This window comes from Coenobita brevimanus, chromosome 55 (genome assembly GCF_032717465.1).
Source record: "Coenobita brevimanus isolate Jiangsu-jjx chromosome 55, ASM3271746v2, whole genome shotgun sequence".
In the NCBI taxonomy this organism is placed as follows: domain Eukaryota; kingdom Metazoa; phylum Arthropoda; class Malacostraca; order Decapoda; family Coenobitidae; genus Coenobita; species Coenobita brevimanus.
The window spans coordinates 58,436,336-58,557,520 of NC_137008.1; the positions used below are offsets into that span (position 1 = coordinate 58,436,336).

General features: G+C 40.5%; 2 protein-coding genes and 2 non-coding genes across 11 annotated transcripts in view; 2 read left to right on the top strand and 2 right to left on the bottom strand.

Moving 5' to 3' along the window:
• Positions 1–4,812, bottom strand: part of sals (sarcomere length short) — a 105,256-nt gene extending 100,444 nt beyond the window's left edge. For 7 of the 8 annotated variants that reach the window (XM_080273562.1, XM_080273560.1, XM_080273567.1 and 4 more), the window contains exon 1: positions 4,688–4,812. The gene's annotated coding sequence lies outside the window, so the exon portion shown is untranslated. Of the gene's footprint in view, positions 27–4,687 lie in introns of those variants that run through there. The other variant, XM_080273558.1, reaches the window with a different exon arrangement.
• A 34,788-nt stretch (positions 4,813–39,600) lies between these two features.
• LOC145401404 (uncharacterized) lies at positions 39,601–87,328 on the bottom strand. The gene is made up of 5 exons (XM_080273742.1): positions 87,164–87,328; positions 80,284–80,418; positions 76,711–76,715; positions 71,481–71,696; positions 39,601–39,837 (listed from the first exon to the last, which is right to left on the bottom strand). Exons 1-5 carry the CDS (start codon positions 87,326–87,328, stop codon positions 39,624–39,626), a joined length of 735 nt encoding a protein of 244 aa, XP_080129868.1. The 3' UTR covers positions 39,601–39,623.
• Positions 72,677–72,795, top strand: LOC145401545 (5S ribosomal RNA). Its single transcript, XR_013897634.1, has one exon. It is a non-coding gene; the product is annotated as a 5S ribosomal RNA (ribosomal RNA).
• On the top strand, positions 78,333–78,451 carry LOC145401532 (5S ribosomal RNA). The gene has a single exon (XR_013897622.1). It is a non-coding gene; the product is annotated as a 5S ribosomal RNA (ribosomal RNA).
• Positions 87,329–121,185: the final 33,857 nt, after the last annotated feature.

Consider the following 121,185-nt stretch of genomic DNA (forward strand, 5'->3'; position numbering starts at 1 on the left):
CTAGGAATTCTATCAGCAGATACGAACGTCTGGTGTTACCCGAAACAAGGGGAAAGAGACAATGAAGATAGAAGAGGCAACACAGAGAGAAACCTGGCGTCACTTGATGTCCGGGTTCCCGCCAAATAATTTTACCTCTTCACTCCGATGACTTATCTTTTAGTTTACATTCAGCTCGGGTGAAACTTTTCGAAATGAAGGGGTTAGTTACAACCACCATTCATTATTAACTACTTCACATGCAGACCGCTCTCCTTAGCTAAATAAAATCGTATGATAACATCAAGAACGAAATATAAATGAGGAATTGAGGGTGACGGGGTTCAGTTCCCAACCTAAGTATGGCTATTCCTTTGTTAATTAACCATGTATTAAATTACTGGAATAGTTTAATTACAACAATGTTTAAATCACTGTGCCCATGATGTACTCTGTATTATATTCTTGTACATGTTGTGGCCCCAAGCTCATCTCGAGATTAACTCAATGGAGATGGAGTGCAGGCTGAAGGTGTCGTTCACCTGCAGTTTATATCCTCCTTTTGGGAGACAGGAAGCTGGGGCAGAAGTGTTTGTATATACTGGAACCACAACACGAGGCTCTCGCCAGCGCCGGATTAAATTCTTAGACATAATGTGTATATTCAACTTTATTAATGTTTCCTCGTAGTGAATGGGTTACTGATGGGAATATCTAACCCTTCAGTTCGTAAAATGTCCAAAAAATTCTCGAGCTAACAAAATATAAAAGCCGTCATCGTACTGAAGGAGTTAAAAGGTTAAAGTACTTTGAAACTGAACGCAGCTTTCATGAAGTCAGTAATTCAATGGGGATTTAACTCAGAAATAACTGGCTTTCTGAAGTTAATGGATAATATCAAAACAACTCACTCCCTTTGCGCAGGAAGGAATATCTTGTTTGGTTCCTTGATTTCTGATGGAACATGAACCAGAGATAATACGAAAATCCCAGACAAATCTCACTCCCAACCACATACCACATTCTCGTGCCGTGGGAAATACGAATATACAACACAAATGCTAGGCGGCGGGGTTGTCATACGTCACGAATACCTTCAGTCAGATGATGTAATTTCTCTTCTACTCTTCCCCTCTCTATACGATTTTCCTCACCCTACAACAGTCTTTCCGAACTTCAGTTATTAGATAATTATAACCTCCAGTAACTCTTCTCTGCCAGGGTGTTCTCCTAAGCTGAACAAAATCGTCTGGTGACAGTCATAATAAATTACACAGACATCCTCTGATTGAAGGGACTAAAGAGACGCGGTAGTTACCAGACTTTTACTATACGCAGGGAATACATGGGTAATATTCTATCCCTCCAGGGAATGAGATGTAAAGGGAAAAACAATGACTGCTGAGACCGACCCAACACGGGATAAAGCTGACCTTAATATTGATCAAAGGAAGAATTTTAACACCACAAATTTATGAGGGCTTGAAGAGGCCAGAAAAGTTTGCAGTGAATCCTTTCAATACGATGAATATTGGAGCTTATCCTGGAACTGATACTGCATTCTTTCATTGTCCAAACAATTTTATTAATTACTAGGGCTCTCTTTAGAGTTGTATAAAATCGTTTGATAACAGCAATAAAGTATTGTACGGAGCATACCCTGACTGCAAGACATAAAAAAAAAAAAAAAGCTATACGAACCAGCACACACACACACACACACACACACACACACACGGACCGCAAGTTCCTTTATTGTACTTTACCCTACAGACTCTGCCATCTCTGGGCGATTCTGTGTAGTTAAGGGGAGACACCTTGAACCGTTGGAGTTGGTTAGATACAGACTTCAATTATACTTCCAGTGCGAGGTCTTTCTAAATTTGAATAAAACTGAATAGAGGTAACAAGAATAAACTAATATAATATTACTATGTCATCGATGAGAGCGATTAATTCTTTAGTTAAGATTGGACGACGAATTTGCGTCCGACGTGAGCTATATAAACTCATACACAATGGTAATATATATATATATATATATATATATATATATATATATATATATATATATATATATATATATATATATATATATATATATATATACCTAGGCTGCTTCCCCCAAGGAAAGGGAGGTAGCCGAGACAGGACGACTCACTCTCCATTTACTCATCCATTCAAACACATTCATTCGCATCTTAGCCCCAAAGAGGAGAACGGACAGATCCTCACCGCATCACACCGCACAAGGGTCAACTGCGCAATGCAAGCAGTGACATCCACAGCAGGGCCCGACAGCAGAACTGGTTTACCCCTGCCACATCATAACAGACCCATCCCCTTACCCGCACCTGACCTGACTAGCTGATCAGACCAAATGCGGGAGAATATCCCCTCAGGGCTGCGTCATCACTTATTCATTCACAATTTCTCTCCATTTATTTCTGTCACGCACAGCCACTCTTCCTTGCTCAACAGACATCCCTCTCGCATCCAGCGCTCTCTTCACACTGTCCATCCATCCTATTCGTGGTCTTCCTCTCAGTCTTACACCTCTCACATCAGATCTAGTTATCTTTTTCACCAATCGCTCATTATCCATTCTCTCCATATGCCCAAACCATTGCAACACCCTCTGCTCAACTCTACCAGCCATCTCCCGAACAACTCCAGTTCTCCTTCGCACTTCATCATTTCGCACTCGATCCATACGCGTCACTCCACACATACTCCTCAGACACCTCATCTCCATTACATATATATATATATATATATATAGATAGATAGATAGATAGATAGATAGATAGATTCAGTGTGCTCAGTGTATATGATGTGGCTACCAGAAAGCTGCATTGTCATATTATTTTTATTAACGAGAGAAAGAGAGAGAGAGAGAGAGAGAGAGAGAGAGAGAGAGAGAGAGGGGCTACACCAATGAACGGGAAGCCTACGTAGAAATAAATGAGTAGGCATACAAGTAAGTAGACGAGTAGAGAGATTTGTAAGTGTGGAGGTATGCAGGAAGGGCAAGGGCATGCGTAGGTAGTTGTGGAGGTAGAAGGGTAGGTAGGTGTAGGTGTATGCTGGCGCCAATCCAACTCCCTCGCAAGCTGACAACGCCTAACCTTGATTTCAAAATATTAGCGGTTCATTTTGCTGTCCTAAACCCAACATAAACCATTTGCACAGACGCTGGGGCCTCATATCGATAAAATGACACAGATTCCATTCATTATTACTCTTATTTGTTTCGATTCTAAGGTACTTAAACTAGGAGGAAGTTGCACAAATTTAAGAGGTTCGGTAGTGTTCAGTTTTTCCTTCCTGCCCCTTTATCGGGTTCAGGAATGCATCAGCTTGGCAAGAGTTCCAATAATGGATAATAAACAGCAACCTTTTCTTTCCTTCCCTTAGCCTGTTCGATTTCAGGGGGTGGTGGATTAAGTGGGAATCGACTGCGTAAATGGAGGATTGTGTGATTTTTGTGCAGATTTTACGCATTGCTTCCCTTATCACGCTTGGAACTTCGGATATCATGATTATATCGCATAAACACACACTGTACCACAAGTTCACGGCACAAAAATAGTCAGCAATTCCCTCGGCATCACTTATCGGCGCACTGATCCCAAAACCGTCAAAATTCTTGGAAGTAATGCCAGTAACTCAGCCGATATTTTCAGACGGCCTCTCCAATGTCTCCTGGCTCAGAACTTATTATCCTTTACCTTAATCCTTGGCAAGATTTTTCATATGCATGTATTTTTCCCACTGCTTGGTTATACACAATTTTCTCTGCACTTATCTTTAATCAAGAGACCTTCAAACCACCATGAAAATTAGTCTCTGTTATGGCCCAGACTCCCCACATTTTCTTCTGTCTGTAAATGCTACGCCGTACTGACTTTCGGCATTTCCTTGTGTATCGTAAATATATATACCTTCTTTTTGTGTAATATTCAGCATTCATTTAGTCTCCAGTTTCATCAGTCACAAAATACGTCATGGGTATTTCAGTATGGAATTTCTTGTAGTGCTTTCAGTTTTGCCTGTGTGTTTTTTTTTTCTTATGTTACAGAGTGCTCTTTATAGTACTTGAAAAATAATGTAGTACGGACGGTTTTATCTGTTTAGCCTTCTTATATTTACGCAGCTTTAGTCTTAGCCTTGTAATTACATATAAACATCAACACCGCAAGGCTGGGTACGCTCTTGTTGTGTTTACTGTTGGGAGATACGAGACTATTTTTTGCACTGGCTTACGCGCCCAAAGATGTTTTTGTTTTTCTCTCTCTATTTTACGACGAGACAAAAGGCTGGATGCTTCAATTTTCACACCAATTCAGCATGTAACTTTAGGCTCGGTGGGATACGCTTTTCCCATTAGAATATGTGTTCACAGTTTTCTCCTCAGTTCCTTGTTTTAAAAAGAAACTAAAGACTGGACGTTGCATTTTCCACACAAAAACTATAAAGAAACTCTTAAGCTCAGTGAGACGTGACCAAATCAAAGGTTATATGGGGGCTTAAAAAACACTACTTCCTTCACACACACACACACACACACACACACACACACACACACACAAAACAAACTCGCCGATGCCTGAACTTTTGGCTTCAGCTTCGAATAATCCATCACTCAAGGGCGAACAAGGCGGGTCAATGTAAAATAACAAGCAAGCATAAATTAGAGCTAACTCACAATGTGGAGGTTGTGGCGGCGGCTTCAGTGGCTCTCTTTCTTTAATATCTCTCTCTCTTACTCTTGCACTCGTCCCTCTCTCTCTCTCTCTATCTCTCCCTCCCTCACCCTGGCTCACTCACTAGCGACCCACTGAGGTGTTCTTGGCTCTGAGGGATGGGTGGTGGGTGGCCGGGGAGGTAGGTGGGGGGAATGGGGGGAGGGAAAGGGAGGATTGGGTGAGAGAGAGAGAGGGGGAGGGGAGGGGCAATACTTTATTTACGATTTTCCAAGAAACTGATGAACAATTCCTTCAGTTTGATGACGTCTAATTTTTACAGAGTTCTCGTGACCGCCAGACGATTTTACTCAGCTTTTGGAAGGAGTAGCATTAACCTCATAACCAAGATAACTATTTATTATATTCTCACTACCCCTGACGATTTTATTCAGCTTTAAGGAGGTTTGTAGTCGTGAAGGGAATACAAACAAACTCAGAGGGGAATACAAACTTCAGTAATTGCAGTGCGATGACATTTTTTGACTTCATTCCTGCCACCACCACACGACTCTAATCAGCATGGTTAAGAGACCCTTGGAAATGAAGGAGGTAAGAAACTATTCATTAGCCCCTTCAGCCAGACCATGTATTTTCAAGTTTACTCTCACCAGCCCTAGAACTTGAAGAGATGCATAGTCTTCATGAACTTTCTTTTTCTTTTTTCATTATTTTTTTTTTTACTTATTTCGTTTTTTTTTTATTTACTGCCAGGGCTCTCTCATGTTGAAGTTAATCGTATGAAGACGGCAAGAAGAACTACAAAACTACGTCCTCATGTTGGGATGGCTGACCCTTTTCAACGCAATGACGTCTTTCATGCTTCATTCCCGCTACCGCCAGACGATTTTTCAGCTTAAGAAAAATCTCTCGTAGTGAAGCGGTTCTTAGGTCTGGTCCGCACTCCCGTAGACTGACTTCCAAATCCGTGTTTTCATGCGCTTACGCAGCTCCCCAGGACGATTTACTTGAACAATACACCATGATCCCTGCACCAAGACATCCCTCATCCGGGCTGAATAAAACCGTCTGATGGTAGCATGAAAAAAAAAAAAATCATTAATGAAAGGGCTACTGAAGACTGGACCCCTTCATTACGAGGTATCCCCTAAACTGAATAAAATCGCCTAGCGTTAGTAGTAGAAAAGAACATCGTACTGAAGGGGATAAGCTGCTGGGGGTTGCATCTAATTCCTTGATTACGACATGGTCTCATCTATGAAAAATCAAAATCATCTCGCGGTAGCAAATAATAATAATAATAATAATAATAATAATAATAATTTGCACAATACCTGGCCCTTAAAGAACTGGAAGCCACTCCATATCTAAATAATTATACGGGATTAGAGAGATATACCTTTTTAATGTGATTTATTCTAGCCTAAAAATGCGAATTGGAGTTTTTTTTTTTTTTTTTTACCCTCAGAGGACAGGAAGCAACTGTTAAACATGAGTAAAAATCATCATCACGCCTTTGTATATCTTGTCTGCCGTTTTTATCATTATAGTACCCATAGCATTCACTAAGGGAGAATATCAACGGGCCATACATGAAAATAAACCGCTAGGGAAGTGGTGCTAAGCGAGTGGTGATCTGGGGACTAAGATGGCATATTCGATCGCGGAGGTTGTATGGAACAGTTTGTGGATTCGAATTCGATATTGTTCACTACATTTTCACTATCCCCACTGGCAAGGCATAAAATCACTCGCCACTACTGCCATAACATCAGAATTTAATGTGATATCCCCAGCGTATCACAGTGAAGATGGTGGGTGTTACGTGTCCAAATGCCTGATGACGTTTGAGGGCTGCAGGGACAGATCATATGTTGGTGTGTCATAGGTGGATTCTCATTCTCTCTCTCTCTCTCTCTCTCTCTCTCTCTCAAAATACAGCGAGATCAACAAAACCAGAATGCAACTCAGGGGAAAAAAGAGAAGAAAAGGATGAAGAACAATAAACACAAGATTATACGAAAGGACGACAAGAGGCACGTCAGGAACAAAAAGTGGAAAGCGAAACATCCTCCACTAATCATAATCACTATAATGAATACCAAGTCATCATCACAGTTACCATCACTATCATGCTCATATTCATTAGGACTGTGGTGGGTCGGTGGTTAGTGTACTCATGATGCGTGTGCCGAGTCAGAGAAGTGGTGGTAGGTGCTGGTGGTTTGTCGTGCTTATGTTTGCGTCATATGTTCACACCCTCTCGGTTCTATCGATGGTACATACAAACTGGCACATACAGATAGCCAGTAACACACTTCCACATGCATCACTTCCTACAGACACCTCTTCCCGACTCGTGCTTCGCCAGTATGCGCTCCCTACGAGGAAAAGGTACGGTCCTGCAGGGGGCCCACTATCGACTGATACGTAATCAATATCATTATTATTATTACTGTAATCGCCACAATCATCTTATCCATCAGCTGCAACGTGAATCATCACTACCAGTATCATCATGATCATCCCCGCCATCAAAATTATCACCGTCATCATCAGCAACATAACTATCATCACCATACCTGCCGTACAACCAACCCAATAACAAACAAGCCTAGAGAGGACCAATAGGTATGTTGCTGTTTAGTTTCCTCTATACCACCATCCAATTTCCCATGTTCAAAAGGAATGGGAAAATATTGGGACGGACTCTTAGATTTCCCTGAGACAAAAAACAGAGGGAAAAGAAGGCCTAAGACACGCTTCCTCCTCCTTTTTTCATGAGTATTTGGAGTTACGAGGACACCTGCAGCAAATGTTTTGGGTCGACACCTACGATAAGTGAATGAATCGTAGGGGGTAAAGGAGGGAAGGGATGGAAAGGGAATAATGGGATAAGGCTTGAGAGAGAGAGAGAGAGGGGTACGTAGAGAAGAAATTGGAAACATGTAAATGGGGGAGGGGGAGGGGGAAAGTGGGAGGGGGCTGGAAGGACGGGGAGGGAGAGAAACAGGTGCGATAAGGGAGATGGTTGAGGAGAGGAAGGAGGGGGAGGGGAGGGGAGGGAGAGAGATAGGGGGATGGAGGAGGAGAGAGACCGAAAGACAGGGGGAGAGGGACCCGAAAACGGGGGAAAGAGAGGAGAAGGTAGGACGGGGGAAGGGGAGGGGCAAATGGGAAAAGTTAAAGGAAAATGAAGGGAGGAAAGGAGACGAGAGGAGGATAGAATACAAGGAATGGTGAAAAAAGGGATGAAGCGTAGAATACGGGTTTAGGAGATGGGTGGGAAAGGAAGGGAGGGGAGGGTTAAGAGAGGGGAGGGTGGCGAGAAGTGGTGGGGAGGGAAGAGCTGGGGGAGTTGGAAGAGACGAGGAGTGGTAGGGAGGGAAGGAAAAGTGTGTGAGAGGGAGGGGTGTGAGGAAGGGGAGGGTGTGAGAGGGAGGGTGAGAGGAATGGGAGCCAAGGCAAGGAAGGGGAGGCTATTTTCATCCCCACTGCGTCACAGGCCAGGCACGACCCCCCTCCCCGTTACCTCTCCCTTTTCCTCCTCCTCCTTCCCCTCTACCCCACACCTTTCCCTCTCACCTCCTCCTCCTCCTCCTTCACTCACTACTTTACAAATATTATTCAGCTCCCTCCTATACACATCCCTCTACCCAGCCTTTTCCCTACCCTCTTTCTCTGTCTCCTCCTTTCCCTTCCCTCCTATTACCCCTCTCTCCCTTTTAAAATAATCAAGCCTCCTCCTCTTCCTTCCCCTCTCCTTCTTACTCTCTCCTTTCTTCTCTCCTCCCCTCCCTTTCTTCCCTCCCTTATCCCACTCACTTTACTAGTACTTCCCAGTTCCCTCTCACTGATATCTTGGTCTCATCACTCCTCTCCCCGCTTTACAAATATCATTCAACTCCCTCCTCCCTTTTCGCCGCCCCTTTCCTCTCATCTCTCCCCTTCTCCCTTTCCCTTCGCACTTCCCCTCCCCCTACTTCCCTTCCTCTCCCCCCTCCACCCCCATTTCTCTCCCCATTCCTGCATTTCAAATCCTCAATATACTCACACTGTCTAACCCTCGACATCCCCTCTCCCTTCCATATCCAGTTTTCCTTTCTCTCCCCTTCCATCCCCCCTCCCATACCCCTCTCTGATTTCACCCTCATCTACCTCCCTCCTCTCCCCCTTCCACAATCCTTCAATTTACTAATATTATTCATCCTCTTCCACCTGTCCCTTCTCCTACCCTCCTCTTTCCCTTCTAATCATATCCCTCTTCCTTTTAAACCCCCATCCGCTCTTCTCTCCCTTCCCCCTCAATTTCACTCCCTCTTCCTTCCTGTCCCTTTTAAATTTTCCTCTCCTTCTCCCTCCCTTTCTAGTTCTCCTCTGCTTCTCTCTTCCTCTCTAATTCTCCTCTCCTCCCTTCCTTTCAAGTTCTCCTCTCCTCCCTTTCTAATTCTCCTCTCCCTCTCCCTTCTCCCCTTTCTAATTCTCCTCTCCTCCCTTCTCCCCCTTCAATTATTCCTCTCATTCTCCCTTCTCCCCTTTCAAATATTCCTCTCATTCTCCCTTCTCCCCTTCCATCACCTTTCCAATTTTCCTTCTCCATTTTCCTCTCTTTCCATCCCTTTCCCAATTCTCCTCTCCTTTTCCCTCTCCTTTCTAATCCTCCTCTCCCTTCTCTTCCCCTTCCCCTTTCTCCTACTCATCTCTTCTGTCCTTCTCCCTTTCCTTCACCAATCCTTCCCCTTCCCTTTCTCTTCCCCTTCCCCACCTTCCCCCTACATGACTAATATTATCAAAATCCCTCCTTCCACTTCCCTTCTCCCCTCTCCCCCTCCGCTCCCCTCCCTCCCCAGTATCATTCAGTCCCCCTTCCCCACCCTCCTCCCCTCAGTACCGTACATTCCTTGGTATTACTTGGTGATGATGGTGGGGTTAATTTTAGAGGGGAGGAGGTTGGGGAGGAGCGTGGAGGGGAAACGGGGAAGGGAACTTGCGGTGAACTGGAAGGAAGAGTTGGGGTGAAAGGGAGGGGGGAGGATCGAGTGTTGGGGATGGGAGGGGAAGGTTGGGGTGGTGGAGATTGGAAGGGGAGGTTGGGGTAGCGGGGATGGGACGGGGAGGTTGGGCTGGTGAGGATGGGACGAGGAGGTTGGGGTGGTGCTGAAGGGAGGGATAGGCTGGGGTGGTGTGGATCGGAGAGGGAAGCTGGGGTGGTGAGGATGAGAGACGGAGGGATGGTAGGCATGGGAGGGGGAGGTTGGAGTGGCGGGGATGGGAGGGGAGGGCTGGGGTGTGATGGGAGGGGGACGCTGGGGAGGTGGGGAGGGAGAGGAGAGGTTGGGGAGGTGGAAAGGGAAAGAGGAGGATGGAATGATGGGAGGAGAGGAATTAAGAGAGGATGGGGAAGGAAGGCTGGGGAGCGGGAGAGGAAGAGATTTGCTTAATTTCGATGTCTGAGCCAAAGTTACATATTAAGAACTCAACATCCCCTCCCCCCTCCCTTAACATCCCCTCCCCGCCCAACCCCCATCTTTCCTTTAACTCCCCTCACTTTCCCCCTTCCCCATTCCCTTAACCCCTCCCCTCTCTGCAAACACGGAGGTCTGCGAGGTGACTGGACTCGAATTTACCCCTTTACTACCACGACTTCCTTGTGTGTTTATTCTTGCTATTTCCACACGATCATATTCAGCTTAGGGCACATCTCTCCTACATGACTGGCCACAAACATTCTCCACCGACCCCTTAAATCCGACGACGTATATTCTATTCTTGCTACCTCCTCAATTGACTTTTCGAACAGCACAGGTTTGATACATCTTTCAATGACCCCTTCATTAAAAGAGGTCTCCCCAACGCTAATAAAAAATGGTCAGGAAACAGTAAGAATAAAATAAAAACGTCATGGAGTAAAAGGAGGTAATAATTTCAGTATGATGGCTTGCCTTTTTTTCACTTTACCCTTGCTATCTCCAGATAGTTTTATTCAGCTTTAAACAGAGCTTTCAGATGAGGGGTTAGAAATAACTGACATTAACGTTTGTTCCTTGCTGACTTTCGAGAATTTTGTTCGGATCTGGGGAGAACTCCTAACTAAGGAATTAGAGACCGTCCGATAATCCTCCAAACATAACTACCTTGCGTTCATTCCTGCTAGATACAGGCTATTTTATTAACTTAGGAGACTAATAATACTGAAGGGTTGTAATATTTTCAGCTTAGAGACTGAGTCGTCATACTTAGATTATCCCTTCGGCTCAACAATGTCATTTTTTTTTTAGCTACCCCCATTATCTTCTTCACTGGGTGATATCATGCATAAAGTTGAATAAATAATGTGTCGGCAGCAAGATGAAAAAAGACGTGAGAACTTGAATTGCTAAAGGCCCATGATACAAAAAAAAAAAAAAAAAAAAGAAAAAAAAAAGAAAAAATCAAGCAGCCAGCAGAAAAGAACATGGAACACTTCTTACTATGTGCGATGGACTACACGTAATAAGAAGGGAATCCGAAGAACATCAGCAACCACACACTGAAGACAATTGCGACATCATAGGGAGAAACTTGCTTACTAAGGAAAAACTACCAAAATAGAAAGAACTAATAGGCCTACAGTATACTGACTGGATACTGAGAGAAAGAAAAGTCAAAGAGCTCATCGCAAATGACAGATAATGAATAATAATGATGCTCACTGAAGTATCAAAAGCACAAGCACAAAAAATTAACTAAAATTTAAAGTTTAGGAAGCGCCGTTGTAAAAGCCATTCCTTCGAACAACATCGCATCGCACTGCATATAACGGAATTATATATGTTCAGTTTCATTTCAATTTTGTGTGGGTTTATAGTGTGTACTTTGATACTTCATAGATGATATAAAAAATTATCCAAAAATAACAAATATCAATAAAAAAAACTAACTTTAGTTACCTATCGGTCTGGCGGCCGCATCACATTGAGATATCAACTTTATTCAATATATATGAAAAATATTTGGTAGGCTCACAAAGGGCTGACAAGAGCTAAAGTTTGGATCAGCGAGGTTTGATAGTGAGGGGTTTACTATAATGTATTTACAGGAGCAAAGACACCACAAAACATTGAGTCCGGTCTACCTACTGTTGTCTGAATATTCTTTAACTCCAGATGCTACGACCACTCCAACTTCATAAAGGTAAGTCACCTTTCGTATCTGTTAGTTAATAAGAGCTGGGTGTTTCTTGGAAGATTACTGATGAGTGATCAAAGAGGTAAGGATATTTCATTTGATTACTGGGTTAACAAGCCAGACAGAGCTCCTAAATTACAGTATCACATCCCTACATCAGACCTTAACAATAAAATAACCTTCCCTGACTTCACTGGCAACAGCTTTTATCACTGCTTACATGATACTGTACTGCATTCATAGTTTTAATTTGTGATCGTAGTTATCCATATCCATCCATCCATCATCCAGTACTCTTTTCTTTCGTGTTTTTTTTTTTTTTTTACCCCATCAGGTTCATAGGGTCCCAGGGCTGGGCTACTCAGTCCAAACATTAAAAGCATGGGTGGCCAGCCTCACTGGCCCTGAGTGGCATTACGTAAGCAATAAATCCCAACCATCCCTCAGATGGAAATCCTTACAAGATCTTTCCAGGTGGAGAACTATGGTTGTCGCCCTGCGTAGTAAATGGTTCCCTGAATTACTGGAAACCATTTGTCACTCAGAGTAGTCACAGGCAGCACTAAAGGGTATCCACTTAACTCTGTCATTTGGAACGAATGAATGGACGCCCATGACTGTCCAACACAACAGAGTAAAAGTGGGATGGTAGGGTTGGTGGAAGAGTGGTGGGATAGCAGTGTCCATACACCACGGGTCAAACGCTCACCTCACCCGTATTACCGACTGAGCGACTGAGGGACAGGGTCGTTACCATTCCGTATCCACTGTTCACGGTGCTTCTCATGCCTTGTTGTATGGCAGTGACTGTCATAGGTACACTGCAATTTATGTGATATAAGAACGTAATAAAAAGCAAATACCTATAATGTGCGTCCCGAATAAACTGAGTGAAGCACCAGAGAACACCGAAGTCTAACTGATCGAAACACCTCTGTCCGCTGCCACGCCAACCGTCATTCACGTCTGCATAACTTTGTCAAGATGTGTTTTTTCCCCAGTACCAACATACCTTTTATGTTTTTCTTTTAACTCATTGTCTTCGGCCATTATTCTGGATTACCCGAACATTTTCATTTTGAATGTGTATCCGTATTAACCAAATACGGACTGATATTGTTAGGAGCTGTACATTTCCCCGTCTCATCTAGTATTGCATCAGCCAATTAGCAGCAACCTTTAAACTGTTTCTGGGCTCCTCATGACTGGCTTACGTGAATGGGGTATACATCGAGTGACTGGATGATGGGCACCCCCACCTACCACATCCCTATTTACATACATAAAAGTCACAAGAACATTCTCAACCGAAACACACACTGGGTACTGGTATTTATGACTAAGCAACATAATCTGTGATGTGTACATGGTTTAGTGATTGCACAATCCTCAAAGTAAAATTTAGTTTTTACGGTCAACCCTACTCAGAATCATAATAAACTAACCTTCCATGACAATCTAACTAAACCTTATTGCATTTGTATTCGACACTGAATTCAGGGTCAAATTCCAATGAATCACACATTGATCAGAAGATTGTTGACTTTGCCAAGCCATGAACATTATTACTACAAGGTAAAAATTTATTGGATACGGGGAATCTCCCTCCTCCCCCTCCATGATTTACTTCAACTGAACATCTGTAGTTGTCTGATAGGTGAAGTAGGTCTAGGGAAAAATAGGGCATGCACCTGTATATATTTTCCCAAAATATGGCTACTTTCTTCTGACGTGTGTGGTCACAAACGAAAAGCAATTCACCGATAAAAAACTTTTCCTAACCTATCTTACAGGGATACTTGTCTCTTATCTTTGGGCACAGCATATGTTAAACAGGTGGTTTCATATGATTAATAGTTGCATAATTTCAAGTCTTTTCAGGCATTAACCTACCCAACTGCCAGTTAACCTGACCTAGATTCGTATCATTCAGGCCCAACCGAGACCAATAGGCCTATCCAATCTTCAGTCGTCGGCAAAGTCCATCTTGATTCTGTCTTCAAATCAGAAATCATGAGACACCCACTTATGCCCCTGTGACTGGTTGAAGCGGAACCATAATGCATCAATGAAAACAAAAGCAATTAATTCTTTACCAAACGGGTTCGGCCTTTCCATACTTCCTATTGAAATGAGTCTCTCACAAGTTATTTATTATTATTCCTCGATTAACTCAGCTACTGGGTAATTTTATAAACTTACCTCGGCATGCTATAAATGAGGATTTGCAAAGCGTAAATATTCCATCAACGTCTGGGGAGTAGGGTGGCTCAGTGGTAGAGCGCCTGATTCTAGACCAAAGGGACGAGAGTTCGCGACCCGCCCGGGGAGCTGCCCTGATGGGAGAGGTACTGCTCTGCCGTCATTATATAGTAGCGCTATAATGTATCTATCAAGGTCTAGCTCGGGGAATTCATTTCCCCATATTGAAAAGAAAAAAAAAAAAAAAAAAATCCGCCGACGGCTGTCAGTAGCCGACCATATAATATATAACGTTCCAAACGAGCATTATTAAATTCGAAAGCTGGCTGTCAAATGCAAGTGAGGTTTGGTTGGATTAGGTTTGGTTTGGCTTGGTTAAGTTTGGTTAAACCATTACGTTTCCCATTGCTTTGACAAAGGATACACTGACACGTCCAGTCGAAGCGATGATTGGTAGACAACGTGCCAACGTGGCCAGCGGTGAGATCGTTGGTAAACATTGCCGCGGGCGACTGGCCGCTTCCTTAAATACCCCCCAAAAGGTATATTTTGTCTTTTTCCCCATTACTTCTTGCAGTCACAGGTCAGCAGTTAACTATCTGTGTTGCATATGTACCAAAATCACCTACCGTGAGATCGTGGGTTTGTTATAGGTGGAATCGCCGCTGCAGTTTGGTAAGGAACAAGCCAAAAGCATAAAACCTATGACCATAATGCACGAACGAGAAACAAAAACGCATAGCATTTAATGGCCTAAACGTAAACAAACAGACGGGACAAGCGCACATTAGGGACCCCACAAAATCTCGCTAATTTTTAATTTGCATAAGAAACATCACCGAGGAAATTTGTCAAAACTGTGCAACATATTAATTCCCATTAGTATTTCTTAGAAATCTGGTGATAAGGTTTTGTAAATATTACCCGGGAAGAGATGGTGTTAACACTGACATTATGAATTAACAGGTTCTAATAATTTCACGCCTTTTTTCTCTTATATGCTACAAAACACACCTGGACACTGTACCTGATGAGGGAGATATTGATTTGAGGTAGCCATGGCGTTCCTGTATCTGGAAAACCATTTATTGCTAGCTGGTGGCTGCTGTCGTCTGCCTTACAAAGGCACTTACAAAAGAACGCTGGCATCATCAATATGGCGGCTAAATTATCGACATATACGCAAATGGCAGTTTATATGAAAACATGTACATTCTGCGTTTTTCTAAAAATATGGCTGAACATATTTATTGTGGTTCCCCAGAACAGGAAAATTATTCATTGTTCTAAGCGGGTGAGGGTACCTGAGCCGACAACCGACTGGAAAATTCTCCATCACCCGTAATGAGGTGGAGCTACATATCAAACTCATTGTCACTGGTGGCTGTCTCATATAACCTCACTGTGTCGATATCACTGATCCTTACAGACTTCACTGTTTCGTACCAATATCACTGTGCCGCCTTCAATCGTGTTACTTCGATGCCTTCGTTGCTTTGTACAGACTTTACAGTTCTGTCCCGACGCAGCTTCGTTGCAGCTTCATTGTTTTGTGTCATCCCGTCTCCTCTGCATCATACGATTAAACTGAATGCATGCTTCTGGATCTTGAAAGAACGCACTGACGTCTGTTTCATACCGACCAACTACTTCGTATCACCTTCACTGTACTATACACTGTTAAATACTGGCGTTGGAAAATTGTACGTTCTTTCCTTGTCCGTCTTGCAAAAACCAATCTGTGTGCAATGCAGCGAATTTCCCACTTCTTACAAACTTCCCATTACTACTTCAAGAGGAATATTTACTGTACATTAGATATCCACGCGACGAACACAAGATGAAAGCGTACACTCCTAACCAATTTTAAGCACCAGTCGCTCAAAATAGTTCCCGAATCATAGAGTATGCACACCGCTTTCATCACAAAAGCTAGATGAAATAGGAGAGCACGGGGGTAAAAGAAAGTGAAGTTTTAACAATGCATTTACAAACTAATAACAACTGCGGAAAATAAACAATTTTTGAACTAAGAAATAGTGGAAGAGTAGGCTAACATTCCCCACAGATTAAAAAAGGGGTTTGATTGCTGTATAACGACTGCACGATTATCAAGACAGTCATTCAGTTTTTGCTGCCCTAGACTTCCACCTGCAATAATCTGTGTTACACTCAGGTCCATAATTATGCTGCTGTGTGAACAGGGACAAGGAAGAAAAAAAACAAAAACAATCTGACCAGTCGAGGTGTTGAATTCCAGCAGTTTTTCGTCGTCAACCATTCCTTTAAACAGATACAGGGGGGGGTGGGGGGAACGGAGGCAGAAATATAAAAGCATACATTCCCTACCAATCTTCAGCAACAAAACTTAATCATAGCTTCTCATTACAGTATGCACACCTGTCCCCTAGAAAATGAAACAATGTGTCAGAAGAGCAGTTGGGGAAAAATAAACAGCAAACGTTGCGGAAACAGTGTAAGGGTAAAATAAAAACGGGGGTATAATAATAATATCGAGGAACCTTGGCACCGTCTCGGGATGCTGTTGCGGTGACGTCACGATACCCATGACGTATATGGCCGCCCAAAATAGAGAACGAGAGCTTCATATCACAACAGACAGGTTCGCGAAGGTTCAGACGCTACAAAGGTTCATTCTCAAATGGGTTGAGTAGACTATCTGGATAATCAGTATCATATTATTATCATCATCGTAGTCATTACCATCATAATCCATTCTAATTAATGATTCTCTTCACTAGTGAGACCTCTTGTAGTTAAGGGGATAACGAAGACTAGTATATATATAACCCCTCAGGCTCAAAAAACCTCCCTTATCCCATATAGAATGATTTGAAGAAAAAAAAAGGCGTCCTCAGGCTGAAGGGGTTTAATCTAAACGGACATCAGAGAAAGGAAGCCTAAGGTAAAAAGTTCGCCTTTACGATGACGTGGTGATAAATTGACTGCAACGCGCCTCCTCGACATTGGGATCGCTACATTTGTACTCCATTATAAGTAGTTTTCCAGCTTCGACTCCGGCCCCAGTAATCTGTTTTTTACGTGACCTGCTGGGCCACTCGCACAACTTTAATATCAAGTGGCTGCATAAAATCCGATGAGTTTAGTTATGAGGTACGGATGAATTTCGGTTTAGGATCTTTAACCCCTCGCAGCTCAGTTGATGGTCTAGCCCAGTCAAATTAGAAGGCTGATTTGACTAGTAACCCAGTTTAAAAGATTCATTCCTGCCTCATAACTAAGGCTTATTGAATCTCGTGCAGTTACGACTTGATGTTCATGTTATGGGAGCGGCCCAGTTCTGTCGGGTGAACACAACCAGTTAATGTCAAATCGACAGTTCATTCTGATTATACTTAGCCATTAACTGAGCTGGAAGGGATTAGACATCTTCGTCAGGTTAAAACAATGTAAATACACTATATTTGCATTTTCCGACGCGCAGGGAATACGTGGGCAGTATTCTTTCTAATCCAAACGGAATTAAAGTTTTGGAGAATGCTTAGTATGGAGCAGGATCATAATCTCATGATTTCAGCATTAAGTTCAGACTTGAGTTTATGTACCTTCGGTATCTCATACTGTACAATGTTCAGCTCAGTTTCATAGCCCAAGTATTACAGGCCCAGCGTCATATGTAGGTTCAGTATTACATAACCTAAGTAGCCTATTCTAGGTTCAGTATCATAACCAAAGTTTTGCAGGTTCTGTACTGTAGGCTCAGTAACAAGTATTGCAGGTTCACTGTCCATTTCATAACTACTGCAGGTTCAGTATCACATGATCAAGTATAGATGAATCAGGAAGCATTATTATAATTATCAGAGCCTTCCCCCTACTCCCCCCACGCGCCAGAACCACTAGTCACCGGGGTATTTCTGATCCCCTGCACCACTTCCCACTTTCCCGCCAACATCAACTAGGAAAACGCTGAACTCTCTCTCTCTCTCTCTCTCTCTAACATGACCTAAAATTGCCATCTGTCCTGAGTGTGAGTTGCAGCATTAGACTAATACTAGAATATGATATTAGCCACGAGGTGCTACAGGGAGGATGTAGAGCCATAGCATTATCGTTTTACCACCGATCATCTTGATTGAAGTATGCTGCAAAAGGACGAAAATCGGTCATGTTACGCCGAAAGAACTATAATTGTGTGTGTCAGCCGGACAATTGATAAAAAGTTATTTTCGTTGTTAGCAAATTGTTTTCGTTGTGTAAGTTAACAGTTGCAGTACCATCGCCAGTACGATCATCTTTACCAACCCCTTCAATCCGATGACGTGATTAATTTTATTCTAGCTAGTCTGATACTTTTATTGAACTCTAGGGGTAACTTTCGATCTGAAGGAGTTCGATAGTCTTTAGTGTGAGACAATTATGATAATGATTTTGATAATGGTGGTACTACTGATGATAATATTAACTCGTTCACTACAACGACGTCTAATTTTAGTATACTGTAGATTCTTGTACATTCTTGTAGTCTCCAAAGACCTCTCATACTGAAATGGTTAATGAAAACTACATCGATAAATGCATCCCTATTTCCTGTACCCTGTGTGACTAATGTATTGTTGATATATTTTTACTGGTCATCATTGGCCACTGACTCACCCGGTATGTGCGTCACTCGCTCACGACAAATATTCGCTGGTCCTTGCTCCATATGACAGTCTCATCATATCACGAGTGTTAGTAATGCGGAGCCAGTCACGCTTTTATAGTTCCGTCATGGCATTTATGGATTCGGCGTTAGCAAAACTGGCAGATGGGCGAACACACACACACACACACACACACACACACACACACACACACACACCCACGCACACGCACACACACACACACACACGCACACACACACACACACACACAACATTCATCAGTTCGGCGTAAACAAAACTGGCAGATGGAAACAGCCTAAAACTGCCAATTCTCCATTTTGAATGGTGCAACGTAACATGAAATTTTCACAAAACTAAAGAACATACAGGTACTAGTCACGCAGTGCTATGAAAGAGATGTAGAGACGTACCGCTTGTTCTGCCAAGTACCTATGGGAAATGAAATGCAAATAATATATCTCCCAAGTTAGTACATACTATTAATGTGCCTGCGTATGTCCTCTCTGGAAACTGACGTACCGGTGTAACGGAATATCATATTTGCCTTATGGTCGCATTGTACCCTTGTTTAACTGTTCTGGGGTCGAATATGGTACTTTGTCACCATCGATACATATAAGCTATACCACGTGACACCACTTTCGATGCGTTTGCGCGGCCGCCATCTTGGAACGGTCAAGGCAGACGGTGTTTTGTTCTCTGACAGTGGGCAAAGTTGACCAGTATACTGTATACTTAAAAATGCCGCAACATTGTGCTACTTTTGGGTGTAGAAAGCGTCGGAATATATCTACGGTGGCACCTATAGCACAAGCGGCTCAGCTGTCTGGTTATATGCAAGCGTCCCTCAACAATTTCCCTATCCCCCGAAAGGAGGATGGATTGCAGACAGGAAAATTAAGCCTGCAGCCCACCGAGTTCACGTTTCAGATGAACCAGGAACCACAACCACCACCACCACCACCACCACCACCGAGGAGGCCTGAGCACGGGCCAATAGGAAGTAAGAGCATTTTAATAGGAAAGTAATCAGTATACACAGGATCAGAAAGAACAGACCTATGAAAATCTAGAGCAAGAGAGGGGGAACAGAAGGAGAGATCTAGATACGAAAATGTCTGAGTTCTGGCATCAAAATGCCTCGAAGCTCCTGCATTCAATGAAGACAAATCAATAGTAAAAACAAGTGACTCAAGGTGGCGGCCATGAGAATTAGCAACAGTATCGCCCCATAAGGCATGAAAACAATTAAATGCACCTAACAACAAAATTGGGGTGGGTAACTGGGACAATAAAAAGAGATAAGGCATGAAAATCAACAGACTGGGAAGGAGAGAAATGGAAATAACCGTAGCCCAACGCACGAGAAAAGCACAAAGGAAATGACATGGAACGGTGGTGTTAAGGGACAGATGTTCAAGAGGAACTGTGTGGTGGACTAAGATAGCTGAAACAGGAAGAGATGCAGGAGAGAACAAGAAACAATAACCAGGTATAGGTACCAGAAGGGAAAACAAACGGGGTTCTTGTAAACAGATTAGGGACAGAATGTGAAATGAAGGAAGATAGCGGAGGTCATTGCGATGAGCCGTAAAACTTCGAGCGTTCAACTGTAAAATAGACATACTGAATCTTAAAACACCAAATAAAAGTAAAACCTAACATAAAAGCAAGAATCTAGGGAAGATAAAGAAAATAAAATATTAAAGATAGAATATAAAACACAGGAAGTAAAATATAATACATAATAGTAACATATTAATGAGTCGTTACGACAGTAGGAATAGGGGCAGGAGGTGGAACAGACGGGCGAGCAGGATGGTCGCCATAGCCCGGAGGCATAGGGAGAGATACGGGGGAGGGAGCACTGGAAGTGGAAAAGGAGAGGGGGCAAAAAGGAGGGAACAGAAGGCGAAGGAGGGAGGGGAGTGGGAGAGAGGTCAGGAGGCAAAGGATGAACTTAAGGCTCTATTCCACTGAAGTGCCTTAACCCAGCTGACCATCAGGCATCTGCTTGGTTATATGCATACCACCAAACACAGTAATTATATGCTAACCATCCAACACAGTACATACAGTAAATGGTGTCCTGGGCTACAAGAAACAATATGACTCACATTGCTCGTCACTCACTGTAGTCACCTGAAGGTAGCATAACAAGTGAGTGGATGAAGAATATTCCTACCTCAAAACATGTTACATTTAGTGCAATACAGTCCTATCAAAGTAAAATACCTACCCAAGTATGGTTACATGCTAAAATGTGTTAGTAACTGCCATGAATCAGCTATTCACATTTTATTATTAAATTACATATGTTACAATCCATTATTTAATTTCCAATGTATAGAATACACAATAGTACATATTTACACCATAGGTAATATATTATGCATCTTTTACTGTACACATGGACATATCTCCCATACGCATTAATGAAAATATACAAAACAAATATATATTCTTCCATCAGTTCATCTGGTCAGTAGAAAAGAAAGCTAATGTCACTACAAATGTGTATAAATACTAGATTTATACCAAAAGCACATGGTTTAAAATAAGGCATACAAATTGTGCTAGAACGTAAAAGCTCAACAAAAACCTGGAGACAAAATACACAGTAGTTTACCAATTCTTAACAACTCATATCAGACATACAAGGGACACTGAAGATGAGTGTTGCATAACAGTTAAATGAAATATAAATACAGTACCATAATTTTCCAACATTCATGGTCTCTGCATGCATTCACGAGAGCCCCAAACAGTATAAAAATTTCCTCTATGCATCACATTCAATACTTGTAACTTAATTCTTTTGGTGGTTGTGGTGCACTTGGAAATTTTATGCTGGCAAACTCAAAATGACATTAATCAGCTGTGCAAGTAATTAATGATGTAAATGCACGCAAAAATGGCCCACCAGTTTACACAGCTGAGTGTCAGGAATAGTGTGCGATGAGAGATGAAAAAAGACTGTTTTTACTCAAAGGGTCCAATTATAAAACATTATATTTGCATTAGTCTCTGCCAGTGCAACGTCTACCAGCATAATCTATGATAACCTAATATTCTGATCAAATCTGATCAATCCTAAACTATCTTAATTACTGGAACCTACCTTAAATAATGTAAACATTCTATACTCACCAATTTGAAGCTATTATAAAATGGTATCCAAAACCAACCTAGTCAGTTCAAAACTACCCTAAAGAATTCTAATCAATTACCTGTAAAACTTGCTGCAAATCAATCTAACCAAGCCAGTTTTATTGTAAGTACTGCACTCCCTATATTGCACTGTAAACAGCTTCATCCAGGTGAAGCGGACCTCTTGTATACTTACTAAACCATCTTCAAGCCTCGCTTTAATATGCAACCCTGAGGAGTATAATCTTTATCAGTTTTACATATATACAGTAAGACATTTCATTTTTCATCTCAGCTGTCCCAATATCATAATCATTACCACAACCCAAATTCACTTACCATATTTCAAAAGTGGGCAAAATCCAGATACAAGAAATAGGCAATATATTCATTCACTCTGTACATGCTTTCACAGTTCTTGGTTTCATATAAAAGATCCAGTCATTTACATGTAGCATTTTGTCACTTTTGTGACACTTTGGTGTAATGCCATGCCCATTTTTAAAAATGGGTGCAACTGTTTACCTTCTTGCATACTTCAAAACCTTTCATTCTTTTCATGCTTACACATATTCTATAACATGCAAGTAGCACAAACACATTACTGCCTACAATGCATTGCAAACTCTCACTCTACTTGCACACTGTCACATTAATATCAGGAACTATAGTAAACAATCTTGCACAGGAACTGGAAAATGAAATGAAATAATGTTACAGGGAAATGAAAATAAATAATAACCATTAGAAAACAATGTACATTATCACAAATGATTCTCTATCCCAAACATAATATACACTTAATCTCCAACATAAAATAAAGCTTTTTGTCCAATGTACAGTACTCTCGTAACTGTCTTAATAATTACTGTGCTTTGTGGCTAGTTCAGTTCACCCAAAACTGTCCTCTCCACACAAACAGCTGCTCTCACCAGAAAAGATACAACACACTGTTCCATCAATAACAAGTATATGCCACCAACTAAGGCACCTAAATATGGGAGTGAAGGAAGATAGGAAGGAAAGAATGAAGGAAGATGGGAGGGAGGGAGGGAGGGATGGAGAGAAAGCTAACTATAATGTAATTACAAAAAAGGATATCCAGTGTACAATATGAATATTGTAAAAGAATAATAACAAATGTAAGAGTGGAAAGTGGAAGGTAACCCAGTAACCTTTTCAGAATGATAACATAGTTTATTCTATCTTCGTATGGTTTTACTCAGCTTAAGGGAGACGTCACTTTGAAAAGTGATTAAATGCACAATCCATTAACCACTCCTCAATGCTGTTCAGTGTCCTTTTTTTAGTAGGAGTACTATCAGATGAATCTATTCTGTTTAATGGACAGCTCTCACAGCTTAATGAATTACAGGTAAGAAAAAGGAGGTAAAATTAGTAAGGAGAATGGAGGGCAGGAAGTAATGCAAGGTGAATAGCAAAAAAAATATTTGTTTGGAAATTATAAACTGAGTGTCAATGGTAGGATTTCAGAAGTTAAACCTTGTTCCAAGTAAAGAAGATGGAAATACAAAATGGTTGAGGGAAAAACAGATAGCAGAGTATGCTATATGGCTAAACAAGAAATATGGAAAAAAGAGGAGGAGGGTCAGGAGTATGCACTATAAGCAATGCACAGGTAAAATCAGATTAAATAAGTACTGTACTAGTATATTTAAAAACAATTAAATGAGAGACAAGAAAGAATGGAACAAAGAGATGTGGGTAATGAAGCAGGAAGCTGAAGAGAATTATGTATTTTTCAACGTCAGCCAAAAGTAAAAGGGAGTGAATATAATAATGTTAAACAAGAGCATGGGCAAAAAACAGGAATGGGAAGACAAGGAGTAATGAAGGAGATACTAAAGGAAGGTCGCCCACAGCATGGAAGAAGAGAACACAATAATTTATAAGGAGGGTTGGAATGGTCAGTGAAAAAGAGATATGTTATGGAAGAAGAGAATCAAACAGTTTAAAGGCAAGAGGGTTGGAATGGTCAAAAGCAAGAGATCTGTGTCATGAAGAAAAGAAATGAACAATATATACAGTAGTTCAGAATATATGAAGTAAAAAAAAAAAAAAAAATGCAGGAAGAAAATAATAGCCTGAAGACTCTTATGGCCACCCCTTGTGGATAAATTTTCAAGAGAGGCAAAGCATCAGCAAGAAAGAATGACTAATGAATTGGTAGGTAGTCTGACAAAGCAAAAAGGGATTATCTGCTTTTGAATAGCTTCAGCAATGCCTCAAATATGCTGCCAAATTAAACCAGAGCCATCATCTCATCTTTGACATGAATACAGGGTATTTTTCACACCACAGATCCTCTTTCTTCACTTCTAATTTTATGTAAATGAGCTACCTGCTGTATCAAACTTCATGTATCACTGAAGCAACAAACTAAATCTCTGCTTTTCAGTCATGAAGGACACTACAATGGTATGAGTGAAACATTACCACTACAACTCTACAAGCATTAATAAAGCACATTCATACACATACAAAAATAGTTCTACACAACATAACACTCATAGCATATACAGCAGAATGGGCTTAATCCACCTGGCCTGGGGATATCAGAGTGGGTACTTCATAAACTCATGGCTAGCAGCTGGTATCAGAACCTTGGAGAAAAGATAATCATGATTTACACTACTTATATATGTTACACAGTTTCCTTCAAGCAGTCATAATTGTATCAATTCACATATGTCCTTAATCCAGTACAGTATGTTCAAATAGCAGATCAAGACAATTTTCAAGATGATGGGTGTTTTTTCACAAGATGAATGACTGGAACACATGATTACAAAATTATGCACTTCTGGATGAAGACATTTCACTGTGCACTACATATTCACCCATACACACATATCCCATAAATGTGTCAACAAAGTGGTGCAGTCATAGACACGAACTGCATATGGTGCAGTCTAAAATCCATGTTCTGTCAACAACCCATTTCAAACACTCAACCACCGGTACTTCCCAAACTATCCAAGCCTCATTTATAAAGCCCTAATTACAATTTCAAACTTACTGCATACATAAGCTTTGAATAATGAAGAAATCACACTTTCATTAGTTACACAATAAACTCTCTAAAAATAATATTGCAGACTTCATATAATCTGCCCCTTCAGAGGCACTGCTCTCATGAAAGCTATATAAATATATATGTACTGTATACAGGATATAAATATATACACTCATACATAAGTTTCACACACAAAAATGTATAAAATAAATAAATATATAGCTGTAACTGAACTTAAACAGCACAATAAATATAAATATTGGAGATATGTGATACTTCAGCATATGGAAAGAAAATCAGTCAACTAAATTGTGTCCACTGATACTTCACAAAGTAACATGACTGGTCAGACAAATTAGCTAAAAAGAAAAATACAGCACAGTTTTTGATACTGGGGGTTCACTGGTGACGTCAAGAGAATATATATACTGTACCAAGATGGGTTTGTTCACCTAGGAAGAACGTCTCATAGCGAAAGAGTTAGAAATATCCAATGACCTGTTCAGTACAATGACATTTTCTTCTATGTCCTTTTATCACCAGCAAGTTATATTAATTTCAAGAAGGATCTATTGTGGTGAAGGCGTTCAAGTATTTTGTATTAAGGTTAACAGCCAAGTTAGTTCCCCACTGTACTTCACATGATCATCTCTTGTCACTTCAATAATGCAGTTGCAGTCAATGCAATAGTTCTTGTACATGACCATGAAACCATGTCAATATCTTACAAGCCGTACTTACTAATCAACAATAATCTTATAGGTTGAACTCTCACATCATTAGGACTGTAGCAAGCTAGTGGAGAAAGATGTGCATCCTAACAGCCTTTACATATTGTGAGCAAAAATGGAAAAACCTTGCACAGCACTTCTGTTTTGCACTGATTTGGATGAAAGGGGATGTCCAGGTAATGGCTCCGTCCAGATAACGTACTTCTCCCCGGGCCCCTATTCGTATGTAACCTAACTTTGAAAGCCAGTGTAAAAGGCCACTACAGCATGCAGTATAACACTTGTTCCTGTTGTTTAACACTACTCCAGCTGGTCAAGCAGACCTATAAACCACAACCAAGCAATTACCATGGTCAAGCAAACCCATCAACCACAGACAAGCAATCACACACACACACACACACACACACATATACAGTATACTATGTGTGTGTGTGTGTGTGTGTATCTATCTATATATCACACAACAGGTTCACAAACAGCAGGCCCTCATGATAAATGACTAATGTGTTAACCTAGGTTTCCCTGTATGCATCATCTGTCTATCAGTGCTCTCTGAACCCTACACAATAAAGCTATGGTATTAACCAATTCTCCGACTTGGCCCTAACTTTCCTAGTAAAAACCCTCTACCTATAACACCAACCAGACTACAGATATCCTTCCCAACAGTATAGCCTATTGTAGACAGTTAGAGCAGACATAAGACAGTGACATTAAAAGAAGTCATAAATAAGTGACAAAAAATTTATCCTGACAGTCTGTAAACCATAAGATTCTTTTTTGCCTTGATTAACACAAAGTTGACCATCACTCTCCAGCACTCACTAAGGCTGTGTCCACATCAAATGCTAACTTGTCCAATGGGAGTTTTTCATCACTGTAATAAGCACAAGTGGTCTCATAAGATATGGGCACATGTATACAAGAACTTCCATGGGTTACATTTAAACAGAAATCCCATCTGCACCACCAAACATTTGGTGTGGATGTGATGTGATATCACTCTGTTTTATGCTAAGCTTGTTAGATATGTTCACGGTTTTTCCTCACTGTACAGTATACACTGTGAGTCAAGGTCATCTATTCTGGTACAGAACCCCTTGCTGTATACTTTTTTCACATTCTATGGGTTTTTGTTGGCATTTACGGTCACCATGCATCAGAAATTTGTGTATCACGAAGATCTGCTGCGGAAAATGGTACAATTACTTTATACTCTATATTATTTAACCAAATATGAACCAATCTTCCTTACTAAATCATAATCTTATGTTTATGCCAATTTGTCTGATCAGGCACATCATGTTCTTAATTTTATTACCATCATTGCTGTTTGCCCAGTTACTTAGTACTTAATAAGGTGAGGGAATTATGACTTTATTTGTAAAGTACAGAAAATCTTTGTTATAAGATCATCATCATCATCCAATCCTGTATTGCCCCATGAGGATACCTCTTCAAGTCTTTTTGGTATAAGACCAAAAGAAAATTACAGATCTGTCAGTTCCCTTAACTAGTTTCAGCTGTACAGAGAGTGCTGTAATATTTTGGAATACAACCCTGACTTATAACAAGGACTGCCTGTACTAAGATCTCTTGGCACTAATAATACCCTGAAAGGAAATATAGTACCCCTAGTAGGAAGACAGGGAACAAAGTACAGAGTAGAAAGGGAGGGAAAACAGATAGAGGAAAGGTAGATGGGAAAGGCAGTGATGGATTGAAAGGTATGCAGATTATACTTTTTCATTATTATATATCGGGCAACAAGTGATACATAACAACAAAGAATGCACATTTTAAAATACTGACCCAAATCTGAGTAAAATAGAATAGCTGAGGCTTTTCTGTACTGTATAATAATGCTCAGCCAACCATGTGTCATTATTTTTCATACAGCCAAAATGTTATAAACTTAGTAAACAAATACATTCTCAGCTGATCCACACTGCTTGCATAGTATGCATTATCAAAAAATACAAACCCAATCAGATGAAGAATGAATGAACAAACCCAATACATTAGATAGTTGCCCAAAATCTCACATACAGAAAAAAGTGTACAAGTAAATAACACTTTACAGTAACTTCTGTATATGTAAACATGACAGTGTCTTCCTAAATACAGTTCAGTCACATCACACATGAAATTTTATAACATTAATCACATCCAACATAAGTACTGAACTTGGCTTTATATATATATATATATATATATATATATATATATATAAAAAGAGGGAGGGGTGGTGTTTAAGCCTCCATGAGCTCTCGAAGTCCAACACAGTGTGTTATGACATTGCTGTGAATACTAACCCAAGCTTATGATAAAGTCGCATACTGTGGTGTTTACTCTGTAGCAAACTTTGGCTGCTGCCAAAGTGACTTTCCAGCAAAGGATGTATTAGAAAGTGATGTGACCAGTTGTGACTGAAGGTACACAGATAGCTGGGGCTGTGCTGGATGTCATCAAACTGATGGCTTTCTTAATAAACAAGAAAACAAATCCACACACATTCCACGAGAGCAAGAGCCACTCCCTCTAGTCTCATAATCCCATTTCCCTTCCCACCATGTCCTTCCTTTCCCAATCAAAGAAATGACATTAGTCTTTACACATCTTTTGGTGCCAGGAAGGGATGCCTTCAGGTGGTGGCACCAATATAAGCAGGTGGCTCTGCTGCCTGGTTATACACACATCTCTCACCTCCTTCCCCATTCTCCATAAGGAAGATGGCAACTTCAGCCAATATTCCACCAAGTTTCCTTTTCAAATGAATCTTGGGCTACAAATACCACTTGTAATACTACACCTCACTAATTTTATTGTGGTGGTGAGACAGAATGCCTGGTTACTGTGGGAAATTGTTGGTGTGCTTATGGTGGGAACAATGCAGAGGAATATTATTATTATTATTTATTTATTAAAAAAAAAAAAAAAAAAAAAAAAAAAAAAAAAAAGCAGGGAGGGGGGGGGGGCCTTGGGTGGGGATATGACCAAACTATCCTTTCTACATGTGTTTTAATGTCATGCCCAATGCAATGTTTTTTCCTTGATCTAACTTTGACATTGGCATATGTCTCCCCCTGCACACTCATACACATACACCCCTCTCTCCCCACCTGCGCACGCACGCGCGTGCACACACACACACCTTAATCTATCTGTCTATCTCCAGTATATACTGTTCTATACTACTGTCGTGGTCATAAATACAGTAATCACCTATCCTTGGGTACCCCGTGCCTCATGCTGGCTCCTTTATGTGTGGCAAGTCTACTGGAGTAAGAGGGGCCAAAGAGAGAAGAGAAGGTGGGTGGGGGGTTGAGTAACGGTGCTGGGATGGAATGAGGGAGGGGAGGGAGGGGAAAGAGAATGATATGCAAAGTGGTTGTCACATTATTTGTCTATTTTCTTTCATTCAGGGCATGATATACAAGAGTTAATATTTGGTAGATTATGCTGCATTACACCTTTTATAGCAGTGCCAGACAGGTAACAATCTTTAGATAGGTGATGTCAAGGGTTGGCTCGTGTGTGAAATATACTGACATGACAGATCAAACATTAGTGCAGAGCCATTGAGACTCTGTGGGTCCAGATTGTCAACGTGTGGGAGCCAGAGAATGAGAGGATATGGGCCCACCTCCTCCAGCACACCAAGGATGAGTGGTAGCTGTTCAGATGAAACAGGCAAACCATAAACAAAAATCTTTCCTCAGTGCTGCAAAGACTTGGAGGCCACTGGACTACAGTACTTACTAAGGCTTTCCTGGTTGCTTTGGCTTGAACAATGTCAGTAAACACTGACATGGATTAAAATTGGATATTTGGGTAGGATTTTGTTTCATTTTCCTTCTAACAGATTATAAGAGATATTGTTATTATATCCACCCATGTGCATTGCCATCAAATTTATTTACCTTTTATGCACAATTATATTAAATAACCTTTTCATACAGGGTTGCCATAAAATAGTTGAGATAATGGTGACTATATAGAGAGAGTATTAAGAGGAAGGATGATCAAATTTACTGTGGACACAGCTGCTGTCAAAGGATATATTATTATTAGTTCCAAAATTAGGACGTTTCTTATATAGATATTACAGAAGTCAAAGCCATCTAGAGTCCATTCTGCGTCTGATGTCAAAATACACGGATAAACACAAATATCTGGCCTCATATTAATGTCTGATTTGTCACATCAGTATATTTCTCTCATGAGCCAGTCCTTGATATCACCATCTATCTAAAGCTTGTATCTGATGCCACTATACAAGGTGTAATTCAGCATTATCTACCAAATATTAACTCCTGTATATCATGTCCTGATACAGTACATCCTCATCATACAGAACCCTCTTTCAATGAATTTTGTTTTTAATGACCAGCTTGGGCTGGTCATTTTACGAATTTTCATCCGGTAAATGAATGGACGCACAGGAAACACCAACCAGTGTGGTGCACAAGCACGCACGCATGCATGCACGCGCGTGCGCGCACACACACACACACACACACACACACACATACATGCACTCCTCTGCATCCTGCAGAGCACCGCATCAGCCTCTGGTTGACTTGCAACATGAGAGGAGCCAAAAATAGAGCATTATGAGAAAAAGAGCCATTTGGACCTAGCTGTATGTTATTGTGTATTATTGTGTACAGCTGAACGACAGTCTATATTTAGCGATCTTTGTTAAGTAAAGCCACAACGCCTGGGAAATTACTGAACAGCAACTGTTGGTGTTCAGCTATAACATCAAAGGTCTGGTATCAAGGTTTGTTATATTGAGGATGTACTGTAATATGCTGTCCAAGTCGAGCTGCTGATAAATATGTTTTCTACCCAATAAAGTATATACTCTATTAGATGAATCTATCACAAAGCATTACAGACTCTTAAACATCTAGATTAAGGCCAAACAGTAATGCTTTATCCCTGTCACACTGGTAATCAAACACGATATGCGTGTCGAAACTCACTCCAGAAGTCATTACCTCATCCTAAATGTGGCCTTAATATTATATCAAACTGATATGTTCAGATCATGTAATGGCAAAAACCTTGTGACACAAGAGGCAATCATAATGGATCTGCACACAAATGAAATTAAATATACAATGGATCTGCACACAAATGAAATTAAATATACAAGTAAAAATGGATAACCACAGTTATTTACCTAACAGTATTTAAAGAGGATGAGATGCACTCTTACTGGAAAACTTTTCATCTAAATTCCTACTGGCAGTTCTGTAGGATGAAATACAATACCTAATTCTAAACTACAGCATGGAATGTGCAAGCTCAGTTAATCAAACAAAATGATAGCTAAAAGCAAACAATAGTATCTTGAGGCTCATGTCTGTCTCATCTCCCTCTCCACTTCCAGCAATAAGTCAACTACTAAAGCTCTTTTATACCATGCACTAATTAAAACACCAGTACTCTCAATAATTTTAGTATGAAAAACCTAATCTACCTTCATCTGCCCTCTTCAAATTAGATAAAGGTTAACATCATTTAACCTAAATGGCATTTTCATCTCATACAATATTTCACCCAGCATGACTTCCTCATAATTATCTCCCTTCACGGAAAGCTTCCTCAGTAACATGAGACATATAAATTCAGTGGGTTACTGCTATGCATTGATTCAATATACACCAAATCAGCATGTGCAACACACACTTTTTAGACAAAGAGTTCACTGGTAATTAAAAAAGAATATAGGGGAAGGGTAAAACTAATGTGCAGATATATACTGAAAGAGGCCCAAGTGATATATTTATGGCATACAGAAACATATAAGACACTGCAAAATATGGTTTAGGTAGTAAGAAAACGATCTTCCTTCCAAAAATATATGTAAAGCTGCAATGTTTAAATCTGACCAGATGAGAGTAATCACAAGTGAGGAGCACTTCTTTAAATATATTTTATGTCTTAACTGATCAATTCATTGTTCTTTACCACTATCCTCTTAGTATCAAAGTAAAACAACTGTAAATAATGTTATGAATAAAAAATTCTTAGTGTACAGTCCATGAAATACTGCTTATATAAGTAAAGTAACTTCTTCCAGCACCTTTGGCGAGTGAGTACTGTTACTATATACCACATGTTTCAATTTCCTAAATGCTTAAGTTACTGCATCTGTGGTATGCATACTGTGTCTATGTCATAATATGATATTATCTGTTAAGTCAGGGGCAAGCTGTGCATAAAGGAAATTCTTGCAATGAAGAGTACCAAACTCAGAATGGGCTGTGGGTTTCTAGGGACACAAAAGCACAAATTCCATAAGTATGTGAAATGACCATAACACAATTAACTATGCAAAGCAGTACCTCACTGTATACTGATGTACATAAAAACAATATGTAAAATATATGAGTAACACTGAATTTCTGCATTTCCATTCAATAAAATAATAAAAATAATAATAATAATAATAATAAATGATAATAATATCAGTAACAATAATAATAATAATAATAATAATAAGAAGAAGAATACAGGTAATTAAAATAGGTTAATCTACATTGAGTGACAAGCCAAATGGTTTCCTGTACACCAGGAAACCATTTACTAAGCTAGGTGGTAACCGTATGAGCAAATTATGGTGCCTGGTAGTTTAGTGGGTAATTAAGGTGCTCAAATCAGACTGAGCCTGTGCAGGTTTCCATATCCAAGGTGTGGTTGGGGTTTATTGCTCATGCATTGCCATTCAGCAGTGAGTGAAGCTGGTCACTTTCATCTTCAATGTCAGGACCAACTTGCCTAGCTCCCGGCTCCTAGGCTCCTCATGGGGCAACAGGATTAGATGATGACAATAATAATAATAATAATGAAAATAATAATAATTATAATAAAATAATAATAATAATATAATAATAATAATAATAATAATAATGATAATAATTCATTCATCATCCAATCCTATGTTGTCCCATAAGAAGCGTAGGAGCCTGGGGCTAGGCAAGTTGGTCCTGACATTTAAGAGTGACCAGCCTCACTCATCCCTGAGTGGCATTACGTGAGCAATAAACCCCAACCACTCCTTGGATGTAAACCTTCACCGGCTCAATCAGACTGAAGTGCCATAATTACCCACTAAACCACCAGGTGCCACAATTTGGTTATATGGTTACCACCCAGCATAGTAAATGGTTTCCTGGTGTACAGCAAACCATTAGGCTTCTCACTCAGTGTAAAATCACCCACAGGCAGAAGGAAGAGGAAAGAATGAAGGAAAGAAAGACAGAAGAGGAAGTTTAAGTCACCCGTAGGCAGAAGGATGAGGAAAGAATGAAGGAAAGAAAGACATAAGAGGATAGAAGAAAAGACAGATGGTGGAGAGGAAAGGGCAGATAATAATTTTACTGTTCACTGTACAGCTATAATCCTGAATTAGTTGCCATTATCAATTACAGGCACAGTCAAAGTCTCAGTGGGTTAATGGTAACTACTTCTCTCTCTCACTTGTGTCACCCAGGAACTAAACTTGAACCAGTCACAAGACAAACAAAAGCATCACTTAACTGCTGAGTGACAAGACGGAAATTCTGTATGCATGGGATTGTGTTGCAGTTTATCTACATCTCTTACTACGCTACCAGGGCTCTTGCTAACTGCCGATGGTTGAGAGCCATTTGGCTCCTAAGGTTTCAGATTTACAAGCCAAATAAATTTTTAGTAGCCAAACTGACTATGAGCCGAAATATTTTACTAGCAGTAAAAATAATTATTTACACATTGTGATGATTAGAATCATATAATTTTTAAACATTCACAATGGCGACAAGGAATGACTTAATAATCGATCACAACGTGCTTTTTTGTTCGTTTAAGTGAGATTTACTTATTTTGCAATTTAATGGGTTTTGAGGTGGATGTATTTTCTCCTCGCCAAAAGGCAACTTGCATGCAAAATTTCTTCGCCGAAGGGAAAAAATACTCGCATTTGCGAGCTGTGGCTCGCCAAACAAGAGCCCTGACTACAGGTGTATTAGTGACGTTTTACTTTCTCACATACAAGTAATTCATATACATATCAAACACTGCCAACACAAACAAGAGACAAGACTGGAAACCCTTCTTTGCTTAAGGACAGATTATAGCAGCCTAACTGCTGAGCAACTGTGTTGCAAGATGCCTAGAAAATCCTGTGGCACAGGGAGAGGGAGAGATTGGTTGTAGACTTTCCTTCTACTCTGATTCATGTCCCCAGTATGATCAAATGGCTGTACTCTGATCTCACACCAAGTGATTGTCAGAAATGGAACTTGGGTTTTGGAATGTGTTTAACCCGTTAACTGCGCATGGTGGGTTTTTTTGGAGGTGTCCGTGGTGTGCAGACATAGGGATAAAGATGAAACGTCCCAATGGCCAAATTTTGTCTTAGGAACTGAGAGAACACATGCCAAAGTACATAGTAACGAAATATTAGCTCAATATTTACCTTGGTAAAGCCATGGATGAACATCGACATGTCTCATTCCCTATTGGAATGTATGGTTTTAGTTTTCTTTTTCGGTTTTGGTTTCGATTTCGGTTTTGAAGGCTGAAACATGCTTGCATGGGTCGGCCTTGGTCACCATGGCACTATATTCAAAATTCACCTGCACAGCCATGGCTGTATTGAGCAGTTGCACTCGGAACAGCACAGGCTGTATAGAGCAGTTAATGGGTTAAACATAAACCTAAGCATCTAAAAAATGAATGGAGCTTTATCTTTCTTTTGTAGTTATCAAGTTTTGTAGGTTACTAGTACACTTATGCTGAAATATGAAACAAAGATATCTGAAGGTTTAATAGGCGCTGTTTACTTGTATTTTCACTCGTGTATCCACACTTACCAGAATTTCTAGTTAAGTAGGTGCATATTTTCACAACTACAGTATTCTGAACATTTCAGTGATGGTTTGCTTCACTAATTCTTGTTGCTGCCAGAATCTTTATAAAGATCAGTGATGAACAAGAGTAACATTGGCAAAAAATGGCAGTGTCCATGTATAGCGTGTGGAATCCGTTAATGATAATGGCCTCATGAATTATTCTACCAGTATATGCATATCTTGAATTTTACTTACTTCAGTTATCCATGTCTGTTTCATACCGAGACATAGGAGCTGGAAGTGGAGAAGTGTACGGTATCTCCCTCTAGTTTTCATAGTCTTACTAGGGGGTCTATTTACAGATGATGTGAGACAACTTTAAGTGTCTTCTGCATTCTTAGTCTGACAGAACTATATTTATTATGACACCTGGTGATGGTCAGGTGCTAAATGAAGATTCAAATTTCCAAGAAATATAAGTTTTTCCATAATAATGCCAGCATAAGTGCAGGCCAGTCTCCTATCCTTCTATGTCTTGAATTATGACAGCTTAGTCTCCAGCCAAATGTTATTTTATCTGCTTATCCAAAATCTAATTATCCAGGCAGGTAATCAAACCTTGCTTATACTGTTTCTGGTATATAAAAATTTTACAGTTCTGCTCAACACTTGTTTTACAGCCAGCAATTTTATGCAGTACAGTACTCTATGTTACCCAATAATGGAGAGTGTACTCTACTGCACCTGTACGACAACCCCACAAGAGCAACTGCATACTTGTGGTTGATGGGTCTGCTCACTCAGACAGATGGGTAATGCAACCACAATAACAATAACCTATCTATAGGTTCTTAACTGAATATAAATAATGAACTCGTGAAAACTGTATCAGTGTACAGCAGTTTGGATATATCTATGTTTTATGCATTCCAAAATGACTCTGGAGCAATCCTGATGGAACAAATTCATATCCACTGACAAATACATCTTCAAAGGCACATTAATGTTAAAGTACTTACAAGCTTTAATTACTCATCAATACTGTGCATTGCAGAGACCTCATCCAAATGAATGATGAAAAAATATACAAGTTATTTGCAGGTAACACAATTTACATTCTGTAAAGTATCTGAGATGTAAAAAAGTAAAATCTATTATAGTCTCATAATTCAAGTACTGTTGCAGCTGTGAAATTAATAGCATCAAAAGTTTCACTATCAACCCCACTGCAGATATTATATGAGTAATACTCTCATGATAATTATTGGCGAATTATGTGAAAAACTGTTCACTGGAGGACATCCCAATATATTTCCACATAAATGCCAATGACCATTAAATATGTGAGCAAAGAATGTGGCAATGTGAGCATGAGGTGTGCACAGAGTGATTTCTAGAGCCTTCAGTGCTTAAACAAAGGATTTGTGAGGTGCGAGTGTGTGTGCATAGTTTTTTATTGAAGCAGGCAATGAGTGAATTTTGAAGCACAGAGTGCTTGTAGATAGTGAGTTTCATTCATTTCATTTTTGAAAGCTCCAACATGCTTGCATGCACTGGCCTCGGTCACCTAATGAGACACTTTCTGTGTGAGTGTGTAGTTATATATGCTAAAATAAACTCTTGATATTCTGTCATCATTTGGACTAACTCTTGCCAGGTTATCCAAAACTCCAAGTTAATCATGACAAGCACTGCACTGCCCTAAATGCTTTGTCTCAAAGAAAGTTAGTTCAATATGAAAATGTCTTGAACTGAAAAGCAATTCACCTTCAGTCCTTTCCTTCAGAGGCACAAAATCACTGGGCTAAGTGGTGTGTGTGTGTGTGTGTGGGGGGGGGGGGCTCATTTTGAGGTTACTTAGGTCTGAAAAATGGCAGTAACATGACAAAGCATCAAAGGAGCAGCACAGGGCAATAAAGAAACTGAGGCCATATACATGTGTCACATTTGTGCTAAGGTATCTTGCAAGTTGGGGCTCACTTTCTGCCTTCACAAAATTATCCTGAATTCCAACTGAGCAAATATAGAGATACTGAGGGCTTACTGTTGACAGGTATATACATACAGGTATATGGAGAGGAATTAAATCAGACTAATGAGGTAAAAATATCAACCTGGCTAAGAGGCCAGAACCAAAATATCTTTTAACTTGCATTTTTACAATACTGTACATTCCATTCGATAATACACTCTGATTATAGACTGGACAGTGTCATTTGGAAAGACATTTACCTAGAATGCATGGAGGAGCTCTGTCATCTGGGGACATGCTGAATGTAGAAGCAAAAGCTAGCTAGCTCTGCAGGTAGAATGAGAAATAGATGATAAAATTTTAGGGACGTGTTTACTCTTCTAACCACGAAGGAGGTTCTTTCATGCTGATGGCACTCTTTAAAAAACATGTATAAGAAATGCTATGCTGCATGGCAGTGAGACCTGGCCTGTATAAGAAAAGGATACATCCTGAATGAAAAGTTCAGAAACACGAATACTGAGATGGATGATTGAGGTCTCACACTGTTACATACCTGAGCATAGCATGCAGCCGGAGAGATCTGGCATAGGAAATACTATATCTGAGGCAATTCAAACTAGTAGACTGAAATGTCTGGGGCACGATGAGAGGAGGGAAGACGACGACTGACATGGGAGAGTAACAAGTATAAATGTGGATTGTCTACAAGCATACCGAGGAAGACATGGGGTGAGGTCCTCCATGGAGACCTCTGGAAAAAGGGAATGACCAGGGAAATGGCTAAATATTGTAAAATACAGAGAACTGCCAACAGGTGAGAGGTTCTACACACACTAGTGTGGTCAGTGGTGTTTTAACATAAATGTAAAATGTAAATGCAAACATCTGTGAATTCATGATCTGCGTATGATTCTCAGTACTAAATCTGTGGAAATGTGATGACTATTATGCAAGTTAAGTTACTTTAGTCATTCTGTATCATCTGTTTCCATCACTTAGCACCTAGCATCTGATGAAACTTCATTTCTTAAGAAGCATCTGACCATTTTCTTAAAATCTAATGGAGTTATTTACTATGCTGGGTGGTAGCCACATAACCAAATTATGGCACCTGGTGTTTTAGTGGGTAATTAAGGTGCTCCAATTGGATTGAGCCATTGAAGGTTTATATCCAAGGGTTAGTTGAGGTTTATTGCTCATGTACTGCCACTCAGGAATGAGTGAGGCTGGTCACTCTCACCATAAAATTCAGGACTAACTAGCCTAGCCCTGGGCTCCTACACTCCTCATGGAGCAACACAGGATCTGATGATGAATGAATGAAATATAAAGAGTTCACTGCATCAATATTCCGTGTTGAGGTCATGCAACATGGGCACACTGCTTTCAATCACTCAGAAGCAACTGGAAGTTTCTAGTAATGTAATGCAACCACAAGGACAGGCCAATTACCTTGCCTGACACATTCTGGACTACGACAGCCTAGCCTCTGCTTCCCATGCCTGAAAGGGTTAATACAGTATTGGATATCATCATTAAATTACTTATGGCACTGAATGAGAAAGTAACAGATCCACTCACTGAAACCTGATTACCAACAAAAATTATTAAATGAAGTACAAAGTAGTAATGCGAAAGTATCATCCACAATTATCCTGAAGTATACCAGGGAAATGTAACACCTTACAGTATATTAAAAATAATGGCAGCAGATCATTTCTAAAATATTCCTGGTATGCATATATGCACATGTACACAAAAAAATGCACACACACACACACACACACACACACACACACACACACACACACACACACACACACACACACACAAAAGCATACATCTAGTAACAATGAATTACTGTACTGATATTCATTGCTCTGTGGTGAAAGACATCTACTGTACATGTATACCCAAGCATTCAGTCACTGGGATTATAAATATGTGCAATATACAAGATTTACATATCCCTGCACAGATGCAGAGGCAGCTTGATATTTGGTCTCTTGTAGAAAGTGTCTTACCAGTAAGCTCAATCTCCTTATGACAGCTTGTTAGGTAAACATATTCTTTACTTTAAGCAGCACCTTACCAAACCAGTTCTTCTTGCTGACAGTCTTTTATATTTTTCTGGTTATTTCTGGGGTGGTAAATGAATGTTTCATATTAAATTTCTTTCCTTATTGCTTTTAGCAATGTCCCTTCCTCTACATCAAATGTTTCTCGAGTGTAATGGCGGACACTTCTAACACATGTCCCAATTACCTTTTAGTAACTCTTCCTAACCTTGTATCTCTCTCAACCTAGCCTAACCTAACCTAATGTAACCTACCTAACCAAATCAAACCTAACAATTTAACTTAACCTAACCTAATGTAACTTAACTAACCAAACCTAACCTAGCAATTTAATCTAACCTCATCTAACTTAACAAAGAATCAAGTAAGTTTCAGCAAGCCTGCCATTACAAATGTTCATGAGGCATAAAGAACATGAGGATAAAACAACACGGGGGAAAAAAGTCAACAGAAAATAACTGTTTACCATCATGACAATAGTCAGAAAAAATAAAAAAACAAACAAGAGTAATATCAACTGAACTGGTAAGGTCCTTTTGCTGCTTAAAGTAAAATGTACGTTTACCATTTTTTATCTACTTATGTACATACAATGACAATTTACCATTTTCTGACAAAGTTCTTATCAAGGTGATCTTTTAATCATCACAGTTAAAATAATAACCTTTGTATCAACATTCTGGCAAATGAAAAAAGGAAAATCAATGCTATATCCCTTAAACTTTATAACCTTGAATGAATTATCCTTCTTTTTATATTCTCCATGAAATATTCCTCACCCCCACCATTGCAAATTATTAAAACTATTAACTTTCTGTTCACCTCTTCTGCTAATTTCATGGTACATTCCTCATTCTATCTTCAGTTCTCCCTTTTCACTATTTCCTTACTCATTCTTCATTCTATCTTCATTTCTCCCTTCTCACTATTTCCTTACTCTTTTAAGTTCTTCATTCATTCCCTTAGATTTTCACCTTTCCGTCAATGCGCTCCTCCACTTAATACTGTCAAACTGTTCTTTACACCATTTTCCTTACCCTTTATCAATCCACAAGCATTTCTCTCCATTCCCTCCCCACCTGGTAACTGGACCAGCACTATAGCTCATACAGCTCCTCGTGGTCCCTTAGTAACCTCTTCAGTGACATTGTGATGGTTCTGCCAGGTGTGACAACTGGGTGGGGGGCTGAGGTGGGGTCATGGTAACCATTGTGATAGATATTCTGCCGCGTCGCTGAATGCCACCGGCCGCTGCTTACACTATCACTTCGGCAATGTGAATCGTCCACCTCCATCCGGTCTATGATAGGGCTGCAGAGAAGTAAAATAGTTAATGTTGGTTTACAGATCATTCTGTCTCTTAAGTATGGGGACAGTGCTGAAAATCAACATACACTGGTGGGCGAGACTAATGCCCCTTTAACCATCATCAACACTGGCTCCTGACATCAACAACTTACTTTGAAAACTTGTTTAATCTCCAACCACATACAGTAAAACCTCACTATAACAGATTAATTGGGGTCCAAGCCATTCTGAAAAAAGCAAATTTCTGATAAAAGCAACATCCAGATTTCCCCTGCTAACCCGGACTTTTTCTGATATATCAGACATTGGTCCAGATTGCACCAACAGTTTTTAAACTGTTTTCACTATCATTGCAGTACTGTACTGTACACTGGCCTAGCAGTCCGGACCGCTTCTGGCTTTATCAGTCTTTTTCCAATATATAAGAATTTAGTCGCATCAGCTCCTCGAGTCCGATAAAAGCAAATTCTGGTACTTTGAAGTCCGTTATACCGAGATTTTACTGTATTACAAAGTACATGATGTACAGTTTTCACATGTAATTAGAGACCAAGTACCTCTCTAAGAAGCATAATACTATCTTAAAGGGAACATTTACCCTACTCACACAATCAGCCAGTGACAATACTTCTTATGCATAATGAAAAATTCTTTCTATTCTCTTAAGAAATGCAGCAGGATTTTCCTGCAAATTTCCAACAAGGACTGTCTTTCTCTTGCTTTTACATTTTCCTGATTCTGAATCCTACCTTACCCATTTATTAGAGGGACACAAAAGTCTGGCAGATGAATATTCCTCCCTTTCTTAAATTATAGTACATTAGATTTGTTTTCATGCCAGATGTAGGTGTTTTTTTATTCTTATCTCTTCTTCAAAACACTGATATATTATCTAGTCGATGTTGCCACGAGACTTCTTGTCCATAATTGCTGATGATATTAGGATCTTAGGTTCAATTCACTTACAGTAATGTGCAAGCAAAATCATTATACATCTTGTGGTCTCACTGCCTTTATTATTCACCGAATAATGTCAACCCAACTCAGGCTAACAGGAGACACAGCACTGACATGCAGACAGTCAAGAACAACAGAAAAAAAGAAGTTACTGTATAAATTAAGTACAGGTATCAGATATATGTATGTTCTGACTGGTGAGAAGCTGGTGGAGGCATTTTCATTAATCAACGGTACTCTTTCGTTTCCAGGTGGCTTACTTACACGTGTTCCCTGTGTCAACAAGTGGGTTGGTGCAGGGTTAGTGCCCTTCCCCGTAAAACAACTCAAAGGCAACTGGCTACCCCTGACGGAATTATGGTGTCTGGGTATAGACAGAAAGATACACAGTCAAAGATACATGAGTTGCTGCAGTCACACACATATGTGGTAGGAAAGAAAGTTATGTCAAACAGGCTACTGACGATAAATGAAAAAATGTTACACTCAAATAATCAACACAGAAATCCAACTGCTTCCACTGCCCAATGTTTGTAAGGCCCAGTGATCAAGGGGACAGAGAGATTTAGAGGCATGAAACACTGGCATTCATGTTCCACTAAGCTAAGTGAATCTATAGATGATTTTAATTTCAAAAATTACATAATGAAAAGAAATGAAGAGTTAAGAGTGTCTGCTTTGGATGAGAGGGAGGTAGCAGGGAGCTTCCTTATTCTCTTGAGGGCAAGTACAGATAAGTGTGGCTATAATCCCTTCTGAATCTTTGATATGGATGAGATAATTTTGTTGGAATACTCCCTTCAAAATCTTTAATAGGGATGAGACAAATTTGTTGGGAAGGAGTGAGGGGCATTAACCCTCATTCAAATGTACCTCACCTGGAGTACTTCTGGCCATGCTCTCAGTAAACACTCTACAATGTCTTCCTTTACAGATGAAAACCACTTTAGACTACATAGCAGGATGACATAAACTAACATAAGACAGTTTTAGTGCTGGGGCAATAATGCAGTCAATCTGAGGAAGATCAGACCCAGTTAAATCTTTTATAAATTTTTTAACTATTCCACATTTATATCACACCATCAAAACTAACCAGTCACACTTCACCATACTTCAACGCGGTAAGGTGGTGTTTGCTGCATGGGAACACTGGTTTACTACACAAGACGGCCCTGCAGGGACAGTTGCTTGCCTGCGGTTGATGGGCCTCCTCAGCCAGACAGACCAGGGTTGCTCAGCAAATTAAATCCCTCTTATCTTCAGCAAAGATTCTACTAGGGTTACACAACTCCTGACTTTCAGAAATTAAAATTTCCGATTTTTTTTTTCAAATGATTATTTTTACAAGGTAATTACGAGGTGTGGTAGGTGGGGGCAATCACCATCCACTCACTTGATGCAATGCTACTCTTGGATGCCTGCTCTTTCCTCTCTTCCTTTCTCTTCCGTCTTTCTTTCCTTCATTCATTCCTCTTCCTTCTGTCTATGGGTGACTCTACTGTACACTGAGTGACAAGTCAAATGGTTTCTTGTGCACCAGGAAACCATTTACTACACTGTGTGGTAACCATATAACCAAATTATGATGCCTGGTGGTTTAGTGGGTAATTAAGGCACTCCAATCGGACTGACCCGGCACAGGTTTATATCCACAGAGTGGTTGGGGTTTATTACTCAAGTAATACCACTAAGGGATGAGTGAGGCTGGTCCATCATCCGAAATGTCAGGAGCAACTTGCCTAGCCCTGGGCTCCTACGCTCCTCACGGGGAAACACTGGATTGGATGATGATGATGATGATGACAATGTATGCTGGATCATGCTCACTGAATATGCATACACACTGGAAGGTTAAATTCAATTTACAGTGTGTAAATTTTGACTTGCAAAGCTTTTCCTGACAGACATCTCAAGTAAACCTGGGAATGCCTGTATAACAATTCTCTGCTTTCCCTTCCTTTACTGTTATATAAAGCCTGCTCTGTATTATACACAATCTCTTTATTTTGGGTAATTACAGCAAAATGACACTGAATGCATTTCTTTGACAGCCCACTCAGTATGAGAAGGTCATCTCTATGTGATGTTTGCTACTGCCAAAAAATTTCATTCAGCCTGGAGGAGACCTCTCAACATGAAGTGGTTAAAAATAGTCTCTAGTAACCTTCATGTTTTTTTCTTTTCCTCCGTGCTGTCATATGAGTTTATTCAGTTCCGGAGAGACTTCGTATAATCAGAAGGTTAGCAGAGTAATGGGAATGACCCAAGCAAGGACATTGATTATATTTCAATTCTTCAGTTAAGTACCTAAACTTTTATCTACTGCAGTGGAATGAGCCATGTACATTACACAGGATTTAATAACAAACAAATTATTCTACTGTTAGGTGAAAAATTCCAATGATCATCCATGGTGACCACGAGAAAAAAAAAAAAAAAAAAAAAAAAAAAAAAAAAAAAAAAATAACTAACTAACTATCTGATACTGTTCACCTCTACTCCCTTCTACTAATCGAAGCAGGTTTCTCTCATGTACTCTTCCACTCCATCTTGGTCTCCACTTTTCTTCCTCTCTTCAACTTCACTCTTGTACTCTTCTTGCTGACCCTTCAGTCATCATACACCCCCCCCCTCAAATAAATAATCAACAAACATGCATTTACTACTGTCTACACAGATCCTCTTCAATAAAACTCTGAATAAAAACATGCTTTCATCCGCCCATCACTCAATCCTTCATTGCTCCAAGACATGCACTGAGAAAAACATGCATTCTTCTTTTACTTATACAGTACATACATACATACATCATCTAATCCTGTGTTGCCCCATGAGAAGCCCGAGCCCAGGGCTAGGCAAGTTGGTCCTGACATTAAGATGAAAGTGATCAGCCTCACTCATCCCTGAGTGGCATTACCTGAGCAATAAACACAAAACACCCTTTGAATATAAACCTGCACAGGCTCAACCTAATTCAAGCACCTAAAGTAACCATTAAACAACCAAGCGCCATAGTTTGGTTATACAGTTACTACCCAGCATAGTAAATGGTTCCTAGTGTACAGGAAACCATTTGGTTCGTCACTCTCTGCAGAGTCACCTGTAGACAAAGGGAAGAGGAAAGAATGAAGGAAATAAAGACAGAAGAGGAAGGAAGGAAAGACGGAAGGAAGAGAGGAAAGCACTACATCAAGTGAGTGGATGGTAAGCACCCCCATCTACCACCAATTATTATTATTAAAACTTCCATCTAGATAAGCTAAAATCCTTGATCAAAATCAACGACCTTAATGCAAAAATATACCCAACAGTATCCCACACATCTTTTTCTTACACCTTCACTATGCAGCTTATTTCTTTGCAGTCTGCCCTACCCCTTCTATTAATTTTGTAACAGTGCAGTACTTAATCACTTGTGCTGAGGACCTATCAAGAGTCTCACAAAATAAATCAAATGACAGGAAACAAATTTACTAGTACAACAAATTGTTGCTTGACCAATGATTTGCACACTGGAAAACAAGAGTGGTCATTCCAAACTTTCTTGCCCAGCTAATTTAATCTCTTATAATCAAAGTCTGAATCTAACCCGAATCTTTATTCTGACCATGTGTATGGGTTCCATGGATACCCCACCACTGATAATCTTCCATTCCTTTTCAGACTCCTGGTCAACCTTTTTTCGAAATTGTGGCAAGATTTTTGCTGCTGTGCTAGGTACTGCATATCCAAGGCCTTTAAATATGTACACTCTTTAATTTCTAACCTACTCTACAATAATTTATATTATTCAATCTGTGCCTTCATTTCCAGATTATCTTCCAGTGGTTCTACAGCTGCTAAATTCATCAATAATCATGTTCCTCAGATAACTGTCCTTTTATCAAATTTTTCCTATTGGTTACTGATGGCCTTCTGAATTGTTTATCATATTTTATCCATGCATATTCATTTGATATGCTGGGTGGTAACCATATAACCAACTCATAAGTGTTCCCTGTGTGTCAAAAAGTGGGTTGGGGGAGGGTTAGTACCCCTCCCCAACAAACAACTACCAACTGTACAAGGACAAGCAAAATGCCTAGGACCTGGGCTGACCTACAGGTGATAACCAAGGACCGAACAAAGGACATGCTGAGGAGTGCTACAAGGAATACGAGGGGTGTGAATGATGAGGTGAAAGAGAGAGATTGTCCAGGTGCTTGAGGATGCAAAATTGGACATATGTGGATTGACTGAGACCAAATGAAGAGGTGAGAGAATGGGAATACAGACTGGGCATATGTGCATGAGTAGTTGAGAATGTGAGAGCAAAGGAGGATGTATGTACTGCTGTGTGCAAGAAATGAAAGGAGAATGTAAGACAGTATAGATCAGTTGCTTCAAGCATTGTGTGGGTAAAACTGAAAGTAGTACAAACATGGACGATTGTGTATGTATATGTGCCACCAGAAGACCTTGCAAGAAGAGTGAAAGAATTGTTCTGGCCAAATGTGGTAGCATGCATGGAAAAGTTTCAGAGGAGTGAGTGTGTGCTTCTAACTCGAGATATGAATGGAAAAGTAGGGAATGTGAATATGGATGAAGTAGTTGGTGCGTGGGGTGTGCCCGCCGAAGTGGATGACAATCATAGTTCTCTATTGGACATTAATGTGGGGAGGAGATTGGTAATTGCCAATACCCTCTTTAGGCATAAATGATTCACAGGTATACACGGTGAGTGATAAGATGGGTGGGTGGTAAATTGAATGAACAGAAGACAATGTGCGTGTGTGGATGAGAGAATGAGAAGATATGTGCTGGATGTGAGAGCATAAAGAGATTGGGGATGTGAACTCTCTGACCACCACTTGGTGGTGGTGAGTTAAGGTACAAATGCAATGGATGATAAGAATGGGAGAAGGGCAGGAGGAACCTGTCCATACAAAGAGGGTAGAATGGTTGGGGGGGGGGGGGGAAATCAATATAAGAGAGAAGTGGAGGAACGATTGGGTAAATATGGTTTAGAGCAGATAGGGGGAGGTGGAAGATGTGTGCAAAGTATTCACATAAGAAATCTGTGCAGCATTTGAGGTAGTGTGTGGAGTGAAGAGATGATGAAAGGTGGTGCAAGGAACAGCATGGTGGAATGAAGAGGCAAGACAAGCTGTGGCACAAGAGAAGAAAGCATATAGTAAGTGGATGGAAAGCTGAGGTATGGAGGAAGTTGAGAGACAGAATATAGTCATATGTAGAGAAAAGAGAGGTGGTGAGAGTAGTAAGAGAGAGTAAGAGTGGATGAGGAGTTTGGAAGGAATTTGAGTGTAAAGTGAAGGGAATGTAGGAATATGATTTGGAAGGAGATTAAGAGTGTAAGACACAATGATAAAGAAGGTTAAGGCGTGAAAGATAAAGATGGCAGATTGCTGGTGGAGAAAGGAGAAAAAGTGAGCTGATGGAGAGAACACTCTAAGGAACTGCCAAAACAAAGAGAACGAAACTAATGCAAGTATAAGTGGTTGGGGAAAGGCTGGGAAGAGGAGGGAGATGAGAAGGGAGGAAGAGATCAGTAGGATGGAAGTGGTTGAGGCAATGAAGAAGGTCAAAATGGAGAAAGCTCCAGGAATTGATCGAGTGTGTAGTGAAATGCTGAAACACTGTGAAAGAGACAGTAATAGATTGGATACGGAAGATGTGCAGATTGGCCTGGGAGGAAGGCAGAGGCCTGGGGGACTGGAGGTCAGGTATAATTATTCCTCTATACAAAAGAAAAGGGGAGAAAGATGTGTGGTAATCACAGGGGCACTTGTCTTCTTAATGCAATATGAAAGTATATGGTAAGATACTGATTGACAGAGTTAGAGAAATAACAGAGGAATAAGTTGGAGAAGAACGGAGAGGTTTCAGGAAGCAGAGAGGTTGTGTTGATCAGATATTCATCCTAAGATGTTTCACGGATGAGTCTAAAGGAGGGAAAGCAGTTGCATGCTGCCTTCATGGATTTGAAGAAAGCATATGACAGAATGGATACAAAGGAATGCAGAAAATATTAAAGTTATGTGGAGTACATGGAAAGCTGTTGAATGCTGTTAAGAGTATGTACGACAGCACTAAGCCTGCAGTGTGTAAGGATGGTGAATTGAGTGACTTTTTTTACCTGAATGTTGGACTGAAACAGGGATATGTCATGTTTCCATGACTGTTCAATTTGTATATGGATGGAATTATAAAAGAGAAACAAGTTACAATTGTGGATGCTGGTGCAACCGCAATGAGAGAGGGCAGCATTTGGAAACTTCCTGTTCTGCTGTTTGCATATGATACTGTACTGTTAAGTGAAGATGAAGGGGAACTGCATGGCTTGGTGAATGAGTCTCGGAGAGTACTTTAGAAAATCTAAAAGTGAATGTTGGGAAGAGTAAAGTTATAGGTTTTGAGGGAAATGAAGTCACTGAATGCACAATGAGGCTGGATTGCGAGGAAATAGAAACTGTGAGTACATTTAAGTGCTTGGGTAATGTGATGAGTGAGGATGGAAGTTTAGAGGATGAAGTGCTTGAATGAGTACGACAGGGAAGAAAGGTTACTGGTTCACTGAAACAGAAAACAGGGAAGTGAGAATGGAAGTAAAAAAAAGTCACTGCATGATAGTACTATGATACCCACTCAAACATATGGAAGCAAAACTTGCACCTTGTTGGAAGATCATAAATCAAGAGTGAGACCAGTGAAAATTAGTTATTTAAGGGAAACATGCAGAGTTACATGGGGAGACAGAATAACAAATGAAGAAGTGAAGGAGCATTGTGGTGTTGTTGTGGATGTGACAGAAAGAGTTAGGAGAAATATACTAATGTGGTTTGACCATGAAGACAGGATGGAGATGTGAGACTAAGAAGGAAGTGTATCTGAGTGAGGTGGAGCAGGGGAGAGGGAGGAGACCAAGGATGAGATGGAGGGATGGAGTGGGGGAAGGGTATCAAATGACAGGGGACAGGGCAACATGGAGGCAATTTGTTTGTGGCCACCCTTTACAGGATTAAGGCATTTGGCTATAGATAGATAAACCTTTGCACCCACTTCTGAAAGCACCCATCACAACCTTCACTACAAAAATCAAGAAGTAAAGGTATGGCACATCTAGCTTCTGGCCTGTTTACATATATGAGATGCAGGGATGGAGTGGAGAGGTATAAGACAGAGGGGTGTGTGAGCTAGGAGCAAGGCAGTGAAATGGTGGGGGAAAGGGCGACATGGAGGCAATTTGTTTGTGGTTACACCTTAAGGGATTAAGACGTCTGGCAATAAATACAACGACAGACAGATACATATATATATATATATATATATATATAATCAGCAGCAGCCGTTTGAGTATCCACTCCAGGACTGGCCTATCCCGACCGAAGTGGGGATGATACAGCCTATGTATCTCTACCAAGTGGCTTAGGCTGTCTGGCAGAGATTGTACGCAGCGTGAGAAGTGCTTGTATGTGTGATTGCAGTGTTGGAGAGGCTTTGGATGTGTGTGTAGTCTGTAAACCAAGTGTAATCGGCCTGCACAAGCCAACTGGGTGCAAGCATACTTTATAGTATGCGACACTGGTTCAACCACAGCACCCCTAATGTCCACCAAACCAGTACATTGTCGGGGGGAAACACTCCCAAACTTTATTACCCTGGAGGGCGAACCCTAGTTCTCCCATGTACAAAAACGCACACTCTACCACTGTACCAAAGAGGCTCATATATATATATATATATATATATATATATATATATATAATATAAAACTCAAGACCTCAGGATAAGAATACAGTATTTGCCACAATCTTCAACGAGACTGCCCTCTTGCCTTGAACAGCACATGCCTCAGTTTTGGTTGGAATTATCGTTCTTCAAATGATTACAGGGTTTCTCTTTCAAAATCACTCAGTGCTTCGTGCAAAGCCTTTGCTTGTCTGGAACATGGCTCTCATGTGGAATGACTTACTATTACATGATGTTCTGAATAGGATGGAGTCTAAGGCTTTTCGTCATATCAAATTCCCTCCTTTTACCATCTCTTTGCTTCAACCCACCACCTCCATTATACATAGAACAGTTCTTTGGAACTTCACCTGCATGTTTTCAATTCGAGACTTTAACCTAATTTCAAAGCAAACCACTCAGATAGTCACACTCTCTGAGCCAATATGTAAGATTCTGTTCACAATTTCCAAGAATCACAGCATCACCTGTATGTCAAATCTTAAAAACCTCATCCGTCACCATTCAACAACTTTCTGGCTTTTACTTCTTTCATAATGGTAACGATGTAATACCTGAACAACCATGGAGACATTACACACCCTTGTCTTACTCCAACACTGATACTGCACCATGCACTTTGACCTCCATCTTCACTTACACATGCTCCATTACCATCTCTAAAAACTCTATAAAGCATTAAAAAGCTTTCCATCCATAACACACTTACATGCATACAAAATCTTCCATAATCTTTCCCTACTCACCTAATGATATGCTTTTCCCATGACTGTACTGTAAATGCCACAAGCCAGTAGGCAACAATGGTCAGCTCTAAGCGGACCAAGCTTTGGTCCACCCGAGGTACAAATTATAGGTGGCGCTGCTGGCGACCGGAAGTGAGTTTCGACACTGAAAGTAATTTCTCTATGGAGGTACTCCAGTGCAACATTCCACCAAAGAATCATGGCCCTGGCTTAATAATCTTCGGAACCTTACCATTTCGCATGAGCATAGTTGTGATTTTCGTTATTTTCACCTTCCTCGCATCTGATGACCTCTGACCCGGCCAACATAGCTCATACGTGTACGATAAAAGTTGTAGTACCACTCAATGTCTACAAGCATGCAAACTTTCATTCAGTTCCATCCAGCCGCTGGGGAACTAGAGGGACATATTTGATAACTAAGCCGACTCCACTCTTTCTTTACCCCTGCACAATTGTTGACTCTATACAGGGGTTTTATCCGCCCCTGTGTGGAGTACAACTCTCATGTGTAGGGAGGCTCCCCACATACAGCTCTTCTCAATAGGGTAGAGTCAAATGCTTTTCGTCTCATTAACTCTCCTCCTCTTACTGACTCCCTTCAACCTCTGTCTCTTCGCCGCACTGTTGCATCTTTATCTCTTTTCTATCGCTATTTTAATGGTCACTGCTCCTCTGAACTGTCTGCTTGCATTCCTCCACCTCTACGACGGGCGCTTAGCACTCGTCTGGCAGCAACCTCTCATCCCTTTTCTGTCCAACTCTCTCATGGAAGAGTTAACCGTTACTCCCAGTCTTTCATTTATGCAACAGGTCAGCTCTGGAACTGTCTCCCTCTGTCTGTATTTCCTGCTGCCTATGATCTCCAGTCTTTCAAACGTAGTGTGTCCAGGCATCTCAAAATGATCGGATCTTGAATTTGGCTCTCTATTGTATTTTGTTTTTCTCTTGGAGGGAACTGTTACTGCGGGCTCATGGCCTCTGGTTCCTTCTTCCTCGCATAAAAAAAAAAAAAAAAAAAAAAATGGTACTGGTTGCTAGGGACACTGAGGCCAATCTTTGCAGGGCTGTCACTCGAAAACTAAAGGAGAGAGGAGAAAAATGGATGGCACACTTCCGATAGGGAATGACCTCAAGATTACGCCTAGAGAAGTCAGAGCTTTCTATGCCCATTAATAATGCTTCCACAACTCAAAACATGAAAAGTACAGAAAAAATGTTTTTTTGGTTGTTGCTAGGCAATGAGTAGTTGCCCAGCAACCAAAACCTTGTGAACACAACTAGGTCATAGGCTGGTCATTGTGTCCAAGTTTGGCCAGAATCTGTTCATTCTGAAGGGTAGAACAGCCTGCCCCAATTAAATAAGCACGAAACCAAGCAAGTAAATGCAACAATAAGGGCAGCATGAGCTTGTTGATAAATACCTAACAGTGCTTCTCACAGGGTTTCCCCATCAACCTTACTCAGAATATCTGATCTACATATCTCCTACCACTCCTAAACCCACCCTATTCATCTGCCATCAGGCATTATGATATATTCCTTACTTTCTCTGCCACACTTATCTTCCATATACCATTCCTACAACCCAGCCAATTTATTCCACATTAATTCTGAGCTCACTTCAATCACCTTTACATCTATGCAAATGTAAAATCACAACCTTCTTCCATGCCATTCATTCAAGCTTTTCTCTAATATAATTCACTCCTCTCTGCACTATGTCTTATCATCTCTGCAATTATACTTATAGTACCTTATAATTAGGAGGCATAACTACACCCTTCATTCACTCCACTCATCCTGTCCCTATGGCAAGGTATTCCTATATAATTCATTACATTACCTCTAAATTATATCTACATTATATTTTACATTATACAGATAGACCTTCAGGACCTGGATGATGATATAAAAGTTCACCCAAAACTACCATGTTACAAAAGTCTATCCGAAAGTGGCCTCATGATTCTAAGCATACAAACCTAATACTAGTCATATAACATAACATACTCCAATTGTAAGTATGCACATACAGTTAAGTACATATATATATATATATATATATATATATATATATATATATATATATATACACACACACACCACTGTGGTATAACTGATAATGAGTGAAGAAGTGTCTATGTTGGGAGAGAGAGAGAGAGAGATACAGCATTACAGTGGCTCTAGCAAAGTATTTAGTTCAACTGAGGCATTATTAACTTTCTCATACAGAAAACTGACAGAGAGAGAGAGAGAGAGTGCAGCAGGATTTTAAATAAGACTATCTTCACTTCAGTAAATGAGTTTATTGGATAACTAAAATTAAAATAAGATTCATTACAAGGCTTCCACTGTCATACAACTTGAAGTTAAAATTAGCAACAATATGAACCGGTATATGGAAAAATACTTAATACTTTGAAACACTTGCAGTACTGTATGATTTAAAACCCTGCAGGCACCTCAACCCAATGTGTGGGCGAGACTCTAGAATTACGCATCATTATGGACACAAAGGCAACATACATTACACCTTTCCACACAACATAGACTTTATATTATTTCTTTTAATCTATGCTTACTGAAAATAAAGGGAACAATGTATTGTGAACAAATGCTGTAAACTCCCTCTAGCTCAGACAACTGCTTCCATAATTTTTCTATTCAAGTGGATATTCTGGGTATGAGGTACATTTCTTTCCCTTCCTCTCTCTCTCTCTCATTCACATCGAGTACAGCTGAATTATTATCTCAATACTGTACACATATTAAATCATTTCTACTGTCCATGTGGTTCTGATTATGCAATGTCTACAGATGTATAAGATAGTCAAACTCCTATGTACAGGTATGCCCTTCTTGTGTGAGAAATGCTTGGAGCTTGAATAAATGTAGAAATCTGCCAAAAGAATGGTTTTTGCAGTAGGAATTTGAGGTAATGGACCTTAACAAATCATATACTGTACTGTCAAAAGCTGGGGGGCGGGGAGACAATGTATGATAATATTACAGGAAAATACAGTAGTTTTATGCAGTAGAAAAAGAGAGGGGCGCAAAGATGCCTCCACTCATTACTGGTCAACACTGTTCTGAGGGAACTAATGCTCTATACTATACTCCATGCTGATACCAGAAAATATTAATTATCATCATCATCATCATGAAAATAATAATCATCATCATAATAATAATAATAACAACTTTACTTTGACAATTTTGTGACAAACAGGTTTTGCATTAACTCAAAAAAACACAAGCAGAAGTGTAAATCATTCTCATATTCTTTATGTGAAATGTTCAGAAAGTGTTATCACATTGTATATCATATCTAGTTAGCTTCTATGTTTCCTTATCGTTTGGTATATACAGTACATTACATACATCTCTGAGCAATAAAGTGTTGAAAACTCCCCAATGTTCATTATTATTTTTTTTTTTATGCATAAAATAACATTGCTCCTTTTATGTTTATACTGTATGTATGCTTTCCAACTGCAAGGAAGCTGGCAATGTACTAAAACCATGTAAAATTTATGCTGATGAAACAATATTTTGTCATGGAAGGATAAAACTGTGAGGGTAGGGATGGTCTCCAAAACTTTCGGCAAACAATGGCATATTGTACTTGTATCAATATGAAACAAGTCTTGAGGCAAAACACTGACAGACAAATGTTAACAAATTTACTGCTAGTGAACAAGAATTGCAATGAATATGTTACAATATATGCATCAAAGTTTGGAGAAGGAAAATTCAAAATGAAGCTTGTCAGATGAACTATCTACAGTATTAGTTATCAAACAGTGTTAATTACTGTACAAAAAAAATTCATGAAAATATAGATGGCCACTAGCTGTGACTAGGAGCTTCAAGAAATACAGCTGTTCTGACAAATTTCTTAGCCAACCACACATGTGTTCATTCAAAAGACTAATGAAAACTTCTCTTACTAGCAGATTTCTGTCTATTCCTGACTATATTTCTGAATTCTGATAGTTCTGGGAGTGAAAAAGTTCTGCTTTGACAAGTCTGGCTAGAAGGGAATTTACCTATATTTATAAACTGCGTACAACTGTAAACCTCTTTTCCCTCTGTAATACACTATCCAAAGGCTGATGTACTTGACACAAAGGCCTTGCAACTGATAAACATTCATTCATCAATCAACCTAGTCCAACAAAAATTACAGTAGCTCAGTGTCCCATCTTCATGTACTGTTTTCTGTTCATGCAATGGCACTGCTGCACCACATTAACTCATGCTGATATACAACACTCACCAAGACTCCAGACATTACATTTCTCTCCCTTCATAGAGTTACTGTGGTATGGATAGACTAATATGATGAGCATTAATAGTGGTCAATACTGCGAACTTAAAATGATAAATTCTATTCCGTAAAATTTAATTCTGCTATGAAATCCGCATACACAGAAATGTGACCTGGTTAATGGTGGAAATCTAAAGAATTGGCATGTGTTAAGAGTTGACATAAAGGGCACCATATGTCACAAGTACATATACCCTTCATTTACAATTGAGTTCACAGAATTCCACTAAAAATCATGCATATTCCATTGCAACCTTTGCAGAAAATTATATATAATTACACTGTCAGGAAAATATATGAATGATGAGAAAAAGATGGATCTTGTGACTAAACTATAGCACCACGGCTGATACACCATTCTGAGAGAGAGAGAGAGAATGTGAGTGTGTGTGTGTGTGTGTGTGTGTGTGTGTGTGTGTGTGTGTGTGTGTATATATATATATATATATATATATATATATATATATATACACACACACACACACACATATCAAGTTCAGATGGAAATAGGAAAAGAAAGAGGGGCAATGAAGAGAAGGCTTACAACTACAGAAGCAAAGAGGACAAGATGAAGTAGAGAACACGAAGAGATAAGGAGGCAGGGAACTCACTTGGAGGGAGTGATACACAGCTGAAGCCAAGCCAGTAACAGTATTGAAGGAAAATGTCCCAGGATCTGTTTATGATTTGAAAGGTTACTGATGATTCAGTATTCTGCCTGGCAATGGAATGGTGGAGTATGACTTTACCACTATTATACAGTATATACCTACTCCAATGGCAACAGTAATAAGTCCATTTCTTTGTAACTGGATATAGTAAACTTGAAGTACAATCGACATTATAACAACAAACATGAGGCACAAAGACACTTCTTTGCAGAAAATATAAGCACTTCAAAACATTTGTCTTTCAGTCAATATACTAGTACTGTACATGACATAAAATACCTATTGTACCTCAGATAATTATTTTCACATACTGTATATCTATATACCGGACTATCAATTATTTTACGTATTTTCTCAAGCAAGGTACTCGATTTACTTTAAAAGACGATACTTTCTACTTCACAGTCTCTAATTATCATGCTAGTGTGTGTGTGTGTACTGTAGGAAGTTGTACGTGGGGGCACTCACCATCCACTCACTTGATGCAGTGCTGCTCTCGGGTGACTGCCCTTTTTCTCTTCTTTCCTTCCTTCCTCTTCTGTCTTTCTTATCTTCAGTCTTTCCTCTTCCTTGTGTCTATGAGTGACTCTATACTGAGTGACAAGCCAAATGGTTTCCTGGAAACCATTTCCAATGCTGGATGGTAACCATACAACCAAATTAGGATGCCTGGTGGCATAGTGGGTAGTTTAGGCACTCCAATCGGATACAGCCTGTGCAGGTTTATATCCATGGGGTGGTTGGGTTTTTTGCTCAAATAATGCCACTCAGGGATGAGTGAGGCTGGTCACTCTCATCTTAAATGTCTGGATAAACTTACCCCAGCCCCACGTTCCTATGCTCCTCATGGGGCAACACAGGATTAGATGATGATGATGATGATGATGATATGATGTGGATGAGATGATGATGCATGGTTTAGCCATGTGGAGAGGATGGAGGGTGAAAGACTGACGAAGAGAGTGTATGTGAGTGAGGTGGAGGGGGGAAGAGGGAGGGGGAGGCCGAGGAAGAGATGGAGGAATAGGGTGGAGAGGTATATGAGAGAGGGGGGTGTGAGTCGGGAGCAGGGCAGTGAAATGGCAGGGGACAGGGCGACATGGAGGCAATTTGTTTGTGGCCACCCCAAACGGGATTGAGACGTCTGGCAATAGATAGATATAGTATATACAGTATATATATATATATATATATATATATATATATATATATATATATAATATATATATATATATATATATATATATATATATATATATATATATATATATATATATACAGTATTCCCTCTAATATCCGAACGCCCAATATCCGAACATCCCCACTAACCGGACATAATCCTCCTGGGATCCAATATTCCCAAAATGGGCCAAAAACCGCAAAAAATTCGAAAAAAATCTGACTTTTTTCCCTCCCATAATTTGAAATTCCCGCCTGGCGCCAAACAGCTGTTACACCATGGTCCATTTGGTAATGCATTAGAATAATGCATTACCAAATGGATTTTTCACATGTATGAGGATACACAGGATGGAGATGGTGGATTGTTTGCTCTCTCTGATTAATCTGCTACCCTACATAGTGTGAAAATAATCAACATGGTGTTAGTTATAAGGAGAGTGATTACATGTATTTCCACTTGTATATATAATTAGTGAAGAATATATGCTAGCTTTACGAATTTGGTAATGAAAAGTTATATTTGACAATGAAAGTTGAGGAGATTGGTAATGTGGCTGTTGCAATCTGGCAACTCTGTTACCCCACCAACATCAACAGTCACAGCTTAACTCCGATGGAGAGCAGATACTCATAACAGTGCAAGCCACAGGTGCTTGTTTTTTGTGAATAAACAGTGAATAAACTGCAATACCTTGCCACTAGAACACACAGGAATTTACAGTGTTGTGCAGTGTTAAGAAATTAGAATTTAGAGTGCAGAGGATTAACTGTGGACTGCAAACTGGCGGTTCAAACCAGTCCAAGAGCAAGGGACTTGTAAGTTCCCAGAATGTTTAATATTGTATAAACTCACCTCTAAAACCTCATTTTATGGTTCTTTTGCATTTATTTCAGTCTTTTATGTCCCTTATTGGTGTGATTTGGGTCTTAAATAGGTGCAATGCATGTCCAGAGGGAGTTGTATAGGTGTTTTTCAGAGTTAGGGTCCATAAGTACAAGTCCATAAGCTGGGGCCCAATATCCGGACAGGACCACTATCCGGACCTGCCTATGGCTCTATTGATCCGGATATTGGAGGGGTTACTGTATATATATATATATATATATACACACACATACAGGACAACCTCACTACAACGGACTATTTGGAGCCCAAGCCATTCCAAAAAAAGTGAAATTCTGATAAAAGTGATATCCGGACTTCCCCCAGCTAACCTAGACTTTTTCTGATATATCAGACATAAGTCCGGATCGCACCAACAGTTTTTAAACTATTTTCACTACCATTGCAGTACTGTACTGTATTATACATTCACTGCAACAATTAAATGGCATAATATATACTGTATAATAATACTGTACTGTACACTGACAAACCTATCTTTTATTTACCTTATTGTGGTGAACATACCTAAAGTGGTCAGGCAGTCCAGACTGCTTCTGGCTTTATTAGACTTTTCCGATATATAAGAATTTAGTCCAGTAGCTCCTTGATTCCGATAACAGTGAATTCCAGTCTACTGAAGTCCGTTATATCGAGGTTCTATCGTATGTTTGATATATATATATATATATATATATATATTATATATATATACATACAGTAATCCCTATACTATCCGGACGCCCACTTTCTGGACACCCCACTTACTGGACATTGTGGGCCTGGACCTTCAGAACTGAAAAATGGCCAAAAAAAGAAAAAAATCCCCCAAAAAATCTGATTCCCCCCCCCCTCCCGTAATTTGAAATTGCCGCGCGGCACCGAACAGCTGTTTACACCACGGCCCCTTCACCCCTTCCTTCCTCCCCCCTCCCCTGTCAGGGTTGACATTTGGTATTTTTCATTACCAAATGTGGGCCAATTTGGTAATGAAAAATTCGTTTGGTAATGAATCAGAATAATGCATTACCAAATGGATTTTTCACATGTATGAGGATACACAGGATGGAGATGGTGGATTGTCTGCTCTCCCTAATTAATCTGCTAGCCTACATAGTGTGAAAATAATCAACATGCTGTTAATTATAAGGAGAGTGATTACAGTATAAATATACATATTTATATACTGTATATGATATATATCGTATATACGTGTATCTATCTATCTATCTGGCTATCTATCAATCTATCTATCTATCTCTAGTCCGGCCATCAATAATCTGAAAATCCCAATATTCCGAATTTGTCAAAGTGAAACTGTATTTCAAATTTCTCCGAGCTTTTTTATCATTCTTCTGGGATTTTTCTGAGGCTTTATCTAAGGATTTATCTGGTTTGGACTTGCATGTGGACTTCGATGTACCTGCCTGCAACAATTCATCTACACTTCTATGCATTTCCGGTGAGTAAAATAATAAACTATATCATTTTAAGTGCTTATTACATGTACATATTTCTGATGTTTTCAAAGGGCCCTCCCAACAGTTTGGGGAAAAAAACAAAAAAAAAACAATAGTCCGAAAGACCCTACGACCCTTGCGATTCGGATTACAGGACTTTTACTGTGTGTGTGTGTGTGTGTGTGTGTGTGTGTGTGTGTGTGTATATATTCCAATACTATGTTGCCCCATGAGGAGCATAGGAGCCTTAGGCTAGGCAAGTTGGTCCTGACATTTAAGATGAGAGTGATCAGCCTCACTCATCCACGAGTGGCATTACGTGTGCAACAAGCCCCAAACACCTCTTGGAGATAAACCTACACAGGCTCAATCTGACTGGAGTGGTTTAATTACCCACTAAATCACCAGGTCCCATAATAAGGTTATATGGATACTGCCCAGTGTAGTAAATGGTTTCCTGGATACAGGAAATCATTTGACTTATCACTCAGTGTAGAGTTCCCCACAGGGGAAGGAAGAGCAATGAGTGAAGGAAAGACAGAACAGGAAGGAAGAAAGGAAAGGGCAGACACCCAAAGCAGTACTACACTGAGTGAGTGAATACACACACACACACAGACACACACACATGCACACATTCTTTCTCTCTCCCTCTCTCTCTCTCTCTTTCTGTGATTAAAGTGCCACTAGTATGAATGAAGATGCACAAGTTAGTTATGAAAAAGCAACAAAATTAACAATATTAACAGCTGAACTTTAGTTTTAATTTAACAATTATATATCATTCATGGAGAATACTGGCATTTTGCTCTGGAACAATTCAGTGATTCCAAGAACCATCCAAGAATTTTACCCTCCTGATGGAAGCATTCAGCCCCAAAGGGAATAAAAACTAACTAATATAAAGATATTTTGTAACCCACTGTCTTTTTCAACTTAATGCCAATCCATAATGATGATGCAATTATGAACAACTGTTTTGATACAGTATATATAAAGCATGGTCACTGTACAGTACATGCTGAGAGTGTATGAGCTTGGTATACCTTATCAATTAACATCACTTCTTTAGATCCTTAAATGCTATAACAAACCTCTTAAAAAGGAAAAATATCATGGACTCCGTTCCTGCTCCCATAAGGTATGTAAACATCTGAACTCCACAACTGAATACCACTGCTAGGTGACACCATTGGCACCTCAATACACTTAACCAATCCACTACCATAATGTCCTAATAACCCTTGCCAAGCTGCAGAACTCATATGAGGGACAATGAAGGTCTCGACAGGCCAAGTGACAAACCTCACATGAGATACAATTAACACTGGTTATAAAACAATTACTCGGGGGAGATAAACTACCTTACAAAGAATCAGCCCACCAGGGGTTAAATTTAATTCTTCTTACAGCCTGACAGTTCATCTGCTTAAGGCTGATCACACAAAATAGGGGGTAAGAAATAATCTCTCTCTTGCCCCTTCAGCAGAACTGTGTGTTTTGTATCCTCCTGCTATGTGAGACCACCAGTTGTGAAGAGATTAAACAAAAAGACCTGCACTCCTTATCCTTCAGCACTTACTGCAACATGGGTACAAGGGAATAACACCAAGAATGACAAAACTGTTTGCCTGTGAGATAAGATACCCTCCTTGCGATAATACATTGAACTCCACAGAAACTGCTATAAAATATACCAGCAAAGAGAGCACCAGAAAAAAATCATAATTGAGAATGTAACTGGCAAAATAGTGAGAGTATATTATGCTGGGTTACGACATTACAAATGCCTCAGTACAGACAATGATATGCAATACTATACCCTCTGCACAGGTACAAATGTGCTTAGAACAAATTGTACTTCAATAATGATTACCTACCAAAATAGGTGCTCTATTTCACCCATTATCAGCTTTGCTAGCTCAGTGGGGGAGCTGGAAATTACAGTATATATTTTCATGAAATAAAAAAGTTATCGTGAATGAAAACAAAAATGTAACATTCACTACATTTGGAAGGAATAATTTTTTCTACCACTGCATGTCTTCTATGAAATGCACTCCCACACCAGTAACTCAGTACTGTGCAAAACTACATATAAACAATCAAAAATACCGGACATGAATGTGTTCAAATCTGAATTACTATATCACAACCACATCATACACAACCAGCTGATAATGAATGGCCTTGAAATGTACTTTTTCTTGCACATACAGTGAGACTGCCAAATGAAAAAATTAAAGACTGGCAGAAATGTTTGTACACCAAAACAGTGTAAGTCAAAACTATTAGCTGAGAAGGAAAATTCATTTAGGTTCTGATCTTACAGAACCATTTACTTGTGTAACTTTTTTCACCCCAACCCACCCGAAACTCTTTACATCCTACAATCATTCCCACACACTTCAAACAGAAATGGGCCATATTAAAAGCACTCTGTCAACTTCATTACATATAAATACATAATGATACACTATATGGTACAGCATTACTTAGAGAAAAAATTAGCAACATGCATGCACTGAAGGGCACATGAACAAATTAACTCACAATACTGATCAACAACAGACACCCATTTAATTCAAACTATAAAAGGCCATATTTTCTAGTTGGTACTGCATACGACACTGACAATTCCACACGCAGAAAAGCGAAAAATATTGTTCTTAGTTTTTACTATAATACTTGATACTAAACTTCAGCTTGAAGGGAGATAATAAAAAAAATAAATAAAATGAAATTGGTCAAATCTCTACTGTACTGATAGTTCAGATATTTTGGGAACACTGAAAGGTAATGAAATGAGTTTTAGAGACACTTCTTAACTTGGCCATGGCACAGCTGATAAAGTGGCTGGGAAGGATGAATCCGAGATGCTATAATATGGACGAAGGAATGCACAGCAAGCAACATGCGGAGGGAGGGGTGGGGAAAAAAAAAAAAAGGGGGGTGAGGGAATGCCAAATGTGTTTTTTTCACCACTAATTTGTTTCATCTCTTTGTAATAGTTGGCTTTCCTTCATCCATTATTATTCTTCACTCTCACTTTTTCTTTTATTGCCTTTCAGCTCCATTTTCTTCTATTTTTTTCTTCCACGACATTTATTGCTTATTCCTTTTGCACCTTATCATTTTACAAAAGGAGCATTTTAAGTACGTTATTATATAAAAGTTTTACTGTGTGACAATGATATGGTAGTATTAGTAATTCATTTTGTTGAGATATGATGGTGCAAAACTGTGCAAGGTTAATACTTTGCATATATGATGTGTACTGCATCAATAATCATCTCTTCATACTATTGCAAAACTATGCTGCCTTAATTCATTCATGCAGCAATCCCACTATACAGATAATCCTAGCTATATAGTACAAATGACCTATCATGATCAATTTAAGACAGAGTAATTCGTCTTTCTCACCAAAAAATTTTCTATACAGTGGCATTGTACAATCCTGCAAGTGTTAAGTTTTAACATCCAATTCTTACTCTATTATTTAAGGAGCCTTCAGTGTCAATTTTTTTCCTCCACAGGACTGGAAAAAGTGTCAGTTGTCCCCATACTCCCAATAATTTTAACAGAGGTTTTAACTTCAGCGATGCTTCTTAAAAATGAAAAATCCTCCCAGAATTATTTCAGTTCTTCAAAAATGTATCTCACTGAGATCTTGTTATGGCCTGCCAGACACATGAGAGGTGTTCTTAGAAAGGCTTTCCATTTTTATACTGAAGAATACCAGTGCTAAAAATACAGCACCATGCTAACTGTGTTCTAATTCTGCTAAAGCATAATACAGTACTGTACTGTACAGGGCATTAAGAACATTTTAAAATCTGAAGAAAATTTTAGAACTGCTGTAGTCATTACCCATACTTTCTAAAATCAACACTGACTCTTAATACTGGCAAAATATTACTTTGTAACTAACACTGTTAGGTACTGAGTTACTGGGCATGGAATCTAGGGGTTGTACTCTGATCAACTTGGGGAGGTTTTCTAGCAGCTCTCCCTCTGTGATTTATTTTGGCATACAGCAGTGTGTGTGTGTGTGTATGTGTGTGTGTATGTGTGTGTGTGTGTGTAATCTATACTGATACTGAAAAGATGTAAATAACATACAAGAGAACAGCAAGGTGTAGTATGCAAAATAATTTGAAGTGGAATAGCTGCTTGAAATTTTCCTAAGCTGATAAGAATATAAACCTAGGACATGAATCAAGCTACTATGATAGCACCGTTTAACATCACAATCATGAATTTGATATGGTGATTGCATTATAAAATTTCTCACTACTCTGTAAAACTATAATAGTACTATATACTTTGGGAAACTCTGTAGGTTATTTACTGCACTTAAAGTCTCCACTCTCTCTAAGTGAAATTATGGAAATACAACAGGTTATATTATTGTCTTAGACTTATGTGTTTCGCCTGCATTAACCCGCCCCGTCCCAACCGATTTTCCACCACTGACTCCCCCCAATCCTGACCAATTTTGGAAAAAAAATTTTTTGGGCTCAAACCTCCGCTTTGGGGAGAAACATCGAAAATTCATAGAGAAATTGCTCACCTCAGGTTTAAAATACTCGATACAGGTAGCAGTACTTCTTACCATACTGGGTTTTCTATCACGCTGGCTCCAAAGAAAACAAGTTCTATGGGAGGGTAACTATTCCACACCACTCATAAATGTAATTCATTTATTTATTTGGTACGAATTTATATGTAGTACGAGAGTATATTGGTTTTCACACAGTAATATAGGCAATATAAGCACTGTTTCACTCACCAAACACATCAACATACCTGACCTTTTTTGGCAACATTACCTGATCATCATTTCTGACTGTTTCTTCCTCTAATGCTACGTAAACTTTGTCCTCCACATTATCATCAATTGGGGAATCATTCTGGCCCTGAATTTCGTACCGTGGCATGACATGACTTTACTGGCCAGGTCACTGGTAACAGGTGAATTGCCGAGACAATGGCGTGTGGGGGGGGGGGGCATGTGGGGTAGGGCATTGTCCCTGCCTGGCATCTTGTAAAGGAAGGTGTCCCGTGTATACGTACCAAAAATCACGCACAAAAATTGAAAATTGTGCAAATTAGGGACCTTGCAACTGATGCGTGTTTATATACGTCAATGGGACTGACAGTGACGAAATGTGTGGATGTATATAAACGTCAACGGGACGTGGCGGGTAAAAAAAAAAAAAAAATTAAATAAATAAATTTTTCCCTACCAAAAATGTCCTCTGGTCAACTGTTCAATAACAACAGTATCTTCCCGTGGCTTCAATAATGAAAAGAACATGAAATTCTCACTCACACTGTCTGCAGGAGGCACCACAGGTACATAACAATTACATCAGACCAATGAGCTTACAACATCAGAAATTATTCCATATTTACTGGTACTGACCTGACTATATGACAATGCTATGAACGATCATTCAAAGAAATAAAACCGAGTTTTAAAAAGTAATTTAGCACATCTGATCCCTAATTGGAACTCACCATAAACACCATTAAGTTTGTAATCCTTCAAACCACTGGTAAGCAACATACTAAAACTCTGCCTTCAGCTCTACTGAGTGCTCACATTAATCCTTTCACAGCACAGATGACTATTTTATTTCTGATAGCTCCAGACAATTATATTCAGCTTAGGAGAATCTTTTGAAACTGGTGGAGTCAGACATGGCTACCATTAATTAGTTAACTATGATACATACTTCAAACTGATACAAGTATGGTTGTAAGCCACAGTTCAGACTGAACTGTGTTCAGTATCAAGCAATTTCAGTCAAGGCTTTGTCAGCTATAGTGCTGCTTTGGGTGTCTACCCCACTGAGCTCTAGAGTATGGAGAGGCTTTCTCATGGGTAGCACCGCGTAATTTATTTAGCAGTCACCAGGGCGGCGCTGGTGTAGCTGCAGCCATGTTATACCACGCCTGATGCCCGTGTTTTTGTACTGAGCTGCTCTGTGGGTTTTTGAAAGCAGCTAATGATTACGGAAAATACAGTGCCACGGTGGACTGTGCAGCTTACAGATACAAAAATGGGCACAGGAATTCATCAAAGAGAGATGGCATTACATTTCACATGTACGAAATATATCTTGTTGTTAATTCTATAACATTACTGCCCCCTGGAGTGGGCGGCACGATTCTTCCCCAGTATCCCTGCATGAATGAGGCCACTAAAAGGGGCCCATTTATCTCCAGTCTCTCTCTCCATGTCCTCTTTTCTTCTGTTCACACTCTCCTGTAGACATTTCCATGTTTCTTCCGACCTTTATTAATCTGGACATTCAGCTTCATGACATGGATAGTCTAAGGACTTTCCACATCATTTCAACACCATTACTTCAACGTAAAACAGCTTCAACATCACTATCATTTCAACGTTCACACCACACAATCTTTTCCCTTTCTGCCATTACCCTTCTCTCCCTTAGTACCATAAAGGGTAAGTTCTGCACTGCAGCACCCTATGGTGCTGTTTTATATTCATTAGCTAAATGTACCCGATATAATTCGCTGAACTAGGAAGAAAAAAAATCATAATCCATATATGTTTTTGTATTTTAAGTAATGAGTGTATCTTTATTATTAACCACTGCTTGGTGGAAATGAAGTATTTGAATTTGAATTTGAGTGCTGGTGTTCCAATATGGCAACCAAAGTCATACGCTCGCGGCGGAGATAGCCTCTCTATATTACAGAGCTCAGTGGCCTGCCCTTTTCTCTCTTCCTTCCTTCCTTCCCCTTCTGTCTTTCTTTCCTTCACTCTTTCCTCTTCCTTCTGCCTATGGGCAACTACACTGAGTGAAAAGCCCAATGGTTTCCTGTACACCTGAAAACTATTTACTACACTGGGTGGTAACCATATAACCAAATTATGGCACCTGATTGTTTGGTAGGTAATTAAGGTGCTCCAGTCGGATTGAGCCTGTGCAGGTTTATATCCGAGGGGTGGTTGGGGTTTATTGCTCACGTAATGCAACTCAGGGATGAATGAGGCTGGTCACTTTCATCTTAAATGTCAGGACCAACTTGCTTAGCCCCAGGCTCCTATGCTCCTCATGGGGCAGCATAGGATTGGATGATGGATGGATGGATGGATGGATGTCCTTTGGTGACATACATGCCATGAATAAATCCCTTTCACTTCCATTCCAATCCTCACCTCCTGATACCTTCCCCACATCATTCCCCTCCCCTCTCCAATCACGAGTATTAGTTGAGAAAGAGGACAGAAGGGTGGGAAAGACTCACGTGACACTCCTTCCTCCAATGACCCTTCACCTCTCACTCCTTTCACCTGCAACATTTAGCAACCTTAGTGTTGTAAAACTTCACCATGGCTAACCAATTGAACTACTGTTCTTCTCTGATATCTTGTATACTCAGAATATAACATACACCTTTTCAAGTTGAATAAAATTACCTGTAATTGAAATTACAAGATTATACATGTTTTCTTCAGTATCTATCAAAATCTAATCTATCTGAAACTGCCTTGGCCATACTGTGTTAGATACTGACTTAAAAATCAGTCAACTCATATCCGAGAATATGCCATTTCCTATCACTGCATTAACCCCTAAAGCGTCGTCAATGTTCCCGAACGTCCTCTAAGGAAAGGGCAGTTGACGTTCCAGAATGCATTCTTATTCTGCGAGCCTATTACTGTATATGAAACAAATGGGAGATATGGCAACAGTGCCTGTTAGGACGTGAATATATATGTTAGGACGTGAATATATATCACGACACCACCTTGAGTCACTTCCAGTTGATACAAGTGGCCGTAAACAACAGAGGAGATGTGTGCAAGAATTCAGTGAGACTCCTAAGTAAATGCAGAAATGTAACTATGTGGTGCCCTGAGTATGGTGAGGGTCTCTGTATCAATTGCTTTACAGAATACCAACACAAAAGACATATTAGTGTGAACAGTTGTAATATACAGCTGTACGTAATATTTACATATGTAAGATTACTGTATAACTGTAGAGACATAAGATAAGAAAAATTTTACATTATAATATAGCGTGTAGTTTTCAAAGTGCATCACTAAGACACACAACAGTGTACATAATGTAAAAAAATAAATATTTTAGGCTGCTGTTACAAATAAGAGCAGAAAACAAGACTCTCTGCCTGCCTGCTCTCACCTGCGTGCCACTGAGAATGACCTTGACGTGCCACCTCTCATTCCTCTCTCACCACCACCCAGCCCCGGCGCAATTTGAAGAGAGAAACTTTTTTTTTTTTTTTTTTTTTTTTTTCCCCCCCCCAGCTATTCTGATCCATTTATGCAGGTTTTGCCTGATTTCATGACACTTTATTTTTTCCAAAATAATTCATCCCACACAGATGTAAAATGGGAAAGTAGCCCACCTTTTAAGGGTTAAAAAATGTCTATGGTGAACACACTATACAATATATAAATGAGTCAGTAAAAGGGACTGAACAGGGAAACTACCAGAGATAAAGCAGCGTGGAGAGCCACCATTAGGTGACCAAGGCTGATGCATGTAAGCAGGTTGGAGCCCTTACAAATGATACGATATATATATATCTCTCTTTTTTTTTTTTTTTTCACATCATAGGAAGGGAGAACTAAATATCAGTTAATTGGTATCACCACTAAGATGGGTTTCTCCTAAACAGGATAAATTTGTCTGGGCATAATACGAATAAAATGAAACATCAACGAGAAGAGGTTTTAAGTGGCATATAATGAAGCCCTGCATTGTAAGTACAGTACATGTAAAGTACTCCCTTTGAATTCAACAAATAATGCAAGCACCCTGCAAAGAAGCTAAGTAAGCCATGCATCCATCAAGCACCATTACTGTGCTGAAGCTACAGATATGAGCACCAACACAATGTAAACACCTCTCTAGCTCAGGGATAAACAAGCTCCTTTACACCAGCAAACCAGTCATTACCTGAGCAAGAGATCTATATAAGCTAGCTTTGGTTACTGGGCTTAGATTCACAAGTACTCTTCCAATCACACCCTTGTCCAAACTAAGATGTGTCTTCACAAGAAGGACAAGGAGAGAAGGTGTAAAATATTCCTAATAACATCCTTGCCCAAATAAAGATTTGTCTTCACAGGAAGGGAAGGAGATAGAGGCTGCTCAGTATTTCTATCCCTCTTGTTCTTCCTTCCAAAACTGAACTGTAGTTATAAGAAGGCCATAACAGAACTGCTTGTAATGCCTAGTCCTATTATTTATATCATCACATGGATAGCAATAAAAAAAAAAAATCTCCTCCTACAAGGCATTTTGAAAAGCAAAGGAGTGCAGCAAGAACATGAAAAGTGAAGTGTATCTCTTTCTCTACTCCTACTAAAAATAAAAACACTAATGAACTATAGCAATCCCTTGGTTATCGCACAAAACTGGTACTGAACATGGTGCGTGATGATGGAAATGCACAATAACAAAAGCACAGAATCTATGGGATTTATCCCAACTGGTACCAGGCATCCCAAATGCAAACCCAAATTTTTCCTTTTATGGCAATTTAAATCCACTAATTACACACATACCATTATGATAACTGTCAGAAACACACATAGGCATGGATAGATTAATAGTGATGAAAAGGGTACAATAAGGATGAAATGCATACCATAGAGAGACCTGAGATGGGCTTTAGGTAAAGGGTTCCAAGGCTAGGGAGCAAAGAGTCCGTGGTCTCCATCACCTGGGAATAACTCCTCAATTATGGCCTCGTCTATGAATCCCTCAAAGCAGTCAGAAACCACAGACACTGCACCACCAGTTGTCATACACCAGCCCAGGTGTGTGATATATATTTTTTTTTTTTTAAGCTGATGTGCTCCAATGGGAGGAAGGAATATTTTCAACCTGTAGTGATAATGAAAACCTCTATTTCCAAGGGATCACCGTATACCATAAAATCATGGGAGCATATTTTTAGTTGGCCACGGGGATTTATATAATGATTCTTCTTATAATTTGTTTAGTAAATTACACCTTGATAATCCCCTTGTACAGATATATATAACATACAAGAGAAAGGAAAGCATGAGATGGAAAATAAACTGATAACGAGGCACTAAAATACAAAATCTTGAATGTCAAACCAGAATACAACTACTGTACTGTATTGTAATGGCATCATCATCATTACACTAAGCCTGGGTCCCATGGGGTGAGGAGATCTAAACAGCCCTGTGAACTCTCTCTAGTTCACTTTAAACAGTTTGAAATGCCTGGAAAGAGTGCATTTAACACTTGCTGAGCTGGATACCTCACACGAGGCACAATGAAGGTCTGCACGGGCCAAGCTGCAAGCCTCACACGAGGTACAATTTAGTTTGTATCCAAGGGGTGGTTGAGGTTTACTGCACAAAAAATGCCATTCATGGATGAGTGAGGCTGGTCACTCTCATCTTAAAAGGCAGGACCAACTTGCCTAGCCCCAGGTTCCTACACTCCTCATGGGGCAATGTAGGATTGGATGATGAATGAATGAATGAAATAAAACAATGACTATGGGGAGGCAAACTACTTCACAAAGATTCAGCCAAGAAAGGTTAAAAGACTTGTGATCATAGGCAAAAGGAAATACAGACAGAGGAAGACCATTCCAGAGCTGACATGCTGCAGACACAAAGGACTGGGATGGTTAATTCTTGCTTTAGAAAGCTGGAATGAAAAGGGTTGAGAGTTTGTTGCCATACAGATGCTACACACCCACCATAATGGAGAAGGAAGGCAAGCACACAGTTCAAAAGAACAGTTCATTGCTGATGGGTTAAAAGTAGATGTAAAACCACATTTCATATTTTGAAACTTCATAATAAATTGTAGTACAAGCAACTATGTGAAATGCGCTACCAATTCATCAGCAAATTAACGAAACAACTCTAAACTAGAGGGGCACCCGGTGGAGCGCATCTCTTCGTCAAGGGCAACATAATTTCCAAACCACTCTTCATTATGGTTAGGTTTTCTCATCACTGATTAGGGTTTCACAAAATTTTTTTTTCTGGATCCAGAATCTGTAATATGGTATGATCCGGATCGGTCCCAAAAGTTAATCGAATGTTCCCTGGGACATGGACTATCTACCCACCAAATTTGGTCCAAATCTCTTGATTTTTGAGTAGTAATGCTAACAGACAAACAAACTAAAAAACAAACATGGGTGAAAACACACCCTCCTTGTCAGAGAGAATAATGATGTATCCATAACAGAGAGATGGAAGTCCCAGCACAATCTGTCACCCTCCCCTCGTGAATGGCATCTTCACTAATTTTTATAGTACAATGAAACTAAATTCAAGTGGCAATTCCATGGCACAATAAAATGCTTTTATATATCAAAACGCACAGCACAGTATTATTGTACGGTATATATAATACAATCATATGATCTTATTTCATAACCGTTATAGCCAGGCAAAAGTAATTTAAATATCAGTACTTTATTACTGATACATATTCAATACTGTAATTTCAAATCTTTAGCTGATCATTAACTTACACAAAAATACTGTACTCTTCAAAGATGTCAAAGTTTAGTGCAAGACCTACAATTATATTTAGGCACAACGTATATAAAGCACAGCACAACTCAGTAGTAGTAGTAGTAGTAGTACAGAAGTAGTAGCAGTAGCAGTAGTAGCAGTAGCAGTAGTAGTAATAGCAGTAGTAGTAGTAGTAGTAGTAGTAATAAATATAATAATAATAATAATAATAATAATAATGATAATAATAATAATGATAATAATAATATTAATAATAATAATAATAATGATAATAATAATAATAATAATAATAATAATAATAATAATAATAATAATAAAAGTTTAGCTTGAGCATATACTGTACCTCCTCTGCCATCCCACAAATTCTTATAGGATACGCTGTTGACTGCCAATTCAAAAATACTGTATAAATGTATAGGCACAGTACTATGATTCTTTCTCAAAACCTTTAAGGATATATCAAATTTTTAGATGTATCTACTAACCTATCCACATATACACAAGTATTCATTGTTGGATCAAAAAATTTGGGAAAATACACTGCATAGTATACTGAAATAACTTAACCAAAAAATTCTCTGCAAATCATTTCTATAAGAAAAATAATTCTGGTGTTGGTATTTCTGATATATTATACATTAGTAAAGTACTTAGTACCTTGGAAAAAAACTGTATGAAAAGACTGAACCCAATATATTAAAAATCTAAAAATAAATGGACAAACAAATCGTAATATTAAATTTTCTTTTAGAACAAGTTAGCCTAATTCATTTTTCAGTGTGTGTGTGTGTGTGTGTGTGTGTGTGTGTGTGTGTGTGTGTGTGTGTGTGTGTGTGTGTGTGTGTGTGTGTGTGTTTGTACTTCATGAGTCAACATTTTTCTACCTACACTACACAAATGCAATTCTGTACATAACCTTGCTTGCCATTATTCATTACACTCTCACCAACTAGGGCACTGATCAGTAACTTTATTGATTAGTGATGATCACTCCTTCACTGACTGGTCAAAGTAAAGCAGAATTTCCTAAACTGCACTCTTATGAGACTGGGCACATGCCGTGATCTGAGAATTCTGTGATTAAGAAATAACTGATCTTATCGGAAAATTGCTTATGAGTCTGTCATCTTGGAAAAGTTGCCCCTCTTTTCCTCAAACCTATATCAAACTGGTCACCTGCGAACACTAACAACCTTCATGCTTGGCATGAGAAGGAAGTGCTGTGATTGGCTTGTAGTCAGTGCTATGACTGAATATGATTTGTTTAGTAACTGACATGCTTGACTATGACTGGCTTATGCCCAGCTAGATGCGCAGACTTAAGGTAAAGGTGGCACATATTACACGAGGCATTGGAAAATCATCACTTTTTATGGCTGCATCTGTGAATTTCGGGTCATATCCACGGTTTATTGATGTTGTAAACTTGCATGATGTTGCCGCATATTATGAATCCAATATTTAAAATCACACAATTTAGGAGATTCTGCTGTAGTTACCCTTTCAATCAAGGGAATTTCCTATGAAGCTGAGAAAAGAATAATCCACTATTATCCAGAATTAAAGAAGATTGATGCCCTCATGCTAAAGTGATTAACTGAGACTGTTTCTAACATCTTCAGCCTATTAAAAATCTATCTAGAAAAAAAATAAGAGATGATCTCATTAAATGAGCATGATACCAATTACATATGGTAACTATTAATGTACTGGCCATTTAAATAACTATTCAAGCAACAATCCACCAAAAGGCCAAGGACCAGTCAACTGATACCCACATTCTCCTGTGCTTGCAATATGACTAATCTGAACTCATCCTGACTGAAACTCAAAAACCCACAGGCTACGAACAATTCAATTAACTGCTTCATAAACAGTAAAACCAGCCTCTTAACCTCTTCACTCCAATGAGATACTTTTGTATTCTTGCTGCTACCAGATTTATTTTATTCAACTTGAGGGAGAAGCCTTGCAGTGTACAGTAAGTGGAGGCTATACCTATTCCCTCAAGCTCAAAAAGCCTCTTGAGCTGAATAAAACTGTCAAGCTCTAGCAAGCATAAGAAGTAAATCACCAGACTGAAAACGTTAACTTCTTTCCTCACTTACTATGCGTGAGTTTCCATTCGCTCTATACTGGTCTTCATCAGAGCTATATTGGAGTCGATCTTGGAGAGGAAGTCCAGTGGATCTGTCTCTGAGCAATCATGGAGACCACTTGGGGTGGAGGGGGTAGAAGGCAGCGACCGAGGTTGCTGCTGAGGAGACTGAGGAGTGGGAGACGTGGAGGCAGAGGTGCTGGAGTTGTTCCGACTGCCTTCAGAACTCCTGGTGAAATTTTTTTTTTTTTAATGAGTCTTTATTAGTAAATAAAATACTTAACAATATACTAAACTGATGATAACTTAATGACCAATACCTATAATGTGATCCCTTGGTTATCGTATATTTGGTTATAGCAGGTCTTGTCCCTGCAGGATGAAAATCATTCCTCCTGTTGTTATTAATTTTTTGGCTAAAAAACATTGTTATCATGCACCTGAGCTGGTTTCTGTTGACAATGATTTAAAGTATCTGTGGTTTCTGATGGCTTTAAGGGATTCAATGCCGAGGCCCTACTGTAGGAGATAATCCCAAGTGGTGGAGATCACTTACTCTCCACACCCTAGCCTCACAACCCTTTCCTTGCTCATCTCAGGTCTTTTCTATGGTAAGGTATGTGTCTTGTCCTCACTGAGCCCTTTTCACCACTTTCTATTAACCTAACCATGCCTGCATTTCTGATACTGACAAAAGCAGTATGCACGTATGTGTGTACGTATTTAATGGGTCTAAATTGTCGTAAAGGGGAAAATTTGGGTTTGCACTTATAATGTCTGGTACCAATTAGGACAAATCCCATAGGTCCTGTGCATTTATTATTGCCCAATTCCATCATCACGTACAGATACCTCTCGATTTACATGAGTTTAAATTACACGTTTTTTAAATAATACGATGTAAAAATTCTGTCTTTTTGTTTACAATATGTTTTTCTTAAAATAACATGATTTAAGAAAAAGCAAAACTTGCACCATGGGGCATTTCATTTTGTGGCCACCAGAGGTCTCACACTGTCGGTCGGAGAAGGACTGATTCGGATGAGTTATTGTAATGTCAGCACCCTGTGCTGCTCCTCTCAATCTGTTCAGTGTGTGTACATAATTCAAGTGTAATTAATGTATGGAATTATTGTACGGTATAACTATTTTATTTACCACATAGTACTATAGAGAGTACACAGAATCTAACTCCTTCAATTAACATCCAACGGCCATGCCACGTTGAGTACACCGCTTCCCGTCCGATAAGCGAAGTTAAGCAACGTTGGGTCTGGTTAGTACTTGGATGGGTGACCGCCTGGGAACACCAGATGCTGTTGGCATAACGTTCTCCCTACGTGTCAAGTGGGGTTGGTGGAGGATTAGTGCCCCTCCCTGTAAAACAATTAACTCTAAGCCCTTGGCCACCCCGTTTGGGATACATGGCATCTGGCAATGAATGAATGATTATTCATGTGGGAAAATTATGCTTAAATTATACAAAATTCAAATTACACAACTTCCTCTGGAACACATTACTCGTGTAAATCAAGAGGTACCTGTACCCTGTTCGGTACCAATTATGTGCAATACCCAAGGGATCAGTGTATAAGATACCATTGTAATTATAATGTAACATTAGGGGCTGGGTTGTGAGAGACAGATCGAAAAAGACCTGAGACGAGGTCATGGAGTGCGACCTCGGAAATAAGAGACTAAAGAGTGAGGCTGCCAAAGCTTGAACAGCATGGACAGCCACCATTAGGTGACCAGGGCCAATGCATGCAAGCATGTCTGAGCCTTTATAAACTATACGAACGAATTATGTGATACAACAAACTGTGTATTAGTGAAGTCAGTGCAACTGAGCTGCTATACTGCACAGACTGACTTGCCATGGAATTTTCCACCAACCAACCCTCACAATCATTTCATTCGTTTATAGTAGCTCCAACATGCTTGCATGCATCAGCCTTGGTCACCCAGTGGCAGCTCTCCATGCAGCTCAATCTCTGGCAGCTTCCCTTTTCAGACCCTTATCCCTGTGGTCAAACTCTATGACCTCATCCCAGGTCTTTTTTTCAGTCTGCCTAACGCACCTATAAACCCAACGATAACACTTCTCACTTTCTGCACCAAACTGTCATCCTCCATCCTCTCCACAGGTCCAATCCATCTAAATCTACCTCTCTTCAACACAACACCAATACACTCCAGTCCCAACCTTCCTCTTAACTCTTCCACTGTAAGCCTAGTCCCCCCCCCCCCCAAAGCCTCGCATTCAAGGACACACTGCACATCCACATAATCACTGTCATTTCTGTATGTTTGAGCCTGCGATATCCTCTTCTTTTACTGCCCAGGTCTCACTGCCATACAGCATTAAATTCCTAACACATTCTGCATACAAAGATCCCTTAGCATGGAGGATGAGCCCTGAAATGTCAGCAGAGGCAACTGAACTACTTCCAACCACTCCTCACTCTAATCACAGAGGTAGCTCCAGCCCCACCTCCAGCACATAACATGTCTTCCAAGTAACAAAACCTCCACACACTTGAGAGACTCACCAGCAAGTTCAATCCTTTCACACCTGGCAATCTCCACATGCTCTTCCCAACACACGGCACATCATCCACTCAGTGTAGAAATGCCTTACGATCTCTACACTGAGTGACAAACCAAATGGTTTCCTGTACCCAGGAAACCATTTCCTACACTGGGTGGTAACCATATAACCAGGGTTTTTGGCAGGGTTAAGTGTTCCCTAGATTCCCCTATCCAAAATCACTTAACCATGGCAGTTGTTTCAGAGAGCCTCAGAGGGCCCAATACCTGCCTAGGGCCACAACCAAATGAGCAGATTCGCAAGGCCATGTGGAATGTGAATGGTGTGAATGAGGAGAGCAAAAGCGTGCCCAAGACCTGCCTAAGACCCCAATCAAATGGGCAGATTCCCAAGGCCATGTGGAATGTGAAAGGTGTGAATGAGGAGAGCAAAAGTGTGCCCAATACCTGCCTAGGGCCCCAACCAAATGGGCAGATTCGCAAGACCATGTGGAATGTGAAAGGTGTGAATGAGGAGAGCAAAAGTGTGGAAGTGACAAATGTGTTCAAGAGTGCGAGATATGCCGTGATGGCACTGTGTGAAACAAAGATGAAAGGGTGTGAAGTGGACAAGTGGAAGGGTGTGAAATGTGTAATACTGGGCATGAAGGGGTGAGGAAGATGCAAGGAAGGAGTTGCTTTGTTGATGAATGATATGTGGCAGTGGAATGAGAGATTACAAATGTGTCAGCTCGTGGTGTATGTATGTCAAGTCCAAGTTTGAGAAGGTGAAAATGGTGGTAATTGTAGGGTATGCACTGTGTGAGGACAGGAGTGAGAGAGGGAAAGACAGGTTTTGGGATAAGCTGGATGAAGCAGTGGGAGAAATGCCCAGGAGCTATTATGCGATCGTAAAGGATGATAAGAATGGAAGAGTAGGCACTGGTCCTGAGGATAACATAATGGGTTGTAATGGAGTACCAGGAGTAAATGATAATGGAAAGCGACTGAAGGATATGTTTCAAGAAAGGAGGGTGTGCATTTGTAACTCGTACTTCAAACACAAAGATGCACATAAATCAACATGGTACCGAGGGAACGGGGATCGTGTTGAAAGAAGCCCGATTGAGTACGTGCTCGAAAGGTTGATGCTGGGAATGGTTGCGGATACGAGGGCCGTGAATGGAAGATGTGGATCAGATCATATGACTGTTGTATGTAAGATCAAGCTGGGAGGAATGAGGTGGACCAGGAGAGAGAGGAGCAGTCATGGAGGAAGACAAAGTCAAGAAGCAGAGGATCAAAGAAACGGCAGAGATGAATACAGGACCAAAGTAGGGGAGGGGTTAGAATCAGTGAATTGGAATGAAATGGATCTCGACAGCCTGTGGAATGCATACCAGGTACCGGTATAGGGATTGCTTGGTTATTAATGCTCAAGCAGTGTGTGGTGTGATAAGAGCAACAACAAAGAATGGTATGGCATGGTGGGATGAACAGGTTAAGAGAGCAGTGGAGGAAAAGAGGAAGAAAAGCTAGAGTGGTTACAGGACAGGGGTTCAATTGAAATAACCAAATATACTGACAGCAAGAAGCACGTAAAGAGACTAGTGAAGTGGAAAAATGAGGAGGTAAATGATGACCTAGGAAAAAAAATGAATGCAAACTACTTTGAAAATAGGGAGTTATTCTGGAAAGAGGTGGACAAATATAGAAGTGACAGCGGAACGAAATGTGAAAGTGTTAAGGATGTATGTGGAAGAACATTAACCCATGGGGATGATTTAAGAACCAGATGGAAAGAATATTTTGAAAGCCTGATGAATGGGAATTGAGAGGGCTGAGTGGCTGTAAACATGATTGGTTTTGGGGGTGTGCAGAGAAGGAATGCAGTGCCAGGAGACGTGACACTCACACAGGTGAAGAATGCTGTGAAGGGGCTGAAAAATGGGAAAGCAGCTGGAGTTGATGAGGTGCATGATGAGATGATAAAGTGTAGTGGAGAAAGCAGAATGAATCCTTGTTGGAGCTATGTAAGATGGCATGGATGAACGGAACTGTGCTGGCAGATTGGAAAATGCTGTGACTGTACCCCTGTACAAAAATAAAGGTGAGCGAAGTGAGTGCAAGAATTATCGTGGCATAAGTTTATTGAGTGTGGTAGGGAAGGTATTATTACAGAGTAAGTAGGAGACTTATCAGACGTCCTAGTGAGTGACAAACAGGGTGACTTTAGGAGTGGCAAAGGATGTGTAATCAAATATTTGCAGTAAGATAGATAGTGGAGAAGGCTTGTGAGGACTATATGGTGTTTATGACACTTATGGATCTGGAAAAAGCATAAGACAGAGCGGACAGAGAAGAATCATGGAAGGTTTTGTGCATGTACGGTGTAGATGGCAAGCTGCTAGTGCTGTTGGTAGTGAGGCATGTGTAAGGGTAAATGGGCATCTAAATGAATGGTTCACGATCAGTGTGGGAGTGTCGCAAGGTTGTGTGATGTCCCCATGGTTGTTCAATATATATATATATATATATGGATGGAGTGATGAGAGAAGTAAAAACACAAGTAATGGAGAGACGGATGGCATTGGTAATGAATGGAAAATCTCAAATCTGTTGAATGCTGATGATGCAGTACCGTACTACTTGCATATACCAGACAAGAACTTGGTAGACAAGTACAGAGTTTTGCTGATGTCTGTGAGCACTGTGCCTCGATGGTAAACGTAGAAAAGAGTAAAGTGATGGTTACTGAGAGAGAGAAGATGACTTCCTGTGTGATGTTACAGTGAATGGAGTGAGACTGGAACTGGTGAGAGAGTTCAAATACCTGGGCACAGAGATAGAAAAAGGAGGAAAATGTGCAAAAGAAGTGAAAGTTCAGTGGCTCTAGGAAGGAAAATAGTTGATGCTATGAAGGCTTTAATAAGGAACAAAGGCTTGAGTGTTGCAGCTGCATGAAGATTAAATGAAGGAGTGTAGTACCAGTTTAACATGTGTATGAGACTATGGTGTGGCATGAAAATGAAAAGTCAGGAGTGAATGCAGTGGAGATGGGACTGCTGAGGAATATATGTGGAGTACAGACAGTGGACAGGATATGAAATAATGTGATCCGTGAAAGATGTGGAGTGAGGAAGTCTGTGGACACCAGAATTGAAGTGTGTGTACTGAGATGGTATGGTCATGTGGAATGGACAACAACAGAGTGGTGAAAAAGGTATAACTGAGCAAATTTGATGGAATAAGGAGGCGAGGTAGGCCAAGGAGAGGGTGGAGGGATATGGTGTTTAAGTGTGTGAGGAAGAGACGTATGGAAGTCAGTGAGACTTGGGGACTAACAAGAGATCAAGCTGGCTGGATGAATGTTGTGAGAAGTGCATGATCAGGGATTTGGCACCCCTTTTTAACGTGACAGCGTCAAGATTGGCTCTATGTGATACATTTATGTGAAGCTACAGAACTTGGTGAATGTTTTTGGCATATCTGATAGAGCCAGGATTCTGGGGGCTTGAATGATGAGTGAATGGAAGCACAGCCCATTGGACTGGGCAAACTACGGTTGTCTGGACATTGCTACTCCTCACCCTGCCCTAAGGTGGCAAAGGAGGTCCAGATGATGATGATGAACAAAAAATAAATAAATAAATAATTGATAAAACTGGTAATATATACAGTATATATATATATATATATATATATATATAAAACTATCCAAGCCATGAATATTCCTTAACTCTTGCCATGCTGCAGATGTCATGAGGCACAATGGTCTGCATGGGCCATGCTGCATGCTTTATAGGAGGTACAATATACAATGGTTAGCTATAAAACAAAGCAGGTAAACTACCTTACAAAGAAGACCGGCAAGGGTTAGAAGTCCCATTTTCTCTGCCCTTACTCCTGACATTTCACGATCATACAAAATGAAAGTCACAAATCCATAGGTTAACCTTGAGATTCCAATGACACTTCTTGGCGTCATTTCAAGTCCAACCTCAAAGATTCCGATGACGAATTTATTTGTCATTTAAAGATACTTTTGTAAAATATTCACAATAAATCGGGTTTACGCATCATAACGAAGAGACTCGGGAATGTTGCGAAACGCCTGTTCTGTGCATGGCAGCCAGTGTGCACTTGGTATGACTTCATCATTGTAATCGTAATTTGTTGCAGTTCTGCATGGATAAAACCAGATTTATATATACCTTGCCTTAGGGTGAGAAAGGAGGTCCGGATGATGATGATGATGATATTTTTTTGCCAAATATTTATGGATTTCGGAAGCAACGGACAATATCTGCTGACACAGAATTAATGTTCTGTAGCCAACGGCCATACCACATTGAGTACACCGCTTCCCGTCTGATCAGCGAAGTTAAGCAACGTTGGGTCTGGTTAGTACTTGGATGGGTGACCGCCTGGGAACACCAGATGCTGTGGGCATAACGTTCTCCCTACATGTCAAGTGGGGTTGGTGGAGGATTGTGCCCCTCCCTGTAAAACAATAAACTCTAAGCCCTAGGCCACCCCATTTGGGATACATGGTGTCTGGCAATGAACGAATGAATGATTTTTCTACGGCATGGTGGAGGGGGGGAGAGGGAGGGGGAGGCCGAGGATGAGATGGAGGGATGGGGTGGAGAGGTATATGAGAAAAGGGGGTGTGAGTTGGGAGCAGGGCAGTGAAATGGCGGGGGACAGGGCGACATGGAGGCGATTTGTTTGTGGCCACCCCAAACGGGATTGAGGCGTCTGGCAATAGACAGATGGTATAAAATTCTTGGTTTTTGCCTAACTTCAACTCATCATTTTGACTTTTTATTTTCTTTGTTTTCCTTTTCTGAATATACTGCAATCAAGTACAACTACTATGATTCAAAATAACACCATGACCAGCATCTTATCATAAAAAGTGTACAGTTATACCTCGATATATGATTCCCCTAGATGCGATACCCCAGCTTTACGATGGGGGTAGAAATACCACCACACCCTGCCTAATGATGGCCAAACCTTGACTTAACGATGGGTTTTTATTTTTTTTTTTTACCGATTTTGATGATATTTTAGACTAAAAATGTGTTTTGGTTGTTTTATAAACTGTTTTTAGACTTAGATTAATGTGTTTTAGTCACAGGTGGGGTGATATCTTATCATTCTGAGGTACAGTTTACTAAGCTTGATTGTTTCCAGACTTATACATGGAGATTTTCAATTTTATCAGTTGGTTTTAGTGAGTTATTTACCGGTGTTAGGTTTCGATTAGCTTCTTTTACAGGTGTTAGGCCATTTAGATTGGCTTTAAACTTTTTTAGCTCATTTGGGTGGGTTTTGGACTTGGTCTGGGGGGGAAAACCAGTGCTGAAAAACGCATCCCATTACTTTTCATGTTAAATCTACCCCGATATACAATATCCCACCTAACGACGGGTTTTTACCTGACCAACTGCATCGTTAAACTGGGGTATACCTGTATTTAAAGTGACTGATCAAAGAAAAAGATCATAAAGTGAATGTGGCTTAGAATCATAAAAAATTGTGCATCTTTCTCCTTTCTCTTTACTGTGCAATAAAATGCAGAAATTATCATAACCTATATGTCATTGTAAAGGTAAGTTACTGTAGTTTTGAATGGTTTAAACCACATTTATATATCTTTATTATTATTTTTTTCCCCCGAATATTGTTCTATGGCAATTTATAAAATTTTTGGTTTTCGCCTAACTTCAACTATCATTTTGACTTATTTTCTTTGTTTCCCTTTTCTGAACATGCTACAATAAAGTACAACTATTCAGCTTTAAAATGACACCACAACCAACATTCTATCATGAAGAGTGTATTTACATAGAGCGATCTAAGAAAGATATCACAACATGAAAATGTGGGTCATCGCCTGGCTTAGAAACCTGATAGGGTTAATTAAGACACCTTGATAGTCTCTTGCAATCTCCACACTCAATCCTCTGATTTATTTAACAGCTTACATAGCACTGGCCACCTTTGTAAGTGAATGAACAAACAAATCAGCTCTCTGTATTAATGACATACTGTACTGAAAAGGTCAGCAAAGAGGGATGGTCAGAACTTAGTTCTGAGGACTAATGAAATGAGAACTTCAGCTCTCCATATCACCAGCCTTCCCATCCTCCTTGGAAGTACCACCCTGATTGGGTGATGCTATAGCTTACTTCCTACAACAATACTGACTACCGGTATAGCTATGGCATCACATCTTACCTGTCTGAAGTCTGTGGAACAGTTTGGGAGTTTACGGGGAGAGTTGGCGCCCCTGCAGCTCCACCATTCAGGGCCTCATAAACGGCTCTGCTCACAGGAACATCCAGGTAATCGTGAAGGAACATAGCTTCTCCTGACCACAGTTTGTTGTGTTGCTTTATACTCTCCATCTGGGTGTGGAAGGAAAGCACTGATGAAGCATCTTACAAGTACTGAATATTTATAACCAGTGCAGTAACTAATTACATAAGCCTTCACCGAACCTTTTTTTGATCTATGACTCACACTCAGCTAAAGAAAATAATCTGGCATTAGCTGACATACTATAATATACCTTGCTGTTGTCCCACCCATAAGATGGTTAATGGCGACAATATTAACACTCAAGCTCCTATGACTCACTATCAACTGATGAAAACATTGTCTGGCATTAGCTGGTAAATTTGATTAGAATACTGTACAAGACTTGTCCAAACCATTATAGGGTTAACAAGTTTTTCACAATACAGGTACTTTGCAATCAGTTTACGTCATATTCCATGATGCATAAAATATTTGTATTTCTGTAAAGAGGGGTCAGGATGTGCTGTAAAGGTTAATGGCTGAAGCAACTCACACTACCATGAGTCAGTACCGGTAACTTAACTCTTAATCTCTTCAGCTGTTTAGTATTGGTCCTGGATTATTATATTTAACACAGATATCAGGCACAACTCATCACAAACTTGATATACCTAATAGGAAAACTTTCTATAATGACTTGGAAATGAGACAGGGTCAGAATTCTGCAGACGAAGCATGTGAGGCCTATTCCACTGGGGCATGCTGCTGATAGTTTTCCCATGTAGGAACAAAGGCTGGGATAACAATAATAATAAACAGCAATACTGTAATATTCAGAAAAGGAAGGATGAGACTATATACTGTATATTAATCATGAAGCTGAAAAAACTGTATAGGTAAATGGTCAAAGTGGTCAAATTGTCAAAACTGAAGAAGTACGAGAAAACTAAGGTAAAAGATGACAATGAAGTCTCCAACAGTACATGATCTGTATAAGGAAATGGGACGAGGGGGGGGAAAGAGTCCTTAACCCCTTCCCTTCAGTACAATGTCTCTCAAATGCCACTATAAATAGTTTAATGCACAACAGTAAAATTTATGGAAGGCTTGGACGCAATAAAATTCATAAGTAATAAAAAAATATATATATTCTTACGGACAAAGTCAATGGGATCCATTTCTCCTCACTTGGCTCACCTGACTCGGTGCTACTAAATACCGATTTTCTTTTCGCCATAGTGGCTCATACACACCTAATTATCTGAAATCCACTTTTAAAAAATGTACTTAATATAACCTAATTAATAAATTAGGTTTCAGAACTAAAATGCGCCAATGTTAGCAGATATTTCTCTTTCAGATCGTCAGTGTTTGTATCTCAGTCAGGTGATGAGCGGTTGGCCAATGTTAGCAGATATTTCCCCTTCAGATCGTCAGCAAACCTTGACAGACTTCTATTTTGCATAAATATTTATTTTGAGTACAAAAAAATGTATCTGCATTGTAAATCGATATTTATACAAAACAAAAGTCTGTCAAGGCGAGTTGTTAGGCTAGAGTCAAAACATTTCTGCTAACTTCAAGCAATTTTCACTCTGAATCCTGATTTTCTAATAATTAAATTAAGCACAGATTTTTTACTGAATTTCAAATAATATGGTGAGCAAATCTTTATGGTGATAAAGTTTAAAATATTTTCCAAATTAAAATTGCCGATTTGGTTCAAGATCGAGATCACATTCGATGACTGCGTATTTGTATCTCAGTCAGCTGATGAGTGGTTGGCTCATCTTGTGGTGTTCTATTCCTTGTTCATTTTCCTCTTTGTTTTCCTCAGCTTTCTGATCTTCCTCTTATCATACCCTCCATATTCTCGTCAACAACTGTCTAAACAACCATTTTTAGGGTTGTAGCTACCATAGCAAAATACTGCAACTGTCAGTTATTATTATTGTTATTGTGTCAGTGTTATTATTTTATGCACTGTGTATGTTAGTTATGTTGGTACTGTATATGTAGCCTACAATCCCTACATGCCAGAATACTCCAGAATATCGGAATAATTGCTGGACAATATTGGAGAATTCGGACAAAAGATGGTAATAGTCTAGGGAATGGGATATGAGGCCGGACTTTTGTGATTCCCGGACTGGTCTCCCCCCCTTTTAATCCGGGAAATCAAGGGTCGAGTGTATATGCTGATATCCACAAGGAAAAGTTTACACGATATATCGTGTTTCCTTTTCCCTGTGGATATCAGCATATCTATGAATCAGGATTATTAAGTGATTTAATTGCATATATATATATATAATATATATATACCGGTATATAGATACTGTATGATAATTGGGTGCAGAAGGTGAGAAGTGTTAATATTCGGGATGGGGTTCTGAGGGGTAGACCAAGAAAGATGTGGCACGAGGTCATTAAGTGCGACCTCAGGGTTAAGGGACTGAACAGGGAGGCTGCAACAGATCGTGCAGCATGGAGAGCCACCATTAGGTGACAAAGGCCGACGCATACGTGAAAGATGTGGAGTGAGGAAGTCTGTGGACACCAGAACTGAAGAGATTGTACTGAGATGGTAGGTCATGTGGAGAGAATGGATTACAATAGAGTGATGAAAAGGTACAGTATATCTGAGCGAATCTAATGGAGGGAGGAGGCGAGGTAGGCTAAGGAGATGGAGATATGGTGGATGAGTGTGTGAGGAAGAGAGGTTTGGATGTCGGTGAGTTTAGGAGACTGACAAGAGATCGAGCTGGCTGGATGAATATTGCGAGGAGAAGTGCATGATCAGGGATTTGGTACCCCTTTTAACGTGACAGCATCCGGACTGATTCTATCAGATACATTTTTGTGAAGCTACAGAACGTGGTGAATGTTTTTGGCATATCCGATAGAGCCAGGATTCTGGGAGCTTGAATGATGAGTGAATGGAAGAGTGGCCCATTGGACTGGGCAAATTTGGGCTGTCTGGACACTGTTACTCCTCAACCTGCCCTAGGGTGTGAAAGGGGGTCCGGATGATGATGATGATCATGATATACTGTACAGAGTATTTACAGTATATATGTATATACAGTATGTATAAAAATTCAGTCACCCATTGCGCATGTCAAGCACTACCACATGCCTACTGGTGACTAGTAACGAACTAATGAACGCACTGGAGCTCTCACAGCACGTGAAAGATCTCCTGACACAATGTTGTGAAATGTGGAAAAAATTTGTAAGATCATTACAAACACAGAGAATGAAAGTAATACAAGTATGAGTGGCTGGTAGTATGAGGGAGGTGGGAAGAAAGGAAGGAATCAGTAGGATGGAAGTAGTGAAGGCAGTGAGAGAAAGTCACAATGGGGAAAGCCCCAGAAATTAATGGAGTGTGTGGTGAAATGCTGAAGCATGGAGGAGAGATACCGTAGTAGTAGAATGGATATGGGAGATGTGCAGATTTGCCTGGGAGGAAGGTAGAGTCTCAGAGGATTGGAAGTCAGTTATAATTATTCCCCTGTGCAAAGGAAATGGGGAAAGGGAAGTGTGTCGCAATCATAGGGGCATTTGTCTTCTTAGTGTAACACTGTACAAAAAGGATATGCAGGGCTCTTGCTAACTGCTGATGGCTGAGAGCCATTTGGCTCCTAAGGTTTCAGATTTACGAGCCAAATAAATTTTTAGTAGCCAAACTGACTACAAGACGAAAAATTTTACTTGCAATAAATATACAGTACAGTATTTATTTACATATTGTGACGATTAGAATCATATAATGAGGCTTTAAACATTCACAATGGCAACCAGGAAAGACTTAATAATCGATCACAACATGCTTTTTTGTTCATTTAAGTGAGATTTACTTATTTTCTTGTTTAGTCAGGCAATAGACAGATATATTTATGATACCATTATTCATGGCCATGGTTACGATTATGGCAGCTGTAAGCATATGCTCACGGACTATGATTACGGCAGCCGTAACCTAACCGAACCACCAAACATAACCGTTAATTCTAGTGGCTTAAGCTGAAATGTCGCAGTATTAACCTAACCTAACCTGACAACTCTAGCATTCATTATCAGTATAGCCTATGTATAAAAGCTCCGTAAGTGCCGTAGTCCTAGTACATGAGTGTAAGTGCATTATTATGGCTGCTGTAATCCTGACCACTTTAATTATTCATTTCCTATTGCGTGTTCAGCAGTTCAAAATACTCCTGACTAAGAGATCTACAGACTGGGCAGGGTGAATATTTGAAATTCCTCAGATGTCCCAAACTAAAGTTATTCCAGTTTTCTTATACCATAGACATGATAAAACCATGAAATTCTGACTGAAATCTGGGCTTCATATTAACCATAATAGTGGTAGGATACTTATTGACAGAGTTAGAGAAAGAACAGAGAAATTAGTTGGAGAAGAACAGGGAGGCTTTAGGAAGGGAAGAGGTTGTGTAGATCAGATATTCATTCTCAGATCTTTAGTGGAAAAGTTTCTAGAGATGGGAAAGAAGTTGTATGCGGCTTTCGTGGATTTGGAGAAAGCATATGACAGGGTGGATAGACTAGGATTGTGGAAAGTGTTAAGAATATATGGAGTAGATGGGAAGTTGTTGAATGCTGTGAAGAGTATGTACGATGGTGCAAAGGCTGCAGTGCGTGTGGATGGTGAACTAAGTGAATTTTTCTCTTCGAAAGTTGGGTTGAAGCAGGGATGTGTCATGTCTCCATGGTTGTTCAATCTGTACATGGATGGGGTAATAAAAGAGGTGCAAGGTAGGGTAGTGGATGTTGGAGTGGCCCTGGTGAGAGAGAATAGTGTTTGGAAACTCCCTGTACTGTTGTTTGCAGATGATACTGTGTTGTTGAGTGAAGACGAAGGGGAGCTGCAAGGCTTGGTGGATGAGTTTGGGAGAGTGTGTAAGAAACGGAATCTAAAGGTGAATGTAAGGAAGAGTAAAGTGATGGTCTTTGAGAGAGGTGAAGTCAGTGAATGTACAGTGAGGTTGGATGGTGAGGAATTGGAAAATGTGAGCACGTTTAAGTACTTGGGTAGTGTGATGAGTAAGGATGGAGGTTTGGAGGGTGAAGTGCTTGAAAGGGTACAGCAGGGAAGAAAGGTTGCTGGTTCTTTAAAAGCAGTGATAAGAAACAGGGAAGCGAGCATGGAAGTGAAAAAGTTACTACATGACAGTATTGTGATACCAACTCTAACGTACGGAAGTGAAGCTTGGACGTTGTTGGAAGGACACAAGTCAAGAGTGAGAGCCGTGGAAATGAGTTATTTAAGAGGAGCCTGTGGAGTCACATGGAGAGACAGGCTGACGAATGAGGATATAAAGGAGCATTGTGGTGTTGATGTGGATGTGACAGGAAGCGTTATGAGGAACACACTGAGGTGGTTTGGCCATGTGGAGAGGATGGAGGGTGAAAGACTGACGAAGAGAGTGTATGTGAGTGAGGTGGAGGGGGAAAGAGGGAGGGAGTGGCCGAGGATGAGATGGAGAGATGGAGTGGAGAAGTATATGAGAGAGGGGGGTGTGAGTTGGGAGCAGGGGAGTGAAATGGCGGGGGACAGGGCGACTTGGAGGCGATTTGTTTGTGGCCACCCCAAACGGGATTGAGGCGTCTGGCAATAGACACATAGATAGATGATCCTGTAACATACTGTACATGACTTATCATCTATCTATCTATCTATTGCCAGACGCCATAATCCCGTAAGGGGTGGCCATTTCACTTTGAGTTATTTGTTTACAGGAAGGGGCACTAACCCTCCACCAACCCACTTGCTGACACATAGGGAGCACATATGGTTTGGTTATATGGTTACCACCCAGCATTGTAAATGGTTTCCTGGCTTACAGGAAACCATTTGGTTTGTTACTCAATGTAAAGCCAACTGTAAAGGGAAGAAAAGCAATAAGAACTGACAAGAAAGATGGAAGAAATAAGAAGAGAGGAGGGCAGGCGCAGACAAAGAACGATAAAGACTAAGGAAGTAGCAGGCAGCACTACATCATGTGAGTGGATGATGGTCACCACCACCTACCACAATAACTATCATAATCTTCATATTTTTCATATATCTCAATTATGTGTGATGCAAATGTAGGCTAACGGGTCTTTAATTCATGGGCAGTCCTCTTAAAAAAAAAAAAAAAAAAAAAAAATCCAGCATGTGCACTTAGGCTACTGAAATTCACCTGCCCAAATTCAACAGATTTTTGGTGTACAATACTTGAGCTAGCAATAAAATACATTGTTCATACAGGTACCATATGACTTTTGATTAATTTTTTCAGTATGTCTATATACCATATGCAACAACAACATTACACAGAGATTGCAATATATGAATGTAGAAAATTGAGTATTGGGATCCACCAATGCAATAATGTGTCTACAACCACAGTGCTAAAACTGGAAGGACACTGTCAAGGAGACGAGTGGAGGTGGTGGTCATGATGATAATTAGGATTTTGATGATAATTCCTTCAAACAAATGATAATGCTGTTTGTTACTAGTTCTATTCTGCATTATACAATTACATTACCCATGTTAATACACATGAGCTTTACCATTACATGAATATTCGTAAAACTTAAAAGTTGATATGGTGCTAAAGTAAAACAAATTATAGGACTACCATAATCTTTAACACAACTGTTATTAATAATGCCATCTTCCTCAACAAATTTTAACCAACCGGCACCATTTTCACTCACTTCAACAATCATGCTTTGTATAATATAATCCTAGGTTCGATAATTGAGCCTGATTGCAGCAAGGTGGGAGTGTGCCTGGTAAACAAGACCGAACAGCTACCACTCAGTTCAACACCTTACCGTAACGCCATATCTGAGAGCGATGCCTTGTAAAGTGTCCTGTTTCGAGACTCTGTGCTTGATAACGTGCTCTGGCTTCTTCATGTTGACTGCAGTACTGCCGTAACGTCTATGAGGCTTAGTGGCGGCGCCCAGCAAGCCTTTCTCCTCGCTGCTCGCCGCCATCTTTGTTTTGAGCTGAGGTTGAGGGGGGCGGAGGGGGGGGGGGAGATGGCAGGGATGTAAGGATGCGCGATGATTTTAATTGACTCCTGTTAATACTACAATTTCTCACATGTTGCAAGTATTCAGTGAAGTCCTGTTTGAATACCTTTCATAATATGCAATCTTTGCAATCTTTTCATGGGATCACTACGGAAACGAAAGGTATTTCTTCATGATCTAGCAATGTCTGCACGTATGGCGCTAACGTATGAATTAAAGTTTTCATTAAATTTATACAGTTCTAAGTAACTTTCATTGTTACAGACATAACTGAGAATTTTATTCTGCCTAATGCTAGACAATTTCATTCAGCTGAGAGAATTTATTCTAAGAGGAAAAAGCAGGGCTTTAACTTCTTGACTCTACAAGCCCTGTCAGTGATTGAAGCTTAGTGCTAGTCAATGCGTAGCCTAAATTTTATTTCGATTACTTTTTCGTTGGTCAAGGCCCCACCTGAATGTTATACTGGCTAGTGCATGATGATTTTATTTGGGTAAGGAAAACCCCGTTCTCGCAGAAGGATTAATAGCCTAAAGCATGATAAAAGTCGACATGACACGAAGGGCTTATAATTTTCATTAGCTTAATAATGAAACAAATTTCTTTGCACCATATCACACCTTACGGAAGCCTTGTACAGACTTGCTGTGCATCCTCAAGGCATCATTTCGTGTCATGCTACCCCAGTTAGGCTGTATGGTGTGCGCTGGGATATGCAGAAGGACGATCTTCCTGGTCATATTTTAATAACTTGTAATTCCTTTAAGGTATGATTATTCAAAGGAATAGAAAAAAATATTTATGATATCCTGTACTGATGAATAGTTTTCACCCCCCCCCAAGCCTTCTGCCTATCTGAAAACAGAACAGTAAGCAGTGTTGACCTTGACAGGGGTGGCAGGAGGCAACCCACAGCCACTAACACCTTCACAATGTCATTATGACGTGACCTTGCAACTCTGCAATCAACCACTCCCCTCTTGCACGCATCCACACACGCAAGGCCCGGCCTCTCGGGGCCTAGCACTGTCTGGTAGAGATGAAAAACTGATTGATTGACTAATTGAAATGTTTAATGTTTTATATATATATATATATATATATATATATATATATATATATATATATATATATATATATATATATGATAGAAAGCATATACAACAAAGAGTTGGTGGGTCTTGCCACACACCTCCGTCAGCAAAGCTAGTTGCATACTGTAGTCAGTAGTTACAAAATGCTTACAGAGTAAAACAAAAGGAGGTGGTGGATCTTGAGAAGAACTAGGACTGCACCTGCAAGCTGATACATAAAACGAGCAAGATCAATAGCAAAATGTAATATGTAACTGTCAGTTGAACAAGGGCTCTCCTCCGTTCATGGACACTTCTTGTGTTAACATTATATTGCTGTTATTTAGCGTAGTTTACACTGTGCTGTTATATCCGCAGACTGTACTCCTGCGCAATCACTGTTAAGATTACACGTATTTTGCTTTGACTATGAATCGTATAACATCATACTAAATTAACGATGAGCTTTATTACCGCGGTGAACATTTTTACTTTCTTCTGGTGTGCTATTATCCGACTTCACTCGCCCTAGGAGGCCCTTCGTGTTCTCAAGATATTTTTATTAGTATTATTTATTGATTACCGGTAATACTTTACCACAAGGGCACAGGTCCTACAACTTTCCTATTCAAATGCTTCTTTCACAACTTAATTAGGTTAGGGTAGAAGTATCGGTCTGATAGGAACTGGGGTCTTCCACTGTTAGATGTAATGGCAATCCTAGGTAGGTAAAATCATAGGAGGTCTGGGGCGAAGCCCCCGTTAGGTTAGCAGGATCGTCAGTAACAAGCTGCTACGGGTGTCCAGGCAGCTCCCTTGAATACCTTAGAATGGGTAAAAAATTATTTACTCAATATACGTTTTATAGTTAAAAATCAACAAGCAATTATCTGTGTTGCATTTTGTACTAAAATTACTTTCCCTAGGAACATGAGAGTTTAAGAAGGCAGGTGGAATTATCGTGCCGTATGGTAAAGTTTTACCGGGATGATGATGATGATGATTTACTCTGAGAAACGACCTGTGTAGTTAGAGGCGGTGGCGACTTTAGTGCTATTTTAGGAATGTATAGAAAGCTATGAGCAGTGTAACCAGTGAGATGGTTACTACTACTACTACTACTAATTTCAACTTCCACCAACTGATGGGGTGAGTAGGGTAATGGCAGCAACAGCAGAAGCAGGAACAATTAGTAGTAGTAGTAGTAGTAGTAACCATCTCACTGGTTTAACAAGTCATTCGAAAACCCAGTCACTCATAGGCTAAGACGTCACATGAGCTAATTTTGAACATTTAGATGGCGTGCGGGAGTTACATTAACCCTTACTGCATCATAGCAGGTCTACTGTATAACAACGGACACGCTTGTTTTACTTCTGACCTACATTGTTTTACTTCTGACCAACATACTTCGCGGTATTGCTACCTGGGCAAAGGAGGGGGAGGGAGACGTGACGTAGGAGGTATCTTTTTTTTTTTTTTTTAGTCTTAATATTGGGTGCCAGACACTGCTTTTTGGACAACTTGAAGTATTCCGTTTCAGGATACGATCTGTATAACGTATACTTGTTGTTGAACTAAGAATTCTACACCCAATTTCATATCCGTAATTCACCGTTAATTTTACAGTACTAGCATGACAGTAGAACATTCTGCAATGAATATTATGTTTATGGATTCGTAATTATGCAACACTGCCTATTAAAAAAAAAATCGAGACATTACTGCAGTGATCAGAATCCTACCCACCCCATTCATTAGTGGAAACTTGGGTCATGATGATGTTAATCATAAATGACTGCAAATCTCCTAGGAAGCATTTTCAGGGACAAAAGTTCGCATAACATGACACCCCTGTTAAGGTATCTCGTGGCTAATATTCCTTAACTGAGAGATTTGGCATGTTTCTTTGCCAAGACAATATTCTTTTTAGTGTGTCAGTGACGAAAGTGGCGGACATGTCCAGGCACCCGTATGAAGTAACCGAGAGGTGTCACTGACCGTACAGCGAAAAAAAGGACACACAGAGGAGGTGTGGGCAGAACATCAAGTGGTACACCGAACACTTGCAGGGTGTAAAAATATATTGCTCAATTCTCTCTTACCCCAGCCTTACTTAATCATCTCACCACGATGACGTCTTTTTCACTGTATTCTTGCTACTCGAAATTAGTTGGCGCCACTGCTCTGACACAATACTAACCAACTTATGAACTGAAAGTTATGCAGTTATTTTGGAGACTGAGCGCTAGTGAATTCTTTAGAAGTGGTACCTTTGAGAAGTAGATTACTTCTAGACGATTTTACTCAGCTTTTCTTTTCTTTCTGTTACGAACTGGAGGGCTAAGATAAAATATAGCCTTTATTAGGCGAATTCTTTTACTCCAAGACGTCCCTCTGTGTAGTATAAAAGTGGCTGGAGGTAGGAAGAATAAGATAAAACCTTCCTCGGATGGAAGAGGCTCATAACAAGATATTTTTCTTCTAGTAGCTAATATTAGCATTTGAAGTAAGATAAGTTTAAAAATGATTCTGCACTCGACTTGTCCACCTTTCAGTAATAATAACCTACTTACGGCAGAGAAATCGTAATTTCATAAATTTAGGTCTAGGGCTGATATACAAAATGGCTTGAGAAAACTATTCTCTAACACCCAAAACTATTCTTACAGGGACGATAAGGAAAAAGAAAGTAGAACCTTCCCATGTCCGTTGGTCTTTCTAGAAGAAAAATCTTACAACAGGGAAGGTATCGCAAATTACTTTGCAAGTTTCTCTTAGCCACTTACTCCACCCAGGTAAAATACTTTCAAAGTGTGTAGTGTACTTCGCTCTGTAGTATAAACAATGAATACTGGTTAATCTTAACATATTCTTGCAACCAAGAGTACGTTTACAGTAGCTATACCGTCTAGAAACTGTCAAAACCCAGTAAGATTATATTCGCCAGTCTTAATCAAGTAAGCAAAAATTTCGCTTCAACAGAAGCGTAAAGGAATATCTGATAACCTTGTACACAAGTGTACAACACCCTTAACCATTCGAACACACGCACGCACCTAGACGACACGCCCACACCAAGCAGAGTCCTGAGGCAAAGGTGTCTGAATAAGTGGCAGGCGAGACAGGCCCTAGCATTTACCTTAATCATGACGGATAGACCCGCCCTTGTCCAGTCCTACCCCCTGGCAGCCATCTCTGTCACGAGGTGGCGGATTCCAGTGGGGAAAAGAGGATAGCTGAACTGTTGTGCCTCTTTCTTACCGGTTGAATTCTGCATATGGGACGTTATTTTCTTTTGTATGTTATAATAAAAACTGTCAGTTTGAGAAATAATAATATATAAACACCACATGGAAGCAAAATAAATCACTAAGGAAGAGGAGTTAGAAAGCGTTCCAAGGCCACGAGAAAACGGCCTTAGGAAGGAAGCACACGCATTCTTTTGTAGCAGTTCATTATCTGATATCTATCCATGCCATGTCAAGGTGCAGAGAAGCCATACCCTTGTTACTTGTCCAACCAACACCTGGACATACTTGTGACTGTCAAGGCGACTGTATGCAGCTCGGGAGGGATCCATACTGGAACACTACCCTTTGAACAAACGAATCGTATTAGAATGATACTTTGCATTTGGGGAGAACTTTCAAAGCAGGCCACATATCGGAGAACTCCACTGCAGCCAGATCAGATAAAGAACAATTTTCGCTGCTAATGGCACAGGTTTAGTATTCTGCTCAAGCTAACATACACCATATCATTTTCTTCAGATGTCAGAAATCCAAGTGGTCAAAGTATTAAAATGCAAGTAAGAGCTGCTCTCATATACTTTGTGTGTTAAAATGTAGGTAGACACTATTGCGCTTAGCTTGTATTGTTGCTACAGATGACCTAGGTGTTTTATTCGGACAAAAACTATCAGGATTAAATTATGGAAAACTCTACCACTCAGTGAGCTGATATTCATCTCGATTAAAAATTTTGCTACTGATTTTGAGGCTGACACCATAAGGGCGTCAAATAATTCTGAGGATGAGGTCTATACTGTCCGAAATATTAAGCCTACACATACATCAAGTTCCGCTTCTGTTACACCTAGTTGACACACATAAGATTTAGTTCAGCTAAATCTCCGCAATCAAAGGGTTAACCTCTCTGATCAGACATTGCAGGAGGCCCTCAGACAGGCGGCTAAGGTTTGAATCTCCATTCAAAATATACAGTAGATGGCCTGTATTCTCGTCGGTTAAGGAAGTTTCCTGACACCTTTTCTGAAGCGTCTTATTTTGCTTATTACACCTTATGGCTCTTTTCGCGTTATATAAATCCTTCCAATACTGCCATACTCTGCATAAATACCGTACAAAAGGATACTAACCAGCCATATTCAAAAATAAATCGTTAAGGAGGAGGTGCTGGGGAGCTTCATTAACCGAAGAGAATACGGGCCCCTGTGTATTGGTCTCATTTTAGGTGGCATTAAGAGGTTTCGTTGCATTTCCTTCTAAGCAACTTATTTGGATATTATAACTTAACATTCTCCTGATATCGACAAGAGGGTATTGAGATGCAAAAGACAGAATAAACAGCTAAGGATGGGTGTTACGAAATATACAATGCCCCTTAAATGCGACCAGGTATGTGACCGCAGTGGATGATCTCGCCAGGGAGCAGGTCACAAAAGACGCTGGGGATGGTGTGTAATTCACCGGGTCGGTCAGGATCACTTGATGGTCGCGATCGTCAGCTTTTTACCCTCCCGGAAGGGAGCTGAGAGCTCATATAGTCCGATCTAAGGGCAAGGCTGTGACCTTCACACACGCACACACCCGTCCCCTTGCTCAAGGGGGACAGTAACCACCCACTTTGTCAGTGAAACTTTTCGTAACCTGAGCGAGGCGCGAACTCCCGTCCACAGTTGGCAAGCGGGAACGTTACCACTGCACCAGCGAGCGTGTGTGTGTGTGTGTGAGAGAGAGAGAGAGAGAGGGGTTACTTTTAAGAGACCCTGTTATGCGTTTTACTAATTAATTCATACTGCACATTACACTGTTGTACCTTCTTTAATGACCTCGACACAAACTACATACACACATACACACGTTCATACATACATATATACATAAACACACACACACATACATACATACATACATACATCTTGCCAGAAAATATCAGGGTTTAAATTGCCAAACAAAATCACAGAGGAGGTGCAATGAATCTTCTGTCAGCGAGATTTATTGACTAAATTCTCTTACTTTGCCATGTATTACTAGTACTGGTCTTTGCCTATACCGTATGGAGGTGTAATTGAAGAGTGTATGTTCGAGTGCTCTCTCTCTCTCTCTCTCTTTGGATACAGTCTGTCCATTTGCAATCTCTTCAATCCAAAATGTCCTTCATAAGTTGAATAAAATCGTTTGGCGTTAACAAATAAAGATGTCACCGTCCTGAAAGGGTAAAAAAAAATGTCAATAGCCCTCTCATGTCGATGGTTGAATTTTGGCAGTCTTGGTGAAGTACAAACCTGTGATTATGCCAGAAAGGTGGCCATAGTACTATCCACCTGTGAATGTCCTGCCGCCTCAAATTTCTATAGGAATGTCTCCCCTCCCCCTCCGCCATGATATATCTTTCGCCCATCCCATAACACCTCAAAATTTTGCTCGTCCACCCCTTGACCACCCCTTTTGTAAATTCTAGCTTCGTCCCTGCTCAAATCTATGTTTTCAGCGAAGAGATCCCAGTGGAGCTAAAAGAAAGAACACACACACACACACACACACACACACACACATTATCAGCTGTGATAGAACGTGGCAAATGTAGGCAAGGTTTCGGGGAACTAGAGCTCATATGATAACAACTGATTAGTGATTGGACTTCACCCAAATCACGGTATCTACTCAAATCTGTCAATAAAAAAACCCGGTAACAACTGAAATACGGAAATGTGGGATACGTATAAATCATTTTCACATAACATGATGGAGAGTTGTCGTGATGATATGTTTTTGTAAATAATTTTGTTTGTGCTAAAGCACTGAAGTTTTTGTAGATATCTGTAAGTGTATGTATTTTGTTTGAATCAGAGAGTAACTGTATTATAGGAATTTGTGTTTGTAAGTATTAGTATTATGCAGTTTTAAAAATTTGTAAGTATTTGTGCTGTAAACATTTATAAAAATCTTTTTTAAATTTAAAAATTATTAGTCTTCGGAAGTATTTGTAAACATTTTTATCTATTTTTTATTTTTAAGGTGTACACTGGAATATATAAATCTTGCAGATATCTGTAATTACTGATAAGTATCTTTAAGTATCTAAGTTTTGCAAGCATTTGTAAGCATTTACATATGAATATTTCCTAAAGATTTTGTTATTAAGTATTATATGTACCTGTAAGAGCTCTGCACTGTTTCTAAGAATGTATATCAACTTTTTTAGTGTTCATCAGTACCTGTATCAACAAATATTTGTATTTGCATTTCCAAGTCTCTGTATTAAGAGCGCCTGGTGGTCTAGTGGTTAGGACGCCCCAATTGAAATGCCAGTTTTGCCAAATACATGAGTTCGGACCCCAAGAAGAGGCTAAGAGTTTTGATTATGCATGACATTCAATAGACCACAGTAACTTGCTTCGGGTCCCTAACTCCTTACAGATCGATGCAGGTTAAATGAGTCTGTGACATAGGAGAAATAATATCTACCCCTGGAAGATCTTTTATTAGAGAGGGTACACGTTGGGCCGAAGCTATTGTCTGCCCTTGATAAAAACAAACTACAACTGTGGGTCTGGCTGCTCCCACTTCCGTTACCGCTTGCAAGGCGTGACTTAAGGTATAGATCATTTCCGCTGGGCACTCCGTTATTAATTCTCCTACTTCTGTGTTTTCCTGTTTTCCTATTTCTGGATCCTAACCACCCTATTTGAAGCAGTGAGAAATTAGGTAAGGGTATTCATATCAACGCAAACTATCCCCATACTGAACGTGTGTAAGTATTCGTAACATACAAGGGAACATTTAGGGACGCAACTCTTCCTACATCAGTTAAGTAGTTTGTGAGACACATTAATACTCCCTTGTTAAAAGGGAGGTGAAAACGGCAGACCCACCCCTCCTCATACGTTAAGCCCTTTGGTTCTCTGCCTTTGTACAGTAAACCGTTGTGCAGTCGATATGCATTTTTCTAATGAACAAACTCGTGTGTGTTATGCCACTGTTCGTACTACAGCCAGACTTATTTGGCTTGGGTGAGGTCTTTTGTTATGAATAATATACAAATAATACAGTAGATACACTGCTATTAATGATGATAGTATAAACTTTCAGGCTACCATTAGTGAAATCGTTTGGCGTTAGCTGGAATAAAATATCAGAAGTCTCGATTGAGAAAAGAGTTAACCCTTTCTCTGCTCGGGGTTTCCTTAAGCTGAGTAAAATCGTCTGGAATCCGCCAAAATAACATTCACAGCTCGTAATTAGCAACCTCAGAGTTAAATCAAACCATCTGGGGATAGCCGGAGTGATTTAAAAAGCTGGTAAGTATCAGTGATAACCTTTCAGTACGATGACTCTTTTCATTTCATTCTGGCAACTCCGGACGATTTTATTCAGCTCAACAAGAACCTCTGCGACTGCAGGGGATTCAAGCAACCTTCACAAACCCCTTCACTACGATGATGACTTCTCTGTTTGGATTTTGCTGCCACCAGACGATTTCATTAAGCTAAGAAAAGACCGTTCGTAATGGAGGGGTTACAGTGTTCAGTGATGTGGGAAATTGATCCTTAAGGCTGAGGTGTTGGGAGCCTTCCACACACACACACACACACACACACACACACACACACACACACACACACACACACACACACACTAACCAACGCTCAGTGTGGAGATGATGTGTGTGTGCACGTGAGAGAGTGAGAGAGAGAGAGAGAGAGAGAGAGAGAGAGAGAGAGAGAGAGAGAGAGAGAGAGAGAGATAATAACGATCTGCTACACCCACCACACCTTCACACTTTACAAACACTTGGCGAAGCTTAATGTGTGTGTGTGTGTGTGTGTGTGTGATATTTACACCCAGCAACACCACTCGCCCAAACTATAGACAAGTTCGGTACGATAACATCTATTTAATTCTTGATCTTGCTGTTGCTAGATAATTTTACTCTGCTTCAAAGAGTCCCCTCGTTGTGAAGGGGATAATGATCTATAAATAACGCCCCCAGTTCGAATATCCCTAACCCGAACAATTCCTTGGAGACAGCATCATTAAATATAACTGACGTCACCGCAGTTCAGGGGTTAGGGAGATCAGAATCCTGCCTGTTACTAGGATCTTCATGTTTAGTGCCTTTCGCATTTATTTTTAGGACCAAATTGTGCATTTTTGGTTTCCGTATTGATTCATAAGTATAAGTAAAGATAATAGATTTAACCACTTCACTACGATGATTTTCTTATCTTGTTCTTGCTACGTCAAGACGATTTCATACAATGTTGGGGAAAATATGGAAGAGAAAAGGTTAGATGCTAATTTAAGTTTGCAGTTATTATCTCTTTATTTATGTAGCTTCAGGAATTGATATCCTGATAACAATGAGTGCAGTACCCATACGTCGGCTTAACTCCTTCGGTCCCATGTGTTATTTTTTCAAAATTTTATTCTTGCCATCACCAGGCAATTTTAACCAATTCAGAAAGGATCTCAAGCACTGAAGGGGTCAAGGAAGGCCATATCTAACCTCACTCGTTCGAAGAGTTTAGCATATATTAACCGAAGGAGTCTGGAGATAGCAACAACAACAACAACAAAAATTAGTACGTCATTGGACAGTAAGGGTTCAATATACACGAATGCAGTAAAACTTATACTAGGGGTCGTACTGTGACTGGCTTTGGATATTTCATAACACCTCCCACTCAGCGGTTTATTTTGCACATTACACGCCGATAACCACTCGTATTCCACTGATGTAAATAAGGCCCGTTTTAAAAGAGATATAAATGATCTTGAGAAGTAATATACAGAATAAATCGCTAAGAAAGAGGTGCTACGAAGTCGCGATAGCAAAAATACGGTGCTACTCCTTATCAACTTGCGCATTTCAACCTTCTACCCGTCCCTGGACCTTGATACTGTTTGCACTGTGACTATATAGAGATGAGACAGCGTTCGCCATTGTGGATTCTTCTGTCACCCACTGAGTAAATGAGCCGTATTCTTGTCGGTTTAAGAGAATTCGTGACACCTCATCGTTAGCGATTCATTTGACACATTAGACCTTAGTGTCCCTTAATATTTCATTGATGCCATGAGTGATGATATTTAAAGCTGTAAATATTATAAGTGGAACTATCAATGTGTGTGTGTGTGTGTGTGTGTGTGTGTGTGTGTGTGTGTGAGAGAGAGAGAGAGAGAGAGAGAGAGAGAGAGAGAGAGAGAGACAGACAGACAGACAGACAGACAGACAGACACACAGACAGAGAGGAGCCTCAAGATTCCAATACGACTATACTGCTGTTACTAGGCCTAAAATTAACCGCCTTCTGTCTTGACCCCTAACCTAAAACAAGTGATTAACACAAGAACATAACACTAGTCACGAAGTGCTAGACAACAGATGTAGAGCCTTAGCATTGTCTTTTTCTGCCGATGACATTAGTGAAATAAGCTGCTGAAGGACGAAAATCTGGGCCAAACTAAGACAAAAAGAGCATAGTATCGACGATATCTTGTACTTGAGATTACTTACCCCTTATTCCACTTACTGTAGATTAGCTAGGACGGGTGTTGGCCCTATCTAATCGCTCCATCGATAACAAAATTATTTCTAAACTCTCCATCTTCTTCATATCGTAATCTTGACTTTGTTAGAACACAAAAAAATCCAGTGTGATTGGTTGAGACGGTTGCCGGCTACACTTTTCTTTTTTTTTTTACTTCCTGCAGTGGCATTTTTAATATTCTAGCGTTTTTCAAAGTTAGTTCCAGTTTTTATTCATATGTAACTGCATATGTACGAAAGTGAACTATAAACGATCAGGAAACAGCGAAAAAATCCATTATACTCGTGTACACACACACACACACACACACACACAAACACACACACACACACACACACACACACACACACACACACACACACACACATATATATATATATATATATATATATATATATATATATATATATATATATGAGTAAAAAACAGAAGTGGCTTGATGAAGTTTGTACATATGCACATGACCATGCAGCCCAGGGACGTAGTTCATATTCTGTTGTTCTTGTCACCAAATGATTATTACCTGATTAAGGGAGCCTTGCAGCGAAGGGTTTTATGAAGGGTGAGTATAACCCTTAAAGTTTGAAAAGTCTGTCCTCAGATGAGTAAAATCTTCCAGCGGTAGCATGAAAGAGAGAGAGAGAGAGAGAGAGAGAGAGAGAGAGAGAGAGAGAGAGAGAGAGAGAGAGAGAAACACTCAAGCAGAAGAGATCAACTTGGCAGTCTACAGAGTGACTCAGTTCCACAGGTACTGCGAGAGTAACTTTACTCTTTGATTGCGAAATACCTACCTTGCATTTTAATTCGGTTAACCCACACACGATTTACCTATACCGAAGAGAAACGTAGGGCACCAAAATATTAAAACTTATTAAGATTAAGAGTTGGACAGAAAATAAAGAACATCGTACTTTACCCTAGCTTATGATGGGCGATTTTATTCATCTCGAGGACATTCACAGAAATCGGAGGGTTAAGTAGGTGAAGTAAAGCTGGGGACATAAATATCAGTTATCTTTATTACGATAAATAAAGAAACAGTGAACAATAACTTTCGAAACCTACGAGTGCAGTCTTCAGAACCTAATAAATTCTTCCGAATACTGTATTACGTTAGACTCACACTGTAGCTCCTGTCAAAAAGTGGAGCGAGATTATTTTCCACTACCGATTATTATAATGAATGACCTCGACAGTGGGTTACAGCAAAGAACTCCAAGGGCCTGATTAATTAAGCCAAGGGAAGTGTGGCCCAGTTTAATTGGTATTCTAATGATAACTCTCCCATTATTTTTTGATATTTGTGGATCCTACCCTTGTCATTTACAGTACAATAGTGGGAATGATGATGTTGATGATGATGATGATGATGAAGATGATGGTTTATAAGTGTGTATACCATATCTATCTGTCTATTAACATACACACAAATATATTAAACATATTGTGTATATATATATATATATATATATATATATATATATATATATATATATATATATATATATATATATATATATATATATATATATATATATATATATATTATATTCAGTTTGTGGGGGCAGAGAGATTATCAGATCACAAAAGTGAGTTTTTGATACTACATTCCTTATCTTATCCCAAACGAGGTCAAGATAATAAAATGTCAAAGTATTACTACTATTATGAGTGTTTCAGACATCGACGTGGGGGCAATAAGTAACCAGAGAGCGAGAGAGAGAGAGAGAGAGAGAGAGAGAGAGAGAGAGAGAGAGAGAGAGAGAGAGAGAGAGAGAGAGAGAGAGAGGTATAGTGAGTGACAGTGATGGGTGATGACTGACAGTGATCGTGACAGTGACTACAGTGTGTTGGTGGTCGTGACAGATTGCTGGTGGTGACAGTGACTGCAGTAATGGCATCAGGGACAGCAATGACAGTGGTAGTAAGTGGTGATGGGAATGTTCTTGTTCATGGTGACGATGACATTAGTGACAGAAAAGACAGTGTGAGTGGTGGTGATGGCAATGGCTATGGAAGTGCTAGTAGTAAGGACAGTGTTGGCAGTGGCAGTGACAGTGGTGGCAGTGATGTTGGCTCAGCTGCCCCTCCCACCACCACCACTTTCACCTGCGATAATATCTAGGTGGCAACTCCCAGTCTAGGTATGCAAGTGAGTACGGGGCCTTGGGGCAGCCTCACTCACCTGACCCACTGATATTCTGCCCACCACACTCACATGACTTCAACGCCATATCCTTCTAAACCATTCTTTACTGTACATAGTAATTACTGGTCGGATCATGTGACCTACCACCCCACCAGCCTCCCTCTCGCATACTTAAGCAACACCCCCTTTAGTATTTGCTTATTTTTTCGACTGGAATCTCATATATAACTCACCACTCACCTCTTTCCCAGACTTTTAATCATACACTCTAACATTTTGTAGCAACATTCCTTTTAGGGTCTCATATGTATGTGCTTAAATTTGTTAAGTCTTTCACTGCAGCCTCATTATGACCCACTGACATTCTACCACGAGACTCACATCACGTCACCTCTGTGTCTTTCCTAAATCATGCTCTGTCATACTAACTACTGGTCGGATCATATGACCAACCACCACATCAGCCTCCTTCTCGCACACGTTACCGCGTACTCAGTAAAATTTGGTGACAAGACCCCTTTTAGTAGTTACCTATTTTTTCGACTGAGGCCTCATATATAACTCACAGATACGTACCTCTTTCCCAGACTTTATCGTACACTCTAACATTTGGTGGCAACATTCCTCCTAAGGTCTAGTATTTGGGTGTTTATATTCCTGAAATCTTTGACTGCAGCCTCATTTTTATCAACTGATATTCTACCACGAAACACATTACCCACCACTTCACCCTTCTCCTTCCTTCCTCCTGTATACTTTGCCACAACTCTAACGTTTAGTAATCGGTTGTGTTTTTAACTGTGGAACTGATCACTTCTGTAACTTGAATACACATGATATTCGTCGAGTCTTATTCATGATGTAGGAATGAGTCTCCATGATTACTAGTTAAGTCGACCTTCAAAACTGACTATATTTGGCCTTCAGCTGTGCTGAAAGGGGTTAAGGATCTTCATCAGGGTAGAAAAAAAGTGCACCAACAACATTCCTCTTGGGCTTAGTATTTATGTATGTTTATTTGACTGAAGTCTCATCTGACCTACTGATATTTTACCTACAAATCTCATAATACCTGCCATATACCAATTCCTCTCCCCCCCCCCTCTCTCTCTCTGTCATCCCTTATACACTCTTATGATTGGCTGCAACGCTCCTCTTTCTACGCATACTCATCTCACAGTAGCCCCATCTGACCTACTGATATTCTCCCCACAAGCCTCACACGACCTCTCTCCTTCCTTCCTTTCCCAAACACTACACATTCTAGTATCAGCAGCAACACATGATCTGCCACTCACCTCTTTCCTTCCTCCCATCCTCATACTTTGAAATACACTGTCACATTTTGTCACAACTAAAACCTACACTATTCCATACCTCTTCCTCCTTTTCCTCCCAGTATGTACCTTACGATCATAATATATGGTCGCAGCATTCCAGACAGGGCTTGGTATTAGGTATATTGGGGGATTTGGTTGCAACACATGATCTAACACCCTCCTCTCTCCTTCCTTGCTTTCCCAACCTTTACAACGCACTTTAACATTTGGTAACAACATACCTCTTGCAGTGTGGTACTTGGTGTTGTTTTATGTCTATTTATTTTCCGTTAGTTAGAACCTAATGTGACACTAATGACAACATTGTCTTAGCTCCCTCTTGTGCCAGCTTCCATACTTTACTATCATTTATCATCATCATCATCATCATCATCATCATCATCCCGCCTCTTTTCTAGAATTTGGTTGCAACTCTATCTTAACAATGATCTATTATTCCAACCTTGCTACCGTCAGATGATTTTATTCACCTTAAGAAAAGCCACTTCGACTGGACTGGGTTAGAAACAGCCTCCTATAACTTTTTCCGTGCGATCTCAAGCTGCATAAAAACTTCTGGCAATGGCTAAGGCAAACTGAAAAACACGTCTTCGGGTTGAAGGGCTTAAGCCTTTGATGGTATACTCTGTCCACTTTAGCTTGTCCCAATACTGCCTTCTCTTCATCCAGAATGCGGAGAAGTAGCAAGAAATTAACACTAGATTATGATGCTAGTCACAAAGAAGAGCGATGGAAAGGATTTACGACGGTAGTAATGATATTATATTGCCACTGAACTACGATTTTGGCTGTAAAAGGACTAATATCTCCACCAACTTGACCATTTCTCTGGTATGAACTCAAATCGGAATTTTTCTTTGCTAAATCCAGAGTGTTTTATTCAAGAGACCAAATTCGAGCATTCCAAGCATTAAACCAGACAATTTCCAATCTTCTGGTTACCAGAATCTCTCTCAGCTACACAAAATCGTCTTGGTAACCTGTGAAAAACAGCCGAGTGCGTTCACAGAAAGCGAAAGTGTTAAGCTGGACAAACGATATTCTACCCACGATTCCCACATGACCTTCCTTCCTCTCACACCAACAACCATACACTGTCATACACTCGATTAACTATACACTAGCACACTCGAACATGTGATTGCAACATTCACCTTGGAGTTTGGTGTTTAGGTTCGTTGGCAATGCACAGTATGTATGTGTGATGAAGGTGAGATGTGTGAACGTCGAGGGTAGTTTTGCAAGAGACAGATCGAAAAACACCGTGGACGACGTCATGTAACCTAAGGGATAAGAGACTGAATAGGGAGGTTGCCAGAGATCGAGCAGAGTAGACAGCCGCCATTAGGTGACCAAGGCCGATGCATGTACGCATGTTGGAGCCTTTCAAACGATACGATGATACGTATGTATGTATGTATGGATTATGCGCTTTTATTAGTATTTTGATACTGCTACGAAAACATTATTGTTTTCCTCTTGGGGTTTGGTGTGTGTGTGTGTGTGTGTGTGTGTGTGTGTGTGTGTGTGTGTGTGTGTGTGTGTGTGTGTGTGTGTGTGTGTGTGTGTGTGTGTGTGTGTGTGTGTGTGTGTGTGTGTGTGTGTTGCTACCTTGTCACTGTTACCAAAAACTGTGTCACCTTCCTTTCGGGTGGGTTTAGTATTTACTTTTTTGCTATCTCTTTCCCTGCAGCCTCATCCGACCCACTGCTACTCTCACCATGCGTACCACATGACCTACCACATCTGTCCTACCTCCCTCCTCTCCCTAGATCCATACACTACCATACGCTCTAAGATGTGGTAGGAACATAACGTTTTGTGTTTGGTGTTCATGTCTGTGGGTTTTATTATTCAACCTTGTTATCACGTTCTCCCTGTCCTACCATCCGCCTCTCCCATAACCCATACATGACCACATAGCTCTGTAATAGTATAGTATTTTTGTGCTGGGTATTTGTGTGTGTGTGTGTGTGTGTGTGTGTGTGTGTGTGTGTGTGTGTGTGTGTGTGTGTGTGTGTGTGTGTGTGTGTGTGTGTGTGTGTGTGTGTGTGTGTGTGTGTTCCCTCCAACCCGACCTATTCTGGTGAAAAATAAATCGCTTGATGTGCTCTCTACCCTCTATGCCACCAAACCCCATAGATGGCGTGTGCTCAGTGCAGCCAATAAATAAGCTGATGGTATTATTAAACCAGCTGTGTCTGTCATCTCATCATCGTGGCTAAAACCATTGCTGAATGTGTGGAATGCAACATGCGCAGCTTAAGAAGGTCAATAAGAATGTAATAATCGACAGCATTTTAACAGCTAGGGATGATGAAGGGCCCCAGTTGCATGAGAAGCTGGCACAAGTATCAAGCGAGTTAACACAGCTGAGGCAGGAAATTACTTCTCCAGACATGCATGCCCAGATAGGTCAGCAAGACAGTGTAATTAAGCAACGGTTTCTGGAGGAGGCTGAAATGCGAGAACGGGAGGCAAGACTGGTGGTCCTTGGTGTACCTGGTGACGAGAATATAGAAGGCATGGTAACAGATGACAACAAACTCAAGAAAATTTAAAGCATGAGTGGCAAAGAGGTTAAGATTTGTGGTCGCCGGAGACTGGGAGACGTCAAGCGAATAGCAACAGAATTTTTTTTTTTTTTTTTTTTTTTTTTTTTTAATGCGAGGAAGAAGGAACCAAAGGCCATGAGCCCGCAGTAACAGTTCCCTCCAAGAGAAAAACAAAATACAATAGAGAGCCAAATTCAAGATCCGATCATTTTGAGATGCCTGGACACACTACGTTTGAAAGACTGGAGATCATAGGCAGGAGGAAATACAGACAGAGGGAGACAGTTCCAGAGCTGACCTGTTGCATAAATGAAAGACTGGGAGTAACGGTTAACTCTTGCATTAGAGAGTTGGACAGAAAAGGGATGAGAGTTTGCTGCCAGACGGGTGCTACGCGCCCGTCGTAGAGGTGGAGGAATGCAAGCAGACAGTTCAGAGGAGCAGTGACCATTAAAGTAGCGATAGAAAAGAGATAAAGATGCAACAGTGCGGCGAAGAGACAGAGGTTGAAGGGAGTCAGTAAGAGGAGGAGAGTTAATGAGACGAAAAGCCTTTGACTCCACCCTATTGAGAAGAGCTGTATGTGGGGAGCCTCCCCACACATGAGAGTTGTACTCCACACAGGGGCGGATAAAACCTCTGTATAGAGTCAACAATTGTGCAGGGGTAAAGAAAGAGCGGAGTCGGCTTAGCACACCCAATCTCTTGGAAGCAGATTTTACAAGAGATGTAATATGATCTTTCCAAGATAAGTCCCGAGTAAATGAAACCCCAAGCATGTTCAAGGATGATGCAGGATTAATCTGAATATTATTAAACATTAGTGGGTATACCTGTGGAAGATTTTGTCGGGTTGATAGGTGTAAGAACTGAGTCTTAGATGCATTAAAGACAACCATATTATTTTTACCCCAGTCAGAGATATGAGCCAAGTCAGACATTAGGTGTGCCATAGCCTCATCCCTTGTTTCTTGAAGTAACTGTTGAGATGGGCGTTGCGGGAACCGAATGGAAAGATGAAGGGTGGAGTCATCAGCGTATGAGTGGATAGGGTTAGATGTACAGCTAAGAAGATCATTGATGAAAAAAAGGAAGAGAGTTGGTGATAGGACAGAGCCCTGAGGAACACCACTGTTGATAGATCTAGGAGAAGAACGATGGCCGTCTACGACAGCGGCTATAGAACGACCAGAAAGGAAGCTAGCGATGAAGGCACAGATAGAAGGATAGAAACCGTAGGAGGGCAGTTTGGAAATTAAAGATTTATGCCAGACTCGATCGAAAGCCTTTGAGATGTCAAGTGCAATGGCAAAGCTTTCGCCAAAGTCCCGAAAGGAGGATGACCAGGAGTCTGAAAGGTAGGTGAGAAGATCGCCAGTGGAGCGTCCCTGACGGAACCCATACTGACGATCGGAAAGAAGGTTGTGATAGGAAAGATGCCTTAAAATTTTTTTATTAAGAATTGACTCGAAAACTTTTGAAATACAGGACGTTAAAGCAATTGGACGATAGTTGGAGGGTTGGGAGTGGTCACCCTTCTTTGGGACTGGCTGAATGAGAGCAAACTTCCAGCAAGAAGGAAAGGTACAAGTTGACAGACAAAGGCGAAATAGTTTGCCTAGGCAGGGTGTAAGCACAGAAGCACAGTTTTTGAGAACAACAGGAGGGACTCCATCAGGCCCATATGCCTTGTTAGTACTGAGGCCAGTAATGGCAGAAAATACATCAACTGAAGAAATTTTAATGTCAGCCATGAGGAAGTCAGAGGGGGAAGTGATGGAGGAACAGCACCGGAATCGTCTAAGGTGGAATTGGAGGAGAAAGTCTGTGCGAAGAGATCTGCTTTATCAGTAGAAGAAATAGCTACAGAACCATCAGAGTAGAAAAGAGGAGGGAAGGATGATGAGGTAAAGTTGTTAGAAAGATTTTTGGCAAGGTGCCAGAAGGAGCGAGAAGAATTCGAGTTGGAGAGTTGAGAGCATTTAGTATGGATGAAATTATTTTTAGTAGAGCGAAGAACAGACTTAGCACGATTCCGGGCAGAAACGTAAAGATTATGTGATTCAGGGGTGGGTTGGCTCCGGTACCTTTTGTAGGCCCTCTCCTTGTTGCGGACAGCATTAGAACAAGCGTGATTAAACCAAGGCTTTCTTGCGTTAGTCAAAGGATATGAGAAAGGAATGTATGCTTCCATGCCCGAGAGAATAACCTCCGTAATGCGCAAGGCACACTCAGATGTCTCACGGCCATGGAAGCAATAATCATTCCAGGGAAAATCAAAGAAGTACTGCCTGAGGGCCTCCCAGTCCGCAGCTCCAAAATGCCAGAGACGACGTTTCCCTGGAGGGTCCACAGGCCGTACTGGAGCGATAGGACAGGTTAAGGTAATAAGGTTGTGATCGGAGGAGCCCAACGGAGAGAAAAGATTAACAGAGTAAGCAGAAGGATTGGTTGTGAGGAAGAGGTCAAGTATGTTGGAGCTCTCTCCAAGGCGGTCAGGGATACGGGTAGGGTGCTGTACAAGCTGCTCTAGGTCATTAAGGATAGAAAAGATGTAGGCTTGTTCACCAGGTGGATCCGTGAAAGGAGAGGAGAGCCAAAGGTGGTGGTGAACATGAAATCTCCGAGAATGGAGATTTCAGAGAAAGTAGAAGTGGACAGAATGTGTTCCATCGTAGAAGTAAGATAGTCGAAGAATTTTTGATAGTCAGTAGAATTAGGGGATAAGTAAACAGCACAGATATATTTAGTCAGAGAATGACAGGAAAGCCGAAGCCAGAGAGTGGAGAATTCAGAAGAATCAAGTTCAGGAACACGAGAGCAAGATAAGTCGTTGCGTATGTATACACAACAGCCACCTTTGGCTTTGAAATGAGTATAGAGAAAGTAGGAGGATACAGAAAAGGGTTTGCTGTCAGTTGCCTCAGACAGCTGAGTCTCCGTTAGAAAAAGAAGGTGAGGTTTAGAGGAGGAGAGGTGGTGCTCAACAGAGCGAAAGTTAGATGAAAGGCCGCGAATGTTGCAGAAATGAAGAAGAAGAGAGTCAGACAGTGGTTCCAGGCACCTCGAGTCGTCACCGGGAGAGGGGCAGATGGCGGGGGCATTTATGGTCCCCCCCCCCTGGGGACTCCGAGGCTGGGTGAATCAACGCCATTTTTGGTTAATTTTGAATAGGAAGTGTAGTGTGTACTGTGCATGTAGTTTGGTGAAGATAGATAGAGAAAATTTGTACTGGAGAGCATGCTGGCCTACTCTCTGTGTAACTGAGACACTGAAAAAGTTCAGCAAAGGGGGATGGTCAGGAACTAGTCCTGAGGGCTGATGAAACGGGAGCTCCAGCACTCCCTGTCATCAGCTTTCCATCCACCTCGGGAGTACTGCCCTGCTCGACTGGAGTTCTTGACAAGGTGCTGAGTAAAACGCGGAGACTGATACAGGCTAGGCCAACTTAAGAAAGAACGCATATTTGTAAACAAGGATGTGCACCCTAGTACCCGTCATGAATGGATGAGGATGAGGGATGTCGAAACCACAGAAACGAACATTTTCGAATTCGGCCAAGATTTTGGCCATATCTTGATACCCTGAACGTTTCATGTTGACAGCTCAAGCCGTTCAAGAGATATAATGGGCACACACACACACACACACACACACACACACACACACACACACACACACAGACGGAGGCAGGCAAAAACATTATCGCTCCGCCTTCTAAAGGCGGGCGATAAAAATGATCGAAGTGAAGGGATTAAACACAACTTAAGGTCAATAAAGCTTATGAATACCGCCGACTGTCGTGTTTGCGTGCCGGTCGACTTCTAAAAAAACTCGCACACGGATTGATGAGAAAATTATTATGAAATTCCCCCTCCTCCCTTCTCTTCCTCAACCCCCTCTAACACCTTCAAACTCAGGACGCCATTTTTATTATTCATACTGTTATAGAAGGTTTGTATTCATCTCACAGCGATTCCTAACCCCTTTTCACCTTAACTGACGGCTAAGTGTAGTCAGATTGGAAGGTGGGTCTGACTAGTAACCAAGGAGAACCATTCCTGTTTCATATCTAAAGCTCACTAAATTTCACGCAATCACGGGTTAATATTTACAATAAGTTATGGTAGTGGACTAGTTCCGTCAGATGAAAACAATCCGACTCTATCAGACTGTTTTCTTCATACCAGAACACCTCGTAGTTCACTCATGTTTGTATGACGGAGATTTTTTTTTCTTTTGCAGCCTATTTCTCGTTGTTCAGTGACAGAATATGAGTTAGTACAGATCTACATCCTTTCCGTAGCACTTCTTTATGACTATCATCATATTCTTGTGTTAATCTACTTTTACAGCTCAGTATTCAAGATGGAAAGCAGACATTTTTACGCCTAGTTTAAATGAACTGAGTATGGTAGTAAAATGATCGGTGAAGGCTATATCTAACTCTACTAGATTGGAAGGCTTCTCAAAGTCTAATGAGAGCAAGAATAAAGTAATCAACACTTTAGTAGACTGAAGGGATTGATTCACTCATCCCGACAATTTTTTTTTTTTATTCAAACTGTATCATATATCTTAGGAATGAGCTCTAATAATGAAATGGAAATGAATTGAAGAATGGATTCCCTTCGCCAGGTATCAAAGACCACATGGTATTAATTCAAAACAAAGATATATAACTAACAAGGGAACAGAAACGGAAAAGAAGACATGATGTGGTGTTGGCATAGAAGTGGTCACAACGATGAAATGGGCTTGGCGTTGAAGTAATCCAGGCACTGAAATGGTTTTGATGTCGAAATGGTCCCGGCATAGAAGTGGTCTTGGCGTAGAAGTGGTCTTGGGGAAAAGTGGTCTTGGCGTTGATGTGGTCTTGGCGTAAAAGTGGTCTTGGTGATGTTAATGTCAGTGTCAATGGGAGGTCCTTATACTGTTCATGACGTGAAACCAAACGTCTAACCTGATAAAAGTAGAGGGAAAATAAAGGCCGAAAAAAATAAGGAAATATCAAGAAGAGAGGTAGGACAGAAGAGGAAGACAGTAAGGAGAGAAATTTTAAGACAAAAAGGTCCCTCTTAGTCGCCTCTTACGACAAGCAGGGACACTGGGGAAGTGTTCTTCCCCCCCACCCCAGGGTGATGAAAATGATAGGGGTGATAAAGGAAATATCTAACTCTTCAGAATCCTTCCCCCAGATTTAAAAAAAAAAAAAAAAAGTGATGGTGGCAAAAAATAACGGATAAAGAAGATTATCGCACCAAGAGGTCAACAGTTTCCCAATTACGGACTAACGGCAAAACTCTTTTCATTCTGTTTATCAAAATCGTCTGGTGCTTTGCGTATCGTAGTGTACGGGATGTCTGGAACTTCAGAAATTGACTGTCCGCCTTAATAACTCTCATGCAGTTGACAAACATTAAGTTTAATTCTTCTTCATCTGTTGGGATATCTCCAGGACGTACAGTCATGGACAAAGAAACCTGGACACTCAGGGGCTGAGCTGATAGTTTCTTTTTCCTTTTCGATTTTTCCACTAAATCTTCGTCCATATGAACCGTACCCCCCCATCCCCTTCCTTCCCTCACCTCCTCTCCGTCCTACCCATATGACCCGGGAAGGCTGGCCATTCCCAGGGGACAAGTAGACACTTCTCACCTCTCTCTCTCTCTCTCTCTCTCTCTCTCTCTCTCTCAACCCCTGATATATATATATATATATATATATATATATCTGTGTGTGTGTGTGTGTGCAATTATTATCATGACTTTCATGACTATTGGCATGATCTGAATCGGAAAGTAAAGATGAGGAGAAATATAGTGGAGTCTTTGGCGAAAATGGTGGCAACTCTCTCTCTCTCTCTCAAACTAAGCACTTGCTTCCATCCTTTCTTCTCCCCCTCCTTCCTCCCCCATCTACCATCTCTCTGTCTCTGTCTTATATATATATATATATGTGTGTGTGTGTGTGTGTGTGTGTGAGTGTTTGTGCAATTATTATCATAACAAATGGCATGCTCTGAATTGGAAAGTAAAGATGAGGAGAATTGGCGAGAATGGTGGCAGAAGGGAGTAGGCAAGTATGATGGTGAACGTTAATTGACCCGCAGGGAAATAATGACAGTTCCATATGCTGACGTCTCGAGAGGATTTCCAGCAGTTGTTTCCTCTAAGTATGTTACAGTGTTTTAATTTGTAATGCTTATATCACAGTAAAGGCATACTTTGCACTGACATTATTATTCACTGCTACAGATTATTGAGAGAGAGGGAGAGAGAGAGAGGGACAAGTGGTCACTCCTCACTTCTCTCTCTCTCTCTCTCTCTCTCTATCTATCTATCTATCTATCTCTCTCTCTCTCGTATGCAGATCCAAAATCAGGAGTCGCCTCTCATGGGCCAACCAGCCTACTGCAGTTGTTTTCTTTAAATATATTCCTAAGTTTTATTTTATAATACTTATATCACAATAATAAAGGCATACTTTGCACTGACATTACTATGCACTCCTACAGAATCATGAAAAAGAAAGAGAGAGAGAGAGAGAGAGAGAGAGAGAGCAGCTGCGTATACGAAGAATGAAGACGAGCTTCTCATGTGTGTGTGTGTGTGTGTGTGTGTGATAGCAGAGTAGCCGTAGGGAAGAGGGAGGGATGGGTTGTGATAAAAAAATGTAGGGAGTTGCTTGTGTCAAGGATGCACACACACACTCACACACACAGACACACACACACACACACACACACACACACACGGTTCAAGGTCGGCGGATTAGCGAACTGGGGTGTATGGGGGCAGGGAAGGGGGGAGGAGGAGTGCAGCCTGGCAGGTGCTATGAAGAGAGGGTAAACGGGACAGGGGGTGGGGAGGATGGGGGAAAGGTGTCGTGAACGAAGAGTGACGGACAAGCCGGGGAAAAGAGAAAATATGACATTTGCCTCGCCTCACCTGTCCAGGTTTCTCTGTCCATGACTGTACTACGGTATTTCATTTAGCCAGCTGATTTCTGGTGAGAGAAATTCAGGTGGTAGAAGAAAAACTCTCTATTTATCCAAATTAAATGACAAGAATTTTACTCGCTGCCTCGCATCAGATCTGGAAACAAATCGCATTTGAATAGGCGGACTACAGTACAGTACTGAAGTTGTTTTAGTCTTCAGTGCCTCTTTCAGCTTCCTGTGACGCACTCTCAGCTAAAGAAATTTGTCTGGTTGTAGCTAGAGTTGTCCCGCCCTTCAGAAGGTTAATGGTGACAGTATCAAATTTCTCACGCTTCCATGACCCACCCACAATTGAATAATATGGTATGGAGTCAGTGGAATTGAATACTAGAGAAGACGCGAACATGACAGGGGTACTGATTAGTTGGTTGCATTACACACCAGCGCTCCTTTACAGGCAAGACGAGGCCTTTTGACGCATGTGAGAAAGATAGAACGTGTCTGATCACTTTAAAGCATGTGGGGAAGATACGTGTGGAAAGTGTCTGGTCACTCTTTATCCTTGCTGATTGCACTCTGTAATGGAGGATGTAGGATGGTCGTACCTAATCAACATGGGCGTTACACAAAATTAATGTCCCTTCAGTAACCGAAGTCCTGCTTTCATCTTTGATTTAAGTTGACACAACCCAAGTAAAAGTGTCGCGTTCTCGGCAGCTAAGGAGTCTGCCTAGTGTTTCTAGCATCTCATTCTTGAAAATTTATTTCGTACACTGCAGTTTAATACTCTGGTATATTATTTTATAGGTTTTATATACCGACACGGATTTCATAAATATCATACTAGAATATAATAATGTACCAGATACGGAAATATACTGGTAATGAAGAGGAGCTGTAGGGAGTCTCTTTCACAATGATTACAGCCCAAAGTCAAGAGAGCTTTATACTCACTGATTATCGAACGGGTTGGAGTCTCACTTTTCCAGCTCGAGACCGAATTTGTAGAGGAATTATTATCTGCGACTGTACAGACATACAGACGGAAATGTGTGGTATAATGAGTCCTTGAATACCTCTGTCTCCAACATGCAACTATACCTCTATCTTCAACATGCTGCTTCCTTTCCTCCTGCTCCCACTTTGTCCGTATGTTTATATCCACCGGTTTTTCAGTGTCCCAAGCACTATGGTACAGCTTAGATCAAAAGTTCGCTACATTCTCTCAAAGCTCTCAAATCCTAAAGATGTATTGCTAAACTAAATGGTAATACAGTAATCATACTGTATGTGTTTGAAATTTTCACTTCATCAGTTCGGAGTCCCCAGTATGTAAAGGAATGATTGTGTTTGTGCAAATATACAGTTGGAGGTAGGCCTACGTGTATGTACTTCCACGAGTGTCCTTGTTTACATATAAGTATGTTGCAGCTTTGCCTGAATTACAACACGTTACCTCCTTCTCCCAGTGCTTGCTTCTGCCATTTAGCAATTATGCAGTTGGAGGTCCGTACGTGTATGTATTATGATTTGTAATTATAATTCCATGAGTGTCCTTGTACTGTATTATGCATATGTATGTTGCAGCTTTCCTTGAATTACAACACTTTATCTCCTTTTCCCAGTGCTTGCCTCTCTTCCCAATTAGTTCTTACTTAATCATTGTTCTCTCAGAATGGCAAACAGTAAGGTGATGTTGAAGCCTTTTATTTACACCGTCTCGAAACTGCCAAGACGTAATGAGAGCTTGCTGAACAAATAATCAGTAACCAAACGGGTTGTAATCTTGCTGCAATAATACTTTAGGCTCCTACAACTCACATACAGCTTCTTAACATCGTCTGGTGTTAGCTGGAATAATACTGGAGTTGCCCCGACCATGAGAGGGTTAGTGGTGGCAGTATCAACCTTCTCAGGGTTTTATATTCATTGACAGCTGAATAAAATCGTCTAGTATTACCCGCAAAGAGAGAGAGAGAGAGAGAGAGAGAGAGAGAGAGAGAGAGAAGGTGACCATGAGATGGTTAACTCGGACTCCCGTAACTGCAAATAAATCTTTAACGGGGACAGTGCATCATTCCTCCTTTGATGGTAATACTCACCTGTTAACAAAGAAACTGTCGCAACTCTGTACATTACTTATCAAACACAGGAATAAGTTATGAGATACTGTACCGTATATGGCATTGTCACTACTATATATTATTAATTCCTATATATTAACGAGAATAAAGGCTGTTGTCACCTGTTTGGCTATTTTTCTGTCCATCCACCGGATTATCGGATTACAGACAAAAAATAAATTAATACTTTTACTTATCTAAACCGTCTTAGTTGACACCACATCAAGATTGATTTAAATATTATTGATTTTCTTATATCTTTTATTGGAGGGAGGGGGCCTATGATATCTTAATATTTATGTCGCCTCTTTGGCGCCTACTGAACAATCTAAAGTCAGAGGACAGCGCGGGAACTGCTCTTTTACCAAGGCTGAAGTCATCCACTGTCGGCGACGCCACAGCAAAGGACAAGGGCATCGTGGTGACTTTATATGAATACCAACTCAGCGTCGCGTGACCAGCTGGACCAACTATCCGAGGGTCCTTACAGTTTTATAGCTTCATTTTGAGCTTATCTTTTCTACTGATCTGCCTATCTATCTATCTATCTGTCTGTCTATCTATGTTTTCCTGTCTGTGTCTATGTATGTCTGTCTAGGTACCTATCTATCAATGTCTATCTACCTATATCTGCCTGTCTGTCTGTGTCTCTATCTGCCTATCTATCTATCTATCTATATTTATTTATGCCTGCCTGTTTCCCAGTGTCTCCATCTGCATATCTATCACTCTATGTACTTATCATTGCATCCTATAGTGGCCTTGACAACAGGACCCCCAGGTGTTCTAATTGCAATTCAGTAACAACCCCTCTTCCCACGACACACCCTGAACTCTCCCTTACACACCCTCTCTCTCCCTCTCATTTTCGGCCTCCCTCTCCTCCCACCCACTTTATACGAACACACAGACGGGCCTTAATTAACCGTGAACACGAGAGAAAATATCCAGCCTGTAAATAATAGAGTCTTGGGTTCTGGTTGGTTGTTCATGTGTTTCTTGTTTCCTCAGTAAAAGCTTGAATACCTTGGGTCCACAGCGATGATGAAACAGAGAGAGAGAGAGAGAGAGAGAGAGAGACAGACAGAGAGAGAGAGAGAGAGAGAGAGAGAGAGAGAGAGAGATGAACTTGCATCCACTCTGTGTGTGTGTGTGTGTGTGTGTGTGTGTGTGTGTGTGTGTGTGTGTGTGTGTGTGTGTGTGTTTTGGGGAATATCACGAATCCCTCCTACATTTCCGTCAATCAGCTTTGGGAGTAATCAGTCAGCTGTCGGATAAAACCAGAAGGCAGGAGGGAGAGGGATGGAGAGGGAAGGGGTGAAGCAGAGAGTGGGAGGGGAGGGGGACTGGGAAAGTGCGAGGGGAGGGGAGGGGAGTAGGGAAAGTGGGAGGCGAGGGGAGGGAGGAGAGAATAGGAGGAGAGTAAAGGGGACTGGGAGGATAGAAGCATGGAATGTGGAGGAAGGATAGTAGAGAATGAGAAATGAGGGGGGGACAGAGGGGGAGGACTACATAGAGTGTGAGGTAGAGGAGGGAAGATATGGAGGGAGAGGGGGATACAGATTGAGAGAGGGAAGGGGGGGGAAGGTAGAAGTGTGGGTCAGGGTCATGAACGTTTGGTAATGCTGGTGTGAGCATCGGGGGAATGTGTGTGTGTGTGTGTGTGTGTGTGTGCTCGCGGTGTATGGTGCGGCAGTGTGATGAGTGGCAGTATGTGGTGTTAATTTGTACTGTGTGACAATATGAGGTGTGGCGTAAAGGATGTGTGTGAGTATGGTGTATGAGGTGTGGCGTGTAAGGTGTGCGTTAAGGTGTGGCACTGTGATATGTGACACCTCACATTTCTGCATATCACACACATCCACCAGTCACAGCTCACCACCGAGGCAGTGTAAGGTGACTCTGAGAAATGTGAGTGAAGAGTGTGTATGAGGTCAGGAAATGTTAGGCTTTGTAGTGTGTGAAGTGGCAGAGAATGGTGGTACAGTGCAAAGTGCATGTGTGAAGCGTAGCAGTGTGAGATGTGGCAGTACATGGTGTGGCAGAAACTGGTGTGGTAGTGAGAGCTTCAGTAGTGTAAAGTGTGGTTGCTTCATGTATGTACGGCGTGGCAGAATGAAACGGAACAGTGTAAGAGGTGATAGCGTAATATGGTGCAACAGTGTGTGTGATGCGTGTGAAGTCTGGCCGTGTGAATGGACGCACTGCAAGATATGTGTGAGGCGCAGTAATGCTTCCTATCACACAAAGAGTTTTGCAACACCCTGTATTTATTTATTTAGTGTGGGCATTACGTGGAACATGCAAACTTCACTTCTGACAACATATGACGCAGCAACACTGTCAAGGTACTGACGAATCATATGACTCGTGGTCACCTCGTACCTGAGTCAGAGATACTGGAGATAACATTATGTCATCTACGTGAATAGGGTAACGTAATGAAATGTCCACCAAATACCGCCTGTGATGTGCAAAAATACCTACAGAATGATTACGGCACATGTCCGTAAAGCACCCAGTGACCAAAACCTGCCTTAAATAGGTAACGCCCAGCCTCTCACGCGGAAGGTTCCCAGCTCGAATTAGCATGCAAACACAGTATGAAGGTGTCTCACAAACAAAAAGATTATTTCAAGGCACCTTAAATTGCATGTAAGTGTCTTAGGAGGGTCTGGTCCACGTTCCAGGCGTAAGATTCAGAGTACAGATTTATTTATTCACATAGCATAAACGTTTCTGTCATATATAAATGATTTTGGAGACTTCGTAAATCATTTTTCATAGCTATTTATGCTGCATATTACACCTCAGTGTCCTTTCCTGTGTTACGGGTACAAATTATGTTGATACAAGAAAGAAGTAAGTGCCATAGGGCACAAGAGAATATTAAGGTGCAATATGCAAAATAAATCGCTATGAAAGAGGTGCCACGAAGTCTCCCATGTCAAAGAGAATATAATCCAGAGACTCATTCAGTTCACAGCAAAGTGGTACATAGAAGCGTTCCTGGCCCAAGAGGCGGCCGTCATAAAACACAGTTGTATTCTCGCGCCCTTTGGATGCTCCCTATCATCTGTTCACTAGCGATTTGTTTTGCTTATTGTAGGTAAATGATTTTTTTTCGCATGTGTTAATCATATCCTTGTTATATAATTGACACTGTGGAGAAAATTACCATGCAGTAAGTAAATAAATAACATGTAAGAAAGAGATAATTTGGCCCGCAGTGATTCCGTAACTAACTGAGGTGGTATAATCTCTACAGCTATCATTATATTATACATAGACAATAGATGGAAAGATACAGGCAGATAAACATATGAACAGATAAGCTAACCGACCATCATTGTCACATACTGCATATATGTCGGTACAAAAATTTAACACTGATGCCATCCATACATAATATATAAACAGATGAAACCCTAATAACGCAAGAACATTCACTCCTTTACTGCTTAGTCGTCAGTTTTAATTTTCTTGATATCAGCAAACAATTTAACACAACCCAGAAGAAATTTTTCAGGCTATAGAGGTCCGATACAGCCTTCATTAACTCATTTATTAAAAGAGGTGTCCCGTATGTAAATAAAATCGTTTGGAGGTAAGAACACACATGACGACACCGTATGTGAGATTAAAAAGAACCTGACCCCTTCACTCCGATGACGCATTTCGTATTCCGTTACTGATACTACTAAAGGATTTAATCAGCTTTGTATTCTTCCCTTTTTTTTCATAACTGGAAGAAATGGATATAGCCTTCACTAACCTCTTCACTACTAGAGGTCTTACTCAGGTTGAATAATATTGTCTGGTGTAATAACAACAATAATAATGGTAATAATAATAATAATAATAATAATAACTAGAGGCCCCCCCTCCCAAAGGGAAGAAACACCAGCCGCGAGCCTACTGTATACATATCTAGCGCGATTCGGAATATGACCTTGACCTTGACCTACTTTCACCAATTTCGAACTCGTGATCGATTTTTCCCCTTACTACACACATGTAAAATTTTTTGATGATATCTTGAGCGGTTGCGAAGTTATCGCACTAACGGACACACAGACAGACAGACAGACGAACTGAAAACAATACCACCTTCGCTATCGCGGCTGATAATAATACATCAGCGAACTGCAGAGATTAAGCGCCAAACCAAGGCAACAACACAACAACTGCCTGTCTGATACGGGAAAGGTGAGGGTCGGTGCTGTGACGGGCCGTATATTTTGCAGCTTATGTTGCATCACGCATCCAGTGCACGTGTGTGTGTGTGTGGGGGGGGGGAAGTGGCACCCCTGCACATACACCTGTGACTTAATCAAGTGGACATGAGCAGAGAAGCACAGGCGTTGTATTAACACTCAGCCTCTTATACTCATTTGCAGCTGAATAAAATCATCTGGCGTTAGCCGGAATAAACTGGTCAAGTTCCGACCATGAAAGTGTTAAGTGATGACTATATTAAAACCTTCAAGCTTCCATATTCACAAACGGTGAATAAAAAAAGTCCGGTGTTTGGTGGAGTAGAACACCAAGGTTAATATAAGATCTTAGACTACTTTTCACGATAAACAAGTCTCGACACGAATTAGTTTTATGAATAATTTAGTTTTGCTGTATTTTTCATGCCATTATTCACCCGGGCTTGGCTGTGTCATGTTTGGCAGGTGCATAAGATAAAAATAAAAACAAACGAATTGTATACACAACTTTAGCCTAAGAAAATTTACGAAAGCGGCTTCAGTTTTTTCATAGGCTGGGCTACTCGTAGGTAAATGTAAACTCTTCAGCCCGAGAATGTATTTTTCAACTGCACACCTTCTCTCCAGATGACCTTTGTCTTTATCCATGGAATCCGATGATGTATTTCAGAGTTAATTCTTGCTATTTAAGGCGACTTTTCTTAAGTTTAGGGAGACTTCTACAAGTGAAGGAGTTACTGAAAGCAACATCTAATCCATCTTGTTCTCTCGCAGGCTGAAAAATATCGTCTGACTGTATCAAGAATTAGAAAAAGAGGTGACAACAGTGAGGGGGTTAAGATATATTTTTCCAACTGGGGAGCTCATACAATCTTTATTAGTTTATTTACCACCAGTGATTTCTCTCTTATCTGATACCAGCAATGATCGACTACAGAAAAAAGAGGTCATGGTAGTGAAGGTGTATTGTTATAAGCCATGGCGCCCCCTGTGACGTCACATGCTGGACAACACACCTTAACATCCTCGTATATGTTATTGCAACAAATATTGAAGATACCAGAAGACATGAATAAGAGTGAGAGCAGTGGAAATGAGTTATGTGAGAGGAGCTCGTGGAGTCACATGGAGAGATAGACTGACAAATGAGGAAGTGAAGGATCGTTGTGGTGTGGATGTGGATGTGATAGGAAGCGTTAGGAGAAACACTCTGAGGTAGTTTGGCCATATGGAGAGTGAGAGACTAACGAGGAGAGTATGTGAGGTGGAGGGTGGGAGAGGGAAGGGAAGGCCAAGGATGGGATGGAGGGATGGAGTGAAGAGGTATATGAGAGAGGGGGGTGTGAGCTGGGAGCAGGGCAGTGAAAGTGCTGGGGACAGAGCAACATGGAGGCGATCTGTTTGAGGCCACCCCTTACAGGATTAAGGAGTCCGGCAATAGACACACAGACTGATATTCCAGGTTCTTACTGTTCGCATTCTCGCACTTCTAGCTACAAACTGAGGGATGTTTAAGATGGTATGAGAATACGTGAATGTAGCTTAGTGCTTCTCACACACCTTACATTCCGTATTATGTTATTTATGCACTTCAAAAAATTATCTGCCAAAGGAAAGTACTGCTAATGAGTTAACTGAAAAAAACATCTCCATTTCACCTTACAGTTGTCGCGATGAGGATGGAATAACTATTTGTTTGAGTCTCTGCTAATATTTCCATTTTCTCTCTTTCGTACTTCATAGAATACAGGAATATTTAGTACTAACTTTACTAAATTTTGGTACCCAACGCTAATTAATCGTGCCGGGAGGCTATTACTCAACAGATAACGCTCGCACACTTGCTAAATAGAGAAAATCGTCTAATGTAAGGAAGAAAAAATAAAACAGAGAAACACGACTAACTGAGGATCAAATACTGTAGGTTACCAAGCGACAACTCATTTTCCTCACTTCTGCCACCGATACTTGCACACAGTACGGAAGAGGATATGAGCTGAGATTCATAAACGCACTAATGATCATTTCCCTGCCATAACCGAATTATTATTATTATTATTATTATATAAAAGAAAGACAAGCAAATGAATGTGAAGAAACTTTCCTTGTCTCTGTTCTTGCCACAACTGATCAGTTGAGAGAGAGAGAGAGAGAGAGAGAGAGAATTACCACATTAACCACGGCCGGAATACTCACCACAGGCGATATTTCCCTGGACATAATGGTAGGAGGGCAACCAGAGTTAGACGAGGCCGTATCGAACACCACCCTGAACTCCTGAGGGGGGCGTGCCTACGCTGATGGTGCCGTAGTACTGAGTCTGCGGGAGGAGATGCAGTTGTGACATGGGCGTCCGGAGGGGGGAGGGGCAAGGGGGGGAAAATGCCCCCCCTTGGAATTCGACGGCTTCAGTTCTTGTTCATGGATGTTTGAGTGATTTGATTCATGCATTGTCACTAAGCATTTGATGTAAGTTGTGTAACTCACGAAAGTATATGTTTATGCCTATTTGGAGTGTGTGTATTTTGATATAACCGCACATATACTGTATGTATAATTTATTTTGCCCCCCCCCCTTACAAAAAATCCTGCGGACGCCCCTGTGACAGGGTGTGGTGTGTGGTAGTGTGGGGGTCTGTGTGGTGTGTGTGGCAGTGTGGGGGACTGTGTAGTGTGTGTGTAATTCACCGGTTCGGTTAGGATCACTTGATGGTCGTAATCGTCAGCTTTTACCCTCCCGGAAGGGAGCTGAGAGCTCATATAGTCCGATCTAAGGGCAAGGCTGTGACCTTCACACACGCACACACCCGTCCCCTTGCTCAAGGGGGACAGTAACCACCCACTTCGTCAGTGAAACTTTTCGCAACCTGAGCGAGGCGCGAACTCCCGTCCACCAGTTGGCAAGAGGGAACGTTACCACTGCACCAGCGAGTGAAACTTATGTCAGGATCGATCTCTGAACCTCCTGTATACAACGCACGAATGCTACCACTGAGCTACAGAGTGTGTGTGTGTGTGTGTGTGTGTGTGTGTGTGTGCGCGAAAGGTAGTATGAGGGCATGTGTGGTGTGTGTGGAGGGGTAGTATGATGGCCTGCGTGGTTCAGTTTAGTCAGTTGTCAGTTCAGGTAGTTTAGGTAGTTCAGTTAGATAGCTAAGTCGGATAGGCCAGTTCGGTCAGTTCAGTAAGTTCGTCAGGACAGGAAGCTCAGTCAGTACCTGCCTCCACTCCTTACCAAAAACAGATTTAGTATCCTCGCCATTACTTCAGCAAAATCACCCCACCCTAGACCCAGCCCAATTACCTGCAAAAATTATCGCATAAATCAGACAGGCTCACTTATGCACCGATACACAGGTACAAGAAAATCCCACACCTACACACAGTAGACACCAGCACTGGGCACAAACGTGGCCTATTCCTCCCACATCATTTCCATCTCCAATTCGGCACGTCACTCCAGCATGTAAACAATATTTGCTTCATCGTAAGGCGGTCAGTGAAACAAACGTGATGAGAGATGGAAACACTGGGCGGAAAAGAAAGGTGAGATGTTGGCAGGGAAGGAACTTCATCAAGGGAACATCGCCATGACGACGAAGAGGCTTGTGCATCCTAG

Excerpts from the sequence above, each read along its gene's own strand:
- LOC145401404 (XM_080273742.1), bottom strand. The coding sequence starts at position 87,328 with ATGGCGGCGAGCAGCGAGGAGAAAGGCTTGCTGGGCGCCGCCACTAAG. Across the intron at positions 80,419-87,163 it reads CTCTCAGATATGGCGTTACG|ATGGAGAGTATAAAGCAACA; the intron begins GTAAGGTGTTGA and ends TTCCACACCCAG. Across the intron at positions 39,838-71,480 it reads CGAATGGAAACTCACGCATA|CCCTATCATAGACCGGATGG; the intron begins GTAAGTGAGGAA and ends ACTTCTCTGCAG.